Genomic DNA, 142,583 nt, shown 5'->3' on the forward strand with positions numbered 1-142,583 from the left:
AACTTTAGTTTTTTGGCAAAATATTATAAAATTTAAACGTTTTTTTTATAAAAAAAAAACAATATCATATTTTACACAATTTCAATAGCCCGAATTGCCAAACACAAGAAACAAGAAAAAAATTTCATATAGGAGAAGCTATAAAATTGAATTATAAAATTACCCAAAGAGGCGGGAGCGGCAGGGACGGTGTCTGCGACTGCGACGGCGATGGCTAGCGGCCACTTAAAATTTGAGGAGATGAATTTTTGTAGAGACGAGTAAAGGGTTTCAGAATCTGAAATCGTGAGACGAGTGAGAGAATATGCGGTGGGGGTTGGCGGCAGCGGCAACGATCGTCTAAAATTTTTTGGAGAAATATTTCAAGAGAGACGAAAGAGAATCTGGACGCAGAGAGAGAAGAGTTCACGCCGCTTTCTCCATATTAATATATTATATTATTTAATAAAAAAAAATGACATGGCTGCCACATAGATTGGGTGCACATAAGTGCTCACTAATTATTTCTCACAATATCAAATCTCTATATATATATATATATATATATATATATATATATATATATATTATGGATGAAGCTATCAAAAAACTTGGTAAATATTTTCCATCTGTTTCTAAAAAAGTTCTGAGAATGATTTATGAAGGCAGATGTGAAAGATTGAGAATGCTTATGCAAAAAGGAATCCCGAAGGATATTCGTCTTATAATTGAAGCCAAGGTTCGATTAGGTGGTGAAGTTTCAAAATTCTTACTTGTTCGAAATATGTCTGGACTAGAAAAAAGTACCTATGCGAAGAAAAGAAGGGTTATATGTTTGTCATAATTGTGCCAGATGGACTTGTAATAGACAATGCAGATCTTTGGGATATGTTTCCACAAATAGAGAAGATAAAATTGATTTCATTAAGAATGGGCTGAGTAAAGAGTCATTAGATGATATCTCATTGACTCTTGAGACGCATTCTAGTGGAGGTGTTCAAGGTCAACTTCTCCATTTATGGAAACTATTCCAAGCGCAGCGTCATGGTAATGGTCTTGGGAATCTGACTAAAAAAGACCCTATTTGCCAATTTATAAGAAAATTGGATGGTAAGCCAACCCTCGACTCATAAATATTGAAGGAACACTGTGAGCCACAATCGCATCACTGTTTATACGCATGCATGTTATTATTATATATTATTGTTTTTTACTATTTTCATCATTTTGTTCACATCTGTATTCCTATTTCTGTCTTATTCATTGTTTTCCTTATAAAATCACTCAACTCTCTCTATATTTTTGAAAAGAAAAAAAAATGACAGGATCTTCTTCACAAAAATTGAAAAATATTTGTGTCTTTTGTGGTTCTAATACTGGAAAGAATGAAATATTTATTGATGCAGCAATTAATCTTGAAAAAAAGTTACCAGAGAGAAAAATTCACTTGGTTTACGGAGGAGGCAATATTGGGTTAATGGGATCTATTTCAACAGCAGCCCATCTTGGAGGTAGTCAGGTTTTGGGTATTATTCCTACAGCTTTAGCTGAAGGAAATATTACAGGTGTTACGGTTGGGGAAGAGTTGAAAGTTTCATCAATGTACGAGAGAATAACTAAAATGATAGAAAATTTTGATGCTTTATTGCCTTACCTGGTGGTTTTGGTACTTTAGAAGAAATTTTTCATGTTGTTTCTTGGGCACAACTTAATATCCATAATAAACCTGTTGGATTTTTGAATATCAATAACTATTATGATGGTTTGTTGACTTTTCTTGATGTAGCCGTGGAACAAAATTTTATTTCAGAAAATTCACGAAGGATGCTCATCTCTGCTTCGAATGAAGACCAATTAATTGATGATCTCCAAGCTTTTGTTCATCAACCTGATTCGGCTATAACAAAGATTAATTGGTCTCAACCAACCAGTAAGAAAAGAAAACTGGATCATTGATTCAACATGTCACGAAATGGTTTGTGTTTGTTCCTCATCTTCAATAAATTCCAGGTGATATCTCTTTCATCATGTACTCTTTATTTTTTTTCATATTCAGGTTTGGGGGAGGGTTTATTTAAAAAAAAAATTAAAATTTAAAAAAAAATATTTCTATAATAATATATATTTTTCCTTTTTCAATGGCAGAGTAAGGAGTTAAAAACTCCTGACACGCATTAGTTTTTATTTATCATATTATCACAATAGATTAGATTTTAATATTCCGTATATATTTAAATTGCAAACTACTAAGAAAATGAAGTCTTTTTGTATAGATTTTTATTTATTCTTCTTTTTATCAATTTAATAGAAAATATGTAATTGATGGGATATAAGTTATAAATAATATATAATTGTGTGTTTCAAATAACATATTTTCTAAAACTTTTATGAGTATATAATTAAAGTGATATTGATTGAATGAATAATAACATGTATAATTGAGGAAATTAATTTGTAAAAGTGCAATATTTACTCACATAAATTTTGTGAGTGAGAGGTGAGAATTGAGAAAATAACTTATAAGCTTTTATTGATTATTAAAAAATGGTTGATTACTAGATTAAACCCATTTAAAAAAAAAATTATTGTGCATATGAAAATTGGCTGCAAAGATTTTTTGAAGTTTGATTGTAAAGATGTAGAGTATTAATATCTCTACTATAATTATCAATGTAATAGATTTACATCATAAAAAATAAACAAATAAATAAACTTTGAAAAAAAAAATATGTTACATTTTCAAAGTTTATTGAAGGTATTTGGTTATGTAAAAACAATTTTGCAGCCAAGCAAAAAAGAGAAAAATAGAAAAAAGAAAAAAAATAAAAATAAAAACAAAATAAAAACAAAATGGGTTTATTCTTTGTAAATTATCCTATCTTATTTTCAATATTAGGTTATTTGATTGTCTGCTTTACATATTAACCATTTTCAATGAGTGTATAATTTTATTCCAACTCCATGAGTGAAAACTAGTTATATATATATAAAAAAAAATATCATAACCCGAGAGAATATGGAGTTGAGACTTTTACATTAAAATTTCTGAAGATATACATGTTATGAAAAGGATTTCTATTATCATTTTGATTATATTATTCTCAAAGTTTTTAGAAAATATTTATATAAAAAATTATATATATTTAATATTTTGATATTGTGTGAAATATATATGTATACCCCATCCAATTATATATTAATATATTAGTTGATATCAAGATTTATAAATAACATATGATCTTCTTACAAGTATGTTTTAAAATTTCAAAGTTTGCAAATTTGAATATATATATATTAAGGAATAAAAATCTAACTTGTAATTTTATGAAATTTTATTACTAAGGAACTAGTAATTAGCCGGTTTGGGGGTGTGATGAAACTTAAAATTTGTAATTATTTATATGTTAAAAAGTGTGTTTTAAAAAATTTAAGTTTAATTAAAATTATGAAGTTGTATTATTTTAGTGTTATGTGTTTATATTTAAATGTTTTACTAAAATGTTGTATTTTACGGTTTGCGCAGGTTTGGTAAAAATAAAATTACTCAAGCTACAGAGGTCATAATGAAGTAATCTCAAAACCTGTAGAATCACAAAAGAGGCATCTTCAACTTTGTAGAAGACAAGAAATTCCAAAAACTTCATTAAGATGATCAAAATAATCAAACATCAAAATGGAGACAGAATAATCAAACATCAAAGATTAAACCCATTTAAAAAAAGTTTGAGTGTGCAAGTTTCTCAAGTTCAAGTATGAAATTTTTTTTATCTTTATTCTTGAGTTTCATGTTCATGGAAAGTTAAATCTTTTTATGTCAAGGTAAAAAGGTTTCATTTTAAGCCACAAGTCATTCAACTTTTACCAAATTTTCATGGCTTAGATTCTGAAAATCCATATTTGCATTTAAGAGAATTTGAGGAGGTTTGCAACACTTATAATGATCAAAATTGTAGCATGGATACTGTTCGATTAAAGCTTTTCCCTTTTTTCTTAAAAGATAAAGCTAAAACATGGTTGCAAAATTTGAGATCAAGTTCAATAAGATCATGGGAAGAAATGCAACAAATATTTCTAAAAAAGTTTTTTCCTTCCCATAGAACAAACTGTAACGCCCAGAAATTCGGCACGTAAATCCGCATGCATAACTAGGGGATTTAATAATTTTAAAATAATGTGAAAATGTGTTAAATTAATTTTATATGTTATTATATGAACTATGTGATTTATTGGCATGTTTTAAATATTGGTTCGGCATTTAAATCGGTATGATGTGATTTATGAATTAATCTTAGAAAATTTATTTTATGATCGCGTAGGCGGGACCGTGGACGGACGAGATACCAAAATATTTAGCCAAAAATATTTTATGAGTTTTATGAGCCTTAAAATAATATTTTAAGGTATTTTGTCAAGAAAATTTTAGTATTTAATTATATATTTATTTAAGGGTTTATTTTTAGCCAAAATTAGCCTCTTTATTGACTTTTATTAATTTTTAAAATTAACCTATTTAATAATTTCGAGATTTGGAGTTATCTTATCAGATTATTATTATTATTAGAGAGTTTTAATTATATTTTTCTATGGTATATTATCTATATTAATTAGTTAATATTTATTATACAAAAATTTATTTAAAAACCTAATCCTACCCCTTTAAAAAAAAAAAATAAAACCTACGCCAAAACTTACCTAGCCGCCTTCTCCACCTCTTCTCTTCCCCATCTCCACGCTCCTCATCAGATTCCTAGGCCACCATAACCGACCTTTGAAGTTTTATCAAGTTTTGGTTCGTCGTTCGTCGTCCGGTAACCGAATACGCGTCGGAATCAACATTTTTAATCAAATATTCATCAAGGCACGTTTCGATTCCCTTCTTGCTCACCGTTTAAATCGTAGTACACTGATTTTTATCTGATTGATATGTTGATTCATGTATATTGTGCTTGAATGAAAAATCTTACAAGATCATGCATGGGTTTCACGTTTTCTGCATGAGTTTCACGTTTCACTCGTTTTTGATTCATGGACAAATCGAAGCTGCTGGTGTATGTATTGGGTCGTCCTAGGGTCCCATAGGGTCAGTAGATGTGGGTGGAAAGAGTCTGAACGGGCCGGACTCGGGATTGAGAGCCGCTGGTACGGGAGCCGTGCGTGCAGGATGGTAAGGGGAAGAAGGGGTTCGGTCTCTTCTTGCAGGGTCTGGGCTCGAGCCAGGATTAGTCCATGGGTTGCACCTAGACCCTGGGGTGGTCCAGGTGTCGGAGCTCCGGCATGGGGTGGCCGGAGCTGGTCAGAAAAGGGAAGGGTGGTGGATGCGCAGTCTGCGCATCCAAACAGGGAAGGAGGGGTTCGGGTTGCTCAGTTAAGGGGGCTGGCTGGACCAGGGCCTGGTCTGGTCGGTCCGGCAGGACCCTGGGGAGGTCCTGCCGGCGGAGCTCCGGCCAGGGTGGCCGGAGCAGGGCTGTAGCAAGGAGGTAAGGAGAGCCTGCCGTGAGGTTAGGAGGGAGATGGGGAGAAATCGTACAGGGTGGGTTTTGGGTTTAGGCGGGCCGGGCCGGGCCGGGTTTTGGGTCCGGTTCGGGTCTAAAATGATGGGTCAAATAATTTTAGTCCGGGTCTAGATTTTTATTATTTAGGCTCGAGTGTTTTTATTTTAATTAAATGAGAGATTAATTAACAATTAATGGGTTTGGGCTTGATTAATTAATTAATTGGACTAGTTTAATGGGATTAAATAATTATGAAAGAGAGCCCACTAATTTGTCATGGACCGTGTGATCCATGAGAATTATTGGGCCAAGTGGAGTCGGGTTAAGTAATTTCATCGGTCTAATTTATAATTAATGGGTAAACAATGCTTTTATTAATTAAATTTAAGTTAATTAGTTAATGGGCTTAAATTATATTTTAAGTGAGCCCATTAGTTTCTCTTGGGCTTGAGGGCCCAAGAAGCTTAATGGGTCAGGTCAGGTTGGGCTTTTGGATTTTTGAGTTTAAGTCTAGCGGTCAGCAGCTCGAACAAGTTCTTGGAAAAAAAATAAATGTCCGTAAATATATATTTAATTCATGCATGCATTTTTATTAGATATATAAGTATTATTTTTAAGAAAAATAAATTAAATATATATTTACGGGCGAATTTCATGAAAATAAAGAAATATATGAGAATTTTTTTTATGTTCATGCATCATTAAGAATTTTTATGATAAGTTTAATTGCATGTTAAGAAAAATATATTTTTATGGAAGTTGAAGTGAAGGTGGAAAGTGATGTGGTTGGAGGCCGGGATACCTGGGCCCGGTGACCTTCCTAATGATGTATAAGTATGATGAGCTTATGGATCCAGCTGAGAGGGCTGGTGAAGTGGCAGCACAGAGGTGGAAACCCCACCGCCGCGTACGTTGGTTTATAGATTGATCAATCGATTAGTATGATGCCACCGACATGGATACGACCTGTTGAGAACTAGGAAAAATATGATAAGTTAAATTATGATATTTATGATGATACATGTTATAGTATGATGATTAAATAGTATGATTGTATTTCATGTTTATATTCATAATATTTTAAGAGCATGCACGTATAATTACTATTCACGTATTTTATATGATGTGTGCTTGTGTGTGGTTTCATTTTGTTAAATAAGGATAGAACGTGCTGAGCCTCTAGGCTCACTAGATTTAAATGGTGCAGGTGAGCAGAATAATAATGAAGTTAATGTGTTCCCGACTGGCGGCGAGGGCGTATGAGTATCCAGGCGGCTAGTACCCGTGACCATCGCTCAATTATGAATTTTATGTTGAAACTAGAACATTTATTTCCGCATATGTTTTACTATTAGATTTTTTTAGTATTTATTTTATAAGCTTGCATGGATTTTTGTTAAGGAAACATTATTTAGGAATTTTATTATGACAATCTTATGGATTATTATTTAGTAATTAATGTTAGGTATTTATTTGCATGCACGTACTTTCGTTATTATTTATGTTTAATGTGTAAATTTATATTAAATTAAGTAAAGTTATTTTTAAGTACAATATATATATGTATGGGCATATATATATTTATATTTATTATTTTATAGTTAGAGAGTTATTTTAAAAAAAAAATATTTCACTAGAAGTTCTAGGATGTTTCACAAACTCTTTTAAAAGACAAATTACAATTTTTTCTCAAAAACAAGGGGAAACATTTTATCAATGTTGGGATAGATATAAAGAGTTACTTAATACATGCCCACATCATGGTTTTGAAATATGGAGGATAGTTTCTCACTTTTATGAGGTTTAATACCTAAAGATAGGCAAATGATAGAATTCATGTGTAATGAAACTTTTGAAGATAAAAACCCAAATGAAGCTATAGAATATTTGGAGTCATTAGCAGAAAATGCTCAAAATTGGAATAATATAGGCTAGGCTCAATTGAACCACCAAGTAAAACCAATAATTCAACAAATGGGGGTGGTATTTATCATCTTAAAGATGATGTAGATGTTCAAGCTAAACTTGCATCTTTAGCAAGAAAAATCGAGTCATTAGAAATGAAAAAGAGTGATCAATTAAAAAGTGTTCAAGAAATTGTTTGTCATATATGTGACACACATGATCATCTTACAAAAAATTGTCCTACTTTGCCTTCATTTAAAGAATGTCTCCATGAACAAGCCAATTATGTTAACAATTTTAAAAAACCAACATTAGATCCTTTTTCACAAACATATAAGTCTGGTTGGAGAAATCATCCTAATTTTAGTTGGAGGAACGATAATAATGCACAACCTTCACAACAACCTTTTCACAATAACCAAAGTCATCAAGGTTATGCTCCTTATATCCCACCTCCAAGAAAACATTTTGAAGATGAAATTCATGCATACATTCAAAAGCAAGAGTCTATCAATATTCAAAACATTCAATCTATGAATGATTTGAAAGAAACTCTTGCAAAATTTGCATCTGCACTTAATATTCATGAAAAAGGAAAATTTCCATCTCAACCACAACCTAATCCTAAAAATTAAAATCAAGAAAAATTTGATCAAGTAAAATCTGTTATTACTCTTAGAAGTGGTAAAATAGTTAATGATCCATATAGCGATAAAAACAAAGATCAGTCAAACTCAAAGAGTGAGGATGAAAATCTTGATACTTTCGAGAAAGATGATACTTTGAGTCCTAAGATTAAGAAAGTTGATGATAAATTATCTGAAATAATATGTGAGTCAAATAAACATGTTCCTTTCCCTCATGCATTAGTTAATAATAAAAAACAAAAAAAATGATTCTGATATTTATGAAGTTTTTAAACAAGTAAAAATAAATATTTCATTATTAGATGCTATTAAACAAGTGCCTTCTTATGCAAAGTTTTTAAAAGATTTATGTATTGTGAAAAGACAATTGCATGTAAAGAAGAAATCATTCTTAACGGAGCAAGTAAGCTCTTCAAAATAATTCTACCTTGAAATATAAAGATCCCGATTGTCCAACAATTTCATGTATTATTGGAAAAAATAAAATTAAAAAAGCTTTGTTAGATTTGAGAGCAAGTGTGAATTTAATTCCTTATTCAGTTTATGAAAAGCTTAAGTTGGGAGATTTAAAACCTACATCTGTTACTCTTTTACTAGCCGATAGGTCAATCAAAATACCTAGAGGTATTGTAGAAGATGTATTAGTTCAAGTTGATAAATTCATATATCCCGTGGATTTTATTGTCTTGGATATACAACCAATAGAAGTACATAACGAAATTCCAGTAATATTTGGACGTCCATTTCTAGCAACTTCAAATGCTTTAATTAATTGTCGAAATGGAATAATGAAATTGTCTTTTGGAAATATAACTTTAGAACTTAATGTGTTCAATTTATGTAAACAACCAAGTATTAATGAAGATGAAGATGATAATGCAATAGAAACAATAGAAAAAAATGAGTACGTATATACCACATAATGTACTAAGCATCTTTCTATTAAACCTTATATAATATTTGATTTGCTACACAAGCAAATAATCTATAGTCTATATCATATATCAAGTGACTATACATTAAACCAGGGGCGGTATCTATAAGTTAAAGAAATTAGTCTAAAGAAATTAGTCAGTACGCCTGCATATATATAAATTTTCAGTTGTCCAACCAATGATGCCCAACTCGTTCCCGACCATTATCGGGTTTTAGTAATGCGAAAAATCGAAAAAAAACAACTAAAACCCGGTATCAGATTTTAGTGGTCGGGACGAATTGAGCATCATTGGTTGTGCAACTGAAAATTTATATATATATATATATATATATATATATAATTTAAAAAAATTAGTCGATACGTCTGCGCGCGCGCACACACACATATATATATTACTATTTTATTAACAGTGTGTTTGGATTTTTAAAAAATAGAATTTGAAATTGGATTTGGATTTGGATTTGGAATTGGATTTGGATTTTAAAATCCATGGAATTGAAATTCCATTTTGTGTTTGGCAAAAAGTTAAAATATATTTTGAAATTTGATAGTATAAATTTTGGATAAATGATATTTTATAAAAAATTATAAAAAAAACTTAAAATTTATAAGTAAAGTATATGAATTTATTATTAAAAATAATTTTATTGCTTTATAAACTCAAATCTCGTGAAATCCCGTGAAATCCGATCAATTTTGTCAAGATTTCACTAAACTAATTGAAATCCTATGAAATCCCACCAAATACCAATCCCGTTTTGAAATCTCAAGTTGTCAAACACTAAAACGGTATTTCCAACTCCAAATCCCACCAAATCCGTCTAATTCCCGTAAAAATTAAAGTACTATAGAAACTGTCCGGTACGTTTGGTATGGCTGAGAAATTTGGAATGCCAAAATACACAGTACAAAAGTCATAACCGTCACTCTACTCTCTTTACATCATGGGGAACATGAAAAAACCAAATCACCATCACCTATTAGTTTTGGCCTCACCATTCAACACAACCGCATTTCTACTTTACAAATTCTTCGTTCCCCAACTCACTGACTCCTCATTGACATAAATATTTTTACCGCAATGGAATTGGAAGTCCGACCACGGTTAGATTTACATATTCATATTTGTCCAAGTTCTGATGGTTTTTGAAAGAAGACCTGTGGAGTTGATGACATATTTTTAAAAGAAGACATGTGGAGTATATAACAGAGTCGTCAAATTGGGTCTTCCGTAAGATAACAAGCACGTTCATTTCTCCTAATTTGCTTCTACTGATTTGCAAGAAATTCTCTACTGCTTTGCAAGAAATCAACCACTAACTGTTCGATAAAATGTGTTCAAGCGAAAATTTATGGATACTAACATAAAGAAATTCTCATATTTCAAGGATTGCTCATGAGGAAACAAAAATATACAGATTTAAAAGATATGAGCAAACAGAAAGAAATTCTCTTATTTCAAGTATTTCTCACGAGGAAACAAAATGTTTAATTTGTATATGGTTAATTATGTTCTGTTAGACATTTCTTTTAAATGTTGTCATAACGTTGTCTGTTTCTCTACTGCTTTGAAAGAAATTCTCTTATTTCATGTGCGTCCATGTTTTTGAATATTTAGCTTCTGAATATTATTCTCAAATTTTATATATATCCGAGTACTTCATGATTTTGTTTGATTCCAATACTAATTGTGTTGCACGTTCATGAGTTTTCATGAATTTCGTTTAATTCCAGTACGAATTGTGTTGCATTTAGAAGCTGTTCAGTAGGAATTTTACGTCGACCAAATAAAATTTCAAGGAGCGGACAAGTTTAGATCCTAGCTACTTTGGCAAAACCACCTCTGTTTGCTACAACCCATTTCTTTCAAACTTCACAGCTTCCTCAGTCGAACACGATAAATACATACATCCACGGGATTGAAAAATTGATTATACATAGAAGAAACTACAGATTTCCTGAAATTTTTATGTGTTATAGTCTACGGCAGACCAACAATAGGTATACGCTTAAAAAAATTGCACAATTAAGAGTACACAAAATTGTCCAGTGGTTGATCGATTTAATTGATGAGTCATTCACTTGCAAACTGTAAACTCCATTGCTTCTTTGATTTGAACAATATACTCAGATTAATTTAGTTTATATCTCTTATAGTAAGCATAAGTGCATGCCAAAATATTGCTTCAATAGTCTCCTATGAACATTGAATGAACATGAGAAAAATTAACGAGATATGTTGTCTCTTTGGTGTTTTATTTAGCTTTTACGTTTTTTTAGATGTATAACAGTTTGGCAAGAATGTTCATTTAAATGTTTTCATTATTGTACACTTTTACAGTCTAATTAACAAATTGTGTTCCTATTATTTTCAAAAATTAAAGTGTCCTCAACATGCTTGATAGAATGTGCAAAACAAAATTTTAAATTTCTCCTTCCGTGCTCACTTGATGTTCATGTTTCTCAGGCTTCTGTTTCATCCAAATGTTTCTTCTATGAGTTATATTCTACCATATTTTATTTTCATATTTTACTTCATCCTTTTTCTTTTAATGTGTTCATAAGTGGATTCAAATTTTATGTTAGAACATCTTTCATTTTCTAGTATGTTAATATTTTACTTTATTCTTTTTCAATTGCTAGAGAATTAAATGAAAAACAAAAAAATAGTTTGATTTTTTTAATTTACTAGCTGCATATCAACTATAAGTTGAACTTATATGTGTTTACTAAAATTACATGTTAATTCTTTTGCAGGTAATTAATATTTGCACCATATATTTTCATTTAGTTTGAAGCTAATAATTATGAAATTTTAAATATTTTCATTTAATTCTCTTGCAGGTAATTAATATATGTTCAACTTGGATACTGATTATCATTCAGGACATAGCTAGGCTTGAAAATTTATTTAAAATGTCATATAAAAATTTATACATCATGCATGTAATTTAAAAAAAAATAAAATTTTGGTATAAGATGCGAAATTTCATCTTCCCCCAAAAGTTATTTTTTTGAAATATTAAACTTGGGATTTTTATTTTTACATAGCGAATTCGAGTGCACACATGAGATGCAAAGTTGGGAACGATAAATGTTGGCACTAAAAGTAGTTGGATTGCATTAATAGAGGAAGATGACTCGTATTCATTACAATCACGGCAAGGCGTTGCAACTCCTATATTTAATTATTCTTGAATTTAATGGATAAAACGCAAACTCCCAATACAATATAATATAATATATATACATATATTCGAAGATTTATCGTCTTAAATTTAAGATAAGATCTCGTATCTGAGACCCAATTAATTATAACAAATTATTTACCAACTAAAAAAAAATAGAAATCAAAGATTAGGACCACATTTGATGGCAGGACCGATCGATTTTAAGGCTAATATACGTGTGTTCAATAATAGTACTGCATGTGATTCTGTTATTTCCATAAAACCAACGAAATAGCCATAATTAAAGACTAAACAATGCGCGGAATACAATTTCAACTCTTTTTCTTTTAAATACATCGAAGAGACGACTGAAATTGTTTAATTGGAAATGTTTAAAAAATTTATTCTATATGAGATTTTTTTACAAATTTTTTAGGTTGAATAATTGACATATGTTATTAAGAAATCGAGTGTGGCACCTATTCCAAATATTTATTTATCGATATCATATATATATATATATATATATATATATATATATATTAGTTGGATATGAAATATAGGTGTAAATCGATTAATGTGCGTGGTTCAATTGTAGATTCCTAAACCTTACAAGTGTAGCTAATAGCTTAGTGTCCAACATTGTCACGATATTTTGAGTGTGACCTTAAGATGACACCAAATCATTTATCCATTATTATTGAATTATTATTGTCACGAGATATCTAAATATAATTTATCAAAATATATACTCACTTTATATATATATATATATATATATATATATATATATATATATTCGTACCAATTATATAATCTAATTTGAATATTTAATGTTATTTTTCCTACTATTTTATCAATTCAACCCTTTTAAATTAATATCATTAATTATTATACAATTGTTTTATCCTAATAAAATCTTCATTAAATAAGGACACAATGAAAATTTAATTTTGAAAAAAATTACATTTCGGAACATTTTTTTTAAACTGTGTGAAAATATACACAAGCCTGATCTTAGGTTTATTCTCCATCAATAGTAAACATTAATCATCAATAAATGTTTCAACTAATCTCATTATTAAACATTAGCTATCCTTTATTCCTTTTACTATATTGGTTCATTACACTTTATTTATAGTTCACATTCATTCATCTGGATTTTCAAAGTCCTGTGAATCTATTATCTATATATGATCAAATCCCGACCTTTAGTTATATATCCATATCATAACTTTTTTATACATTGCATATTTTTTGGGTATGTAGCAAATGTAAATTAAAGTTGCAACATGAAAATGACGAGTTAACCATAAAGTTAAAAATAATGACTAATTTTAGTCTTGGGATAGCGATGGTTTAATATAGGATTAGTGAACATCAGCATTGCCAAAAAGTACTTGCCCTTAATGACCCTCCAACAAATGGGAAGTGCTACCAGCCACCCCATTTTACATCTTTCATTTACGTGGTCTAGTCTTTCAATTCCATTGATTCGTAGTTAAATTAAATACTTTTATAATATTATAAACAAAATACGAAAATTAGGATTTTAAATATATTATCAGTACCTATCTCTATGCTGAATGTGCCTTGATTATGAAGTGTGAACTTAGGACTTAAATCTCATCCGGAGTGTTGGATTTTTTCAGTCCACATTCTTCGTCTATCACCACACGCACATCACAATCTTCATTTTCATAATTCAATAAGAAATTTATTATTATATTATATAATATGAAAATTGAGCAAATTAACAATTTTATTTCCGGATCATGGCTATTTTTGACATTTTAAATGTGTGCACGTAATGTGTTATCTATGCTACTGCCATGTATTTGGGGAACTTTCTAATTTTCAGTGGAGGCATTATTTTTTATATATTTCATACTAATCCAATAGTCATGTTTCGAATATTCTATCTTCTTCTTGTAATAAATGTATGTAAATTCTAACTGCTCAAACATCAACTATGGAATTCTATCATATGGATTGGTTGAACTTTTTTATTGGTCCAAATTACGGAGCTCTATATAATTTCTTATGGGTAGATGGAACTTTTTCATTAATTTAAATTATGGGGCCCCACATCAATCATATGGGGCCCACATAATTTGACGATAGTGTGTTTCCTGTGGGGTAAAACCTACCGGTAGAATGAAATTTTCCCATCAATTATATGGTGGAGTGGTTATCGTGATATCGAATTCTTGAGATGAAAATAACTTCAAGCTAACTCACTAATGGAACAAATCTTAAAATCTGAAATAAATTTTCCAAATACTTTTTTGACATGCGAAATCATACAGTGGAAATGCTAAAATCTCGCGGCAGAAATTGTCTTGGGCTCTGTTTTGTACACAGCACACAAATCAAAAAGAAAAAAGAAGAAAGGAAATCTTATCGCTTACCTCAGCGAAGTACAGACAAATATAAGCCCACATCGCAGTTATTCAATTCCGTGACGAATGTGCCACCCTTCGCGTACATTACTATATAGCGACGCATGCTATGCGTGGCTCCAGCTGCAGAGAACAGCACCCGCTCGAGAGGAGGAAGAAGAAGAAGATAATTGTGTTTTAAGGGGAGAAAGATTCAAGCTTTTGCTTAGCAGTTGTTTATTTTCTTTGATTCAAGCCAAAGTAATGCCAAGTTTGTAAGGAAAAACAACGTGAGTGAATCAAGAAACCAAGAAAGATTAACAGTGGCACATTTGTGTTTATAAATGATAACTAGATAAGTAGTTGAAATATGAAAACATAGGAATATGATGAGGAGTGGGGGCGGTGGAATGTCGGCGGTGGCGTTGCTTCTCGTTTTGGCATCAACGGCGCGGTTGTGCTTTGGCGCCAATGTGACGTACGATCATCGAGCGATCGTGATCGACGGGCAGAGGAGGGTTTTCATCTCCGGCTCGATTCATTACGCGCGCAGCACTCCTGAAGTTAGTACATTTTTTCAGATAACTCTACGTTAAATTTCGTTTGTCTGATGGGTTTTACATGAAAAATTTGTGCGTAGATGTGGCCTGATTTGATTCAGAAATCAAAGGATGGAGGATTGGATGCCATTCAAACTTACATTTTCTGGAATCTGCATGAAGAAGTTCGGGGGCAGGTGATTCTAGCTCTGATTATTTTAATTTTATTTTATTTTTGGAAAGTTTGCTGCTTCACGTGACTATACTTTACTTCGTTTCTGGGTTTGTTTGCTTGTGGAGAAAAAGGGAAAGTGGGAAAATTGCTGCCTTTTTACTTTTCCTGCTTATTGTTCCAAAAAATTTAAAGAACTTTTGTGGAAAAAGTAGTATTTAAATGAGTACATTCCTCTGTTGATTCAAGAAAGTGTCTGTTTTGCGGGTTTTTCTAATGATCTATAGAATAAAAATGCTGATTTGTGGAGGAAATTTTGCAGTACGATTTTGAAGGAAGAAAGGATGTGGCGAAATTTGTGAAACTGGTCGGGGAGGCTGGATTATTGGTCCATCTTCGCATTGGACCTTATGCTTGCGCGGAGTGGAACTATGGGCGAGTGTTTCATTTTTTTAAATTTATTTATAGATTGAGTTGGACCATAATGTTGCTAGTTTTATGTTCTTTTTATTGAGTTTTTATGGGCATCGTGAAAATGGGGCACGACTGAGAATTTTATTGCTGCTATCAGTGGATTTCCCCTTTGGTTGCATTTCATACCTGGGATCGAGTTTCGAACTGATAATGAACCATTCAAGGTCAAATTGCTAATTCTCGAACTTTTTCTTTTATTCCAACAATTGATGTTATGCAATTTATTACATGAGAGTTTCTTTTATTTTAGGCCGAAATGAAACGATTTACAGCCAAGATTGTGGACTTGATGTTGGGAGAAGGGCTTTATGCATCCCAAGGAGGGCCTATCATTCTATCTCAGGCATGTTTAGCAAAAAATAGGAAGTTTTTAGTTTATTGTTTTGCTAACAGTTTGAGGGAAAGTTTATCACTCATTTCCAGATTGAAAATGAGTATGGAAATGTCCAGTCTGGCTATGGTAGTGGTGCTGCGCCGTACGTCAAATGGGCTGCATCTATGGCTGTGTCCTTGGGTACAGGGGTGCCCTGGGTTATGTGCCAGCAAAGTGATGCTCCTGATCCTATTGTAAGTTCCCGTCGCCCGAATTCTTTTCAATATCGCAGCAACCTCATCCGGTGTCCTGCTTCCCTTTTCTAGATTTCGTCTCTGATTGATCCATCTACTTATTGTCTTGATTCTTGAATGACTGCAGATTAACACTTGCAACGGGTTTTATTGTGATCAATTCACTCCAAATTCGAATAAAAAGCCAAAAATGTGGACGGAGAACTGGAGTGGATGGTAGGTTATTTCGTGGTTGACAAGTACTATTTCTTGTCTAAAACAGCCTGTGATTTGACTAAATGGCCCAGGTTCTCTTCATTTGGCGATCCTGTGCCATATAGACCGGCAGAAGACCTTGCTTTTGCTGTAGCACGTTTTTACCAGCTCGGTGGAACCTTCCAGAACTATTACATGGTGCTTACATTGATCATTTTGAATATTTGGTGTTATTTAAGTATGTCTCCAATGACTCTTTGACACCAACTTTCTCTGTATATTTTTACAGTATCAAGGTGGGTCGAACTTTGGCCGGAGTAGTGGTGGACCTTTCATTACAACAAGCTATGATTATGATGCTCCAATCGATGAATATGGTGACGGTTTTTTATATATTTATATATCTCTCTCTTTTATAATCACACAGTTATTGCAACCATTATGACTAGTTAGTTGGCAAAATGTCTTGACATGAATTGCTGAACCCAGAATAGAAAAAAATTGATTGCAACTAATATTTACAAGTGATCATTCTTGATATAGATGTTTTTGAGTTTTGATTTTGCTGTGTTATAGGCCTTTTAAGGCAACCCAAATGGGGTCACTTGAAAGATGTGCACAAGGTTATAAAGCTTTGTGAAGGGGCAATGGTGGCAACTGATCCCCAGACTACTTCTCTTGGTTCAAATTTGGAGGTACAAAAGCGTACCGCTTTCTGATTCTTAAACAAACAAGTAAAAATATATTCTTAGGGTTGGTTTGCTTCCAGAGAAAAGAAACTTACGACAGGTTTCTATATTCATTTGACGTGGTTGTCCTAGCCTGAAGTTCAACGAGAAGTTTTAAGATTTTTAACTCCTAATGTCTTTTGCCATCTCTTTTAATTAATACTTCCTCTATTTCAGGCCACTGTTTATAAAACTGAATCAGGGCTATGTGCTGCTTTTCTCGCAAACGTGGACACTAAATCTGATGCGACTGTTAAATTCAATGGCAATTCCTACAAATTGCCTGCTTGGTCTGTCAGCATCTTACCTGACTGCAAGAATGTGGCACTCAATACCGCAAAAGTATGCCTTACAAATCCTTGCATTGTATTTCACATATCCAAAATTATCAAATGTCCAATTCTTGTAGGCTCATTAGTTGTATCGTCCAAAAAACCTCGAAAGCAATGATATAACCATCAATACAACCTGTGATATGAGTTTTTTTTTTGTCTAAATGACAGATCAACTCAGTTGCCACTATCTCAAAATTTGTTCGTCTGCCCTCAAAAGATGATACTACAGCTTCTGATGCATCCATCTCAGGTTGGAGTTGGATCAATGAACCTGTAGGTATATCTAGTGATAATGCTTTCACAAAATTCGGGTTGCTGGAACAAATTAATACTACTGCTGACGTAAGCGATTATCTGTGGTATTCCTCAAGGTACAAAACCATTCAGAAACATGATTCTCATGGCACAGATGTCAGCTTTTGATATTTCTTGATTGTTTCAGCGTCGAAATAAAAGGAAATGAATCAAAGACAGTTCTTCACGTTGATTCTCTTGGCCACGCGCTGCATGTTTTTATAAATGGAGAACTTGCAGGTAATTTTCAGAATAAATGCTGCTAACTGAGCCTTTACATACGATATTTTGTCCGGTCTTTCAGATTATTCAAAAACTCATGGTTGTTGTCAAGCGTGTTATGTCTTGTAAGCAATAGTTCTGTTAGCATTTGCTTTTCACCAACACATTAGGAGATAATAGTGTGTAACAAGAAAAAAGCACATTCCAATTCATGCAATTCGACATTTTTGTTGTGATGGTGACTAAAAACGAACTTTTAGCACTGGAAGATATTTGTTATACCATCATATTTTAATTTGCTTCTCCTGCTCATGGACTTGTCAACCAGGGAGTGGAAAAGGAAGCCATGATAATCGTAAAGTTTCTATCGATGTTCCTATCAGCCTTATACCTGGAAAAACCAAGATTGATCTGTTGAGTTTGACTGTGGGATTACAGGTGCTTATTTTCGGAGCAAATTATTATTGGAATCTTAATTATTTTGATATCCTAACCTAAAGCTATGGCGATTTAGAACTATGGAGCACACTATGATACGGAGGGAGCCGGTGTTACTGGCCCTGTGCAGTTAAAAGGTTTACAAAATGGATCCACAATCGATCTATCATCGCAGCAGTGGACTTATCAGGTATTAATGCAAGATTTTCTTGAATAGGTATACCAGCATTCAGTTATTCATATCGAATTTAGTTAAACGTACGTGCAAACAGTATCTTCTCACAGATTTAACCCGCTACTTAATCTTTTCTTATCTCATTTTGGAATCTGTGGTGGCAGATTGGTTTGAAAGGAGAAGAATTAGGCCTATCAAGCGGAAGTTCCTCTCTTTGGGTATCTCAGCCTACTCTGCCTAAGAATCAACCATTGGTATGGTACAAGGTAAAATTTACACCTCAATCTGTTCATATAATTAGCAAATTCGACATCAACCCATTGGTTTGTAAAAGGTAAAATTTACACTCAACCGGTTCTTTGTGATGTAGACGACTTTTGACGCCCCAGCTGGAAGCAGCCCAGTTGCACTGGACTTCACAGGACTGGGGAAGGGCCAGGCATGGATAAATGGACAAAGTATTGGGCGTTATTGGCCTACTAATACAGCTCCAAAGAGCGGTTGCACTGATTCTTGCAACTACAGAGGTTCTTATCAGCCCAGTAATTGTCAGACAAATTGTGGGGAAGCAACTCAACAGCTGTATGTTTTCTTGGTTAAAACTTTTCTTGCATTGTTCCAATTCTCATCTTTGATATGTTCGCGAAATCATGCAGCTATCACGTTCCCTGTGCTTGGCTACAACCGAGTGGGAATGTCATGGTACTGTTCGAGGAAGTAGGAGGTGATCCGACACAGTTGTCTTTTGCTACAAAAGAGACCCAAAGTATATGCTCAAGAATCTCAGACACTCACCCAGTCCCAGTTGAGCTATGGACTTCTGACGAAGAAACAAGGAAGAAAGCCGGACCAACTTTGCTACTCCATTGCCCTTCTCCGAATCAGGTGATATCTGAGATCAGATTTGCCAGCTTCGGAACTCCTCGCGGGAAATGTGGGAGTTTTAGCCATGGTCCATGCAGCAGCAGAAGAGCCCTCTCCATCGTGCAAAAGGTTCGAATTCTGCTGATTCATTCTATAAAATTTTATGCCAAGATGTTCCCTTGGAACTTATAATTCACATTGTTTGCAGGCTTGCATTGGATTGAGTAAGTGCAGTATTGGAGTATCAGTGAATACATTCGGCGATCCCTGCTCAGGGGTCGCCAAAAGTTTAGCTGTTGAAGCTTCTTGTACATGAACAAAATAGCTCACCACGAATTAATAAAGTTTGAATGGATTCATTTGTTCTATATAATCACATTTCACTAGATATCAACACAGTTTGAGGAACAGGATTTCCCTAAAAAACACACAATTTAACATAAAGAATTCTCCATTTTAAAGTAAAAAATTCACCAACAAAGCTAAATTTGAAAGGAAATTTTAAAAATAGGATGACATTTTTTTTTATTACAAGAAACAGTGGGAATTTGTCGTTATCAGAGTTTGAATTGCGATTATTATTTCACTGCAACCAGTGATTATAGGTAAAAATTTAGTTTAGAATAGAAGTTTTTATGATAAATAAGTCTCAATGTTCTATTAGTAAATTTCTTAATACTTGTAGTAGCGTATTTCATTAAAATTTTACAAATCCATCGAGCTTGAAATGTGCTATGTAATTAATTATTGACATTATTAATAGTTAGAAGACAATAATAATACATGAGAAATAAGACACTATTAGTTGGGGAGGTGATTTCAAATCTTGCAATTCCAGTATATTTAGACTTTAGTTATGACGCTCGGAAAAAACCAAATTTTGCATCAAAGAATTTTAATTTTAAAAATAAATAAGAAATTGGTAACATTTGCATGCATGCGTTGTATATATTTTTCTTTGTTAAAAATTTATTTGAAATTTTATGTAAAAAATCTAACATTATAATAATAATTAAAAGCATTTAGAATGATTTGTCATTAGATTTTAATAATTAAATATAATTATAATATGATAAATTCCAATTTCTGGTTTATAATAAATTTTACGTATGGTTGATAATAAGAGTCAATTGTGAATAAATCCCTAAACCCAAACCTAACTTTTTTGTAAATCCCTACAATAAAAATTCTTTCTTAAAACTCCCTAGGATCATTAAACTTGGTCAAATCCAATGTTTAATTCTTGTATCCAATTTATGCATTTATGTACTCCATTTATGCAATGTTTGTGCTCAATTATGGTACTTGAATCATCCGCAAAAATGGTATCAGAGCTTTAGGTTAAATATTCAGACTTAATATTATTCGTTAACTCATACTTTTCTTTGTTGAGGAGAAGATTTTTTACAAAAGATGACTTCAAACGAAGGTTTGAATCAAGAGGATTTTATTTATATGAAATCCTATAAACAAGTTAATTTGTTCACAATAGATTACTTACGACAGAAAGATGATTTCTAACTCTCAATTTTTAGAAATTACCCCAGATTCCTCTAAACTCTCCGGAGATCTTAGAGAAATTCAAAAGACGGTACAATATTACAGCAATCAGCTGTATGAAATACCTCGGCAGATTGAAGGAATCCTTAAGAAACAAGAAGAAATTCTTGTAACCCTAAAGGATCTTCAAACTAAAATCACAAATCTAGAACAAACTTCAGGTTCTAGAAAAGAAAATACAGGAGGAAGGTTACCACTCTCGTTTGGTACCGAACCGTTGTTACATCAGAAAGATAAAACCAAAATGGTTCAAAAACCTTTAACTGATGATGAAAGGATGATTAATCTTATAAAAGCAGTATCAGAGAAAACACTATCTGATGACTACTTTAGAGAGATTAAATCTCGAGGATCTACAAGATCTCGCGGATTCTTTTGCGAATCTCAAAGTAGTAGATCTAAAAATGAACTCCTCTGAGGGTGAACAACCCATTGGGAATCCCCCAATATATGTGGTTAAAACAGAAGAACCACATAGTGAGTTTCAGGTTGGAGAAAATTCACATCCAGCAGGAACCAGATCAAGAAGGAGTAAAATCCCACTCCATCAAACTCCTTACGGAAAAACTGTTTTAGATCCAATACATCCTTACGGGATTATGTTAAACCTTGATGTTTTGGACTTCAAAAACAGAGAAGATCTTATAGATGATTGGACGTCAGCTATGAGAATTGCAGCAGGGACATTAGATCTCAATAAAGAAGGATTCATTAAACTTCTAAAAATGAGTCTAATGGGATCTGTCAAGATTGCTTGGGAGATGACTATGCTAGATACGAAGGAATCAATCTTAGCAGGAGAATCCCTCAGCGAAATTGGAGAAAGAATGGCCACCCTATTTAAAGCACAATTCATAGGAGTAGACTATTTCAACAATCAAGATACAGAGAAAAAGAGAAGATATACTCAAGCTCTGTATAGCCTTGAGTTACATGATATCTGTTTAGTTGATGAATACATTATGTTATTCACTAAATACAGATGGAATTCAGGAGTCGAGGAACATATAGCTATTCAGCTATTTTTCGCAAAAATGCCAAGTCCCTGGAGAGAAATGTTGATTAAAGAATACGTTTCAGGTCATCTTGATACTTTGGCAAGACGCGCGTCCTTTTTGAAAGGAAAATTGGCAGAATGGTGCCATATGGCAGCATTACAGAAGAACTACAAGAAAATAAGGGGTATAAATAAACGTACACCTTTATGTTGTAAAGATAATGATCTTCCAACGATCATTGGAAACAGATCACAGGGATTTAAAAGGAAGAAATTCAGAAGTAATCCCTACAATAAAAGAATGAGAAGTTCTTGGAAACCAAGAACAATTTGGTCCAAACAAAAGGCCAGATCTTATAGGTCAGAAAAAAGAAGTGGACCTACAAGAACATCCCCAGTAACAAACTCAGCACAAAGCAGGGGAAGAACACCATCAAGAAGAACTTTCAGAAGAACTCATACAAGAGCAAGTGAAAGTTTCAAGGATTGCAACTGCTGGACATGTGGAGCAAGAGGACATATATCTACAAATTGTCCAGAAAACGAGAAAAAAGGAGTTAAACTCTTTGAAGCAACACCAGATATGGATGATGCGGTCTTCTTTCAAGATCTAGTCCAAGTATATCAATTTGAGGATATCCTCTCAGATGAAAGCATATACGAAGAAGAGATATTGTTTAGTCAAAAAGATTCTGAGGATGGATCAGAATCAGAATCAGAATAAAGAAGAAGTATTTCGGCATGAAACACATGAAAGTTTGGCTGGATTCTTTAGCCAAACTACGATATCTCATAATATGGTCCAAAGGATTATGAGAGAAAATCCAACGTTACAAAAGTACCAGGGATTTTTGGCAGGACAAGTAGAAAGAGTCTTAGGCAATCTAGGGCTTAGACAAAGAAGACATAATTTGATTTACAAAGTATCCATAAGGGAAATGGCAATCCCCATGGAGTTAACAAGTAATCAAATAGAGATGCAGTTAATTCCTTTTGAAGAAATAAGAGAGGAATTGCAAAAGTTGAAAGATGAGGTAGCAAGGACGATGTTTTGGATTCATATTGGAGCAATCCAAATAATGATCAACGCAACTTTTAAAGAAGGAATAGATTCACCCATAGATATCGTAGTATGCGATAAAAGAATGGGAAATATTCAAGATGTTGTCCTGGGTACTATCTCAGGAAATCTTTGTGCAGAAAAAATTGTAGGAGTTATCTATCCAAGAATAGCCTACAATTTAGCTGACAGGAACTTTAGTCGAGCCTTGACCTTGCATCAAAACTTCAAGGAAAAGAGACTGATGAAGGAAGGTAATAGACCATATTCTATTACATATCAAATTTCATATGCTCTTTCTAATACTCATCATTCTGAATTATTTATTAGAAATGAGTTCATTGAAATTCCAGAGATCTTTGGAAAAGTTGCTCATGCAATATACCCAGAAAGAATCGAGTTTCCTTTAATTCAGGAAACAGACATTCAAATTCAAGACAGACCGATTCTATATAGAGACCTTAAAATAGAACCTCGAAGGTTATCTTTTCAAGGAAACCGAATGACAAGTAGGAGATGGGACAAATCTCCTATTCAAGAAATTCCACCAGAAGAAAAAGAGTTTTCTATAATAGGAAAACTTAGATCTCCAGAAGGATGGAAAGAAGTGAAAATAGTATTCGATATTACAAGTCATCGGAACCAGCTCCCTTGTAACTCGATTTACTATTTGGAACAACATGAAAAAGGAACTTACCAAGGATTGATAAATATTGGAGAATTGGAAGTTCAAATATGTGGAATTCCAGGAAAAGATGTGGATCAGCTCATTCTTGGCCTAGAGTTTCTGGAGGATCATAAACCATGGAAACGCCTTGAAAAGGGAATAGAGTTCATGGCAAAAGAAAAGACTTGGAGGATTCAATAAGAATTCTACGAAATGGAAAACCAAGAGAATTGGATAAGGGACAATCCCTTAATCAGATTCGAAAACTCTGTTTACAAACAGAGGAAGAAGCAACTGTTGAAATTAGTAAGTCATGAACATGATTTACTAGAACGCATTGAAGAGGTAGAAAGGAGTAACCATACTCTACCTTCTGAAGCCTTAGGAAGACTAAAGGTGAATAGTCTTAATCGGATTACTGAGTTACAACACAGTCTATTAAAAATGGCAGGGCCATTTAGTAATCCCTTTAAAAAATGACAACAAGTCCTTTCTCCATATACATTCCGATAGGGATGTTGTATGAACGATATAAGGCTGAATACTTTGCAGCTTATATCGATTCGGGAGCAGGAATTTGTACAGCAAAAAGAGGAGTCTTCCCTGAAGAATGTGAAGAAGATTTGCCAAAAATTGCTGGACGAGATTTCTCTCGAAGAATTTTAATTCTTTGCAAAGGAATAAAACAAGCAGAGATCCTTATGGAAGGAGCAGGGCAGACACCTTGGTACAAGGTAAAGACACCACCAATCTATTTCCATGATACAGGAGCTGATATCCTGTTAGGAAATAACTTCTTACAAATGTTTAAGAAGTACACACAAGACAATGAGTCAAGAAGACTTATGTTCACTACAATTTGTGATCATAAAATTATCGTTCAAAGACTCAAAGTTGCTTTTTATCGACAACTGCCGATAATATTTCGCAGCCAGCGTGGTGATAAAGGACAACTTTTTCAACCAAAAATGAAAGATCCAAGGAGGTTTGGAGAAACCATGTTGAAAATAACAACATAACAAGAACTCCAAACAGAGGATATGGAGTTTCTCAAGGTAACTCTACATCACAGAGATATAGAGTTAGAAAATAAGGTATCCCTTGAAGATGTCAAAAAGAGGCTCAAAGAAAGTTACAACGAGCACCCTTTGGCATGGTGGGATAGAAATCAACTCAAAGTCAGTCTTACTCTAAAGGAAGGCAAAGAGTATGAATTCGTTAAGCCTATCCCGATGAACATAACAGATCAAAGGGATATGAGAATGATTATCAAGGAACATTTGGACCTTGGTCTAATCAAAGAAGGAGTTTCACCATATAGCAGCCCAGGATTTCTGGTCAGAAATCATGGTGAAATAAAAAGAGGAAAACCCAGGTTAGTTATTAATTACCGAGGTAATTAATAAAATCCTGGAGTTTGATGGGTACTTCATACCCAGTAGAGAACATTTAATTAGCTGAGTACGAAATGCTAGAGTGTTCTCAAAATTTGATTGTAAGTCTGGATTCTATCAGATAAGAATGGAAGAAGGCAGTAAGAAATTCACAGCTTTCTCTACTCCACAAGGACACTATATTTGGGAAGTTATGCCTATGGGATTGGCCAATGCACCCCAAATATTTCAAAGAAAGATGGATAATCTTTTTAAAGATTATTTCAACTTTATGTTTGTTTATATTGATGATATTCTTATAGCATCAAAAAACATAGACGAACATGTTAAACACTTAGAGATTTTCTCTAAGATTTGTAAAAAAAAAAGGACTGGTTTTATCTGAAAAGAAAGCAGTCATAGCAACAAGGAAAATTGAATTCCTTGGTATTGAGATTGATGAAACTGGAATAATTCTACAACCCCATATTGTGGAAAAGGTAAAGAATTTTTCAGATAAACTTAAAGATGTAAAACAACTCCAGAGTTTTCTAGGAGTAGTTAATTTTGCAGGGATGTTCATAAACAACCTAGCAATGTACAGAAAGGTGTTCAGTCCTTTGTTAAAAAAGGATGTCAGGTTTATATGGACCGATGACCATACTAAAGGGGTAAACCAATTAAAGGAGATATGTAAGAATCTCCCAAAAATGGTTATACCCGTAGATGAAGATGATCTGATATTATTCACAGATGTCAGTGATGATTGGTGGGCAGCTGTCCTTACCAAGATCACTCCAGATGGAGAAATACCATGCAGATACTGTAGCGGTCTTTTTTCAGAATCAGAGGCCATCAGATGGCATATCAACGAAAAGGAATTTTATGCAGTTAAAAGGGCTTTTGAAAAATGGCCATTATTTTTACTTGCTAAAAAATTCACGCTGAAGGTTGATAACACCCAGGTAAAAGCTTTCTTAAGAAATAAGATTGAATCTAAACCTGAGAAAGCTAGGTTATTAAGATGGCAAGCATTATGTCAAAATTATATTTTTGATATTGTTATTATTAAATCTCATGAAAATATTCTTGCAGATTTCTTAACAAGAGATGGAAGGCAGTGACGTGGATTCCATCATGAAAATACAGAGGCATCTCAGGGAACACCTTGGGTTGCTTCAAACCGAGTTCAACCAGTTAGTCATTAATGCTAAAATGGCTGGCAGGTTACAACAAGCTGATCGGATCAAAGTATCTAATCGAATTACTGGATGTATGCAAGTTCAAACTCAACTATGGGCTGCTATTCAAGGGCCAATTGTTAAGGCTATAGAGAAACCATTGGTTTCTCATAAACAGGAAAAGTTAAAACCATTGGTTTTACAAGAAGAAAAAACACAACCACTGGTTGTAGAACAAAGGGTTGAAGATTCCAAAACCCAAGAAACAAGTGCTAATCTATCATCAGCTTTTGATAAATTGGATGAAGCAACAATTGATGAGAATAATTCATCAAGTCAACCCTCCGCCTCTGGGGTAAAAGAGGAAGAGATCAATCTTAGGCCCAACACTGATAAGGGTAAATCTAAGATTTATACTAATCCAGCTATTATTTCTCCATTCCAAGTTTATCAACAGAAGTGGGAGAAATTAAAGACAAGAAGTGAAATCAACCCAAACACTTGCAGGGTTGATGTTGCAGGAATATATCCAAGGGTTTGGCTAAAAAACAATGTCAATCCTAAGGATGTAAAACTCTGGTATGAATTTGGGGCTTTGGCCTCAGTTTATACAACGTCACCAAGCTTTCCGGAGATATCACAGTTACCAAAATGGATCCAGGAAGCAGTCCAAGAAATATGGACAAATAATGATCATTTGTCCAGAGGAGATGTGCTAGAACTATATTTCTTCAGTACAGCTCCAGAGCCAACAGGGAAAGGATCACATGAACCCTTTCATTTCATCAAGCTAAGGAGACCTGATATGACGGGCCATAAATTTATCAAGGATCCTAAAGCTGAAGAAATACCTTTGGTGTCCACTTTTGGAGAAAATGAAATCTCAACCAGAAGGGCAAGGGGTATTTGGGTCAGTCTCACCGAGATGGACAAAGTCAAATTTCCGTTCAAATTCTACCAGAATTCTGTGAATGGATCTTTCCTGTTAAATACAATGACAGGAAAAACTACAGCTTTCGCGGAAGAACTCTTCGAAAAGAAGAGAAACTTTTTGTGGAACAACAAGCTGCCGGGGAGTAAAGAAACTCGCCGAAAATTTTGTAACATGGCTCACATAGGAAGATGGTCTGAGGTTATCTGCCCAGAATGTCTTGATCAGAAGGAGCCAGAGTTCGGAAAAACATTCAAACCCCGAACGGATCGAAAAGATTTTTCCGAGACAAGCAAAGGTGGACAGGGACCACCAAAGATGCGTTTTTTCAGGGGACCACTGCAAAAGCAGAAGATGCCCCGACAACAATAAAGAAGACATGTGAGGAGCATAAATCCAAAAGAAAAAGGACGACATGTGACTCCTCCACCAACAAACGATTCCATCAATAATGGCATAACAGGACAAGGTGAATAACGGGTGACTCATCCACTAGCTAAAGATGTCATTAATAATGGCATAAAAGGACAAGACAAACAGCTGTAAGATTCCCTGAAGTTTCTCGGTGAAACGAATGGAACCTCAGCTATAAATACAAGCGTTCAAGGAAGCTGAAGATATCGATCATTCCCTTCAGTTTTCTTACAAATAAATTGTTGTAATATTTCTCTTTCTATTGATATAAGTTTTCGTTTATGTATTTCAAGAACAAGGCTACTATGAGTAACTAAACAAGTTGTCTTCTCCTCTTCAAAGGAGTTGATTTATGTAATAATATTATGTTTGAATAATTTTTCTAAAGTCTCTTGTTCTTTCATGCTCATATTTTATAATTAAATTCATATACCATACGCCTTAAAGTAGAAAATGAATTAAGGCTGTGCTGGGTGTCGTTGAAGGAGCTTGTGCAGAAACCATCTGTTGCGACTGCGTGGTTGGAGTGTGAGGAGCACTTCGTAAAACTCGACATGTATGACCCGACGACACTATAGTCAAAGAGGTTTTGGAATTTAATTCATCTTACGGAAGCATGTTGGACCCTAATTCAGAGTATATCGGCTGGAAACCTTGCGTAACCGATAGTTTGGCTTAGCCTGAACTGGTTCGATTGGTAAAACAATATCACGTATACAAAGGATTAAATGCTAAACACTTTATTAAGACAAATTTGGGGACCACTAGGGAGTTGAAACAAAAAAATTGGAGTGTAGGGAGTTAAGAAAAAAAAAATGTTTGGGTTTGGGGATTTTAAAATAATTTGACCATATAATAATCATTTGCATAGATTATTTCATAAAAGAATTATATTTTAATTAAAAAAATAATAATAGTAAAAGAAAAATCAATTTCATCCTCTCGTAAAAAAAAAAAAAAAAAAAGTTCCAGGCATGTTTTCTGCACCGGCGACTCGAAAAGGAGAAAGAAAATCTTATCGAAATACAGATAGAATCATTCCCCATTGCAGTAATTCAATGCCGTCACGAATGTGCCACCCCTCGCGTACGTTAGTATATAGCACTGTGCTTAAGCTGCAGAGAACAGCACCAGCTGAAGAAGAAGATTATTGTTGTTGTTTAATTTCTGTAATGCAATGCGAAGTTTGGAAGTGAGTCCAGAAACCACGATGCAATAAATCGTACTGGGAATATTGGGAATATGGGAAGTGCCGGTGGGGGAATGTCGGCGGTGGCGGTGCTTCTTTTTTTTGAAACTCAGAATTTTTTTTTCTTAGATACATTGACATGGAACATATACTTTTTATTTTGTGGTTTTATTAATCGGGTAATTTTCTTGCCCCCTGAAAATCGTTAAAATGGGAAATTACTGAGAATTCTATGGCTTATATCAGTGGATTTCCCCTTTGGTTGCATTTCATACCTGGGATCGTGTTTCGAACTGATAATGAGCCATTCAAGGTCATATTGCTGATTCTTGAACTTTTTCCTTTATTGTTAAAAATCTGTGTAATGCAATTGATTATATGAGGATTTTCTTTTCAGGCTGAAATGAAGCGGTTTACAGCTAAGATTGTGGACTTGATGAAGGGAGAAAAACTTTATGCATCCCAAGGAGGGCCTATAGTTCTATCTCAGGTATTTTTTCATAAAACAGGAAGTTTTAATTAGCTGATTGAATAACAATTGTAATGAAAAATTGGATACTCACTTCCAGATTGAAAATGAGTATGGAAATGTCCAGTCTGATTATGGCAGCGGTGCCGAGCCTTACATCAAATGTGCTGCAGCAATGGCTGTTTCCTTGGATACAGGGGTGCCCTGGGTTATGTGCCGGCAGGATAATGCTCCCGATCCTATTGTGAGTTGTCTTCTGACTTTTTTCCGGTTTCACCTTAGCCCAACTGATTTTATCGGTTTAAAATGGACTAGTGACTAATTGATTTCTTGTACATGTGTTTACAGATGAGTACCCTGGAAAAAGAATTTTGAAACTTAATGTGTAAATTTTCGAACTATAAAATTCATTTCCCAACATCTTTAAAATCAGGCCACCTCGACCACCTGGTCTCATGTCTCCCCCCATCCCCCCTGTTCTATACCTCGTTGATTGGTGTCTGGATGAACCTTCTATTTATCGTGTTGAATGACTACAGATTAACACTTGCAATGGGTTTTACTGCTATGATTTCACTCCAAATTCAAATAAAAAACCAAAAATGTGGACAGAGAATTGGAGTGGATGGTACGGCATTTCATATCATATTCATTTCAGTTTAATCATTTCTTGTTTCAAGATGCTTATGATTCATCTTAAAAACCTAGGTTCTCTACTTTTGGTGATCCTGTCCCGTACAGACCAGCAGAAGACCTTGCTTTGGCAGTGGCACGTTTTTACCAGCGCGGTGGAACCTTGCAGAACTATTACATGGTAATTACAATTGACCATTTCCAATATTTAATGTTATGCAAGTATAAAAACACTAGGTCAACTTTTTCAATGTTTTTTTTCACAGTATCATGGCGGGACGAACTTTGGCCGGAGTACTGGCGGACCTTTCATTACAACAAGCTATGATTTTGATGCGCCGATTGACGAATATGGTATCGGGTTTTGCATATATCTCTCTCTTATTCTCGGTGTTTTCAGCAACTAAGAGCATCCTACTGATTCACATCCAAGATTTAAGTTTTCATGGTTACTCAGTTTGAAAATAGTTTAAACAAATTGCCCAACCCATGAGACAATATAAATCAACTGATATTTCAAAATGATCGTTCTTTATATGGATATTTTCGAGTTTGGATTTTATTGTGTTCTAGGCCTTTTAAGGCAGCCAAAATGGGGTCACTTGAAAGATTTGCACAAGGCTATAAAGCTTTGTGAAAACGCAATGGTGGCAACTGATCCTCAAACTATTTCTCTTGGTTCAAATTTGGAGGTATAACAGCTTTCCACATTTCTTTTGTTTTTGTAACGTGACATTCCTAGAATTGGCTTATTTTCCGAGGACAAAACTTCTAATAGGTTCCAGTGTTTTATTCGAATCCTCCACCTGAAGTTCAAAGAGAAGTTTAGAGATTTTAAACTCCTGTTGTATTTTGTCATCTCTTTTCATTGATACTTTATCTATGCCAGGCCACTGTTTATAAAACTGAACCAGGGCTATGTGCTGCTTTTCTCGTAAATGTGAATACTCAATCTGATGTGACTGTAACATTCAATGGCAATTCATACAACTTGCCTGCTTGGTCTGTCAGCATCTTACCTGACTGCAAAAACGTGGCCCTCAATACCGCAAAAGTATGCTTCATAATCTCTGCATTACGTTTTCCTATCCAAAGTTATTGAATATCCAATTCTTGTAGTCTCTATAATTTGTATCCTCCAAAAACCTTGGAAGCAATAATATAGATGTTGATACGAACTAAGATACAAGTATTTTTGTCCAAATGGCAGATTAATTCTGTGGCCACGATCTCAAAATTTGCTCGCCAACCCTCAAAAGACGGTAGTACAGCTTCTGATGCATTTATATCAGGTTGGAGTTGGATTACTGAACCAGTGGGTATATCTAGTGCTAATGCATTCACAAAACTTGGGTTGCTGGAACAAATAAATACTACAGCTGATAAAAGTGATTATCTATGGTATTCTTTAAGGTAAAAAACCATTTGGAAACACTATTCTTCTGCTACAGACGTCAGGTTTTGATGTTTCTGATTGTCTCAGTGTTGAAATCAATGGAAATGAATCAAAGACAGTTCTTCACGTTGATTCTCTTGGCCACATGCTCCATGTTTTTATCAACGGAAAACTTGCAGGTAAATTTGGAATAAATGCTGCTAACTGAACCTCTCTGTGTTATATTTTCTCTGTTGTTTAACTCAGCCTTCAAATTCGTTGAAAACTGAATTTTTGTGTGATGTTATATAAACATGGTTCTAAAATATGGTGTGTAACAAGAAAAAAACACATTCTAATCTAGGCAATCAAATATTTAAAAACTTGAGCTTTTATCACTGGAAGATGGGAATGATGCCACCTGTTAAACAGGGGGCAGGAGAAGAAGCAATAGTCTTCGTGAAGTTTCAATAGATGTTCCTATCAGCCTTGTACCGGGGCAAAATAAGATCGATCTGTTGAGTTTGACCGTGGGGTTACAGGTGCTTGTTTTCGGGGCAAATTCTCGTTGCAAACTATTATTATTCCCTAACATAAAGCTATGCCGATTTAGAACTATGGAGCATACTTTGATACAGTGGGAGCCGGTGTTACTGGCCCTGTGCAGTTAAAAGGTTTACAAAATGGATCTACAGTCGATCTATCATCACAGCAATGGACATATCAGGTATTAATGTAAAAATTTTCTTGAATAGCCGTACCAGTATTAAGTTAATCATACATTTGATATAGTTAAACATACATACGGACATTGTCTTCCGTGATCATCAATGATTTAACGTGTGGTTTAATCTGTTGTTATTTCATTTTGGAATCCGTGGCAACAGATTGGTTTGAAAGGAGAAGAATTGGGCCTATCTAGTGGAAGTTCCTCTCTTTGGGTTTCACAGCCTGCTTTGCCTAAGAATCAACCATTGGTATGGTACAAGGTAAATGAACACATATTTTCTCTGTTCTAGATCATGTGTTTAAATCTAAAATAACCAAACGCCAAACTTATTCTTCTCTGTTCTTTGTGATATAGACAACCTCTGATGCCCCAACCGGAACCAGCCCAGTCGCTCTGAACTTCACAGGAATGGGGAAGGGTCAGGCATGGGTAAATGGACAGAGCATAGGGCGTTATTGGCCAACTAACACGGCTCCAAGTAGTGGTTGCACTGATTCTTGCAACTACAGACGTGTTTATAAAACAAGTAATTGTCTGAAAAATTGTGGAGCAGCAACTCAACAGCTGTATGTTTCGTTACCTGAACTTGTATTCTAAAATTGTTCTACTTTTCATATTTGATATGGTCGAAAAATCATGCAGCTATCATGTTCCCCGTGGTTGGCTACAGCCAACTGGAAATGTCATCGTAATATTCGAGGAAACAGGAGGCGATCCAACGCAGTTATTTTTCGTTACAAAAGAGACGCAAAGTGTATGCTCAAGAATTTCGGAGACTCACCCAATCCCGGTTGATTTGTGGACTTCTGACGAAGAAACAAGGAAGAAAACTGGACCAACTTTGTCACTTTATTGCCCTTTCCCGAATCAGATCATATCCGAGATAAAATTCGCCAGTTTTGGAACTCCTCGTGGGCAATGTGGGAGTTTTAGCCATGGCCCATGCAGCAGCAGAAGGGCCCTCTCAATCGTGCAAAAGGTTCAATTCTGTTGATCCATTTGATCAGGCAAAAATCTTCGGGCGCAAAGACGCGGTTTTCCGACTTACAATTTGCATTGTTTGCAGGCTTGCATAGGATTGAGAAAGTGCAGCATTGGAGTATCAGTGGATACATTTGGTGATCCCTGTTCAGGAGTGGCCAAAAGTTTAGTGGTTGATGCCTCCTGTACATGAACAAAATAGCTCACTATATAATACCACAAATTAATAAAAGCTTGATTATATTCAACCTTAACACTACATAATATTTACAAGCCAAATTTTTTTATCACTATAAATCAAGAATCACCAATATTCTAGCTGTTATCAAAATCCTCTCCTCCCAAGGGGTTCTTAAAAATAGCCTTTCTGTATTAAATGTGATTGTACGATTTAATTACCCTTATCAATCTAAATTTCTCATAATTTCATCAACGGTTAATTATAATTCAGTCTCCAAATCTAAACAAAAATTAGTGATCAGTCCCTGTCAGAAAAAAACTTTGTTTAAACTTCCTGGGCCCACATGTTTTGTTTCGGATAAAATTCGGTACAAAACATGAAAAATATGGTACAAGTATATGATATTTGAGTATTAACTGTTTCAAATCTAGTACTAATATATGATTTTCGAGTACTAAAAAAATAGTGATATTAATAAAATATTTATCTTATTTGGATGGAAATCGGTACAAAACATTAAAAATATGGTATACATATATGATATTTGAGTACCCAATGTGTTAGATCTGGTACAAATATATGATTTTTGAGTACTCAAACATATGTTGCAAGTTTACATTAATAAAGATGTTTAGATTTTATATTCAAAATCTTATTTTTTGTACTCGATCTTGAATAATTAGTGCTCAAATATCATATAATTGTACCATATTTTTAATTTTTTGTACTCAATTTTATCCGAGAAAAATAATGTGGGCCCAGGGAGTGCAAACAACTTTTTTCTGACAAGGGACTGATTCTTAATTTGATTTTTGGTTTAGGGACTGAAAACCAATTCACCCTTTCATCAAATAATGATGTGATTCTTTCTGACCAATTACACGCGTACACGTAAAGGTTCGTAACTACGGGTTTAGTACGTCACCCGCAGGGTACTACCCTGCGGGTGACGTGACGGATCATGAGTGGGTAAAATCAGTGGGTCCCATGTGGGGTCCATTGATTTTACCCAATCATAATCTACCACGTCACCCACAGGGTAGTATCATGCGGGTGACATCGACCTTACCGTAACTACGGACTGCCATTTATATGGAAAACTTTTGAATTTTTAAGATTAAGATTTAACCATTTTATGACAGGTTTTATCCCTATATGTAAACAAATAAATATTTATCAATTTTTTATGACATTTTTAATAATTAATTTTGTTTGTATCATTAACTTACGTGATATTTCGTACTTTTTATTCAACATATGAAGTATTAATAGATAAATTTGGAGAAATATATATAAAAAAATTATCGTGTACCGCACTAATTTTATGATTTTTTCCCCTCGATACATACTATGTATTTTACTTTTATTCTAAAATAGTTGTAAGAAATAGGTCAATGTTCAATTAGTAAATTGCTTAAATAAAGACTTGCCGTAGCATACGTGCTGCTCTTTACAATTTATGTAGTACGTTGATTCTTGGATATTTAGCAATTTAACGTGGAGTTATATATGTAGCTTTGTATGTGAGAAAAACTATATCTTTAGATGTATCGTCGAGGGATTACTAGCATGAAATTTTATTTTTTCCTTACGTAGGAGAGAGTTGATTTTATGTCGACGTAAAGGTTTATATATAGTCAAATCAATTAAAATTGGATCTTAAATGTAATATAACGATAATATAAATATTTATGCTAACATCCCATCAACCTTTTTTAAAAAATATATATATCCCATCAACCTAAAACAACATAAGATTTTTTTAAAAATTATCATCTTATTAAAATAACTGTGTACATTAATTATTAAAAAAATAATCTTAAGCTCTTAATTTTAATATTTAGCAGTGATTCGAAGCACACGATGCATATATAACATAATAATAAAAAAAAACTACGTACGTAACTAAAAAGAATTGAATAAGATTAAGAATAAATAAATATATGAAGTAGAAATTAGAATTTGATAACAGTTTCTTTAATTATATTGGAGATGATAATGAATTCTAGATCATTAGAATTTTACTTTTTGATTTTTAAAAAACAAGTTGGAGCTAGTATGCGTGTTATGTTGCACACTAATGTACATGTTAGTAACACTATATATATTGATGTATTGATGCACGTGTTGCATGATTGTATAATATTAATTATATATATAATTAATTTGATTTATATTTAAATAAGAGTAATATCATAGTTATAAAAATTATCAAAAGACTAAACTGTAATTTGAAATGTCGAAATATATATAAAAAAAACAAAAGAAAACAAAAACTTAATATCTATGTGACAATTTTGGTAAAAAAAAAAATTAAAAACAATTTTGGTATTAAAAAAAAGTAATAAACATAAAAAAAAAAAAAAAAAAAACAGATAATGTGTAAGGGAACATATTCTTTATATACAAGCTGCTAGTAGAGAGGTAGATATATATTTATCGGATAAAGTGTAATTTGAGGCGTGGCAAATGAACGAAGTAAACCACAAATATAGATTAATTTTGGATGAACATAAAGTATATTAATGTGTATTATATATATTCATGAAGAACGGATCATCAAACGTACGTAAGTTGATTAATAAAACAAAGAGATGCAAGAAAAAATGCGCACCAAACATTCAGAGAAATTCACTCCCCAAATTCCTATATAAAAAACCACACCCCCTTTCTCTTATGATCACATGTAATTAATTAAGTCAGCCGTTTTGTCAGCCTGTTGAGTTTGTATATATCGATCTCAAGAGGCTTATAATAAGCGCAAAACGACTACGTATCTCCTTTTTTTTTTCCTTGTAATTAATATATATTCAATTTGTGAATAAAACAATATATAAATTTGTGATATATATATTTGTATTCGAAATGGGAAGCAATACTATATCGCGGGCGCTGATCGCGTCTCTTGTTCTGGCTGCAACGGTGTCGCTTTGTATAGCCGTGGACGTGACGTACGACCGGCGGGGGCTGGTGATCGATGGCAAGCGTCGGGTTTTGGTCTCTGGTTCCATTCATTATCCACGCAGTACCCCAGAGGTAATTAGTGTATATATGGATTTAAATATGATTTTTTTAATTAAAAAAAATACATACGAAAATATAATAATTTTAAGCTTCATTATAGTTTATTTAAAATTCGTAGCTAAAATGTACTGTAAAATAATGCATGCACAATTATACTTTGAAGCGAATAGCTAGATATGAAATTATATCGAACTTTGAAGTATATTAATTAAACATTTTAAATATTTGTGACATAAAGATTTTACACAAAATATCGATTCATTTTGTTTGATAACTTTATAATTAATTTCAACTAATTCAAATCCAAAATATGATTATAATTAAGACGTTGCATGCATGAATTAATTGCAGATGTGGCCAGATTTGATCCAGAAATCAAAGGAGGGTGGTTTGGACATCATCGAGACCTACGTCTTCTGGGACATGCATGAACCTGCACGAGGCCAGGTGAGATAAGATGATTAGTTCTCAAATGTTTTTTTTTTTTATTAGATCATATTAATTCGATTTACAAATTAATTGTATCCCATTGGAGTAAAATAAAATATAATGACATATTTCGATCTTGCAGTATGATTTTACTGGGAGAAAAGATTTGGTGAAGTTCTTAAAATTAGTAGGTGAAGCTGGTTTGTATGTTCATCTCCGAATCGGACCTTACGTTTGCGCTGAATGGAATTATGGGTAAGCAAGCGCTTCCATTTTTATTTTTATTTTTATTTGTTCTTCCTTTATGATTAGAGATAGTTTGCTTATTGATTTTATGGTTTTGTAATTGTATCACAGTGGGTTCCCTCTTTGGTTGCATTTTATCCCCGGGATTCAGCTTCGAACGGACAACGAGCCGTACAAGGTTTCTTTTTATTTTCCTTCCCTTTCTTCGATTTGGAGAATCAATTAAGTTATTGTTTACAAATGTTCATTGCATGAATGTTTTTTAGGCGGAAATGAAGCGATTCGTGACCAAGATTGTGGAATTGATGAAGCAAGAAAATTTGTATGCATCCCAAGGAGGACCCATCATTCTGTCTCAGGTATGGTTAATGAGAGATCTTGATACAAAGAAAATGTCTATTAGTTTCTTAGTGCTTTTGTTTTGAGGAATATATTTAATGAATCTCTGAATGGCAGATTGAAAACGAATATGGCAACATTGATTGGGAGTATGGCCCAAAAGCCAAAAGTTACATTGAATGGGCAGCAGAATTGGCTATATCCATGAACGCTGAGGTTCCATGGGTGATGTGCCAGCAAAATAATGCCCCTCAATCTATGGTGAGTTCTTGATTTCTTGGAGCCTACGTCCTCGCGCTAACTAAGGCGATGCAATCTTAAGTCTAGGCTAAGTGGATGGTTCTTATGAAAATAATAATGAATTAAATATTTTGTCCCTTCTCATTGGATCTTGGTTCCGATTTGAGTCGTTGTTCGAACTAACACTTACTCTTGTCATATCTGTCTTGTAGATAAACACTTGCAATGGCTTTTATTGTGACCAGTTCTCTCCAAATTCTGATCAGAAGCCCAAATTTTGGACAGAGCTCTGGAGTGGATGGTAACTTGTCAATCCCTTGAGATGCATGTTTTATTTTAATTTCGCATACATTTGTGCTCAGATTTTGGTATCTGATTGCTGATGATTATTCATTGGTGTCATTTGTATTTAGGTTCACTTCATGGGGTGACCCTGTTCCATACAGACCTGCGGAAGACGTTGCTTTTGCCGCTGCGCGTTTTTATCAGCTCAATGGAACCTTAGTCAATTATTACATGGTACTTCTGATTTTCGTTGTTGTTTATTTGTGATAATTAGAACTTTCTTGCTGATTTCGGTTCCATTTATGCAGTACCATGGTGGAACAAACTTTGGCCGGACTTCTGGTGGACCCTTCATCAGTACAACCTACGATTATGATGCTCCTATTGATGAGTTTGGTATGCCTCTCATGCACACTGATTGCTATTTGATGCTATACAAATTATGAGTGTTTCTTGTTTTGAACAAAGCAGCATAAAAGTATTTAAATTTTCAAACCAAAGTTTAACATGAGTTTCATGGCTTAATGTCAAATTAAACTTGGATAATTGATCCCAATCTCCTTAAAATCCTCCTGGTTTAATCTTGAGGTATTTGAAAATTTGTCCATGTCTATCTCAGGACTCCTGAGACAGCCTAAGTGGGGTCACTTGAGAGATCTACACCAGGCCATTAAACTTTGTGAAGATGCAATGGTGGAGGCCGACGGAAAGACCAGTTCTCTCGGATCAAATGCGGAGGTAAAACTTCAACTTTGATTGTCTATTGATTTTGATGCATGAAGTTATGCCCTGTCAATCTTCATAATTCAGCTCAAGGGAGATTCATGTTCTGAACAATTATCTTGGGCTCTATAGATCTTTACTTGGAACTATTTACTCACAGCAAAGTATAAATTTGGACAAAAAACAAAAATTCCATGGGTCTTGATCATGAGATCTGCTATTCAGCTTTAAATCTTAAAATTTATGCAAGCGGAATAACGGTGGTAGATTACTTTCCTTGGCTCTGTAATTTGATGTCCTCCTGTTGCATTAACTTGATGTTTCAAATGACTTTAATGCTCTAAATTCTCATCATTGTACTGTGCATGCATTATTTTGTTTCGCAAACTCCTCATATTTTATTGTGTTTCAGTAGTTTTCAACCTGCACTTTGTATTTTTTCAGGCCACTATCTATAAAACTGAATCAGGGAAATGTGCTGCTTTTCTAGCCAATATGGACAACCAGAAAGATCAAACCGTATACTTCAACGGCAATTACTATGACTTGCCTGCTTGGTCTGTTAGCATCTTACCAGACTGCAAGAATGTCGTATATAATACCGCGAAGGTTTGCCTCATAGACCTTTATGTTGTGTCTCTCATGAAACTGTGGATCCTACTTGTTACACGTAGATTTCATATTCTTTAATGCTCACAGTTTTTCAAGTTTTATGGTAACATCTTGAACAATGTCTTAAATCAAAGGGTGATTTAACATGTTCTTATCACTGCAAGATTACCTGGCATATGTATCAACGCAAATTACTTCACTGATTTTATTTTTTCAAATTACAGATTAATTCAGTAACAGCAACAACAAAGTTTGCCACGTCCGGTGCATCCTTCTCAGGTTGGAGTTGGTTCCGGGAGCCTGTTGGTATCTCAAGTAACAGCGCGTTTCAGTTACTTGGGCTGGTGGAGCAGATTAACACTACCTCTGATAAAAGTGACTACCTTTGGTATTCTTTAAGGTATATACAATTTGATCACAAAAAACTTGTAAGAAATTTTTCTTGCTTGTTACTTTTTTGACATTCACTATTGTGTTTCCAGCACCCAAATAAATCCAAGTGACCCTTTGCTTCGAGATGGCTCTCAGATTCTATTACATATCGATACACTTGGTCATGTATTTCATGCCTTTGTCAATGGAAAGCGCATAGGTATGGGAAAACGATTGCTACCAACATAATTTGTCTTAGATCTTCTTTTTTCCATTCTATGAACTCAGCTTGCTTCTGGATCGGGTGTTTGCAGGTAGTGGAAACAGTCACATTAACAAGGCTTCCATAGAGGTTCCTGTGACCCTTGAACCCGGAACTAACAAGATAGACCTCTTGAGTGTGACCGTGGGATTAAAGGTTCCAAACACTTCGAGTACTTTCTTTTAAGCAATGATGGAGAACTATTTTCTCATTCAATTCCCTTCCTGATTCAGAACTATGGAGCTTTCTTTGATTTATCGGGAGCGGGAATTACTGGTCCAGTTAAGTTGAAAGGTTTAAGCAACGGTTCAACCATTGATCTCTCATCAGAATATTGGACGTATCAGGTTATTGGTCTAAACTTTGCAACACACTTTATACTGTGATGGGACTTGTTCTAACTGAAGACTATTGTTAAACTGTACAAGTACTGAGAAAAATCTTTGTAGAGCATTTAATAGATTTACAACTTTTCATCATTATAAACTTTCTCACTATGAAATATTCCTCACCAGATTGGTTTGAAAGGGGAAGAATCAGGGCTTTCTACAGGAAGTTCCCCACTTTGGTCATCCACGCCTGCTTTGCCTAAATATACTCCTCTGACTTGGTACAAGGTAACGGCATGCTTTTCTGTGTTCCATGTCTCTGATTGTTTGAATAGTGACATGCAAATTATGCAATAACCCCTAAATATCGTGTTCACAAGAGCTTCGCACGAATAACTGGCTTCTAATACAACACCATAAGATAAGCTTTCATCACCTTTCATGAAGCAAAAAGTAGTCCCGAAACTTGAAAGCTCTCTTCTCTGGCGTGCTTTTTGCTTTCAGCTTTCCAGCTTTAGGTTCAAATTGTTCATGCAAGACAACATGATCTGATATCTTCTGCTTTCTTGATCTAGGCAACTTTTTCTGCTCCCCCTGGAAATAGTCCTGTTGCCATGGAGTTCAAAGGAATGCAAAAGGGTCAGGCCTGGATAAATGGACAGAGCATTGGACGTTACTGGCCAGCCAGTATTGTTAAAGCAGACGCCAAGTGTAGCAATTGCAACTACAGAGGAGGTTATGACCAAAACAAATGTCTCGCAGGTTGTGGAAAATCAACTCAGCAATAGTGAGTATATCAAATTTCGGCCCTGCTACTTCTAAGTTCTTTCGCATGCTACCTGCATTCACGTCGCCTGAGTATAATATTTGCAGCTATCACGTCCCTCGTTCGTGGCTTAAACCGAGTGGCAACGTCTTGGTGATGATGGAAGAAATTGGTGGCAATCCAACGCATGTGTCTTTGGCTACAAGAGAGATAGGACCTATATGTGCACGAGTTTCTGAAACTTTCCCAGCCCCCATTGCTTCATGGAACTCTAACCATTTGCAATCCAATGCCAGCGTGCCAACACTATCACTAGAGTGCCCATCACCTAACCAAGTCATATCGGAACTACAATTCGCGAGCTTTGGAAATCCTCATGGAACCTGTGGAAGCTTCACCCAAGGTCGTTGCAGGAGCAGACGGGCTAGGCGTGTCGTCCAGAAGGTTTTGTTTTGTTTTTTTCCCTGAATTTTGAGTTTTTAAAACAATATTATGTCCAAATTAAGATGCTTCTTTCTCACCGTCATGGCAAATGTACACAGGCTTGCGTTGGGAAACCAAGATGCAGCATTGAAGTCTCTGTGACGAATCTTGGTGATCCTTGTCCAAATGTTACAAAGAGTTTGGCTGTACAAGCTACCTGTGCTTGAGAACCTAATTGTTGCGCTATCGGCTATTCGGATACAAGTCAATCACATAATTTATGTCAGTTAGGATTCGAGAAATTTTTTATTTTTCTCAAGTCTTTTAACATCTGTACATAATCCTTCCCACTCCATCTTGTACATACCATGATTTTTTTCATGATTATATATAATGTTGTATAAAAGAATATTTTTCGTATTTATGTGTTTTAAAGATGTTATATTTGAAAGTGCTTTTAAAAAAAGTGTGTACATCCTTTTCTTTACAAATAAGCACTTTTTTTAAGCATCTAGTTGAGTTGATCTTCAAATGACGTTTTTCTTTTATCTTTTTTGAACGGTCAAATAATATTCAGTGAGGCCAAATAACAACATATTTAGCAGCCACATTTGAGGGTTTTTTAAACCTGCAAACCTGGCAAGAAGATGACTAGCATATCCTGGCCTCTATGTCTTCCCAAGGATTCCCTCATCAAAGTCTGAAAACTCGAAAAACTTCAACTGTGTTTGTCTCTCCTGTCGAGCAAATGCACCATGAGAAGGTAAAATTGATAGTTATGAGCTCCGTTTTCTCCTTCACCAATAGGCGTCGCTCTCGTATCCATTTCGACTACGCGGTTTTGTTCATGCGGACTACGTGTAACCCCATGGCATCATTGTTTCTTCTATTGCCACTACCTTTTCGCCACCTATACTTCTCCATTACGCCTCTCCATCTGTGGGAACTTCTGAGTTATTTGTCCCATTTTACGACAGTGGCGTCTATGTCATTGCGCAATAATAAGTTTATACAAGGGAGCAAATATTTAGATTATTTTTCACAAACTTCAAATACGTGTTGATATAGAAAAGTCGCATTAACGTTTTTTCTTTTTCTAATTCTTCACTGTTAGTTTTTTTTTTTTTTTTTGAGAAAAATTCTTCACTGTTAGTTGAAGTTGTATAAATACTTTCTTTCATTGTATCAAACTTTCAGATGAATATACGATTTCTTCATTTGTTTCTCATTAACAATACGGAATACCATAAAACTAGCAATTTCTTAAATATATGTACACGACAACTCGAGTACAAAATAGAGGCTGCAAACTACTTTTTAAAGCATTGAATCTCTGCTAAAGAATAAATAATGTCAATCAAAAATCAGAAGCTCATAGAAGACGACATGCGATAAAAGTTTCATCCACCTTCTATAAACCCACTTCACACGCTTAAAATGCCATTTTTTGGTCACTGTTGATATATTGGAAGATCGTATTTAGGCGGTTGGGGAAGGCGAATAATTCCAGCAGACGAAGCAGTACTACTTGAAGTGTCTTCGCTGGTTTCTTTCACCATCTTCAAAAAATAACTATGCCTGTACAAGTAAAAGGTCGTTAGGAATCAATTGCAGAGTATTTTTGGTTGTATTGTATATGCTCAATATGCATACCATCGAGTGTCAGCAGTCAATTCCGGGTGGAAAGCAGTGGCTAGCAAGTTTCCCTGTTTTACAGCAACAATCACCTTCTTTTCAGATCCAGGAATTTCCTGATGCATGAAAATCATAAATTATATCAAAATGGTGAGTGCAGAAATAAAGAGAATCAAATACAGCCCACCAACAGAGATCTGTCACGGAACATAGTATTAGTATCACGTACTTTAAGACTTTAAAAGGGGCTATAATCATATATTTTCGGCATACAAAATATTATCATGCCAGAAGAAATTGGAAAGAAGAAGAAACCTAATTTACCTACATAAATCTTTTCTAAGATTGGCTTGAGCGTGGCAGTACTATCATTATCCCTTGTCGTAAAATTCTTATAAACATCATTATCCCCCCATGTCCATGCAAAGTGTTATGTCAATTTTAATTATCAACAGTCAACACCCCAAAGTAAATTATCAACAACTGTCTTTTGATCAGATGAATGGGAGGATTGCGAGGAAAAAAGTTAGAAGGGATACTACATGAAGAGATCCATAACAATATGTTACGTGCATGACAATGATGGTGTTCTGTCTAGTTTATTTAAGACCGCCCAGCATTGGAGGCCTTAATCTTTCCAAGGGGAAAAACCAACCTCTATCCAGATTTGATAATGATATGACTTAGATTTTAGATGTAAATCAGAACACCAAAAAGTTTTTAACATCTTTCATATTATTTCTTCAAAAGTAGTTGCTCTTAATTAATGGGACTAACATCACTAGGTTGAAGTACTTTTTGGAAAGATATTCCTCTTTAAGTAGACCATGCGTGTGAGAGTAATAAAAAAATAATAAAAACATTAGCAGTAATAAAGTGAGTATGAAGAAGTGAAGGCGAAAAATGAGAATGATCAAATTCGACCTCTGAACTTTCAACTGAATCAAAATTAGCAGTTCTGTCAGAATGAACTGCCACATCGGCCAACACTTGTACTTCTGGACCTACTTCAAGAATTCCAGGGGCACGAATAAAGACACCACGAAAGTTTGGTGGGCCTCCTTCTGTGGCTGCAATCTCAGGAACTGAAACGTCCAACTCAAAGCTTTGCAGCTGAAAAAGCGACATTGCTTGGATAACAGATATATTGATTTTCTTAAGAAAATGAGAGGGAAGGAGGAAACTAAATTTGAAATCAATCGTAAAACTCAATTTGACAGAAAAATACATCCTTCTACATCATATTCATGTACTTATATCCTCCCCTACTGTTCACAAATGTCCTGCTTTAAAGTGTGAATCCATTCTCTGAAAAGTAGCATGCACTCACGCCATTCTACTGATCTCACTTAATCATAATACCGATAGATGACTTGGAACTGCTCTTAGAATTCACATTCACGAGAGTTGAAACATTGGGATTTTATATCCTGCATCGATGAAATGAGAAGCTATTCCGAGAACCACATTCAAAATGAAAAAAACTAAATCATTAAACAATCATGTCCGTGTCTTAAATCCAATACAATTTCTTTTTAAGGAAAAAACCGACAAATAGAGAAGATAAAAATCAATTTATAAGAACCTGACAATAAACCGACATCGGTAATGATAAGAGTCATGAAGAGGAAGAATGCAATAAATGTATATTTGCATGCAGTTGATAGCTAATATCTTTTGGTTTTCCTTTTGGTGAAGTTTGAGAAATGTAGTGGGAAAAGATTGCTACGATACCTGACTGCCAAAGAAGTTTCTATGCACAGTACAATTAAGGCCACCGATCAATTCCTGCCCTCCACTTTTTTGCCCTGAAGGAAAGGACATATAAAGGAAATGTCAAAACTGAAAATATAAACTCTACAAGCATCTCATTACCCACTTTACTGATAAGAATGCTTTCTGTATGCTAATTATGTCAATCCATTAGCAAAGCGAGAACATCTATTGTATGATGATCCATTAGCAAAACGAGAACATCTAGCAAGTGGAGAAAATCTATCGAGATTCACAAAAGTGTGAAATTCAAGCCAGTGCCAAGGAAATGATAAAATAAATATACTAACCAATTGCTTTGTCAGCCAGGAAAATGAGACCAGCACAAGTTCCCCAAACCGGTTTCCCCATTTTAACAAACTCTCTCAAAGAAGGGAACTGTGGTTGAAAAAAAGTTTAGCACGTAATAATTTTTATATGCACATTGTTGCCAAAATAGATGCAGATAGAGCGCCACCATAGTTACTACAACAAACTTTTATACAAGAAAAAGTAGTTGAAATTGGTACAAGGAATTAAGGGTATCAGGTTTGAACAAACTTTCTTTTTCTTTTGATAGCTACAATGTGTTAACCCAATATTTCAGTAAGGGTATTCTAGAGTTCATTAACCTTGAAATAGCATGATAGATGAAATTAGAATACAACTATCTACAACCAGTTATAAGGAATAAGAGTCTGAAAACAGAAATTTTATCCTAAAAGCATTTCTACCATTTTCTTTTTTTTTTTCACCACCTAGTGGAGGACATAATAATTACTAATTTACTATGCATTTCAAAAGTCCTAGAGAGTTTGAAATAATGATTTCAATAGATACAGCAAGCTAATCCCTTTTCTTATTGGTCACGCTCAACCATTTCCATGAAATTAAAATGACATTATTCATACAGACAAATATGTAGATTGGTGATATCCATCATCCTATACCTACTCATCCTGAATATATACCACTTGAAATGGCCTAGGCCGTGTGAGCCATCACCCATTTCCAACAAACCAGAAATCAAAGATGGAGTTTGAACCAGTAAGCTTCTTTCACAAGAAGCTTGGGCACAATTGCAAACCAAGAATTGTTATGTGAATGATATACCCAATAATGATATCACAAATTTTTAATGACACTGTCAATCCAGGAAACCGTACACATGCTTAGCCACCTACTGTGGAACACTTCCTCCTAATTCTCCCCATTGTAAACTGCTTTCTTTTCTTCACTCAGATGAACTGACAGCAATGGATATGCAAAGGCAATACCTTTCTTCCATCCAAATAAGTTACATAAAAACTCTCATTGAAACTCAGCCCATAAATTCTTGCTTTTAACCTTATTGAATATTCATTGAGCCAACAGATCTACCTGTCTCTAAAAATTTTTGTTTTGTCGACTGAATGGCCTTCACACCACGCAAGCAAAAACATGACATAAAACAGAATAATACAGGTCATCATTAGAAACGCCACTAGAACAGTTGCAGATTAATATGGACAGCAACTTGAAAATAGAGATTAGTGGAAGAGACATATGCCCTTCGACCTCTTTTTCTTAGAATTCTAGTTTAACCATCCCACAAAAATAATCCCACCAATCAAATTCCCAATTCGTCTCATGCAAGCCACCGGCAATTTACTTTGAACTCTGCTTCTCCCCCTTTTTCCGAATACAAAATACTGATCACTAAAAAACTATTTCACGAACCATAAAAGTTTAAAACCAACTGAATTCCCAACCTTCACATATCTTGTGCATCAATTAAAAAAGAAGGACCTACGAGGTTATGATACCCGGCAAGCTTAGCCATGGTGGTGCTCTCTCCGCCCGGTATAATAAGCGCGCTCACATCTTGCAGCTGCTCCGCCTTCCTTACCTCCACTCCAATCACACCCAACCTTTTCAAAGCTGCATCATCGAATCCACACAAAACAATCACGGACCCGTTTGCATGGATATGCATGCTGAATAAATACATACCCTTGAAATGGTCCAAAAGTAAGCAAATACAACATACAAAAGCAAAAATAAAGCTGTGTCCAACCAAAAATTTCATTTTAAAGCAGCTATATTCTAAAATAGTGCAATTTCTGCACAAAATATAACATTCATGTCCAACCCACTTGCTTCAAATCTTTTAGAATATTCTCGAAATATTCATTTTACTTTACTTTTTTATATTACTTTTTATTATTTATAAACATATATATATTTATACATTTGCATTAATTAATTATATTACATTTAATTTTTATTATATTAATATTATAATATTAATAATTACAATAATATTACTAAAATGATAAATATATTAATTTCGTATTATTATAATAATATATTATAAGATATTAAACATAAATTACTCCAAATAATGAAATAAATTATACATCTAATTACTTTTAAAATTATTAAATGTTTTTAATTATTATAACACAAAATAATTATTTTTAAAATAATACCTTAATTACAATTCATTATTAATATTACAAATTAGTGTTTCATAACTATTTTTATTTTTATTAATTTAATTATTTTTGCATTATATAAATAAGAAAAAACAATAAAAAATTTTTAAAAAAAATAGTTGCTCCCTGCGTCAAATTTGACGCAGGGAGAAAATCCATGGATGCTACTTTAAAGTAGCGTCCATGGGTTGGAGGAACCCCCTGCGTGAGACGCTAAATCAAAAAAAAAAAAAAAAAAAAAAAATAGTGGTGTCCCAAGTACGAAAACATGCCTGCGATGTGTTCGTTGAAAGATCCCTGTAGAGCTAGCACGCCAACAGTCATGGCGCCAAACCGCACAAATGCGTCTGTTCAGTGATGAGCTCGAGACTCCTGCGATGAAGAATCGTGTCTGCCTTTGCTTCACTGAAAATAATGATAAATGGTTTACAAATTTGTTAAATTGGGTATTGGGCTGGACTTATTTTTGGGCCAACTTGTATTTAGTGTCCGTAAATCAGGCCCCAACCTGGTCAGAAAGGACCACAATTAGTCGGGTTGCTCGAGACCCGACCTATAATCAGATTTTGAAAAAATATATATATCTTTATAATTAATTGAATTTATCATTTGATAAATAAATATAATTTTTCAAAAAAATCCTAATAAAATTCATAATTCTTGATTTGACGCTTGTATTTATCGGACAAAGCAATTGACCAAAAGAAAAATTCACAAATTCCACCGTAAAAATGCATATATCACCCACCACCATAATACTAAAATATTAACCAAAAGAATGATTAATAAGTTTCTCAATTCACGGGTCAACATAAACAACTCAAAAAAAAACAAATAAACAAACAAACAAAACAACACAACACAACAACAACAACAACAACAACAACTCTTAAAAAAAAAAAAAGGTGAGCCCCACCCCCAAGGGCCCCACACAGAGCCGCTCCAAGCCCCGACGTGAAGGGAGGTAAATCAGGGTTATGCCTGGCCAGGTAAGTACCCAGGGAGAGGAAGGCTCGCAAGCGCGATAAACAAGGCCAAATACACATTTTACGGGATTCGAACACTCGTCACCATCTTTTTCACCAAAGTCTTTGCCAGTCCAGTTGTGCCCCTGGGGGCAACAACAACAACTCTTAGATCCTCATTCGAGCGGTCAAGTCCGCTTGGATCTCTAACATCCATGTAATGGGTCAACCTATTTAGACAACTTCTAAAAGTTAATAAAATTTCAACGTGATGTATCTAATTGTTTGCTCGTACTACAAATACAATCTTAATTAATCGAAATTTCAACTTAATCCACTTATTTGGTCAGGCAAGTCAATCCGACAAACTCAATCTTAATTAGGCGCGTTTTGAGTTGACCCGTATAATAGGTGAGTTGACTTGTACATGGTGGGCACAGAGTTGGACATAGTTGGTGGGCAGCCAAAGACGGAGGTATGTAGGGGCAAAGGTGGGCTCTTGCCCAACAGAATTTTTTGGCTCAAGTGTTTTGTAATTAAAGCTCAATACTAAAGATTTCTAATTATTTACAATTTTTGTCAAATAAATCAACTTAATTCCTTGATTTTTTTTTTTAATATAAATGAAAGGTGCTCAACTCTTTGATCCAACAATTCTTTCTTCCCAATCTTCTTGTATTTATTTCGATTTAACCACTATTTGTTGCTTGTGTTTTTAATATACGAAAATAAAAAATTTTGTCTCACTATATTTTGTGATATAAATTTTAAGTGAAGTTGTCGAACGAAGAGCCAATATTTGAATTGTGATTATTTTGAATAAATTAGGTATTGTATTTCATATCCAAAATAAATTTATCATCTTTTATTTTTACTATTTATTTAAATTATAAATTTAAAATTTATAAGTATTAAAATGGATTTGGAGTTATTTATCTGAAAAAAATATAATATAAGATGTCATAACCTCAAATCTTATATGCATGAAAAATCTTTATATTTTACTGAAATCGTGCTATTTAGTATTTTTAGATTTATATATTGACCATATTCAAATGTAATGTGCTGCATATTTTTTTTTTGCATTCATACCTATGTTATGAAAAACAAATTGCCCACCAAATTAAAATTTTTTAGCTACGCCTTGTGGGCAGCATAGCAAAACACACATATATATATATATATATATATATATATATATATATATATATATATATATATATATATATATATATATTCTCACAAGATAACTACTATTCATTAATTGAAATGAATATTTTTTTAAAAAAAATAAATTTATAAAGTGATTGTCTAATGTCTGGATTAAATAAATCGGGGATAATCAGTAAGCATTGTTTGACAAATGGGCGAAAAGGGTCACTTATGGATGTCCGAATTTGAAAGTGGGTTTAAATCGCAGAAGAACCGAGTTCAAATTTTTTTTTTTTTTTAAAAAAATCAAATTTCTGAAACTTCAAGTCTTCAACATTGGCCCATTTTTCCCTCTCAATCCTTTTCGATCTCATGCATTAAAATTCATTCCCGAGTTTCTTTATTTCTGTTTCTGAAGTTTGATGTATCACAAGAATATGATAAAGGTGATGGAGGGCTTTAAAATTTGAATCAGAATTCGGATTGGGATTCGAATTTTCGGCTCTTCTTCCCTTGTTCTGATATATCTTTCCGTACAAGTTCATTTTTTTTTTCTGTGGCACCTTGAAAATCAGATCTTCTGTAGATTTCCGAGCTGGGTTTTTTTGTTCATGTTGTTGAGCATCATCGCAAGACAGGTAATGCATGCAATTGTTTAAAATGTTCAGCTTTTTTGTCGAATGGGTCCTTTGTATCTATTTTTCATTCTATTAATTTTATATCATAACTTCCGTTGTGTTATCTTATGATTTTGAATGCGATTCTTTTGACCTTTCTTGAAATTACCCCACAATTGAAAACTTATCTAAAACCAATTGTGTATATTATTACCAAATTTTCGTTATTTGAACAGTAACAGCTCCGTCTTGAATAAAAAAAAAAATGCTCATAATATTTTATTTTATTTTTTGTTGGGTCTTCTCTTGTTGGGCGAAAAGGTCAAGACATTTTCCGGAGATGTCACCTCCGAATTGTGATGGTATCGAGTTGATTAACTGTTTCTTTCACTTTGCTTAAAGGTCTCTGGAATGTCAAAGTTGATCAGGCTGCTGAAGCCGACATTCAAGCATTCAAGGCCGTCGTTAACTTTTTTTTTTTTAAGTACAAATTGCATCGAATATCGAAATTACATCATATTGCAACACTAAAGAGTGAAATTTGCCCGTACAACTGAAGCCGTCCTTAACTTTGTTTCTCATTTCAGGTGCATAAAATTCTACTTCTGTGTGTTTTGGCATGTGATTGAGGCATCGAGCTTTCAGAGTTAAATTGCAATAAAACTTTGCACTTAATAGCTTCCAAAATCCACTGATATGGTGTTATTCTTTCTATTGGGTTTTGAGGGACCATGCTGGTCTTAATTTGATTTGTTGTTTTCTTCGTTCAGGACTAAGGATTCTGGTCTGTTAGTGTTTTGTGAATTGAAATGATTGGTTAGGACTTTAGCCTTGTGATGTTTGTTAAGAGGGAGAAGATGGAGAAAATAACAGCAATGGGTTGCTGTGGCTGGTTTGGTTTTAGCTTTGCAAAAAAATCCAACAAAATTAGGGGATTGGGTGATAGCACCTCATGCGAGTTCTTATTGGATAAAGAGTTGGAAGATGAGGATGATAGTTTTTCTAACAGAGATGTGACTGATCATGGGAATGTGGAAGACTGTGATTTCCAAAGCCCTACCAAACGAGCCGAGGAGAATCTGAGGTATTGGCAGCATGGATTCATTTGCAGGGAATTCCCTGTGAAGGAAACCCACGGTGTCCTTCGGTCAGAGGTAAGCTGTGTGACAGCTATTTTTTTATTTTTAAAATTTAAGATTAGCAGTGGCAAAATAAGCTTCTAAAATTTTCTGGCACTCCAAATTATCGTTGAAGGCTGGGACATGGATGAGATTTGTTTCTCAGGACACCTCCCAGAACTCAGAAAAGTGGCAATTCTTTCATGATATCAGATGTTTGTTGCAAACGTGAATGGTGTCACCTTCAATTTTTGGATTTGATTGATGTACTTTGGGGAATTGTACCTTGTTTTGGTGTTTGTATAAATATCCAAAGTGATATATGAAAGTCTTAGACTTTTTTTTTTCCTGAATGACTCCTCCATCCAACAATTGTACTTGGTGTCTTGCACCCTTTTAGTTTATTGGAGAATCACAGAGTTGTTCCTCCAAAACAAACATCGAAATTGGCTCCTCACTTCTAAAAATGTTAAATTCACTTTGTGTAGATATTTGGCTTTGCTTAATTGTTCAGTGCATGTGATTCTTACTTACACACAAGCAAATGACTGTGGTTACCTGAATGTTTAAAAATTGCTGTAGTTGTATGAGTTAAATTGAAGCAGTCATAGTTTATGTTGGGAACTTTTTCATCTAAATATGTAAATTTTAGCCCAGTGAATGTTTTATGTTCTAGTTTACCAACCTAGATATTTTTCCCTTGAGTTGATCCTTGAGATACATCCACTCTAGGCTGCAAGTAAAAAAGTCTTTTAAGGTCTATTATCAATATTAAGAAAGGATAGAGCTCTAAATTTTCTACTCGTTAATTATTGATCTTTCAAGGTTGATAGATTGAATTTTTCTTTATTTTTAGTCATATGGTGATGATGGTTATTTCTACTCAATTTCCAAACTTATCTGTTTTGGATATTGTTAAAATTTAATTTGTCTCTACAATTAGAGCATGTCAACGTGGATTTTGCAATTTACCAATGTAGACATAAAGTAGTAGCTCAAGCTTTATGCTCAGAAGAATGTGATCGACCATAACCAAAACTGACAGTTGTCTCTTTTGTTCATCCTTAAATGAAAGTTGCTTAAATCAGATAAAATAGATATCTACAATGGGACTAGTAATTAATCCATAGCTACTTATCATTGTTCTGCCAATATTAACTCGTCTGATTTCAGGATGAAAATGGAATCAAGACCGTTAATGAGTACGTCTATGAACGCAAGATTGGTGGTGGCAGCTATGGAAAAGTGGTGAGCTTAATGGTACAGATATCTCGCTTTCTAGTTTTCTGTCTGGAATACCCCATGTAATCTTTTTGCCCTGTGTTGTATAATATGCAGGTTCTCTACCGAAGTAATATAGATGGCAAAAATTATGCTATAAAGGTGATGTCTTGTTTCTTGGTTGCTTGGTTATTTACTTATTTAGATATTTACATAAGGAGTTTCTAAATTCTCATACGCTCTTTTCAAAACTTCTTTCGAGTAATTCTCTTATTGAACTTTTTCCTGCTGGGGTCTGCTTTAAATCCTATCACACCCATAAATATATTAGATGCAGCCTTTTAATGTGGATATCTCACTCTAATCTGTTGATCAGCTGACAGCTTTCATTTGCGCATCTACATTATGAGCCAGTTTGGATTTCATTGACTTTTTTGTAAAAAAAAATTCTTTTTTAAGCTCTAATTTTAGGCTTTTGAAAAAATCTCTAAATTTGACTTAAAAAGCACTTTTTTAAGCACTTAAATGACCATCCAAACACCTTACAAACAAAAAAAAAAACATTTTTTTTAAAAAAAAGTGCTTTTCTGGTTTGTCTTTTGATACCTAACGGGGCCTATAATTTCTAATACGATGACAGAGAGCTAGATTTTTCTGTGTTTTAAAAAATATTTTGTTGGTTCTCCGGATTATATAACAAGAACCCATGTAAGAATGAAGTTATTAGAAATGATAGCTTCACATGATATCAGTTATTCTTTTTTTCTTTTGTGGCAGTCCTTTCATAAGTCTTATTTGTTGAAGATACGAGTCACACCTTCAGAAACGGCCATGTCTGATGTTCTTCGTGAGGTAATGATAATTTCTTCTTGTATGTCATCTTTTCAGGTGGTTGCAAGCTTGTTGCTTCATTTGCACTAAGTTTATTTCCAGTGTACCCATAATCTAGATGTGTTTTTGGCTTTCTGACCTGTCATGTAGTGTCAAGTGTGCTATGACCATTAGTTTGCAAAATATCCTCCCGCCATACCTGTCTAAAATTTTCTTATAAAACCAATTGTGAGTTGCCTACAGCCTACATCACTTGATCATCTCCACTTTATTTTTTTTATTTTAAAACAAATATTATTTAATTTCAGACGCCATGTGCATCCATCTTTCTGAGAATGCTTAATCAATTTTATATCAATTGTTGGGGGTATATGACCGTTCTTATCAGCGATCCTTTGATAACCGTAGATGTACTGTTCTGTTTAAACCTATTGCAGTTCTCCTTTCCTCATGTTAGTTTTACAAAATAGATCAATGATATGTTTGCAGGTTTTAATAATGAAGTTATTGAGCCATCCCAATATCGTCAATCTAATTGAAGTCATCAATGACCCTACAAGTGATCACTTCTATATGGGTATTCTATAATCTCCCTTATTTTGTTTCTGCTCCAGCCAGTTGTGGCTTTGTTTACATCAAAGCTACTTTTGTTCAGTTCTTGAATATGTGGAAGGCAAATGGGTCTTTGATGGTAGCGGTCCTGCATGTTGCCTGGGAGAAAATACTGCTCGGAAGTACTTACGTGATGTAGTTTCTGGTTTGATGTATCTCCATGCTCATGTATGATGTTTAAACTTCTGCTTTCTATTTATTTTGTTGATTGAATATAGCTTTGTTATGTTTTGATTTTCTTTCACCGTCTATGTTACTTGATCTTGCACAACAATGTATGATGCTGAGGATGTACGTGTATATTGCTTAATTTTCCCAGATTTTTACTATCACCTTAAGCTGGCTTAGAACTTTTAAAATGTCAATCTATAAATTTCCTCATGTTAAATGTTGCAGAGTTTCTAGTTCTAAACCTCATCATGCTTGTTTATGTCATTTCACCTTATTAAATTAGTACTGTGTGAAGTAAGATTGCAATTTTAGAGCTCTACATGGCCAGTCTACAGCCTATGGTAGTGTCTTTTTGAGCCATCTGAAATGACTTAGGTCATCGTTCTACTTTTATTATTTAACAAAAGCAGCCAAGTTTTATGCATCAAGCTGTGGTATTAAACAATAACATGCACAGATCTTATGTTATGGTTCACATTTTAGGCTTAAAGGAATTTAGCTGTGCTTCTTTGGTTGGTATTTGTCATATGGATCTCATTCTCGTAATTTTTGTTCCGATTTTTAGCTTTTATGGAAGGACTGAATCACGCTGCATGCTCATGAATTGTTTAAAATCGAAATGCGTTTATGATTGGTTGATATGCAACTTGACATGAGTTTCCCATAAAAGAAAAATATTGTGAGCGTGAGTTTGTCATACTTGGTCTTTCAGTTCTGGAAAACTGATCTTAGTATTTATTTGCTCCAAATAACAGAATATAGTGCATGGGGATATCAAACCGGATAATTTATTAATTACTGGTTCTGGTGTCATCAAGATCGGTGATTTTAGCGTCAGTCAGGTTTTTGAGGTGAGCAATTCTTATTTGATCATGTGCAAGGGAGAACCTAAGATGTATTCTGAGACTTTTGCTTCTTAGTGCTGAAATGCGGGCATATCAACCGTGAATCACTTTACCGGAGTAACTATCTGAAATGCATGGACATATACATTCTGTCTATATTGTTTCAGAGAGCAATTTTTTACCACTACATTGCTTTCGATTATTGGCTAGGGAAATTTTTTACTTGATACATCCCAGTAGGAAATTTCAAATTTCATTGTTTGTCTTCACTTGGACACCACCTTTATTTTGGTAGTATTGTATCATTTGTATAAACTATGGCATAGTGGATTCTTGCCTGTGCACTTAATGATCGTGTCCAATTCTAGATTTCATGCAAAGAATATGTCCACATCAGAAAATTATGTTGGTATAGAGGACATTGCTTTATAGAGGACTTGAATAAAGTATTTTATACAAAATAAATTCTCGTTTGGCTTGTCCGGCATTTAACTTTCAGTATCATGAACTCAATTCACAACATTTTCATGTATAGGATGATAATGATGAGCTTCGTCGTTCTCCTGGGACTCCTGTTTTTACAGCTCCTGAGTGCTGTATAGGTGAAACTTATCGTGGAAAAGCTGCTGATACATGGGCAGTTGGAGTTACTTTATACTGTATGGTTCTCGGAAAATATCCGTTTTTGGGAGAGACCCTCCAAGATACGTATGACAAGGTGTGTATAGTTGACTCTTGCTGTTGACACTACGGCTTATAAATTCCTTCATATGCATTATTATACAAGTATATCTCCGACTCCGAGTCTCCCTGTTCTACTTTATTTCGGCAAAATATTGCTCTTTAGTAATCGATATCGAAGTTGATGCCCTCAGATCGTAAACGACCCATTGTTACTACCTGATGAAATGAGCCCTCTGTTAAAGAGTCTGCTCGAGGGCCTTCTGTGCAGAGGTCAGTCTTCCCACTCAGTTGCATTATTTATCATTGTTTTCTTAAGCATTTCTGCATTTGAAATGTACCTCAGCTCTATTTTTGCATCATCGATGAGTGAATCTGTTGTCCAGATCCTATGCAAAGAATGACTCTAGAGGATGTTGCGCAGCACGCATGGGTTGTTGGAGAAGACGGGCCGATTCTGCCATACCTGTGCTGGTGCAAACGCCATGATCTCCAGAAAAAAACGCCTGAATGTAGTGAAACAGATGGTCTCCTTTGACAGCAGTTATGTAATACCGTCATCGTCCCCTGCCCGGATAACTGAGAAAAATTGTGATGCTGAACAGAAACCGGTGTACAACGTGAAGTTCGACTCAGTACTTGGGGTTTTCCTGGACTGGAGAGAGCTTTTACGGGGTAGAAACTGGAAATTGTACAAGACGGCTTTGATTTCCAGCTTTGGAGGAAGTGAGGATTGTTTTGGGCTGCAAATATGGGAAGGTTTCTCCTTGACTTCTGGAGTTTATTTATAGAGTATAGTTGGAGACGTTCTTTTCTAAAAGGCATCTTATCAGATTGAGCATTTAAATGTGAAATTTTAGGAATTTTGTTTAAGTTTTTGTTCTAACTTGATAAAATGATTTAAAATACTTCATTTGTCTTGTGTAAATTACGTTACATATGGATTTTTTTTTAGTTTTTGTTTTTATAGAGAAAACCCCAAAATATTAGAAATGTTTTATTTCTGCCTCGAATGAGAAAATCGGGTCTCAATCATTCAATATTATTATAATTATTGTCATTTTGCCACACACGTACACGCACATATATTTTCCCACTTTAATATTTATTATTCTAAAATGTATTTTAAGAAATTGGACGTGCTATCAATGGACAATGGGATGGAATTAAAAGTCCATGTCTTGTTCTTTTATAATTCACAATTTCGAATTAAATATCTATCTATGAGTGATAACAAAATTATTTATAATGTGTGCTTAGAAAAATGAATAACCAAAATATTGCTATCCCAATCTCCACTTTCCCACCCTCGGCCGGCTTCCAATTCCCGGTCGGACAATTTGAAAAATTACGCTCATTTTTTAGGTTTTATTTGGACATGTATTTTAAAAATATTTTTAGTGTTTTATAAGCGAAAAAAATTTAAAGTACGTGCATATTTGGATAAAAAGTTTTGCAAAATATTTTTGAAAACTATTTTTTACTAAGTGATCTTCAAGTATAGTTTTTAAAAAACACTTGAAAGATTCTTTTAAATGTTTTTAACATGAAATAATGGAAGACAAAATATGAACAACATGATTTTTAAAATGTTAAAACATTTTTATAGAATTGTTGTCCAAACACATATTTATTCTTAAAACAACTTTAAAAACATTTTATAAAAAGTTTTTAAAAAATAATTTTGTAAAAACGTTTATAAGTACGTGTCCAAACAAAACCTTAGATTTTTATTCTTCTCTTTTTTATTTTGTAAACTAACTTTCATCTAAAATTTTAATAATTTCAGCCTATTAATTCTTCCATATCTTTTATTACACTTCTTCTTCTAAAAATTATTCCATATTCGTTTTCCGCTGCAGCCATCATACTTACGGTTTATGCTATTCTTGTTTAATTATCCTTTTCATTTATTAATTAATGAGTGAAGAACCGAATACCAATATTTACACTTATTAATAATACAAAATTAAAATTATTATCGAACAAAGTCATGAAATATTACTACGTACATCTTCTACCATCCAATTTGTTTACACTTTATTAAACTTGAATAAATTAAAATAATATCAAGTAGGACCAACTTCTACTAAGATTAATTTGTATAAGCTAGATTGATATGCCTTTTTTACTTGGTATATTATTAGTATTTTTTTTCTTGAGTTTCAGAATCATCTGAATGAATAACTAAATAGATGTCAAATGAGCATGCATGCATCCGAGAACTTGGATTCAACAGAAAGATAAAAAAAATTTAGCTAAAATAATGTTTTTTTTTATTTAATAAAATGACAATTTGCCATAAAGTGTCATCCCAACGATAGTAAAGGCATGGATACAAATAAATGTTAGACTGAATTTAAACCAATAGATAAAAATAATGTTGAAGATTTAACAAAAAAGACGATAGCACAAGTAATGTATACTTTTATTTAAATATTTTAAAATACTGATACATTCAAAGTTTATATTCTCACTTACTACCAATATGAATGATCACATTAATCAATTTAATTGAAATTAAAATGCATAGGATTCAACAACCACTTTTCACGTGATTCACTCATTATACTCAAAAATATGTAGGGCATATATATATATCAAAGAACTCTCATGTCATAACATGAAATATTTTTATCATATGCTTGCAAATATATCATATCTCTTCTACCAAAGGAATGAAATAAATAACATGCACGATCAAAGGGCTTAACATTAATTGTAACGGGACTAGTGATAAAATAGAACAAATAGCCTAAAAGGGTTTAATGGAATCAAAAATATCATGCAAGACTTTCCACAAAACAAATCATCCAATGCATCAAAATTATCATTCAATTTCAACATAACATCTAAGAATAAAATGTGTATCTCTATTACAATTTTCTCTTTCTCTTCTCTTTAATTCCTTTTAATTTCCTTTCTCCTCTCTTTTTTTTTTTTTTGTTTTTTTCCTTTTTTTTTTGAATTTCATTGTTTTCCATCATTTTTTTAAGACTACAATGAACAAGCATTTTTCATACTTTTTAATTGTACGCACATATGTATTGTTTTGTTTTTTTATTAAAAAATTATAATCCGGGTGGATATGAAATCCTGGCTAGCTCCACCATTGTCGCATGCCTAGACATGTCTCGGTTATCTGACTTCAGAAGCTTCGATCTTTGAGTTCGGAAGGCCCGATTGTCTTCAGACGATTTGATCTCACCACTTGTCAAGTCCAAATCAATCGACACATGAAGAGCACTCATGTCACACAATTCGGCTCCGAACACTGTTATATGGTCCGTTCCGGTTCACTTCTTCCAAACCAATTTGGTTGGATCCTAACTACTCGGGTCCCTAGTCTTCCTAAACCATTTTCAGACAGTTTGGAGCTGATTTTTCACTTAGTTTTTTTTATCAATAATAACTCCTTAATCATATTTTGCAATTTTAATCTTATAAAACGAAACTTGAGTTACTACATTGAACCATGAATGGTGAATCATGTAAAATTTTTACATAAAACATCGCTAGGATCAAAGCTTGAATAACTTACACTAATTTGCACCATCTTGAATCCACCCGTTCCCATATCGTTTTTGCAAACCATGGTGTTTCTAGCTTCGGTGTACCTATCCAGTGCTATAACTAAAGGCATCGTTTAGTTTGAGTGATAGGATAAGTAATCCATAGATAAGTAATATAATATAAATTAAAAATAAATAAGAAAAAATAGTTAATACATTATTTGATTTGATGGATAGATTATAATTTATTTGATTTAATTGATGTAAAATTATTAATTAATAAATAGATAAATAATATGACGAAAATAAGGCGAAATTAATTGGGATAAGTTATACATAGATTAATAATACATCAAACCAAACAATGCCGATCGTGATCACCTATTTTTATGCCCTTCACCGGCCGGTTTAAAACAAACCGTACAAACCCTCCAAAATACTATTACCGTCGAGTACGTACACTTCTTATCTACTGGGTTTAAAAAATGTTTTTGTTTCTTTCGAGTTCAATTTAAAAATATTTTTTTGATTTTAGCTCGATAATCTTTTGTACGTAAATTTGAATTTTTGCTCGTTGAAAATAACAAAAGGAATCTACGTCAAAAATAATATAATAAAAATCTTTACAATAATTGATTTCTCCCCTTCGTATTATGGCCGTACCACTCCCCATGATTTGTGTAAAGTATAATAGACAAAAATTTTAATGCATATAGAAAGTACACACATGCATTAATATTCTTCGTAAATAATAATATCCTCATTAATTTCATGTAAATTTCTCATCATATTATGGCTACATAATTATATGCTAAAAAAGTAGATAATTATTATTAAAATAAATGCATATAAAATAAATCAGATTCCTATTATTATACCGAAGTAGGAGCATCACTTCAATCAAAAAATAACCAATATGCACAGACGACAACAATTATTCATTACAAAACAATCACACGTTAAATAACATATAAAAAATTCTAAATTTAATATGAATTTGAATAGTATATATACAACCGATTTATCATAAAAGTGTTACAAAAAAACGACCGTGCAAAAATATCATGTAACAAAATTTTCATGTGCAATTGTGGTTTGAAATTGAGCCAAAAATGGTTTTATTAATAAATGGTTCGTTTTCAGTTATAGGAAGTTTTTTTTGACATTAATTATAGTAAATTAAAAGGGAACTGAAAATAAGCAAAAATGGAAAAGAGCTTTAAAAAGATAGGGCACGCGTTATTAAAAAGTAAAACACAAAGTTGACCCGTAATACATCAGAAATAGTAATAATTAAGGTCCCAAATTCTGCAGAATAAATTCCTTCACACAACAAAATTCATACCAATTTTCTCTCACTATACTCGCTTTGGACACCGCTTCTGGCGGCGACGCTTGCCGGAGCTCCGTTTCTATGAGCTTGGTGGTGTGCGATTGAGCCCTATTTGTTTCGGGGGCGGAAGAATGTGCCGGTGACTCGGACTGCTGGAAGACCCGACCGATGCTTGCTTCCGCATGATAGAAGATCTAATTAACTCGTGATGACCGGTTAGAATCCGAATCGATTGATCCTTTTTTGGGTGTGTGTGTGTTAAAAAAAATAATTTTTTACGTGCTTTGTAGATGAGTGATTAATTAATTGTTTGTGTTGTAAATTTGTCTGTTTCTCCAGAATACCTGGAGAAGGAGCTGCGGATTTTGATGGGGTTACGCTTGTTTTTCTGAAAGTTAGAGTCTTTATCGGAGAGACCATTTTTGTATTGTTCGGGTGGGTTTGGAGAGGTTTGAGAATAAATTGAGGATTTTTAAGTCTCAATAAAGGTTGGTTCGCTGATACAGATTGAATGCTTTTTTTTCAACGGAAAAGGATTTCACAAGTTTATGAATAGTTGGGTCGGATTGACAGATTGCGCATACTGTTGCTAGGATGGGATATTTGTATTTGATATTGGCAAAATGATTGGTAAAATTGGAGCTTAATTTCAATAGAAAGGAAAAAAAAAAACATAAAGTTACATCTGGTTTTTTTTTATTAAGTGGGTTTCATAGGTATGGGATGCTATTGATTTGCTAATTTGTTTCTCATTGGATAAGGAGAGTGCTACAATGGATTCAAAAGCCAACAAGCTAACAAAGTTTGTGTTTTCATCTTTTGATCGAAATAAGTCAAGTTTTACTTTTGTGGTTGGAGAAGGTATAAGAAAGATATTGAGAGGAGAAGATGATGATGGCCATTTCATTATTGAATCAAGTGATTCTTTTCTCCCTGGTTTGCTTGATGACGTTGCATTGACGTGTCTTGCTCGAGCTTATAGATCAGATTATGCTTCTTTGTCATTCTTAAATGCAAGATTCAATAGGCTGATTAAAAGTGGGTATTTGTACGAGCTGAGAAGGCAGTTGGGGATTGTGGAGCATTGGGTGTATATGGTTTGTGATCCAAGAGGGTGGGAGGCATTTGATCCCTTCAGGAAGAAATGGATGAGATTGCCTAAAATTCCTTGCGATGACTGTTTTAATTGTGCTGATAAGGAGTCATTGGCTGTGGGGAATGAGTTGTTGGTTTTCGGACGTGAGCTGTTCGAGTTTGCCATTTGGAAGTACAGCCTGACTCGCCGTGTTTGGGTCAAGTGTGAAGGAATGAATCGTCCTCGTTGTCTTTTTGCATCAGGTAGTCTTGGATCAATAGCCATTGTAGCTGGAGGAAGCGACAAGGATGGGAACGTGTTAAAATCTGCCGAGCTTTACAATTCCTTAACTGGTAAGTGGGAAATGTTGCCGAGCATGCACTCTCCTCGTAGATTATGCTCTGGATTTTTCATGGATAAAAAATTTTATGTTATTGGTGGAATGACTAGTCCCACCGACTCGTTAACTTGTGGGGAGGAGTTTGACCTTAATGCAAGAAAGTGGAGAAAAATCGAGGGCATGTATCCCAATGTCAACCGAGCAGCACAAGCACCTCCTCTTGTTGCAGTAGTTGACAACCAACTCTATGCTGTCGAATATGCGACTAACATGGTGAAGAAGTATAACAAAGAAAAGAACTCGTGGGACGAAGTAGGGAGACTTCCAGTGAGGGCCGATTCATCAAATGGTTGGGGTCTTGCTTTCAAGTCCTGTGGAGATGCACTGCTTGTTGTAGGTGGTCAAAGGGGTCCTGAAGGTGAAGCTATTGTCTTGAATTCCTGGCATCCAAAGTCGGGAGTAAAAAATGACACTTTGGATTGGAAAATTATTGGAGTGAAGGAGCATTCAGGTGTCTTTGTCTACAATTGCGCTATCATGGGTTGCTGAGCCATGATTCTACCTTTAGGTCTTTTCTCTTATTTTCCGACATTTGTTATTGTTTGAATCATCATCTTTCAATTGTTCGACATAATAGTCGACTTATATGTTGGTTGTTTGATTCTGCGTCTTATTTACTCTTGGAACTATTGGATTTGTATTTTGTCTCATTCTGGAGACTGTTTGGGATCACAATTAACTGCATGACACAAAAATATATCAAGTGATGTATGTATCTCTTTTTTATTCTAGTGTTCATTTTTTTGTTGGTAAGCATGGTAGTTCATGTTAGTAGCCATTCCAAACCACAGTCATATCTCATGGAATATCATTGACATTTGTTATCCCGAGCATTAACTGAAACCTGGGGGATTTCTATATGGAAAATATTGTGCATGCAATGTATACAATTCAATTATGCTTGTTTTGTTGGTAGCAACCCACTGAATGTTACTTTTTAGGCCTAAAATGTAATGGATGCTGGCAGTAGCACCTTCAACTCCTTGTCCGCAATCGAGTGGTGGAAAATCTGTTTTACCTGCAACTTCATCGTACCATGCATTGTTAGTATTTCATATTCAGTTCTCAGTGCCAACTAAGTCACTGTAAAATCACATCATAACAGAGAACTTACCGGACAGTTGCATTAGCTTTGATTTATGATGAAGACAGTCATGGTTCTTCTTGGGTTGGTTTATGCTACAATCTACATGTGCAAAAACACTCCTCGTGTAGCATGTGTATTAGAACAGTGGGAGTCCTACACATTTTATATGAGATCTATATACATCCAATCCTAAATGCTATGCCGAGTCATTCTTTCGAGATAGTTTGGATTAAACCGTTCTTTGCTGCTTCCTGTAACACATGTTGAACTTCAACAGGGGGAAGTTGGAATTTTGAATTTGTGATGCTTTAATGTACGAGGAAAATCTTGTATATTTATAAAAATTTTAACATCAATATTTTTTTATCATGTGGAGCTTGGATTGGCTTCGCAATGTTAACAAGATTGCGTATATGAGAACCTAAGACAATCGAATGCAAGATATCGATGGTGCACGAATTGTGCATAATGGCTAATTTAAGATTATACGAGGTTCAAGGCTATCCCCTGAGGCCATCTTACAAGCAGTCGGCGAGTGGCCATTAAAGTAGCAAATTGAGCCGCCTTGTGAGCTTTTTCGGCCCAAGCATTCCATTTGTATCAGAGAAATTAATACATTTTCAAGCTCAATCTGAGCCTATATTATTTTACCCAATAGCAATTAGCACATGTACTTGAACCAAGTAAATTTGTTAATATCCTGTAAAGATATTATTTTTTTCAATTTTAAGATCCAACTAACGCCAGGCATAGTTCGAGTATTTTCTTAATAGAATTCGATTATTAAATTTGAAATGAAAGAATGGAAATAGAAGACAAATTCTAGATGGAGCCACAATGAAGCCCAAAGCCATTCATTTCTTGAGCTACCAGTCAAGTTTCGAACCAACTTACCAAATTCGAGTTTGAGTTCAAATAAGAAAAGAGTAATATCATTCGGTGGCCATTTGATTTATTTCCAACTCCAGCAATCAAATGAGCCCGACATGAAACAAGTTCCAGTTGATGTAAAAGAACCAAGGATACACGTACATGCTCCTGGCAGGAACAACCACGTCCAAGTTCACCAACCCATTAACTTGTCATTCTATTTCGGTTAACTATCAATTCGTTATGCAAATCGAGTTGGACAAACAATACTAAAGCCATAGCCTATAGCTGCTTAAATCTTAGGCGAACAACAAATCCAACACAAACGGGCTACTAGTTGGCTCGACTGACCTAGTCCGTTTTAACAGCTCTACTAGTCCCACTGGCGATATTTTGTAGTTGCCGAATGTGAGTAACATGTAAATGAGTAAACCAAAGAGCAACCCTTTAAACAAAGCATAGTTAACATAGGAGAAACCTTCCTCCACAACCCAGCGAAGGAAATTACAGGCATCAAATTCAACACAGAATACAGATTCAAATACAATACACGAGAAAGAAGTGTGGATTATGTCCTCAATCCGCCACTTCAATTTATTTTTAACAGAAACAAAGCACACATAAGCGCAAGTTCACAAAAGACATACAGAGCTCAATCTCCCAACCAATCATGGGCATATACCCCACTCTTCCTCAGACTTTTCAAAAGGTTCTTGCAGTCTCCGCATGTGGTTGTTTTGCAGTCTGCAGGATCTGCACAGTGGAGGAAGAGTTCGTCGACACGGCATATTGCTCCGGTTTTGAATAGTTCGACAAGAATGTTTAACTCCATAAACTTCGTGTTCATCATAAGGACCACGAAATCTTCATCTGATACTGTTTCATTAAACCAGAAAATAAAGTCAAACCCTTTTTCATCAATGGGAGCACTCAAATATTCATCAGGGGTGATTTCTGGTGCAATTGAATCTCCATCTAGAGCCGGATGATAGACAAAGGTGATGCCAGGATCTGTAACAAAAGACGAGAGAACAGACATTTTGTGATCAATAACAAACACCTCAAAAGCAGTGTGATGGTTGGAACAATACGGCTTCGACATTTTGGCAATACTCGACTTAGCGAATTCCCCCGCACCGACATTGATATAAACCAGTTTGTTTCTAGAGGAGATATTCATGAAATTGGGGAGATATGATTGCTCCAGGTTGAATTGCCTCGAGTCCTTGTGGGCTAGAGGCTCGATATACTTCATAAAAGGCTTGTTTTTTGTGATGGAAGGACAATCATTTGGAAGTTGAAAATGCTCAAAGGAAGCAAAGTTTCCAACTTTCTTCTTAAATATCACAAGTGTAAAAGATCCAACACCACAAACATGAACAACATCAGAGCTCTTCAAGAATGACGCAACAGTGGTGGCAGACCTCACTAAGCCACCTGAATAGAACTTACGAGCTCCAACAAGCATTGCACCTGTTCCTCCGGGATGCAATACACGCTCAATCTCCAGCACAAGGAGAGCAGGAACTGAGACCTTATCGAGATCTCCTGAGAACACAAAGTCGAAATGATCATCCTCAAAGTTGAGCTCATACACAAATCTCCTCTTGAAAAGGGAGAAAAATGGGTGCTTGTCAACCCCAGAAGCATCAGGAAATCCCAGCTCGTGCAACACGGACACGGAGGAGGCTGATCCTTCTCCAACACATAATGCTCTGGCATTTGATTGCAACAAGTTCTTCTGCATTAACTCTTTAAACACAATTTTAGTCAAGTTTTCACTTTCTTTGCACAATGTGGCATGATCCCTTGACGGATGAAATGAGATATTCGAGAAATTTCCAGCATCGAAAGACGGGTTTGAGCGCAAATTCAAAGGGCATTCATTAACATCAGAAACCATGGGCTCGATTACCCGAAACTCACGGGCCATTTGCATCAAAGAGAGAATAATCACAGCCAGCACAAGCATAAAGGCCCTTAACACCAGAAGCCTCGCCAGTGGCCCCCGAAGCACTTGCCATTTCAAGAACTTGTAGTTCATTTCTTGCAACTTAAATTAAGTCCCTTTAGACCCAATTCCCAGATCTTTCAACTAATTGAAACTATCAGATCTATAACAGCGTAGCGATTAACACAACTTAAAAGCTAAAGATCGGATAAAGTAAAAATTCAAGAGAAATCCAACAGATAAGCAGAACGAACAAATTAGCGAGTGCAAAACCTGGACGAGGTGTGATTTCCACCCACCAGTAATCCCATTGAAATTTGGCACCCTAACCAGACTCTCGTTGAAATCCTTCTCGCCATTGGTTCAAACCACTCACCCATCCTGATTCAACTCATCAGTTGCTCAAATTTAGCCAAAATTACATGGTTAAATCGCTAGAGACAGCTACAATAGGTTTGAATTCGTGTTGGGTTTCAGATATTGTATGATCTAGGGTTAGGGAAATGGAACGGCTGAAGTGATTATCGGTGTGGCTGTGAAGAAGACAGGAGTAAGGGAAGGAGTGTGGGTTGTCGTATTAATTATTGATTTATAATTATTTCGTTAAACTGATGATTGACATCTTGATTATTATTTTAAATTTTAAAATAAGAAAAATAAATGAATAGATTTTCACTTGGACCATTGTATTGTTATTCTTATAATAATAATAATATAAAAATTGAGCTAAAATTTATGTTCATCGCTCATGATGAAAATTAGATAAGTATATAGTTGAATGATCATGAATTTCAATTTTCTCTAAAAACATTTTTTTGATCAAGATTATCGATCAAAGTATAACTAGTACGATTTTCTCCGTCACTCATCCCACAATTGTGATTTCTCTCACCAAAAGTACCATATGTTGTGATTATTTGTGGTGTTTAATAAGTTATTAAAGAACACTTGATTTTGTGATTTGATTCGCTTTACAAAGTAGACAACTAGCACTTGATCCAAAGAGAGGATAAAAATGTTCGATGAATAAAATATATATATTTTTTAGAAGCCAATGCTTTAAAAATTACTTTCATAAAGATTAGTTGTGTGTCAAAATCATCGATGGTCTCAAGGTGGGAAAGGATCCTAATACTGTCGGTTCACACAGACGTTGAAGTAGACCATTCGACGGTGATGGGAAACTTAGGTGTCAATTGTCATCAAATGGTCAAGATTTAATGCCTATAAAATATATAAGCTTTTTATTTTATTTTATTTTATTTGTCATTGATTAATTATATATTATATAATAGTGGAAAAGAAGAGGGAGTGACTTATAAATCGCCACTCACTTTTATAAATGCCGGTCCAATTTATGTTAAGGATACGCCTGTGAGACTCGGTTTATATCTGTTGAGAAAAGAACTAGTTTTGATATAAAAATAATTATACGTTTTTATTATTATCGGATATTGATTTTACAAATTAATCCATGAGACAGTCTTGTAAGATTTTTTTTTTATTTTTTTAGTAAGTCTTCTGTGTGACGATCTCACAACCTATGCATATTTAAGTAATATGTCTACTCAAATTAACATATATCATACAAAAATTTTCATGACATAACTAAGAAAACTTGATATTTTTCAGGGATACTATAGGCATGAAATAATATTTTTGATGGGTCGAATATTTTCTACTAATATCAACATTATTTCACAATATTTCTTCATAATATAACTATCAATAATAATAATAATAATTTTACAATGAAAATAATACTTTAGACATAAATATTAATACTCTACATAGGCCGGGTAGGAATCTTTTAGCATAATTAATGAATTTTTTAAGAAGAAAAATAATGCATCTTATCTAGCAAAAAATGCGTGAAAATAATTATAACTAGTCACCGCAGCACACGCGTTGCGTGTGTAACATAATATATATATATACACATAAAACTTGTGGATCAAAAATATAATTTTATAAAATAATTATGTATTTTTTTACGGTCGTTGAGTTTTTTTAGTGGAGAAGTTTTGTATAAATTTATTTAAGAGACTTTTGTAAAAAAAAAAATTTACTTAATAGAAGGGCAAAAGTGAAAAAGAATTTTTGGTGTGTTAATGCCACACCAAAAATAGTTTTTCTAATATCATCAACTATTAGGGAAAATTGATAAATTGGTCCGGTAAGTTTACCATTTTTGGATTTTGGTCCGATATCTTTGACATCTTTGATTTAAGTTCAGTATCTTTAAATTGTTTAGGAATTTGGTCCTTTTTCTACCAATTTGCTGAAGTGGCATTTCTTTCTGGTGACATGAAAATTTAAATTGATGTTTTGGCCACATCACATATACATGTGGATTTTAATATACACGTCATATTAATTATTGCACAAACATCTAAAACCCTCCCTCCCCTCTCTCTGATATGCATTGAACGTACTGAATCCCTTTTATTTTTGTCTCTCGATAAATCGCTTAAGTCCTAAGCAGAAGAGAAGTAATTTTACATCAGAAGATAATTTGTTTTACGAGAAATGCGGATTCGGGCTGCAGCTGATCTTCATCTACCACCACCGAAATATGGTATAAATGTTTAATCTTTATGAGTTTTAAAATTTTGTGTTTTTTCACTTCCATTTGCATCATCCCTTATTCTGAGTTTAATCATTCTCACATTCATCTACAAGATTCTTGTTTTATGTGGAAATTATTTTTTCTAGGTTATTCATATAATATTCATTTTTTATGTATATGCAGATAAAAAAAAAGCTCTTTACTTTGGTTATTCACTATGGAGGCAAGTTCCACGCAGAAGATCTTCAAGCTTATGTAGGTGGTCATATAAATAAGTTCGATTATTATGATTTGAACATGTTAATGTTGCAGTACTTTAAAATGGTTGCTGAACATGGGAATGTAAAGCATCCAATGAGATGTTATACAAATGATGATATTGGTTTTTATAGTGATCGAAAATGACAAGAATTTGAAGGTAATGTGTGAAAAGAGATTGAAAACTTCTAGAGAAGTGAACATATACATTGTGGAAGAGGAACATGCTATTATTTTCAATAGATCTGTTGTTGTTAAGGATTCATATGTCATTGAGCAAGGGAAAACAAATGAAAGTGATGAAAATGGAAGTGATTGGGCAGAGTTTGAAGATGAAAATGATGGAGAAGGTGAAAGTGATGAATTTAGTGAGAGCTGTTATGATGATGAAGATGATGATACATTATTCAATACGAATATTGATATTGGAGTAGAGTCGATTGGAGATCAGCAATTAAGCATAGGGATATTAGAAAATTCCATGATTGGTGAGTCTGTTGACGAGAATCTGAATAGCAGTGAGGATGATTTGAGAAGTAACAATGGCTCAGATACTGAAACGGAGTCACAGAGGTTTCCAATCTTCAACCATTTGGAGAAATATGATCCTACTTTTGAACTTGGAATGGTGTTTTGCACAAAAAAAGAATTGAGGAGTGCCATACACTCACAAGCTATTAAAGAAAAACAGAACATAAATATTACAAAAATGACAAAACTAGAGTTCATGCAAAGTGTGCAGACAAAGAATGTGGTTGGAAGATCCATGCATTGAAAATTCAAGGTGAATCTACTTTTCAGATTAAAAAGTATGTATCTACGCATACTTGTGGGTCGAGTTTCTTTAAGAAAAATTTGAAATCTAGTTGGTTGTCAAAAAATATGCAAACAAATTCAGTTCTGATCCGAAAAGAAATGTCAAAGGATTCAGATTTGATGCAATTGCAGATTTACGATGTAATGTTTCTTACTATCAAGCTTATATTGCCAAAAGAAAAGCTATCAACCAAGTACAAGGCCCGGCTGATGAACAATATTCTCTTGTATGGGATTTTGCAAACGAGGTAAAAAGATCGAACCCTGGTAGTACTGTTGTTGTAGGCACAGATGACTCCACCGGGCAAATTAGATTTGATAGATTATATTTGTGCTTAAATGCTTTGAGAGAAGGATTTTTGGCAGGTTGTAGACCTTTCATAGGGATAGATGGATGTCATTTGAGAGGGCCAAGTGCTGGAGTTCTTTTGACAGCTGTAGGTGTTGACCCAAACAATAACATTTTTCCCATTGCATATGCTGTGGTTATGAAAGAAACTGGAGAAACTTGGGGTTGGTTTTTGGCTTTGCTAAAGTTGGAATTCAAAATTGATAGGGATTATGAGTGGACCTTCATGTCAGATAAACAAAAAGGCCTCATCCAAGCAATGCGAGAAGTATTTCCTAATGCTGAACACAGGTTTTGTGTTAGGCATATGCATGCCAACTTTCGAAATGCTGGTTTTAGGGGACAAGCATTCAAACATGCTGTGTGGGAGTGTGCTAGGGCATCAACTGTTAATGAATTTGATAGGAAAATGAAAGAACTAAGAGAACTCGATGAAAATGCCTACCAATGGTTCAATGATAAGGCACCTACTCAGTGGAGTAGATCATACTTTCAAGAATTTCCTAAGTGTGACATGCTACTTAATAATGGATGTGAGTCTTTCAACAGTGTCATCTTGGAAGCAAGGGAGAAACCTATAATTTCTATGTTGGAATGGATACTGGAGTATTTAATGCAGAGAATGCAAACTAGTAGAGATAGAGCTGAAGAGAAGTGGAAAGGGATACTTTTTCCCAAGATTGAAAAAATCATAGAAAAGGCAAGTAAAAAAGTTGGAGATTGTCTTCCTATTAAAGCTGATGCATTTCATTATCAAATTTCATGCTTTGATGCACTTGGAACCAAATACAGTGTAAATTTGAAAAATCATACATGTGGATGTAGGAAATAGGATTTGTGTGGAATTCCATGCAATCATGCTTTACGTGCCATCTACACACAAAGGCTGGATTACCATGACTTCACACATGCATATTACAGTGTTGAGACCTATAAGAAAGTGTATGCTCCTGTTATTATACCTATAAATGGTAGGCATGAGTGGCAAGCTTCGACCTATATTTCTCCACTGCCACCAATATTGGAAAGGAATGTTGGTAGGCCTAAGAAAGTAAGAAGAAGGGAAAGTGATGAACAACCACAAAAGAGAAGAAAGAGAACTAGGGGTAAACCACAATTGAGTGCAAATGCCAATAAGATGAAACGGCAGCAGCATACACTCAAGTGTAGTCGGTGTGGAACTGAAGGTCATAACAAGAGAACTTGTCCTCCCACTAGTGTAGTCGAAAATCTGACATATGTCGAAACTGGACTTGATGAAGAGGAACAAATTCAAAGTCAATTAACACAAGATATATCACCAATTGTGCCAAAAAAATTGCAGGTACGGATATGATTAAATTATCATTGATATATTATCATGATTAATAGTCCATCGTGTTTCCTAAATTTTATCAATTAACTTGATGATCTAGGTGAGGAGGAAAGCGTCTCTCCATAAACACATACTTATTGGACAATCATCAAGTTCTTTTGATATGTTAAATGTAAGTAAATATGGTATAATTGTGTTTATAATATTCAGTTTAATAGTAATTAAAATTTTCAACATACTATCATGATGTTTTTAATTAGAATTTTATCCTATTGACCGTTGCAGGTGTTTGGTGATGCATCTACGGTTGTAACTATGGACAAAACAAAAATATCCGCTCAAGTTGAAACTGAAATCATAAATACTGTAATTAATTAGTAATATGGTATTCATCTATATATTTTTAAATTAATTGTGTTAATATTCTCTTTTTATTTGTTATTGATAGGTGAAAAACAATGTCAATACACTCCAACCAACTTTAGCTTCAGGGCGACACTCAAATTCCGCTGATGATGCTGTCCCACCACCTTCAATGTATGCTCAGTTCCAACAATGCCAGAATCCAGCAAATAAAATTAATATAAGAGCACCTGCACATTTTATTGGAGGTCCAATGCCAAGATACAAAAATGCATCTGGAGTTGGAAAAGATGAAGGGAAGAGGAAGATGCATTGATTATGTTGTTTATGGTCACCTAGTATTCTGTTTTACTTTTGGTATTTTGAGAATTGGATCAAAATTATGTTTGAACAATCTTTTGTGATGGGTGAACAATATCTTGTAATGACTTTGATCATTTTTGCTTATGAATCTAATTTTTGAATCCATTCTATTTGGATGAATTCGAGCAGTTTGGATTTACATTAAAAAAACGCTTGATGTAATTTGTGTTGATGGTTTGGGCTGTCATTTTACATCATTTATTTAGTTTTAGTTTATTTTATAACTCCGAATTGATTTTTTCCTTGTCAATGATTTTCTTGTGTTGATATAAAATGCTTATAAAATGATTCAAACTTTATGCATATAAAATGAATACATGGCAGCAATTAATGCATAAATGATTCAGACTATTCTGAATCTTCATGTGTAGTGTAAAATTGACATAAAGCCACATTGGGACTGTGGATTCTGTTCTTGGGGTAATCTACCTAGGTTGTAGGATATCAGGTGTTTTTTGTTTTTATTTTTAAAAGATGCAAGCTGTTGGGAAGCCAGGTAGCTACATAAGTAAAAGTGTTTATACTGTCTCTGGGCCATTTCATCCATTTTGTGGTGCTGTAGAAATAATCAGGTGTTATTAGAACATAATCTTTAGACAGAATCTTTAGTGTTATTAGGACAGAATCTTTGGAGCGTGTAGAGTCCGCTCTCGCAAAATCAGAAATGGGCTCCAAGAGAGTTTAGGAACTAGTTCAAAGTAATGAAGAGCTTCAGTCTGCTCTTATTACATGGGGCTGCTTCAAGGTTTCAGCTTTTGTTTCTATATAACATACAGTTAGCTAGTGTGCTTTAGATTCTTTATTTGATTTGTTGGTTTAATCGATTTTATGACTAAGAATTTGATCTTTTTGAAAAGTAGAGTTGTAATAGAAATGAGAAACAATAGGGCGAAAGAAGAAAACTGTATAAAATGAAACAATAAAATATCAATACTCATTTGATTGACCACCACCAATAATTGATATAATGATACAAGTTTATACATCATCTCAAATTTTTGACCAATACAATGCTAAAATATTTGTAATATTTCTTGAGCCAGGATCACAGTTCAGTTCTTCAACTCATGGAAGTGCTTGAACTGAGTTCTTGATTATTCTTATGGAATTTTCAGAGTGAGATCCATCAACTTAGAGTTAAATTTGACATGCATCTTCCTTCCCCTGTGCTAATGACAACATAATGAAATTCAAATTCTTAGATTGCTTCCAACACCAAATTCTCATGGACCATTTGCAGACCAAATTATTTGACATGCACACACCAATACAAAAGAAAGACTTAGAAACATAATAGTTAATACATACTTCCCATATTTTCAACAAAACACCAATACAAATAAATCTAATAACTCAAAACCAGTTTTAATTTGAAGTTAATAACCCAATACATTCATTCCCAGAAATTTAGCTCATACAAAACACCATTACAATCAATCATTCTAAGAAAGTATACATTAACCCAAAAAAAAAACAAACAAAATGAAAATCAACATTACGTTATTTGGGCACTCATGAATGCAAGCTCTGCCACCCCATTAAGATGTGAATTGAAGAAAAGTGCTCGGCCACCCAAATAACCACAACATAACATTATCGTGAATGCAACATCATATTCACAAGACTGAAGAAAAGTGCTCCCAAAAATTTCCCTCCGTCTACCAGTCTTACGTGCGGCATCTCAATGTAAATGCTATAATCGAAGAAATCGTAATCTGAAGAAATCGTAATCGCAACATGGAGTAAAAAATGGGTAAAAGTACTTCCTACGAACAAATGGTAGGCGTAAAATTTCATTAAGTGCCCAGAACGCCGCCAATGAGATGAGAAGCAACCGCGCGGTCCAGAGAGAACTGAAGTTTCGTATATGGTGCAAATGGCGAGATCTGAGTCGGAGATGGAAAACGAAAGAGAAAGCAAACAGAGAGAGGACGACCAGGCAAGCTATAAACGATAGTGTCGCGAAATCGAGTGTAAAATTTCTTATCTTCTGCTTAGAAAATTAGGGCTTTGGTGAGAGAGAAAGGGGATTTCATTCGATCGGTAGATGCGTGTGAGGAGGATGGAGGGTTTTAAACGTGTATGTAATAATTAATATGACATGTATATTAAAATCCACGTGAATATGTGATGTGGCCAAAACGCCAATTCAAATTTTCATTGTCACGAAAAAGAAATATCACTTAAGCAAATTGATAGAAAAAGGACCAAATTCCTAAATAATTTAAAGATACTGGACTTAAATCAAAGATGTTAAAAATATCGGACCAAAATCCAAAAATGTTAAACTTACGGGACCAATTTATCAATTTTCCCTCAACTATTATAAAATAGTAGATAGTAGATATAAGCCCACACGGTCACACGCCACTCACACCTTGTTTTTTTAATTCACTCCATCTCATTTATTTAGATTTATTTAGACTGCATTATTTTCATTTGTCCCAAAATATATATAGTCTAGCTAGTTTGATAGTTTCTATATCTATTGTTATCTCTTTTATTATTTTACAATTTACTATTATTAAATTAATATCATTAACTAATTACATATTTATTTTTATTAAAATCTTCATTAAACAAGATAAAATACGAAATTGATTTTTAAAATTTATTTTCTCAAATTTTTTGTAATCTGCATGAAAACATATATAATAGATAAATGGGACGGAGATATACTTAATTTGAAAATTGTATAATAATAATAATAATAATATATAATAATTTAAATTTAATTTAAACTAACAAAATAACTAGAAATGGGCCTTCCTAAAATTAGTCCAGCGTGCGCACCGGAAGCCACTTGAAAGCAAACCCTAAACCCTCCGATGGAGTGCTGCGATTCCTCCGATCAACAGAACCCGCCGGAAAACAGTTCTCTTTCCTCCGAGGCTGATAGCAATGTTCCAGATAAGCGGAAGAGGGAATCCGAGCCGGAAACTGAACAACAGAACTTGTGGTGGAAAACCACCCTGTGCTCCTACTTCCGGAGGTTTGATGGCTCGTGCAGCCACGGGGATTCATGCAGGTACGCCCACGGTGAGGCGGAGCTGCGGCCTAGACCCGACAATACTTGGGACCCCACTTCCGAGCGGGCAAAAAAGATCGCCAAGACAGAAACTAACGGAGAAGGAAGAGAGGGAGAGTTGGGCAATGTAATGATGACGGAGGCGTTGGAGACGGAAGGTGAGGGGAGTTCTTCGGGATTATCCAAATGCTTGGTGAATTTACCGATGAAATGGTCTTCGGATAATTTGAAGAACTTTCTGAGTGAACAGGTCAGTTGTTTTTTTTTTCTTTTTTCAGGATTTAGTTTGCATTGGTGAAAATGGGAATGTGTGCGAAACTTTTCTTCCATAAATGTTAGAAATGCTGTCTCGAGACTTTCCATTTTTCTTTTGAGTGTTCAAGTTACTTTTTTTTTTTTTTTTTTTCAAATGGTTTTTATCAAGCTTTGATTCGTGCGTTGTGATATGATTTCTGTCGCTCAACAGGGAATTCTCTTCAACTCGGCCAAGAAAAAGCCAGGCATGTATGTTGGATTTGTAACTTTTGAAAGCACGGAACAAGTCATAACTGCAGTAAAGGTATTCTTTTTTACAGGGTTTAGGAAGAATCTTCTGGGAACTTTTAAGAAGTTAGAATTTTATGTATCGTGTTATAATTTTGCAGGCATTGAATGGGAAATCTTTTGCAAATAACAGGATTCTGAAGGTTTCTGACGTCATTCCAAGGTCTTTTGAGAAAAAGAGTAAAGTCGCAAGGCCTCCTAACACCACACAGCAAGTAGAGAATCCTTCACAGGCCGTTGATGGTTCTAATGTGACTGCAACAGTTGTTGATGAAGATGACAATGATGATGGCAGTTCAATTCCAAATGCTTCAGTTTTAAAGGGTAGAAGTGTCCGCGATGTCGTGACTCCTTTCGCTCACATGACATATTCCACTCAGATCGAGACCAAGAAGAACTCTTTAATGCAGAATCTTAGAAAATTAGTCAGTAAATTTGATACTTCTTCATTGTGTTCTCGTTTTGCAAATTGTTTCCTTTCATTTACTTCATATGTGTGTTTGGACTGTGTTATAAAAAGAGTTTCAATTCACTATTTGAAATTTTAAAACGCGTATTGATATTTTGTAGACTAACAATGTGCGGAAGGCTTGTCCGAATGGAGTTTCAGTTCCAGAATGGATTATGAAATCTAAAGAAATAGGTGTGTTGTTCCGACCTTGTCTAAGAAATTCAATAAAATGAACATGCCGAAAATTTTTGCCTTTTGATGTCATTTGGATATCTAAACATTAATAATATTATGTACAAAGGTTAGGGACCGAAGGAGGGCGGTACTCTTTTATTTTTTCTGGAAAATCTTGCGTTATTCATTTCTCACCGCAATTTAAAGCAGATGGTGGACTGGGTGCTCAGATAAATCTTTAATCTTTTCAGTGCTGACATTCAGGTCGCCTCCCATGTGAGTTGGTGGGAGTGATGGAGTCGCCTCTCATTAATGGATACAGAAACAAGTGTGAATTCTCTGTTGGATATTCCTTGCAAGGCAAACCTACTGTGGGATTTTTACTTGGGAATTTCAGGTCGTCTGCTATTAACCAGATATCGTAATAAAATTGTCAGTGTTTGGTTCCACTTAAAAGAATTGAACAAATATTATAGGGAGGGTGTGACTGCTGTCGAGGAACCTGCGGACTGCCCAAACGTTTCTAGAATATCTGTCAAATATGCTGCTATTTTTCAAGATTTTCTGCAGCATTCACCCTTGCCTCTTTGGAATAGATTAAACAATTCTGGATTCTGGCGTCAGCTTACGGTATGCTTAGTATGAAAAACACAGTTGGGCAGTTAATTGTCGTAGGAAAATACTAAATTTACCCCAACTACGGTTTTATGGTTGATCTTGTGGCTTTACTCAAATATGAAATAGAAGGAACTAGGAAGCAATACTCCACCAAATAACGATTCTGTTGATATTTATCTTTAGGTTCGTGAAGGCAGGAAACCTTGCAAGTCTTCTGAGGCTGACAATTTGGAGAACATCATTCAAGAGGTCCTGCTCATAGTTCAGGTTCATGTCCCACCCAAACCTTTTTGGCTACGTCTTACACAAGTTTTCGAAATTTTCAAGTGACTATTGGTTATTGAAATTTGATATATTGTAATTTCAGTAACTACTGCTTAAAATATTGGATTCTGGAATACCTTAAACATCAAAATTTGATTAGTGGGAACTCATTCCTCTGCATTCATGTGTTTTCAATATCTCTGTGATGCAGGTTTGCTCAGTGGGTTTTGATGATGGACGGGTGAAAGTCGAAGTTGAAAAGCTAGCTCAAGCATTTTCTGCTGGATCTTCAACAGAATCTCATTCCTTGCCTCTAACGGCTTTTGTGATTCAGGTAAGAGTTTGATGGCTATGGTTATGCTATACTACTTGAATAATGATCTTCGTTCCATTTCCTTGTTCCTTTGATTGAATAAAGTTGTTATGGGTGTAAGAATAACCGAAGAGAATTATAGGAGGTGGTTAAATGATAGAAAATAAAATGTTGAATGGTTATCCACTTATCCTTTGGTAGTCATGTTTGAACTGGGAAAATCAAAAGCCTTAAATTATGAAGGGGAGGTTTTGTTCCATCTTCCATCTGGACGATAGTAGGTTTTTGGCTCTTTAAATATTCTTAATCTTAATAGTATATTTCCCCATTATTTGCATATTTAATTTGACACAATCTTTATCTCATTAATTTTGACAATTTTCAGGATCACACAGGAATATCAAACGTTGCACCTTCTGATGCTCCCATGCGATACGTTTTTATTCGTAGAGACGAAGGTGATTGTGGACTGCAGATAACTGATGATGTTGTAGAACCAAGAATTCATGATCACATTAACGATCTGCGCTTTTCAATCTCACCTACGGCTTTCTTTCAGGTGAACGGTGAACCCGCGTACTGCTTATCTAATTTTTCTGTGCCATTGTTCCTTATTTCCCCTTTACCTCAGTGCCTTGTGTGACGTGTCTGATGAAAAGAAAAGTTGAGGAAGAAGTCAATTTAGAGAACACTCATTTACCTTCGAACTCTTACAGGTCAACACCCTTGCAGCCGAGAAACTGTATGCTCTTGCTGGGGACTGGGCTGGTCTGGGTCCTGATACATTGCTATTTGATATTTGCTGCGGCACGGGGACAATTGGCCTGACTTTAGCTCATCGTGTTGGTATGGTAATGCAGTCTAATCCATTTTAAACATATCTATATCCTGGTTTCCGTATTCCCATCCACTTCTCCTCTATGTTGCCAATTAAATGATGTCACCTAAAATTTCAGGTCGTTGGCATTGAAATGAATGCTTCTGCAATTTCAGATGCTCAGAGGAATGCAGAAATCAACGGGATAAGAAACTGCAAATTTGTTTGTGGAAAGGTTATGTTGGATTACTTTGTGTTCCTTTCCAGCTTTGCATAATTCCCATCATCGTTGCTGATTAAAGAAAGAACAAGCTATTTCGTCCTTATCGTCTCACCGCTTTCTTTCTTCTGAAGCACGGTTTTGTCGAATTATTTAGTAATCTCTGTTGTACTAACTTAATTTTTTGTGTTGTGTTTTTGATGCATCGTTAGGCAGAGGATGTTATTGGGTCGTTGATGAAAGATTACCTATCTTCAGCTAAGAAACTAGATGACATTTCAGACGCATCTGAGCAGAATGAGGGGACAATCCTTGCAAACGAAGAGGAGAAGACCGATGCAGACCAGGTGCTTGAACCTGAAGATAGCTCGAGCATTGATCGTGAGAATGGCAGCAGTGGGAGTAAATGCTCAAAAGATGAGAACGAGCTGCAAAAGCAGTGTACCTTGAAAAGCAGTGTCCCACTGCAGGAATTCAAAAATGTTGTAGCTATAGTAGATCCTCCACGTGCAGGGCTTCACCCCACTGTAAGTAATGTTGAATTATATTTAGGAAGTATTGTTGTTTTCTACTTTTCTTGCATACATTTCTCCTACACCGCCTTCCCCGAGTGACTGAAGAATACAATATTTAAAAACAGAGCAGGATTTCTGGTCATACCCTGTTGTCACATGACATTTGGTCGTTGCTGTTATCAGACATGGTTTGAAAGTGATATCTCAATATATTTTTAACACTGCATATAGTTCAACTAGTGTTTTCCTTAGTTGAGCCAACGAGAGCTCAAATTGCTCAATGATGTTCTCCGCGGATAAACTGTTTTTGCTTCAAGGTGGCAAGTTGTTTCTAGCCTTCTAGGGGCTGGCTGCCCTAAAAAAACTCTCTGAATTAGTTTCTTTACAAGCCTCTGCCTCCTCCAATATAGGTGGGAAATTCTTTTCTTAGTACACTGAAACAAATGAATTGTCGTCCCTGTGTTAATATATAAGCGAATTGTACCAAATTGTGAGGAGAATGTGATTGATTTTAAAATATTGTTTGGCTTTGGAGACCCATCCAACTGGATAAGAATTGTCGAAAAGGGCAATTCTATCTGTTGCTGGACTGCTGCGCTTGTTTAGCTTCTTCGCTCTCGGATAGTACATAAAATAAAGCTCAGTCTCATACAACATTTTCTTCCCTTTGCCGACAACTCCAGATGGCCTCCCAGTTGTCGCCAGTGGACTGAAGCCTTTTTTCTGGCAAACATCAACTTTCTATTCAAATGTGTCCTTGTTTGGTGCTGATAGCTTACATTTTGGCTGTAGGTAATCAAGGTTCTGAGGACACAATCTCGTTTAAAGAGGCTGGTGTATGTTGTTCCGCGACGATCTCTTTTATCCAGCATAGTTGCCTTCAATATGTTCTGTGGTTTAACTTCACTCTATTCTCCTTTTTCAGCTACATTTCTTGTAATCCTGAAAGTCTTGTGGCAAATGCTATCGAGCTTTGCACACCATCTAATGACAAAGCCGAGAAAGGCAATAACCAAAAGAACTGGCAATGGAGACATATGAGCGCAGCTGGTCTGGCTCGGCACAGGTCCAAGTCTATGCCCTATTCCGAGCCGTTTAAGCCTATCAAAGCCATAGGAGTCGATCTCTTCCCTCATACACCACACTGTGAGCTAGTGATGCTCCTAGAGAGGTAACCTATCCCGATGCATCAAGAACCATCCTTTCAGGCGAAAATGACCTTCCTCATCGAATGATGGATGGCGTTGAGTAGGGTGACTATTTATGTTTTCGGAAGTTTGAATATCTTTTTCAGCAAATGTATCCTTTGCAATTATTTCAGTTAACCCAATGAGGACCGAGGAATCCTGTTTCTGTAGCTCTTAAGTAAATGTTTCTTTCGGCCATTTTCTATCATATAAATGCTTTCACATGTCTTGTGAAGGTGACGATAAAATCGAAATGGTCATGAAATAAACCTTGCGAGTTTTTGCTACGAATATTTCTTCGTTACGTTTTCGATTTGCAGAATGGCCTTTGGTTAAATGGTTTAGAAATCGCTATTCGATAAAGTATGTGTAAGCTTTGTTAACTTGGGATTGATTGTGTATTACAGGTTAAATTAAGTAGATGTGATTTAATTCACGAAAACGTCAAATTAATCACTTTTTATATAATTTTTTTCCCAAACATTCCCTAAACATTAGCAATATGTGAACTTGAATTGCGTATAATTTCAAGAAAATAAACATAAATTAGAATTAATATTATTTTTTTTTGCCAGTATTTGAAATATAAACGTGTTTTTTGTGTTTCTTGTGTTGCACACGATCCACAAATATGACTTCTGGCAAATAGCTGTGGCGTCACTTAACGGAATATTCTAAATAAATCTGATGGTATCTGCAGTTAAGTCCTTGGATTGTGCGTTAATTATAAATTTTGAAAGTATATATATATTTTCCCTATATTTAATCCTGATAGGTTGGGTAAAAAAAGAAAAAAAAAAACTCATACTTGAATACACTTATTCGAAAACTCACTTAAATAATTCTGTTTAATATATATTTTTATATTAAAAATCAAGCCAAATGAAAATAAAGTCGGGTCATACTTAGAAGGGCTAATTGCATTAATATCTCATGTGAAATGTCTAAAAATCATAAAACCCCCTAAGAAATATTAATTGGCTAATGCATCCCTCATTTTTTTAAAATATAGCGCATTTCACCCCTATGTTATACAAACTCGGGCACATTTATATTTTATACCTTTTCATAGGGGTTTTTATGCTAATTTTTTTAAAACATAGGGTCTAACATGCTATTAATTTTACACAGGGTGTTTTATGCCTTTTAGACTTTTCACAGGGGTGTTGATGCAATTATCCCTACTTAGAAAGTAAAAATTAAAAAGATAAAGAGGACCAATATTGAATTTACAAAACTTCAGGGGGTGAATATATGAACTAAATCACTAACGTTAACGTAGCTAGCTTCTTCGTGTTACCCGATTGTTAGTTAATAGTTAGGCATTTTGTATGGCTGTGAATATTTCATTCATTCCAACAGGAAGAGCCTAAGATGCTGGTGAAGTAGAATTTTGTCGGCTTACCAATTTGGACTGGCTTCAGCCAACCAATAATTCTCGTGAGTAGAAAAATTTCCCCACCAACCTTTGTCGTTTCAATCTGAATTTTTCATTTTTCTTGGTCATTCGGAAAATTGAGCTCGAAGTGTTGCCCAATCAGTTGGTTTGTTTTTTTTCATCTGGTTCTTCTTGTTTTCTCGGTGAATCTCCGTGATTCTGGTTCCAGTTGAGTGTTTGTTGCTGGGTTCTCTCGGGACTGTTATTTTGGGATGAATATATGTGAGGAGATTTAGAACTTTTATTTGATTCTTCAGTTGTTTTAAACGTGGTCCGTGAGCGGAATCGAATTATGTGTTTCTGTTTCTCTGTTTTTTTTCCTCCACTTATTTGGTTGGGATTGTCTGGACTGTAGGATATTGTTGACGGGCTATCTTGGGCAATGAGCAAAACTCGCTTGTTGGGTTCACTATGGAATTTTTTGAATTTGAGTGGAATCCTGTTGATATAGAGTGGATGAGTTTTCATGGTGGCATCAAAGTTTTTTTCTTTTTTAAGTTTAGTTTGTTGACATCTTGCAGCCAAACAGCGCTCAATATGTTTTTGGAACACTTTTGTGCCTATTCTTTATGCATAAACAAGATTTGTTGGCGGTGTTAAATGTTAATGACTTGATTATTGATTTCATATTATAGGAGTTTGCAGTCCTCATATTTGTTCACGGAGAAAATGGCAACAGGAACTGTGCCGGCTTCATTTACCGGTCTGAGAAATAGGGATCACCATGGTTTGGGCTTTGGAAAAAATTTGGATGTTATCAGGGTCTCTGATTTGCGAAGGATCAAATTTCGCCAGACCAAGGTTGCAGTGGTTAAAAATTCTGCCACTCCGGGTTCAGAAACTGTTGAGCTCGAACCAGCATCAGCAGGAAGCCCGCTCTTAGGTACGATTACACCATGTACCATGCTTTGATGCAGCTGCTAGTTTGGCAAAACCATAAAACACCCATTATTTTCCAAAAACTATTAGTTCATACTATGAGCATGTTGTGTTTGGATTTGATTTCAGATGTTATCTTTGTTTTCTATTGCGGAGATTTTTTTCATCCCTTTCATGGGGCAAAAACGTATTGACCCTTGTCCTTTTTTGTAGCCTTTCATCACAAAGTTGCTATTCGAAACAGTATCTCTGTGTGTCATCCTTTGGTATCTGATTCATCGACTATATATTTGTAGTTCCTAGACAGAAATACTGTGATTCTATACACAAAACTGTGAGGAGAAAAACCTGCACAGTGATGGTTGGAAATGTCGCTCTTGGTAGTGAGCATCCCATCAGAATTCAAACAATGACCACGACCGATACAAAGGATGTTGCTGCAACTGTTGAACAGGTTCTACTAAAGTTTTTTGTATTTAAGTGGAGCACTTGAAATTTTTTTTTCTTTCTTTTCACTTCAGCATAATAATTCGATGAAATGAAAAAGGGAAACATATGCTTTACATCCTAGTTATTGATTTCTTTGTTATGCCAAAAGATAATTTCTTGTGGCAGTGTTTTATCTGGTCGTGTTTAACTATACATTTTTCCTATGATGAGCTCATGTAATCAGCAGGCAGGCAGATAATCATATTCATGGAAGTATGGGTTGGTCTTTATTTCTGAAATGAAGGCCTGGTCAAATGAGCTTAAGGGTCCTACTTGAAAAATACTTGAATGGATCTGATCTTGGAATATTGTTGGACATGCAACATGCTTGTCACAATCAATATCGTTCTCACTCCACAAAACTTGTTGAGAGTGTGCATGCTATTTTTTATTTTAAATACAATGAATGTCCAACTCATTGCATAAATATCTTCGAGTAGTTAAGAAGCATCATGTAAATCTCTAGATTTATCTGAAGGAATATAATGTTGTGGAATGAACTTCTTGTATTATGCTTTATCTGTTAGAGTAAGCCTCTATACCAAATAGTATTTATGACTTATATACTTGCAGGTAATGAGAATAGCAGATCAGGGAGCAGATATTGTTAGAATAACAGTGCAAGGAAAGAAAGAAGCAGATTCGTGCTTTGAAATTAAAAATTCCCTTGTCCAGAAAAAGTCAGTGTTTCATGAGTTTCATTTGATAGTTTGTATACATATATTGCTGTCGTTGATACTCAGTAATTCCTTATTATGCAGCTATAACATCCCTCTAGTGGCAGACATTCATTTCGCACCACCCGTGGCAATGCGAGTTGCTGAATGTTTTGATAAAATTCGTGTCAACCCAGGAAATTTTGGTGCTTAATTCTCCTTTTCTTCTCTCGTTTTTTTTTCATACCAACATAAACTGGTAGATGTCACATGTTAGTTCTTTTCAGCCGACAGGAGAGCACAGTTTGAGCAGCTGGAGTACACAGAAGATGATTATCAGAAAGAGCTTGAGCATATTGAGAAGGTCAGAGATAGGAATTAGTCACTTTGTAACTGATAATATTATTGTAAACTGTATTAATAATCAGATTACAGACAGGATAATTAATATCTTATCGATGAGTTAACTTCCCTTTTTTTATTTGTTTGTTGTATTTTTTCTCTCTACTAGGATAGCATCTATAGTTTTCCCTGGAAAAAACAGAAAAGTAGAAAAATCACCACATCTGTATATTTCTTCCTTAAGCGTGGATGTGGCACAATGCTGTGGTTTCAACCTCTTAGATCAAATCTCTATGGCATATATAATGTTTGCATTTATTTGTGATTTAGGTCTTCTCTCCCCTGGTTGAAAAATGTAAAAAGTATGGGAGAGCGATGCGCATTGGAACAAATCATGGAAGCCTTTCAGATCGCATAATGAGCTACCATGGGGACTCGCCCAGGGGAATGGTAAGTATCAATTCTATCACTTGAAGCAGTGCTCCATCCCTATGTATCTAATTGTGGCTTCGTTTAACCTTTTCCAGTAACACCATTTGATCCTGCAACAGGTTGAATCTGCATTTGAGTATGCTAGGATTTGTCGAAAACTGGACTTCCATAATTTTGTATTTTCAATGAAAGCAAGCAACCCAGTTATTATGGTCCAGGCATATCGCCTTCTTGTAGCTGAAATGAATGTTCTGGGATGGGATTATCCATTGCACCTGGGAGTAACTGAAGCTGGAGAGGGTGAAGATGGGCGAATGAAGTCTGCCATTGGTATTGGAACACTACTAATGGTATGCCTTTTCTTTATAGTCAATTAGTTTTGCATTATCTTAAAAAAGATTAATCTTTTAAGGAAACTGTAGTGAAGGTCTGATACTGCTTAGTAGTTAAATCTATCATAAAATCAAGGTTTTACGGTTGTACCAAAAGTTATAATTGATTGTAATGACGCATGCAACTCAAATTATTTTAATTGTTTGACAACTCATATACAAGGTTTTGATCGCTATTCTTTATAGGGGCAACCATTGTTCCTAACAATTTTTATGTCCTATTTGCATGCATTTTACTGTTGGTCAAGTGTTTGTGGCTTTCAAGGTCTCTGTTGATTATGCAGGATGGTCTCGGTGATACCATCAGAGTTTCCCTTACTGAACCTCCAGAGGAAGAGATTGATCCCTGTAGAAGATTAGCTAACCTTGGAATGGAAGCAGCTAAGCTTCAGAAAGGAGTGGTACAGATGCCACATAACATAGCTATTATTTTGATTAATAATCTGCACTATTGATCAAAAAAACTTTAAGGGTTCTTGTCCTTGATATAACTAGGCACCTTTTGAAGAAAAACATCGGCGCTATTTTGATTTCCAGCGTCGAAGTGGCCAATTGCCCGTGCAAAAGGAGGTCAGATTTTGAGTTTTCAACTTTCTTATTTTGGTTTGAGGGATTTTTTCTTTGCCTTGGAACTGATAATTGTCAGTTCTTTTTGATACAGGGTGAAGAAGTTGATTACAGAGGTGTTCTTCATCGTGATGGTTCAGTTCTCATGTCTGTTACTCTGGATCAGTTGAAGGTATCTGTTATGATATATATATACTTTGCCAGTATCATACTTTGAGTTAGAACCGTTTGTTTAATATTTCCTTTCCCTTTTTTCTTCTCTCGTGTTTGTGCCTTCCTGATTTTCATTTTTTCCCATCTCCTAAAGGCACCTGAAGGCCTATACAGAGATCTAGCAGCAAAACTCATCATTGGGATGCCATATAAGGTACACCTGAAAGTCCTTTTTGAATGAAGCATGAACTTTGCCCTCTTTACGGGTAATTTTTCAAAAAAGCTTCATAACCGATGCAGGATTTGGCAACCGTAGACTCGATCTTGTTGAGAGAGCTTCCACCACTAGATGATAAAAATGCTGTAAGTCTCTTTTTATTTACCACTGACACTTACAGTTCTCTTTTTATTTACCACCGACACTTACAGTGACGGCATCAACCATCACACTTATTTTATGTTCTGATATGTAAACTTTTTACCCTGAAAAAGGCAAAATCTCAACATTTAGCTGCATATTTTACTGAGTGTTTCCCAATGGGTGAGAATAATTAGATCATGGTTCCCATACTATAAACAGCGACTGGCGCTCAAACGATTAGTCGATGTAAGTGTGGGGGTTATAGCTCCTTTGTCAGAGCAATTGTCTAAGCCATTCCCCAACGCCTTAGTCCTAGTAACTCTCAAGGAGTTGTCCAGTGGTGCTCAAAAGTTACTCCAAGAAGGTGTGCCTATAGTTGATATTACTTGAAGCATTCTGCGCCGATAATTTTTGGCGATGCTTTTGGTCGTGCTAACTTGGTGACGTTATTTCAGGGACACGTTTGGTTGTCTCTGTGCGTGGTGATGAATCCCAAGGAGAGCTAGAAATTCTTAAGAACATTGATGCTGCAATGATTCTTCACAATCTGCCATATGCAGAAGAGAAAACTAGTAGGGTTCATGCTGCAAGGAGGTATGTGGTAGGACAACATAAGCAGTTATAGTATGCAAACTGCATTGACCACACGGCATCAAAACTATGGGTTTTTTCGGGGTTATCTTAAGTTGACGATATTTTGCAGGCTCTTTGAATATTTTTCAGAGAACTCCTTGAACTTTCCTGTAATTCATCATATACAATTCCCTGAAAAAGCTCACAGGTACCCAAACATGACGTATCTTTGCTTAGACAAGATTCAAAAATCTGAAGCTAATATCAATTCTGCACTGGTAGGGATGATTTAGTCATTGGTGCTGGGGCAAATGCAGGAGCCCTTCTAGTAGATGGACTAGGCGATGGCATCCTACTAGAAGCTCCAGATCAAGAATTTGATTTCCTTAGAAATACATCATTCAACTTGTTACAAGGTTGCAGAATGAGAAATACAAAGACGGTTAGTATAACACCATCAGAAGAATTATGAACGTGAATATAATTGTAAACTTCTCATGTGATGTTTACAGTTTATCTTTGTTTTGAAATTCCTGTATCAGGAATACGTGTCGTGCCCATCTTGTGGAAGAACTTTATTTGACCTTCAAGAGATTAGTGCAGAAATAAGAGAAAAGACATCCCATTTACCTGGTGTTTCAGTAATTACTAATATCCATCTCTCTCTTATCGGTCATCAAAGCACATTGCTCCAACAGGTAACCAATCATATCGAATATTTCAAATGCATTTTTTTATTTTTCCGCTTGCAGATTGCAATCATGGGCTGTATCGTGAATGGCCCTGGAGAGATGGCTGATGCAGATTTTGGATATGTTGGTGGTGCTCCTGGAAAGATCGACCTTTACGTTGGAAAGGTAACCACTTTCACGATTTCATCAAATGAAACGTGGTGTGTTTTGAATGATTTTTTTTTCTTGTCATTAACAACAAACATATGTCGATTTTCAGACTGTGGTTAAACGAGGCATTGCTATGGAACAAGCAACTGATGCTTTGATCCAGTTGATCAAAGACAATGGCCGTTGGGTGGAGCCACCTACAGAAGAGTAGAGGAATTTTTTCCAGAACAAATAAGCTATCGAAATGTATTACCGCTGTTGTATGATGTTACAAGATTTACCATGCCTATATTATGTATGTTTCACCGATCTTTGTCTCAACGGGATGCTTGGTATTAATCGAGGTATTCAAGCAAAGCGAGATATTAACAATTATAGATCATAACTTCATAAGTTCGACCATTGACTTAGAGATTAAATAATAATGTTCGAAACATTAAAAATAACGATATTAACATAATTAATAATAATAATAACAACATTTTATTATCCATTCAAATGAATTTTTTTTTGTTTTTCAACCATGCCACCTATAATACATTATTTATTACATGTATCTTCTTTTAAAAAAATAATAGCATATAGTTGCGGGACAAGTTCACTTACTCCATCAATTCACATTTCTTGTCTGACGGATTTTTTTTCCATATTATGGATGCCACCATAAAAAAAATAAATTAATACTTTTCATCGTTTGTTTGCTTTTTTCCTTTATAAAACAAAAATTAACCAATAGATAAGCTTTTTTTTTTTTTTTTTTGATATGCAACATCGGTGTTTTGTTTTGTGTAAATACATTTTTGTTTTATAAATAAAAAGAATAATAAACAAATAAAATACTGGCTAAAAATGACAAAAACGTGTCGATGTCGGAATAATCGCTATCCTTAAAGTGCGACTAATAGTTTGATGAGTATAAATGAACCGTCGTCCAAAATCTGAAGTAATTTCTTTGTTTGTTCTTGAAATTCGAAATCGCCATGATTAGTGTTCTTGCTCAGGTCTTTCATTCAAGCTTGTCTCTTTGATTTTGAAGATTCGTGGTTGCAAGCAAATCTAATACACTGCTACAATTGTGTATGTTAATGAAGTATAATCGTGTATTTTTTGCAGGAGCGTTTATTAGGCGCGGCGCTGGGGAGCTTGTTAACGGGAGTGGTGGTCTTCGAGCAGCGTAAAAGCATTTATCAAACTATTTCCAAGACTCAACCTCAGGTGATCTTTTTTCTATTCTTGTTTATTGCTTTTGGGGTGGATTAATTTCTCTAACCCTAGTTGCGGGATTGTAAATGATGATATTTTTTTTCTATTGGATTACTAGTACTTTGGATGAATCGTCTTTCAGCTTTTAGGGTTACATTCGAGTAGTTTTACAGCGTTTTCTAATGTTATCTTTAACCTATCGATTATACTTTAATTTCTCTTTTCATGCATATATCTTATCCCTAAGTACTCTTTTGCTATAATGGCGTGTTGGAGGCATTGGTGCCAATGCCATGAATATAGGGTATGACTTAGCATTGATAAGTGAATCCTTTGAAACTAAGTATTTTCGGGGCTAGTAAAAATACTGTTGCTGAAAGCACTTGTTTCTTTACATTTCAGTGCCATCTAGAACATCTGACGGTACTCGTTTGTTGTATGGAGATTTTAGATGGTATTTTATCCTTTGCAAATCCTGGAAAATGATAGCAGTGATTGTAATGCACTGCTCACTTCGGAGTGAGCATTTTGATGTTTTAAACTAAAGCTCTCACCTGCAAGAGTAATTATACAAGAACGGGATTACGGATATATGCTTTATTACCTTCTTTCGTATATGTCGCAGTACCATTTCAGACCATAGTAATCGTTGAATTTCGATACATGCAGCGATCATTACTTCAAATTGTGGGAGATGATAATTCTCCGTTGCTTAGCTCCTTTCGTATTTGTGATAACTACAGCCACTATATTGTATTTATGTAATTATTTGAATGTTTCAGCCAAGAGAGCCTATATTCGGAAGAAAATCCCGGCTCGAGTTTGCACACATGTGGAACAAATCTATTGATAAGACTTTGGGACCTATCATTGAGTCTTTGAGCACACGGGGATGGTAGGCATGCTCTTGTGATATTGCTATCAATGAAGGTTGTCTTTGTCCAATAAGCTCATACTTGTTTTGGGTTTACTATTCTATTTTTTGTACCTGGTTTACTTGAGAAAACACATTATCTGTCTTGCTTGGTGATTCACACCACCTCCCATTTCTTGTTTCTAGAGGGGGGGAAAGGAAAGAGCAAAGATAATTTGATAACAGTGCACTTGAATTGTAGTTTCTGTTGTATTTCTTCTGCATGATGAAAAAGTAGTGTAGAGAGTCGATTTTTTTTTAGTCTCTCGCTTCTTTTCTCAAAGCAACATCTTACATTAACAATTGTCTTGGAATTTCCTGCATTCACGTCAATTTTCACAAGGTGACGGCTCGTCGTGTTTTTGAAAGTGATTTTGTCATGCTTTGTTGATAACAACCTAAATTCAGCATTGTTGCATCCCCTGGTCATTCATTTTTTTAAAAAAAAAAATAACAAATAAAATAAAGTAAAATTGGGATCTTGTGTGAACGTTGTTGAATACACGTGACAAATTTGTATAAGATATAAAATGTGACTAATGATCTCATATTCACCCTCGGATATCCATTTATCAAAAACATTTGAACTGTAAGCTCTACAAAGTGGACATTTATCACCCTCGGATATCCATTTTATTTGCACCATTGAATATGAACTTTGAGTATGAACTAACATAATGAACGAGACTTTCTTTTTTGCACAAGCCATATTCTTAAGTTTATTTCGTGGTGTTAAAATTGTTAAGAACCATATTCTTAATTAATTTGCGAATCTGGTTTCCTTAAGTTTTCGCATTTGCATCTGAATGAGTTGCCCTTTGTTTGCTGTCCTTTTGTATATTATTTATCTATAAGAACAATGAGGACATTCTCGTCTTAAGTATATAATGATATAATCTAGTCAAAACATGAAGACATCCTCATCTTAAATTATGCTTCGTTTTGTTGTCTGGAATATTATACGAACGAACCTAATACATTCACTAAAACTCTGAATTACACGCAAAAGCCCCTACGAAGAGGGAAATAAAAGTTACTAATACGGGGATTCATTGGTGGTGAGAAGTTCTCCGATCATCCCATTAAGCATCTACTGAGAGTTAAGCATCTACTGGCCTCTCAGGATCAGCTCTTCTCAAATTGGCTCGTCGCCTCATCGCCACACGGTAAACACCCATGACTGTGATGCCCACAAACAAGAAGCCCACGAGGACCGCCACGATGGTGCCGGCACCCAGCCCTCGCCCCCTTGTGGACGTGATCTCGTGTGCCGGAGTAGACTGCACCGTGGCTGCTGCTGCTATTGGCAGCGACGAACAATCTGATGAAGAGCATGGGGAGTTGGCACTTGGATGTAGTGTGGTGGGGTGGAAAAACGCGTATGCTTCCGGTGAGAATGCAATCGGACTCTCGTTATCGAGCCCATGGGATCGGTCTTCCGGGTTGGCTATGGCTAGGGATGAAAGAAGGGCAAGGAATAGCAAGGAAGCCATTGCTGGGGTAAGTAGTGTTTTGGGTGTTTGGTGCCTTTATAGTGTGTAATGTAATGGACTGGGGATGTTGCTTGTAATTGAATTTAGGTCCTCAAAGTGGTTCAAAAAGAATGGAGTTGATGATGGTCACACTTTCTCTGTGCCTTTTTTCTTGATCTTAATGCGATTTCTCTCATATGGCCACCCTTCTAAATTAATGCGAATCCCTCATACTTCCCATAATTATACTCTGCAACTTCAAGAACTTTTGAATAAACTAGTGTCTGTGGTCTACACTACATATACAATGTTTTGCGTAATTCGTCTCGTAATATTGTAAGAATGGTAGGAATTCACTAGGTATATTTGCAGGTCATTTCTCTCAATATACAATAATTAATTAACTGGACCGTATGATATGGGATACAGCTCGATAGTTAGAATATCAAATCTTTATGTTACAGTAAGTATATCATCACTATATGTGAACTATATTTAGGAAAATACAAAATATAACATAAATTAAGATATTATGAATTTTTAATACAACACAAGCCATTTGACGCAATGAAACTGTGTCCCAATAGGGGAGCTGAAAATCATGTGCCTCCACTCGAGTGCCTTTGGAAAAAATTTTATTCTATTATATCGCTTATTAACTGTGAATTATGACACATTTATTTTGATTTTAAAGATGACGACGAATAGTTTCATCACAATAATTTCCCAATTCTTTTCAACCACATTTCCTTACCTTTAATACAAATTCTAAAAATCGAAATCATGTCCTTTCTCGATCGAGGAAAATTCACACAAATTTTGCTGAAATTTATTTTTCCAAGTCTCCCCAACTTCTAATATCTCCCCCCTTTGTTTGAGATTCGTCGGGGCGAAATGAAAATTGTTTTGCTTGGCTTAGAGGATCAGCAAAGGGTCATAAGTACATGAATGGGAATAATAATGTGTAATTGCGGAAGCTGTGAGCTGTCCTCATAATTATTGACTGTGTCGCAAGCGCATGCCAAAGCTCAAATTCACTCACTACATTTACTTGATACTGGCCGGTGGCCACCTCCCACCTTTTTGAGCATATGCATTCATGCAACCCCGGTGTATTAAACAAATTTGCAAAGGGCTTTTATTATTTATTGTATTCACAAGCTCTATTCAATGCACCTCCAGATTTTACAAAATGATTAAATAAGGCCCTCTTGTTTCATATGAATTCAAAAATCTTAAAAAAAATTGAGAAACGTGTGATTAATGTACACCCATTTTAATGAATTAAATAAGATCGTTTATATTTTACGAGTAGTTTTGATATGAGGTGAGCATTTACGTGAACGTATTGTTCAAATGATGTCTTATACCTCCGATAGATGGACTACAGATTTGACCTTAGTTGATGCTCATGTAAATGTACATAAGGAGTGTTTTTATCATATCAAAACTAGTTTTATGTGTAGTAAGCCTTTTTCAATGTAATGTATAATTAAAAAATGTTTGGATTTTAGCTTATTTAGTGTTTTTTCCCATAAAAGTAAAGGTCTTATTAAAAAAAATTAGTATTTTGAGGTTACATTTATTGCCTTTTGAAAATAAAAATAATACAAGGTGCCTCTTGTTATACTTTATTTTCCTTTTGAAACGTGCGCCACTTATTTAATAATACTTATAGTTGAAAGTGAAACTTACATGAATGGTACCTATTTTAAGGGAAATGGATCCCCCGATGCTGTGCATCGTCAGATAATCCGAGTTCTATGTGAAAATGCAAATGAATGAATTAATTTCAGTGACAACACATTAAGCAGAGGCCATAATCCCCAAACGAGAAATCTCAAGTTTCAATATAATGTAGGCTTCAATACATTATGCAATCACTAGAACAGGGATCGCGGCCAACACAAGTGGTTAAAGAAAATGTTTAAGAAAAAAACCCAAAGATCGTGTCAACTGAATCAATTCATAGAAATTCACATGATTACAGCACCAATCGCAAGCATAACGAATATCATGAATAAGTTTGCATCAAATCTCTTAGCTCCATGCGTTCAAGCACTAATAATGCCCAGTAACACCGATTCTAATACAAGGACCATTAGACCGAGGTTTATGAAAGTGAAGATGAGCATGAGACCTCTGCTCATGGCCATGCTATAATATACTTACAAAACAACCACATCAATTACGGATAAAGAGCGAAGAATCTTCTGCGGAAAAAACTTTATTCCACTTTTAACTCTTCGCTTCCTCGATAACACAGTAGGAACTATTAGCCACAGACACGTAGAGTTAGCTCTCATATTCAACTCATCTTGAACAGAAAACAGTCTAGTGATTAAAGACTCAAGGCATACGAGACACCGACAGTTCATGGAGCCAAGGCACAAGGTGTGTGAGCAAGCCATCAAGGCACATCGAAGGGGGGGGAAATGATCTACGTATGTCAAACAATTTTGGTTCAAATTTAGGCATATGGGTATAAACAATAAGCTTCAACAAGAAATTATTAGTTGCACACTTTGTGCTAAATAAATGGGCGCCTACATTGTTTCCACACAAACCAATTTTCATCTAAGAGAAGACTAATACGATTGAGATGGTTATGGGTAGGGCAAGTACTTTTCGGGCTTGTTGGTCTTTTACTGCCAAGACTCTCCATGAAAGCTAAAGTCTTTACTGCCTCATGAATCATCCATCAATAGTGAAACAATAAACTCTTAAACCCTAAACCTAACTTGTCATACTATTCCGTATATATCACAAGACACAGCTCAATTGTCAACTCTCACAAGCCAAAGTACAGCCATTTTGATATGGCAACTTAAAGAGAGTATTCAAATTAGAATAACAATAACAAGCAATTAAAGAGACAGGAATTTACACATCATAAAGCATCCACCATTTCCATGAAACAAAAGCAGGAACAATTCATTAGAAAAAAGAAAAATGTATAACCTTCTCCAAACATCAAAAATTGTTTCCAGAAAATTTTTCCCTCAACAAAACTCATAAATAAAGCACAATGAAAGCCAAGAGTACATGAAATTGGAAATAAATGCCCGCACTAAACCTTTAGCTCAGTCCAGTGGAATTTCCACGTCGCCATCGGTGATCTCCTGCTGCAAATCCTTTGGGTCCTTCCCATCTACAGTGCATCCCACGGAAACGCAGGTGCCCAGAATCTCTTTGACGGTGCCGGATAAGTCCTTGGCCATAGAACGAGATCTCATCACCTTGGCGATCTCGATCACGTCGTCGAGTGAGATGTTCCCATTGTGTTTGATGTTTTTGGTCTTCTTCCGGTCACGCTCGGGCTCCTTGAGCGCCTTAATCACCAAAGCAGCTGCGGAGGGGACAACCGTGACTTTAGCCTGGCGATTCTGTACGGTGAGCTTGACGGTGACGCGGAGGCCTTTCCAATCCTTGGCGGTTTCCTTAGCGATGTCTTCACCGATTTTCTTGGGGGATAGACCGAGGGGACCGATCTTAGGGGCGAGGGAACTGGCGGCGCCAACTTCTCCGCCGGTGACACGGACGAAGACGTCGACGACCTGAGAAGGATCGAACTTTGGCGGCATCTTTGGCGGGTGTGTGAGCTAGGGTTTTGGGGGATACACACACAAGCTGAAGCAAACCGATGGATATAGACTAGGGCTTTGGGACCATTCTGTATTTTGGGCTTGGTATCCAACAAGGTATACGAGGATTTTATTGGGCCTCCATAAAAAGTATCCAAGATAAGGGTCTGGAATTGGGCCCATTTTGTGTTAACGAGATACGAGGACTCGATTGGGCCTCCAGAAAAGTGTCAAAGCTCGGGGTCCATTTATTTTGGTTGATTCGCTTATAGTGAGATGTTGAAAAGGCCGGCCACAAAAGATGTTTGTGAATCAAAGTGTGAGTGAATTTTCTTCGAAAAGAGACAGGACGGGGAAATGAGTCGCGACCCGATAGCGAAGAAAAGATGATGAATTTCTCGACAATCAATAGGGCAAACAAAACGGACGTTAGAAAGTTAACATCAAGCATATATATAGGAAACAAAATCGGGAGGCAGATTTTATGGCCACGGAAGCTCTCAAGTATGCAAGAAAAGTGCTCCATGTACTAAGACGCCCAAGAAAGCTTATGAAGATTTTGAAAGAAGATACAGCTGGAATTGAGAGACATAGAAGAATTCACATAAATTAATAGTAGTTATTTGGGCGTTCCCCTCCCTAGTGTGTGTATATACTTGGACATTTTAATTTATTTATTTGAACTAATTTTTGGAAAAACATTAAGTCTAAGTTCATGATTTTAACATCGTCGATTAAGCTCTATCATTCACAAGAAAAGAAATCAAGAGACGGAAAACATATAGCACATGGGTGCCTTAATTGCAATCAAAAGGAGTAGAAAAACTAGAGTACTGGACGCATAGCTTGCTTTAATTTCAAATAAATAAACAAAAGGATTAAAAAAATTGAGAGAGTTGGCGATTTTATTCCAATAAATAAAAAACAATACTTGCACGAAGATAATGAAAATAACTTATACAAAAATAAATAAATAATAAGAATTAGAAGAAGATAATGAAACTAGAATAAAAGGTCAAGTTCAAGTCCCTACACGCTATTGCCATTTTACATTAAAAAAAAATGATAGCAATAAAGCCAGAGAGGTAGCTTTCTCAAAGTTGTAACTTGTAAATCACGACTATAGCTACTTTTGAAGTTGCCCAACCTAAAATCGAACCCATACTTTAAGTCATTTTCCGAGTAAATGGATGAGCCTCGGATTGGACAACAGCACCATTTGTCATAACTTTATAGTTGGTCCCTATTCCAAATTTCTAAATTGGCCATTTTTTAAGCCCATTCATAACACCCTGTTCTTCCACAATTCCAAGAAGAAATAGACAAATTACCTCATTAGATGATGTTTAGGGGAGCTTATAAGCTCTCCAAAACTGTTTGATAATTTTTTTTATAAACAGTTGCAAGCAGTCAAAATAACTTGTTTGAGAGCTTATAAACTATTTTTAAAAAATTAAATACACCCCTACTTTTAAAATTTTTTTTTTATTTTAATAATTTATTTTTCACTATTATCCTTCCATATTATCTTTCTATATTTTCGTCAATTCCACAATATATTCCATTATAGATTTCTTTATCAATTTGTTATTTATATATATATATATATATATAATTTTAAATAATGTTTTGTTCTAAAAATTTTTATAATTTAAAAAAACTAAACTATCAAGATATTATTTTAACATTAAATATTTTTAAAAAACAATTCAAAGCATACGAATTTTATAAATTAAAATATAAAATAGTATATATATATATATAAAATAGTATATATATATATATATAATTTAAAATAATGTTTTGTTCTATCATTTTCTTATAATTAAAAAAACTAAACTATCAAGATATTATTGATTAATTTTAAAAATATTACATATTTTTTTAAAAAAAATTCATAGCTTACGATTTTTATAAATTAAAATATAATATAGTTTTTATTTAATTTTAACATTTATCATAAAATTTAAAATTATATTCGTATATATATAGTATTTACGTCACCTTCATATTATTATACCATTTTGGTAATTTTGAAAATAAAAAGATCTTATAAAGCCAAACACATCAATATGTTTAAGTTGTTTGAAATAAGTTCATCCAAACATTTTAACAGCTTATTTTTAAAATTAAACCTAACAACTCATAAACTCCTAAAACATCTTATAAACTCATATAACTTATAGCTTATTTTTAATAAGCTTAGCCAAATACCCTATTAATTTCTAAATATATTTACTATTTTGCATATCTTTCGATTTATTAATCTCGAGATCGTCTTATAAATCTTTTGTTGTCTCACCTTACGTGTTTGGCAAAACGTTTTTTTGGTTAAAATATAATAATATTGACAAATGCTTGAACATAATCCACAACTTTGTTACATTCTGACATGTTTTAAATAAAATTTAATGTTTTAAATATTATTCGATTGGACGTACATACCTATTACCCGATAATAAATGATTTTGTTCTTTCTTGCGTATTATGTATACATCTTTAAATTTTCATATGAACACTTGATTAGATTTGTTAAGCATCTTCTATTTTATGATGATTTTAAATTCTAATTAAATATATTATTCAAACTAAAATGGATTGAATTGAATAACAATGTTGCATATCTTCCATTACACACACTAGTACACTACCAGAAGTAGAACAGAAGTTCTTGTTCATAATGCTCTCTTTGGGAGGCAGACAAAATGTAGAGACCAAATGATTTTGTCTATGTTTGGTTTTAGACTTCTAGTCGTTGCTTCCAATTTTTAACGGTTTTAATCATTATTTAAGTATGATACGACATTTATACATGAACACTATGTTAATATTTGATCGATACTATTTTGACGACATAACAAGCCAACATTGGAAAAAAAACCAAAATATAAGATAACAATAATAACAAATGACTGAATTTCGATAATATAAGATCAAAAATATAGAAGAGATTGGTGGCGTTTAAAAATTAAAACCAGGCCACAAAAATCCTCTGGCAGATCTAGCATATGGTAGGAAAAACTGAAAACTTGTTCATGTATTCTTGTTATTTTGTAATTTTGGTCTTTTATATTTTTATATTTCAGTTTTAGTCATGTGTGTTTTGATTTTTGGCAATTTCGGTCATTTTTATTTGAATGCTTACGTGGCACTGTACACATCAGCTCCACATCAGCACTGAATTCGTGCCACGTCATCGCCATAACGAAAAAAAATATTAAAATTGTAAAAAAAATAAAAATATCAAACTAAAACTGAAATATAAAAATATAAAGAATTTAAATCGTAAAATAACAAAAATATAAGAAAAAAAAATAATTTTTTCTAAAAATAATATAATATTTATTGATTAAATATTTTCATGTATTGAATGTTAGCCAAATTTATCATATTTGACCACTGTATATTCGTAACCGTACCATAATTCAGAACAAAACGACAGAATGGGAAGTGATAACCTGACACGACACCTCACCAAACTAATCATCACAGCAAACCCAGCTGGCACATGCTGAGTTCCACTCACCGCACATTCGTGGCCCCACTTCACGTGAAAATATTGTATATCCACGTGACACAATTTTAAAAACCAAATAACACGTGTCAATTAACATCATTCGTTATTCGTTCCTTTTTTTTAGCTAAACGATACCAATATCCCTATGAAAATTCTGATAAGTTAGTTGGAATAATTCTAGGAATAAGTTATATTTTGTTTGCTAGATTTGTAATAGTCTGAAACAAATTTGTGGATATAATAGTTATTAATGTAAATAAAAAAAATTTATTTTGTTTTGTAGAAATTTGGGTTAGTCTGTTGTTAAAAAAAAAGCATTCATGCAACACGTGTACATAGAAGTAGTTATTTTTCTAGTATCTATCGTATTTATATTTTTACTCCTATGGTCCTATGTAATATAATATTTTATACAACTTTAAATGACATGAACTTATTAATAATCTTCATAATTTTGTACATCTCCCTTCCATCATTATAATGAATGTGATTTGTTTTAAAAAATAATCACACAAATCTGAAATAAATGAATAAAAATCTATCACCTAACCAAACGGAAAACTTAAAACTAATACTATTAAACTTTAGTTTGGACACATAAAATGCAACTTTTTTTTTTGAAACCATAAAATGCAACTTAAAAACACACGTAAACGAATCATGATTTTTAAAATAGATAATTAAAATAACAGAAAAGATTTTGGTTGTTAGATAAATGTAGAAATATGTTTTTTTAATCAAAATTGCGCCAAAAAATCATTAATTCTAAATCATAAAAAAAATTTAAATGTTTTTTTATAAAACAACTTTGCTAACCAAATTAATAATATATCATCAAAAAAACATTTAAGAAATGTTTTTATTCAAAAAATCATGTCACACCTCCATCAACATAAATGTAGGTTAACCCTAACTGAGCTATTAGATTGCTTTTCGCCCCAAATGTGGCGACAAAATTTGAAGTAATATCCCGCAAAGAGACAAGTTTCTCTGTTTCCCCATAATACCCCCAGGGTTTCTGCTTGTGAAACTCGTGGCTGCGGTGAAAATTTTACAGTTCTTATGGTTTTTTTATTTTAATTTTAAAATAACACTTTTATAAAACGTTTCATCCGTGAGACATGTCAATTTTATTCATATTTATAATAATAAGTAATAATTTTGGCATAAAATGTAATATTTTTAATTGATAACTCATATAAGAGACCCGCCTAAAAAAATGACTCTTGAAACCGTCTCATAGAAGTTTTTGTATTAATTTTATCATATTTACGGCGGATACACCTTGTGTCACTGAGTTTAGTTTAGGAGAAATTGTCGTTAAATCTTCATTAGCAAACTCAAATTGTTTCTCAGTCTCTGTTTCAGAGTTTATATATTTTCACTCCCTGAAAAAAGTCTAAAATGTGTTTGAACTCCTTAATTGAAGCTAAATTACGAAACTGCCCTCAACTTTAAATGAAACTCAATAATATTCATTTGAACAATAAATCTATATTTAATAATAATTATTTTCTCTTTTCAATCCAACGTTTTCCCAATATTGTTTCTCCTTGAACCATTACGGATTAATCAATGACGATATACACGTTTGTGTCGACGTTTGGTGCAACAAAAAATTGGGGCGAAAGAAGTTTAAAGCCAAGAAGCATTAGATTTCGAATTTTTTGCGAAAAAACAGCATTGAACCAACAAATTTCAGGTATAATTTTTTCTGAAAAATTAAGAAATTTTTATATCAAATTCCGTCTTGATGATTGGGTTTTTTTTTCTTTCAATTGAGTTATTCTTTGAGGGTTGTCCACTTGTGTATGTTTTTCTTTTATTTATTTATTTTTAGAAAAAAACCTAAAACAAGATATTTTAAATATAATTGATATGAGGCTTTTCTTTATTTTAATTAATTTGTCCGTGGAATTCGCACAAATATTTGGATAAATTGGATTACAATCGAAATCTTAATCGGATAAATTTAAAAAGACGTGGCATAATTTTTTGAAGACAAATATGTAATTTTGACACACAGTTGCCGATGAGAGAGACAGCAGTTGAAAAAAAGAGAGAGAAAGAGGATTAGACCTTATCCATTTCTCTTTATAAAAAAAAAAAGCATATCAAAAACCCTCACTCCTCAGAATCAACCAAAAACACTCATCGATTCCTGCGACGTTAATGGCGGCATCGAAAACCTACTTCTCTCGGCCGAATTACCGGTTCCTTCCTGCGGATCAGCTCCTCGGCAACGAAACCTCCATGAACTTCGAGCTGGAAGAGTCCGACGTCTGGACCTCGCCGGCGGATCGATCATCTTCGCCCGAGATAGTGAAGAAAAGCTCCAGGGTTTCGAGGAAACCGTCGGCCTCGAGGCGAGCTTCCGCGGCTTCGTCGCTGCCGGTGAACGTGCCGGATTGGTCGAAGATACTGAAGGAAGAGCACAGGGAGAATCGGCTGAGAGACAGCGACGACGATTACGACGAGGGGGATCGGATTCCGCCGCACGAGTTCCTGGCGCGGCAAATGGCGAGGACTGGGATCGCCGCCTCCTCCGTGCACGAAGGCGTGGGCAGGACTCTGAAGGGAAGAGATCTCAGCAGGGTTAGAAATGCAATTCTGCAGAAAACTGGGTACCAGGATTGACTTATTAATTTATATATTTATTTATATTATCGTTTTTTTTAAAAAAATATATAATTTTCCTTTTTTTTTCAAGTTGGAAGAAGCCTCGTTTTTTTAAGTATGGCTTGTTGAGATGGGAGGCTGATTTTCTTTTACTGGAAAATGTTTTCCTAACCTATCTACGAAGTAACGGAAATGTCAAATTTGATCATTTTTATTTCACTTTTGAATAATTGTTTTTATGTAATTATTATTATTTTTTGATCTTCGATTATCGTTTAATTTGTGTAGTAGTTGATAATTTTAAAGCTCTCAAGTGACATTAAATTCGGAGAGGTACAATACGATATGGTCAAATTATTTGTTTTACCCAAAGAACTTTATTTATCTGCATGTTTTATTGACAGAATTAAGAGTATTTCCCCGATTGTACAAGTAATGCGCGTATGAACTTACAAAATAAGATTTTGATTAACTAAATTTTTATCAAGCGAATAAAGAAAAACATTTTTTTTTTTATATTTTTCCCAATGATATAAAACGAATATTATAATTATTTTAAATTTCAATTGGGGAACCTAAATAAAATGTTGAATAAATAAAAACATTGTTTGGTATAAATGGATGGGTGTGGTGAAGAAATTAAATGCAAGCATGCATGTATTAATTTGTGGGCCCACTTGAGTTGGTGTTTTGAAACGATGGATGGTAACCTTATTTGTCGTTTACACCCTCAGTCGACAGCGGTTTTCCACAGACTTGCTATTAGTTTTTTATTCATTAATTAATATGTAGTACGTTGATATTATGCTCATGTTCTAATCCAACCAAATATTTGGCCACCAATTTATCAACCGACTATTTATTTCATATCAATTCAATAATTAATTATTTATTTTTATATCTTTCAAATAATTGAATATAAATTCACCCTTTCAAAAAATATATATACAATCACAATATTATTGTTCATTTTTTTATTTGAATTTATTGATTAATTATTACAAACGGTAAAATTACGCAAATATTTTAATAACTCACAATATTTTGTCACGTCAAATCTACCATGTATCCAAATAAAGGCGTCATCGGATTTCATGTGTTAATATCATTTGATAATGAGTATGTATATTATTTGGTATGTTTTACCTTGCAAGATTATTTTGTTTTACTATTTTATAATATCTTAAATGTCATTTCAAAATCTAAATGAATTGTAATTGCTGAAAAATTTAATCGTAAAATTTAATTAATATGAAACCTATTATATGTTAATCAAAGGCACGGAGAGAGATGCATGATGTAACTCAAATATATATATATATATATATATATATATATATATATATCATCACAAGCAAGTTAATAAAATTGAGATAACTAAAAAAAATGAGATAAATACAAAATGAATAAAAAATTCTTTTTTGCACATTCGCGAAGTGTGTCGAACAAAAGAGGTATTGATCATCCCAAAGATTGATACAACAACTACATAGATCTATCACTAAATTTTTTTTATGTCATGCAATATGTCAGGCAATTTTAAAAAATAAAAATTGCATGTAAATCGCTTACAATGAATATCATGGGTAATGTCAAGATCAATAAAATATACATAATTTGGTCACCATCATTTAAAATAATTGACTGATGGTACAACTATATTGCGACACTTATATATTTTTATTTAATATATCTATAACGAATTTTATAATTATTTATTTTTTATTATTATCATTGTCAATATCAGTCTTACATGTCATAGACTTAGCTCTTCTAAAGTCACGTACGACCTTTATTCCTTAACTCTGTCTCTTTTCGATTGCTAGTAAATCAGTTTTTGTAACCCAAGTGTGTGTGCAAGTGTTTAAGTGAAAGCACAATAAAGTTTTGAGAATGTTTTGTATTGTTTTCAATTTGGTGGTTCACAAATTAATGAGAGATCCACTCTTTTATATTAGTGACTTCCTTCAATGAATGACTAAGATGTATTTGATCTGACCGTGAAGATTAATTCTCCATAAACTTCTCGCACATACACAAATTCAGATGTTTCAATCTACATAATTCTATACAAGTCTTATATATATACAAGAGAATTCTAGACACCTCTATATAAATTTAGAGCATGAATAATCTAAAAAGTTTTAGAATTTATGCAACTTCTACAATGCACCCATACTCAGAGATTTCTCGAATACACATAAAAATGCCGGTTCATGACATACAAGTTGTGATATAGAAAAAGACAGCTCTTTTACTTTAACCATAACAAATTTTTTTATAATCCAGTTTGTATTTTAATTAATTTTATGCCTACAATAAGTTAATTATCCAAACAAAAGAAGTTATATATTTTATTTTTAATTTTTGAACGAGCGGAATTTAAGTTATTATTTTCAACCCACTTGTGGCATTTCTCTATCGTGGAGTGCATTAATACAATCGTAGCAAAGGGATTATTTTTATTTTTTGATTAATTAACAGAAAGTTGTACAATATGCCATAAAATCATTGTAGCTTGTCTTACTAAAAAAACGCTTATCTCGCTTACAAGTTAGATTGAAGTTGAAATTATAAAAAAAAATCGATGAAATAGTATCACAGATTAATTCTGTGAAAATAGTTTCACAATAGATCTATTCATAAAATTATTTGCGGCAAAAAATATGTGTGAATTTCTACCATAAGTGTGGTATTAAAATATCAGCGTAAGCTAGCCAGGATTCTTTTATTTTGGGATTTTTAATTTCTCTCGCTCTATTTTATTATAAGAACTTTGATTAAATCTATCGTGCATATAATATATATTGTTTGTTAAAATCTTCTGGAAATTATATATGTTATCTTCTGATAAGAGCTTTAATTTGATATTGTCATGTTTTTAATAGTGTTACTTAACCAGCTATATATCAGTGATAGCAGCCAATTTTAAATTATTGTAGAAGGCGAAGCCAAGATGGGGATGGATGGATGCACATATTCCAGCCCTTAGCCGTCCCAAAGGACGTTTTAGAGATATATTGTCCCATGAGTCTCAATCTATCACCACTTGATGCTATTCTCCATTTGCATTTTTTAAAACGAATCCAGTTGACATTGTTTTTATTTTTTTTATTCGACCTTGAATTTCACTGAGATTTGACTTGAATTGAGTTAGGACGTCGAGTTTTTATATATATATTGAACAAATGCAACGACATCTCTTAATTAAAACTCAAGGATCAGTTACTTATAAAATGTACATTTTCTTTGATCTAAATTGATCTGTGTTTGTTAGCTCCTGTGACGTAGAAATCTTGAAATTTTTAGATAATGTTCGAGTTTGGTGATATATATATATATATATATATATCGAGACTGCTTTATTTATACATGTACTCAAAATCAACCCCGAATTGAATCGAAGATTATTTTGGTTAGCAATAAAGTTTTGATCATCCTTACGAAACATCGGTCCCCTAATGTCTAATAAATTTATTTATAGTGGCTCTATTTTGGATTTATATCGTGACGGTGATGACAAACAAATTGGATAAATATCTATGAAAAATACATATGGTAGCGATGGAGTTAACGGAAAATTCCATGCTACCCACATGATAGAATTAAGGGCCCAAAAATCACTTGCATCTCCATGCAAGTGATTTTGGGCCATTGATGTTACCTTTTGGGTAGCTATCCCAAGGGTAACACCGACACATTCAGAGTTAACATGATATAAAACTCGAACCACATGATTAGTGAATATATTTTATTTTTGAATATTTTTTAAAAAAATGTTTTTTAGCACAAGCCTACAAAATTCACATAAAATTTGGTTTAAATTTTATTCTTCTAAGTACGCGCTTTGATCGGATAACTAGGGAAGACAATAGTGCGATGCGGGGTGGGGTGGGGTGGGGACGAGGATGTCTTCCTCATCCCCGTCCTCATCATCGAATACAAAATCAATCCTCTTCTCCACCTCATTCCCCATTATTTGTAATTGGGAATTCCCTATCTTCAGACTTGTGGAGACTTAATCCTCATCTCGTCCCCATATATACCTAAATATAGATATATATATATATTTTTTAGTTTAATTTTTATATATATTGTTAGTCGATTTTATTGTAAAATACATTAAAAAAAAGTTGGTGTAAATACTTTTGATTATAAAATTAAAATCTAGCATTAATTACAATATCTTGAAATAGCATATTATATATCAAAATTTTAGTAAGATTTTTTTTTCTCAAATTTTTTTCAAATAAATAATAAATATACATGATTAATCTTAATAATTTATTTATGTTACGTAATCAATTAAAATTTTTATATTATAAAAATTATGTTATCATAAATGTATCATTATATATAATCCATAAAAATAATACAAACTAATAAATACAATTATTTTTAATATTTAGTATAATATATATTATTCAAAGATTTAATAAAATTTGATAAATAAAAAATATATATACTTCAATATTATTATTATTATTATTATTATTATTATTATTATTATTATTATTATTATTATTATTATTATTATCGATGCGGGTTCGGAGATGGAGATAGCATCCCCTTTGGGATTTTTAAAAATCCCTGAATGCGAACTCATACCTGAAAAATTTCTCTCATACCCGTCCCGTTTCGAGTATTTTCCATGGGTTTCCGAACCGTAGGAAAAATTGTCATCCCTATGGATAACACACGAGAAACAAAATAAGTTTGCAAAAGTAATATAGCAAGTTATCAGCACACACAATGCTCGAAATTTAGGTTGTGTTTGGTCGCCTACTTATAAAACATTCTAATAAAAGTATTTTTTAAAATATTTTATAAAATATTTTAAAACTTGTTTTAAAAAAAATATGTGTTTGAAAAACTATTTTATAAAAATATTTTAACATTTTAAAAGTAATTTTATTCATTTTTGTCTTATATAGTTTCATTCTAAAAACATTTATCAAGTGTTCTTAAAAAACTATATTTTAAGAACACTTTTTAAAAGATATTTTTCAAAAACATTTTACAAAATTTTTGTCCAAACACATATTTTAAGGTTTTTTTCACTTATAAAACACTAAAAAGTTTTTTGAATTACATGCTCAAATGGAGCCTGATTATGTATTATAATTTATTGATTATATTATCTTACTATCTTATAATGACTCTACCCCTTAAAATAACTATTTTTGGTCATAAAATGTGTGTAGACATAAATACGCTTGATATTTTAAAATAATATAATTTTTAACTAAAAAATATAAACTTTACGAACATGCAACGTGTGTGAATAATAGCTCATGAAATAATTTTACTCTCTTTCTATGTGTTAATGATCAAAATACAAAAATGTCATTTACTCTTTCCATCAACACAAATTATATGGGTGCCAAAAAATAAAAGTTTAATGGTCTGGTTTGGTGCCTTGGTGGTGCTTTTTCTGTGCTCTCGTTGGTGTACCAAGTCTGACCCATTAGAAATTTGGGAGAAGCCCAATTAGAAGAAAAATTTCCTTGTTCCCTAGATAAACATTCAATATTCCAAGCCCAAGACCAAGCCCACCACCTACACTATTCTCAATATATATATAGTAGCCGATAAAAGTGCGAATTATGACTATAAATTTATAATCATAATAATGTAGAAAAGGGACCAAAAATTTAATTGCACTCAATGAATTCCACAAAAACAATAATTTAAACGAACAATAAAATTTCACAAAAACGCATTCTGATTGTTTTCGATAAAGAAATTGAACTAAAAATAACTAGTTTTTGAAACATTAATTTTAGATATAAAAGACATAAAAAAGTTATTGCATGTACCGGTAAAATTATTCTCACTTTTTCAAAAAAGTTTAAAGGGTTGATTTCGAAGGGGATCTCATCCCACATGAATTAGAAGTTTATTGGCTCATGCGGGGTTAAATCGAAGGATGTGCACGAGCAGCAAGACCCGAGGGAGGGAGCAACATGACCAACCCTCAGAGCATACTCCCACAATATTTCAGCATAGAATATACTCCACACGAGGGTCGAATCCGCAATGCTGGAGAATTTATTCTCGCGTCACCTCAAGTCTTACCAACTCGACTATGCCCCTGTGAGCCACTTTTTCAAAAAAAACTTGGTGTCCTGTACGACAGTCTGATGGACTTGTTTTCGCGAGACAAGTTGATCGGTCTATATTTAAAATGAAAAGTGATAGTTTTGACATAAAAAATAATGATATTTCATGGGTCTAGTCGAGTATAAAATTTATTTTATAAAATTAACTCGTAAGACCATCACATATAAGTTTTGTGTTTTGAAAATATATTAAAAAGCGTAGCTCAATAAATGTGAAAAAATTAGTATGTTTTTTGAGCTTAAACTCACCCATAAATTTCTAGTCGATGGTATCGCAATAATTTCGACTACGAGATAATAATAATAATAATAATAATAATAATAATAATAATCTATACTATTATATAGAAGTTGAGTACCTTATAGTAACTAATTTTTGGTTAGTCACGATACACTAAAAACAATCTTCCAATTCTATTCACTGTGTCCACCTTTTTCTCAATGTCTTTTTCTTTACTTCTTTTTCGTTTTTTCTTCAACCAAATTATATCATGTTTGTTTTATAATTAATTTTACATGTATATATCTCAAATATCAAATTGATTATATTAACATATTAAATTTATATTATTTTTTAATAATTAATTTTTAATTACCATAAAAACTCATAAAATATTATATATTATATGACATTGCGTGTGTGCTTTCATCGCTAGTAATAATAATAAATTTGGCATCAGAATAAATGAATAATCAGATTGAATTTGGTTTTACAATTAAAAAAATATATATGTGGAAATATTACTGTAATAAAGTTTGAATCCAACATGTTGAGGAATTCCGATGAAAGAGGAACACTTCTGCCATCTGTCAATTTTCAAATAAATGGGCTGAAAATTAATGGTGGGCCTCTTCAAACAACACCAATACTTCCAAGCAAAAGCAATTGAAATTACTTGTCCGTATTATCAATGGAAATATTTTCGTGGGCTTAACTTTAAGCAAAAATACTGGGCCGGGCCCACATCGACAAATTGTTTTGAAATGGGCCCACCTGTGATCAAGGAAAGAGGTGATCCTTCGAAGTGGTATGTTTTTTATCCTCGTAAATTTCTTGATCTTTAATTTAAAAAAAAACATATAATTCGCAGAAGATATTGATTTTTTATTTTTAAAGACGGTTGATTTTTTAAACAAAAAAAAAAACCAATGATATGGAAAAATAAAGTTTAACATGTTTAATTTCTCTCCAAAAATTTTACTTTTCTAAAATATTTCTTATTCTATTGATACCACGCCAAAAATTTGATAGATAAAAAAAGAGTTATTTACACCAAACACCCCTGTGAAATATTGAAAATGCACACTTCTCCCCTGTGAAATTTTAATAGGCATCTTCAACCCTAACCTTTTAAAAAATTAGCACACTCGCCCCTTCAGATGAGTGATTGTTGCACACGCGCCCCTCATGCGACTGGGCAAAGATTTTGATTTTTTTTTTGCACCAAATACCCCCGTGAAATATTAAAAATGCATATTTGACCTTTGTGAAATTTTTAAATCTATTCAACCCATAATACACAATTTTTATTAAAATTTAATTATAAAATATTTAGCAAACACTTTTCGTTTTATTAATTTTATTTGAATTTTAAATTTATTATGATTATATAATTATTTTCTAAAAAATATTATTATTTTATCTTGTTATCATTATTTTATTAAATTTTCTTCTTGTTTCCAACTTCTCAAATAAAAATGCATTCATAAATGAGATTTAAATACCTAAAAGTACCAAAATATTAAATCAAAATGATAATTTCATGCATATTACTTTTCAATTTAGTATTATATATTTTTGAACCAAAATCTAAAATTTTTAAAATGAATTGCAGAATTTGCATTAAATAATCATACACAATATTTATTAAGATCTAATTATAAAATATTTTTCAAACATTTTTAATTTTATTTATTTTTATTTTTTAATTTAAATTTATAATTTTTAATTAATTTATTTCTAAAAAATTATTATTTTATCTCGTTATCATTATTTTATCAAATCACTTTGTACTTTCAACTTTTTCATTAAACATGATTCATAAATAATGATTTAAATATCTAAAAATATCAAAAATATTGAACCAAATGATAAGTTCATGAATGTTACCTTTTTGATTTAGAATTATATAAGCATGTTATTTTTTATTATTTATTAAAAATTGTGCAATGCATATTTTCGAAAAATTTAAATTTTGGTTCAATAATATATAGTCCTAAATCGAAAAAGAAATATGTTTGAACTTATCGGTTTAGTACAATATTTTGGTACTTGAAATTATTTAAATACTTGTTTATGAATGCATGTTTAATAGTAAAGTTGAAAATATGAAGAAAGTTTAATAAAATAATGATAACAAGATAAAACAATAATATTTTTAGAAAATAATTATATAATCATAATAAATTTAAAACTAAAAATAAAATTAATAAAACAAAAAGTGTTTGCTAAATATTTTATAATTAGATTTTAATAAAAATTGTGTATTATGAGTTGAATAGATTTAAAATTTATTTTCACAGGGGTCAAATATGCATTTTTAATATTTCACAAGGGTATTTGGTGCAAAAAAATATCAAAATCTTTGCCCAGTCGCATGAGGGGCGCGTGTGCTAATTTTTTAAAAGGTTAGGGTTGAAGATGACTATTAAAATTTCACAGAGGAGAAGTGTGCATTTTTAATATTTCACAAGGGTGGTTGGTGCAAATAACTCGATAAAAAAATACCGATATGTCTATACATAATTGTGGGAATCCATGTCACGCAGTATGTATATATGTTGCATACTCATTGTATATATTTGTGCGAGTATCGCTTATGTGACGTCAATATATTGTATGTACAACTTTGAAATATGTAATCGCATTCAACAACTGGACGTTGCATTAGCGAGACTCACGTAGATATTTATAGTAAACTGTTGTATATGAAAATTTATATTATTATATATATCATATAATATAATATAAAATAGTTATCCCCATATAGAATTAGGGTTAATTGCATACATTATCCCTGTGAAATATCGAGATTGCTAAAAATTCCATATGAAAAAATAATGATCTACTAGCTCCCTGTGTTTTTTAATCTTGAACACATATCTTCCCGTGTTTTCAAAATTTGAACACATTACCCCTTGTCTGTACATATTTTCAGGAATATTTGTGCATAAAATTTAAAAAACAAAGGATTTAAAGTCATATATGATTTTTAGCAATCTTATAATTTCACGGTGGGTGGTAATATATGCAATTATCCTTATATAACTAAAGCTACTTCTCATGTGTGAAGTGTGATTGGTATGATGATTATGAAAATAGAAAAAAGGTGTGTGTGAAGACAAAAGAAGAGGCATGGGTGCCATGCCAACAAAAAGTAAAGGAAACAAAAGAGTAAAACAAGTGACAAACGACACATATTGGGAGGGCAGACAAAGTGGAGGAATGTTAATTATACATACACACATACATACATATATATTTCTGTGTCTATACATATATATTATCACTTCCAAATTTTATATTCCCATCATTGTTTTCAACAAATATAACTTTATAGCTTTCTGAAAAATAGAAAATGTTATCAAGAATGAAACAATCGTAGCTCCACAAAAAGATATGTTAATTTGTCACATATCTTTATACTTTATCCGACGTTTAATTCAAACTATACAAATTATTAATTAATGATATAAATCATTATGTTATCTATTTATAAATTTATCATATATATATATATCATCTAATTTTTTAATCGTCGAAAACTAAGAGTTACACAACATAAGCCACATTTTGTATAGATGTCTTATGGTGACTCTCAGATTATAAATATTTGGATTATTTTGATAAATGATGTTTACTTTGTGTCAAATAATTTTTATAATAAGAGATTTAAAGTATTTAATAAGGTCAAAACTTTTACAAGTGGAAAAAAAGTTGAAAAATGGGATTTTAATATTCTTTATTTGAAGCTCATGCTTTTTACCACGACAGATACATTTGCTGTAGCATGGCAGGCTCGTGGTTGTACGAAAGTCAAAATTAATTTCACTTTTCACTGTTCCAATATAAATTATTTCCAACTTGGAAAAAAGGAAAAATAAAAAGAAAATAAATTGTTTTGACATTTTAGTTGGCATCCAAATTTTGAGTACACCAAATCTTGAACAGAGGGACAGTATCAATATAGCATGCTACTTTTCCATTGTATAAAAAGATATGGGGTCACGGGGTGTAAAAGTGGAAACTCCCCAAAGAAAAATAGTCACATTTATACATTTTAAAAAATATATATTTCCTATTATAAAGTTTTAAAATATATTTTTCAAAATTTTTCCATAATGTTGTGAATTTGGAACCCTGGTTTCTAAAATTTAGCCACATTAAATAAGTAAAAAAACGAATTAAATTGTTCATTGTGTTCAAAATAGTGCACATGGAATTATATGTACTTGGGGAAGCAACAATTATCTTTACTTGAAGAATAGGTCGTGGGATAAAATTGTGTTTGGGGGGAAGTATTTTAAATCAGTGAATTTTGATTATAATTTTAGTGTTAACAATGAAACATTAAGATTTTAAATAATTCATAACTTAATTATTTACACATTACTTTAATAGATTAAAATTGATTTCAAATTACTACTTTATTGGATGAACTTAAAATTCATCCTAATTATAATGAATTACCAAGCGTAGCCTAAGTTTCTGATTATGTATTTGAAATATTTTGCTTATTCGAAAACAAAGTGTCAATATTCATAACAACGATCTTTTTGTATGGACCTCAGATTTCTCCATGAATAATGGTAAATCATGATAATTGTATTACTCAAGTATTAACGATAAATTAAAACAAAGAAAATGACACCTTTTTTGTTCGTATATATATATGCTTCGCCCAAGGGAAACATAAACAAAAAAAACTCAAACATATCAGAAAAGGGTAAATGAAAGATAAAACAGTGATAAAAATGAGTGAAATTCTGAGGTGAGAAAAGGTACAAAATTAAAGTAATTGTATTAACCAACTAACCATTCGATTAACTTAATTAGGTCCCACAATCACGCGTAATTAACACTCGATCCCGATTAAATTAGTTGTCAGCCACCACATTTAGCATTTTCTAGTTTCAAATCCGTATTCCGCATAATCCAAGAACCATAATTAATTAAAAACGAGTATAAGCCACGCTGTTAGTATGATTAACTCTGAAAACATCTACATTTTAGTTTCAATACTAATATTATAATGATTTGATATATTGTTTAATAAAAAATAATAATGGAATATTAATTAAGGGTTGTGATGGTCACGAGATTGATATAGCACAACTTATGAAAGTATTATCGTACTAATGCTATCGTTATATAAAAGCCCCATGGAATAAGATTATATTAAGGGTTTGTAGCCAATAAATTCAATTTTGTAAATTTGGAAGATATAATACTATAGATAAGACAAAATTGAGAGATGTCGAGTGCAACTATTGATCAACTATTGATCCTCCGTTGGCTTCGTCTTTGATTGTCTTGTCAATTATTTGATTCGAGAGTAATAAAATTATATTAAAAATAAAAAAAAATGTTTTTACGTTGGTAATCCAACTAAACATATTTAAATTTATATCGGCTCATGATGTGTTAGAATTCAACATTTCGTCACACACTTTGCACATTTTAAAATCTCGACGGGTATTTTACGGAAATGAAATATATGTTATGATAATTAATTAATTATATATATTATTATTATTATTATTATTATTATTATTATTATTATTATTATTATTATTATTATTATTTGGGGTGGAGTACAATCTCTCAATTAAAGGGAGCAATCGACTCGTTTCTTTACATGACTTTTTTGTATTCATTGTCCCTCAAACTCGCACATATTTTGCTTTACTTTCTTTAATTTTTTGGTCTTTAGATCCTTTCACTAGGATACATTATGGTTGCTAGGATGAGCCTTTGAGTGGAACTTAATCTACACAATAATTTTTAGAGTGTGTGTTTAATTTCTCTATAAATAAATACTCTAAAAAAAACGCATAAATAAATACAAAATTTAAATCATCCATAAAACATATTTGAAAAAATGTATTTATCGATATAAAAAAAGATCAGCTTCAAACTATGAAACTCATGTCAAACAAAAAAACTATAATCCATAATTCAAATGTAATATATTTTTTTTGAGGTTGAAAATGGCTCACACGATTTTCAACTCGATGCTGCTCGCATTAAATAGGTTTTCTTAACATAAATAGAAACACGTACGTAGTTTGAACTTTGAAGACACTAAATTAGTTAACAAAAGAGCAAACAATTTGAATGAAAAATTCAAACACAAATACAATCATGGGTACTCAGATCAATCAATGCAAGCTCAAGGACAGCATTTTTTAGCTGCAAAAGAAAAAAAAAAGGTGTTTTGTGTAGACACACACAGCTGATACAAATTAAGACAATTTCTTGTGTAAAAGAAGAGTACTAATCATGGCTCCAAATCAGACATTCTTAAATATGACACAGACTTAACAATGATGAAAAACAATTTATAATGATAATGTTGATAAGGTACAAATAACATAAAACCAACCAAAGTGTTAACCATTTTTCATATATTTTGGATGCAGAATAGATACGATAGCATGGAATCATGGATTTATTCGACTCTATCGTTGAAATAGTACTCCAAAATATCGATTTAATGACTCAAAAAGGGTTACATTTATATGTTCACTTTGACCATGCCATAACATTGAATGTTACGGATCATGAAAAAAGAGTCATGACATTTTTATATGTGATATACACATATTTTTACCTGTAATTAATACACAAGAGCCTATTCTTGAATGGGGTCAGTACGTAGGCCTAATTATAGTTTTTTAAATTTTATTTTTTTTTGGATAGAGCCTCTTTATAGTTTTGAAACGGATCATTTAGGTCTAGATTTGCTGGTTCATTCCAATTAAATTTTGTTTTATTTTTATTTTTTATAAAAGTTTTAACCATATAGAAAAATAGTAATAAAATGAAATTATAGAATCAATCAGATTTACTTAACTAGCACGAACATTTAATTTTCTAACAAAACTCCTATAAAACAATTTTACGGGTAGATTTTTTTGAAACAAATCTCTTTATGAACTATTTTTTTATTTTTCACTATAAATATAGCGAATAAATCCGTCTTTCACGAATAAATTCATAAAACCGTCTCACAAAAAATCTACCTTCGTGACGTCACGTGACATAAACAGTTACAAAAAATGAAGAGCAAAAAACAATTGTATCTGATGAAAAATGAAGATCAAGAAAAAATTATATCCCACGAAAGATAATAAAAGGAGGGGTAGCAAGTTTTATGACATGGCCAAGAACACGGTGGGTCTGAAGAGGTCATTTCATGTTTACAAACATTCCATACTCCACCTCGTCAATGCACCCAGTAATCATTTTTTTCTGTCACTTGTTTATTTAACTTCTCTTGATCTTGAATTATATATATATATATAATTATATATAGTTTTGCTATCCTATTCACCCACCAAGTCCACGTAATGTGTCCACCATGAGGTGACATTCAACTATTGGATGTGATGAATAGCAAAATTGTATATATATATATTTTGATATAAATATTTGTATTATCATTTGACAAGAATTAAAGATTTTTAATATACAAGGCTAAAGAATTGCAGAGGGTGCAGGCAGCAGCTTGTGTACAGTTGCAGAAGCAAACAGCAGCATAAATTTAAAGCCCGTCTGCCATTTTCGATTTCCGAGCACACAACGCCTCTCCTCTTTTTTCTTTTTTAACCACCAACTTTCTTTTTCCTCAGTAGCTTCATACCACTCTTGTAAACCCATTATTATTTCCTTGTCACATTAAATATCGTTTTTTGACATGTTTACTGTTACCTTCGATCTTTTCCTTTATCATTCTTGCAGATCTTCGAAGACCCTCGTGGTACCTTCAAAGCCACTGGCTCTCTTCTCCCTTGCATAGAGGAATTAGAGAGAAAGAGTGCATAGTTTTAAGTTTTTTCTGGGTGTTTAGAAGTCCCTTTTCTAGACTTAGGCGTTTTTCTTCTTCCACTAGCAGAAAGTCCCAAAATTTTAGCCCCTTATTAGGGGCCTATGAAAAAAGCTTATGAATTCGGCAAGATTCAGCAGTTAAGAAATTATGCTCATTTCTGAGGAATCCCGGGTTTTGAGTTGTAAAGCATTTGATTTCACCTTCCATCAGGTGAATGTTTGGAGCTTTTAGTGTGAACAATATTGATTAATAATTTATAGACGTTTGCTGCTCGTCTTCCGAGCCGTTTCGAAAGGGTGCCTCTTGTGTGTAAAAGGAAAAGAAAGAAAGCATTGTTTTGTATGTATGCGTATTTCATATATATAATGTACGCATTCAAGGGTAACAAAGCTGCTTAACTTTTGTTGAACTATTTTGGCTGATACCTTTGCCTTTTGAGTTTGGTGGTGGAACTGTGTTGGTTTTAATCTTTTGGCTCATTCAAGATTGTCCATTTCTCCTTCTGAGATCACGAGAAATATTACTAATCGAATACGGGAACCAAGAAAATCAACCTCTGTTTCGGAGAATCTTTGTTCGTGAAACTCTATCAAGCTGCTCAGTGTGTTTTAGAATTTTCTCTACTGTCGTGGGTTCGTTTGCTTTTGCTTGCGAGTTAAAGAAGTTTAAGATTTTGTGGTTTCTGAGGAAATGGCTATGGTGGCGCAGCAACATAGCTGCAGCAGCAGCAGCTTAAATAAGAATCTTGATTCAGGGAAGTATGCGCGGTACACGGCGGAGCAAGTGGAGGCCTTGGAGAGAGTATATGTGGAGTGCCCCAAACCCAGCTCTCTTCGCAGGCAGCAGCTGATTCGAGAATGCCCCATTCTTTCAAATGTCGAACCTAAACAGATTAAAGTGTGGTTCCAAAACCGCAGGTAAAGGATGCATTTTGTTCTCTCTCGAGTGTTTTTGTGTAATTTTTTATAGGTAGCCGTTCCTGGATTGCTTAATTAATGAACCATTTTTTGTTCAGCTAGCATTTTCATATTTAATAGTATTGGGAATCGAACAATTTACTGCAAATGATCAGATCTTGATTTTGGTTGCAATATGGTTCTGAAGAATCTTAACTTATGATTAAGGTCTATTTTTGGTCATTTGTGGATTCTTATGTGCACTTTGAGGGCGCTTAGACAATGGTAAATGAATGTAGGTGCCGAGAGAAACAGAGAAAAGAATCCACTGGACTTCAGAGTGTGAACAGAAAATTGAGTGCTATGAACAAGCTTTTGATGGAGGAAAACGATCGCCTCCAGAAGCAGGTGTCACAGTTAGTATCCGAGAATGGGTATATGCGACAGCAATTGCGAAGTGTATGAAAATTTTTCGTCTCTTCTTCTTCTTCTTTTTTTTTAACTTTCTATTTGTTTTATATTTTGTTTTTTGAGATGTGGTTTTTTCTTTTCTATTTTTTTGGGCTTGTAGTTGGTTCAAAGCATTGAGCTTGTGTTATAGATTATCGAGAAATAGTTCTTCTGCGAATATCAATTGAATTACAAACCTATACGACGATTCTTTGTAACCTATTGTATATAAGCATACATCAAATTTATTTATTCCTCTAGTCAATTGATCTATGATCATGTATTACTACCTGATACCTCCTTGTATGGAGTTGAAAGCAGGCAATGTACCTGAACAAAAATGTACTTTGTCCTGAAAATGACAGATTAGATCTTCATATTTAGTCAGTTAGACGGTGTTTGATTTTTTGTGTTTGAGGTATACTTTTTGTTGTTGTTCTCAAGATGTTCATCGAATCACCTTCAGTCGCAGTATCTGACTCTTGTATTAACTCGATGCAGTCACCCATGGCAACCACGGATGCAAGTTCTGAGTCTGCTGGCGATAAACCCCAGCATCCTGTCAAAGATGCTAATAACCCTGCAGGGTACTTCATTTTATTCTTTGTACTTTACTCATGTGTATTTGGGTGTGTAAAAGGACGCACTTGCAATTATTTGGTACTCGCGTTTCTGTAACATTTGTGTGTGCTTCTGGCAGACTCCTTTCGATTGCAGAAGACACCTTGGCAGAGTTCCTTTCAAAGGCTACTGGAACTGCTGTCGATTGGGTTCAGATGCCTGGGATGAAGGTCTGATCCGATCTAAGCTGAAATAGTTCAGCTACACATTCATTTTTATGTCCCGCAATCAATACAGTAGTTTCATGTAAAAGTTTAAAAACTTCATTTGTTACTATGCATCCTTTTGTCAGCCTGGTCCGGATTCGGTTGGGATCTTTGCCATTTCACATAATTGTAGTGGAGTGGCTGCTCGAGCCTGTGGTCTTGTGAATTTAGAACCTATAAAGGTAAGTAAACAAGATAGCCTAAGTTGTTTTTTCTATACGACTCTTTAGTGTCTACTTTTATCTAATTGGATGACTAGTTCTCTTCCTGAAAGGCATTTTGATTTTACAGATTATGGAGATTCTCAAAGATCGTCCATCTTGGTTTCGAGATTGTCGAGGGCTTGAGGTTTTTACTGTGTTTCCTGCAGGAAATGGAGGAACCATTGAACTCTTGTATACACAGGTAAAAAGTGTGATTTCATCATTTTTATATATTCGTTGGTCAGGTTTGCTTGGTATGCTAATGATCTTATGACTTTCAGACGTATTCTCCTACTACTCTGGCTCCGGCACGTGATTTTTGGACTCTTAGATACACAACCACATTGGAACATGGGAGTCTTGTGGTATGCATTTAATTGAGTAATATTTTTTTTCATTTATTTAACACAGCAATGGCTTTGAACGAGCCATCAAGTCTATGACATTATATTTTTTGCTGGAGCCAAGAGCTATAGCTAGTTGTAATAATAAAATATAAACACAAATAATTTAATCTTTGTACTTGTCCTCGTTACATGATAAAACTCATGTCTAGATCCAGCACAATTAACACCCCAAAAGTGGCTTCTTCTGAGAACCAAACTTGTGAGTTGTAACCTTTTGTTGATACAAACTGCAGACTCTTTTGAATTGTATGATGGTCATGACCTAAAGTTTATCTTTTGACTATGTCCCGATTTATACTTGAGTTTAGGCACAAGGGCAGTTGATGTAATACCCAGGAAGCACCTCTGTTATCGACTTAAATATGTTTACAACATGTTGCATTTGATATTGTTACTTTTCCCTCCCTGAATTTGGTGCTCTTTACTTTCTATATATACTTTTCATTTCCATGGAAAAGAGATGCCTTGTACAAAATTACTTGATGTTTGAGTAGCCAGAAGCTGTGATGTTTTAGCGACATGGGCTTGTGGTTTTTAGATTTCTCCAATTTTCATCCTTGAAGGTATGTGAGAGGTCGCTTTCCGGAACTGGGGCTTCTCCTAATGCATCTGCTGCATCACAGTTTGTAAGAGCTGAAATGCTTCCATCTGGATATTTGATTCGGCCATGTGAGGGTGGAGGATCAATCATTCACATTGTAGATCACCTTGATCTAAAGGTATACCCTTGCACAATTTGGTACACATATTTAACTATTGACCTAAACTTGGTTGGCATTTCACACCATCTTTCAGGCATGGAGCGCGCCGGAGGTGCTCCGACCTCTTTATGAATCATCTAAAGTTCTAGCTCAGAAAATGACTATTGCGGTGAGTACATGAATGGTTTTTGTCGTACTCTTTTGGTTCAGAAATATGGTTTGTTGCCAACATCTTGTATGATGGCATAAACCTGTGTAGTAGCATAAACCTCTACCAATAGGAGATAAACATGGGTTCAAATCCATGGCAAATACAAAAACCCACACCCCATTGTAATTTTTTTAACATTTTAAAAAAGAAATATGGCTTGGTGGAGTAGTTGGCGTCAAATTGTAACTTAACTACTCATTTGTCAGGCACTGAAGTATATCCGGCAAATAGCTCAGGAGATAAGTGGTGAGGCAATAGTTAGTCTTGGGAGGCAACCAGCTGTTCTCCGCACTTTCAGCCAGAGGTTGAGCAGGTACCTCCTTTACATTTCTCAAGTACTGCCGTAGTTTGACCATTTTGACCTTGATTTGTTGCCATTCCTGAAATCTGTTATCGATAGGAAAAAAAAATAACAAGAAATTATCGAGTTGTTTCGTACTCATTATCCAAGGTTCCAAACCATATTTTGTTTCCCTTTCAAATTTCTCGACACTTCTTTTTTACTTTTAGAAATCAGTGATCATAATATTATATTGTATTAGAAAATACTAACTTTAAAATAGTTTTTTATTTTGTGACACCACCATGTGAATTTCTGATATGATTAGTTTTTTCCTATAAAAACAATATAAAACATACAGCTTATAACACAAAACATTTTATTTATGTTATTTCTATAGAAACTTTTTGTTTGAGAAACTCGAGCTCATTTGAGAAGGCACAATGTAATGGTTTTATGTTAAACATGCCTCCACACATGTAAGTCGGATTAGAGGATTATAAGCTCGGTGGTGTATATGTGCAAATTTGTTGAATTTGAAGCAACAAGAGCTACTTAACATCAACTAATGGAATATTTGAGATTTTATTCCTCTTAGAATCTTGATCATGTGACCTAGTTCTGATATCATTTTGAAACCGCTTGTGGCTTGTCCCATAAGTTCAACATTCAGTAGTTTAGTACTTACAATTTTGTTAAAACTCTTTCACGAAAACACAACAACAGGATCCAGATTCCAGACAAGGCCTTTGTACCCAGTTTTGTGCACGTGATACTGTAATAAGAGTCCGGGATTGTCTTTGACTGTGTGTTCTACTATGCAGAGGCTTTAATGATGCGATTAACATGTTCAATGAAGATGGTTGGTCATTTTTAGACGGTGACGGTGCTGAAGATGTAGTGGTTGCCATCTGTTCGGCCAAAAACCTGATTAATGATTCGAACACTCTTTCTCTGACGGGAGGCGTTCTTTGTGCAAAAGCATCTATGCTACTTCAGGTTGTATTGATATGCTACTAAAGGAACAGCAATTCTAACTCCGTAAACGTTTGTTTATGTAACTTTCTTTTTTTTTCCCATTATTTTTTTTAAAAAAATTTGTGATCTATATATTTTAACTGATTTCGCCATTTATTTTGTTAGAATGTCCCTCCTGCAGTGCTGGTTCGGTTTTTGAGGGAGCACCGGTCAGAATGGGCGGACTTTAACATTGACGCCTATACTGCTGCCTCTTTGAAAGCAAGCTCATACGCATATCCAGGAATGAGGCCTACAAGATTCAGCGGAAGCCAAATAATCATGCCACTTGGTCACACAATTGAACAGGAAGAGGTATGTGCTTTTCAACCTATATTCATGAGTTACTCTGTTTCAATGTGATTTGTAATTATAAAGTATCATTTGATTTCGAGAGCTTAAGTTTTATGATGTTGGATTTCAATTAACAACAGAGCCATTTGTATTCTAAGTTTCTAACCTGTATGGTTTTGCGGCTTTTGCCTTTTTGCGTTCAAGATGCTTGAAGTTGTTCGATTGGAAGGACACTCATGTACCCATGAAGATGCATTTTTGTCTAGGGATATTCATCTTCTACAGGTAATTTCTGGCATATTCTTCTGGTCCAAAGATATTTGGGAAGATATTTCCTAACTTCTTGGATGATCAAAACATAAACTAACATCCTTCTCTAATTGATCCTTATCCACAGATATGCAGTGGAGTCGAGGAGAATGCAGTAGGAGCCTGCTCTGAGCTTGTTTTTGCTCTGATTGATGAGATGTTTCCAGATGACGCACCATTGCTGCCTTCTGGTTTTCGCATAATTCCACTTGATCCAAAATCAGTTGAGTTAAAAAAATTTCCATCTATTTATTTATGTTAAGATGCCAATATAATCCTCGATAAATAGATAAACGCTGATATGCCCAATAATAATCCTTGTTAATGAGTAAGTACATGTGAGGCACATCCTTGTAATGTTTGTTTTCCTTTTCAGCTTTCAGATATACATTTTATGTAAGGTTTATTTGAAGATTGTATTGGAGAATAAAATTTGTGCTTGGTTTAGTTTCTGAAAACGTACATTTTCATTGATGGATGTCAAGTCATGTAAGATGTGTTAGGCTAGCTATGTCAAAATCGTACATTATTTAGTGTACATTTACATATGGGCTATTTAAAATTTGAAGTATAGTACGAGTTGGGGTAAAATATGATAATCAATTATTTTTAGGTAATGATGAAATTTTGAAATGAGAGTAATAATTATGTCGAGATATATGAAAATATACTTTTAGAAGATTTTATTGGACACTCTGATGTACATTTGGTAGTATTTTCGGTTATGGGGAAAGGTTTGTGGGGGAACAAATCTCTATTATTTGTAGCTAATTTCTGTTGTTCATGCACAACATTTCATTTATGCTAGCTAGTTAGTTATCTCTTCGATCCTGTGATTTACAGGATGCATCGACTTCTCACAAAACTCTCGATTTGACTTCAAGTCTCGAGGTTGGAACTGCTACAAACCATGCTGCAGAAAATGCATCGTCATCTTACAATGCACGATCAGTGTTGACCATTGCATTCCAATTCCCATTTGAGAGCAATTTGCAGGTCAATGTTGCAAATATGGCACGACAATACGTTCGCAGTGTGATTTCCTCTGTGCAGAGGGTTGCCATGGCCATATCGCCATCAGGATTGAGTCCTACGGTCAAGCCAAAGCTATCTTCTAGCTCTCCTGAAGCTCTAACACTTGCATGTTGGATCTGCCAGAGCTATAGGTACTAATATTTAGTAATATATGCATTCAAACTTACAGGCATTCACATTTTTTCCAAGAAAAAAAAAGCAGCAAAATAACTGCGTTTCTTCTATTCGTCCATGAACTTCTTGCGATTTTACATCTGCTTAGGTATTATCTCGGGGCCGATTTGTTGAGAGAGGGCTCCATTCATCGTGAATCAGTACTAAAGACGCTTTGGCTTCACCAAGATGCCATTTTATGTTGCTCACTGAAGGTATTCATGGCTCTGAAACTTTTTGTTTCGCTTGTTGTTGAACATGCAATGAATGCACGTCTCTTTCATTGCTTTACACTGCCTACTCATGCATCATCACATTTTGTACTTGTCTTTATACAGATATTCAAATTTCATTATCAACTATTATTTTCTTGTTTGCATTAGCAGGCTCTTCCGGTGTTTATATTCGCAAACCAGGCAGGACTAGACATGCTGGAGACCACTTTGGTCGCTTTACAAGACATCACTCTTGACAAGATCTTCGACGACTCTGGTCGCAAGGCACTGTTTTCTGAATTTTCCAAGATTATGCAGCAGGTAGTTTGATTGTCCATGAACTGCGTTTCTTCTGATAATATTTATCATTGTATATGAAAATGGCTCGAAATTGTTTATCTGATAATACTCAGAACCCCCGCATCTAGTTTCTTACTACTTTTTGCCTCAATGTCTGCATAAACTGCAGGGATATGCATACTTGCCTGGTGGTATCTGCATGTCGACTATGGGACGTCATGCATCATATGATCAAGCCATTATATGGAAAGTTGCCGAGGAAGAAGAAAACAACGTTCACTGCCTAGCTCTCTCTTTCGTGAACTGGTCCTTTGTGTGACCGACGATTGAGTCTGAGACATGAATTTTCCTCAGTCGATGTAGGAATGCGTGTGTTTCGGAGGAAGGATTTCCCATTTCGGAAGCGAAAGTTGGAAGTTTTCAAATGTATGGAAACTGTTGGGGGCTGGTTTGCATTTTTTGTAAACGAATTTCTAATGTTTCGAATGCTTTGGATATTTCTTGTTCCATTGTAAATTCCGGTGGTCTGATCCCCTCTTGAGCCATTGATGAAATTTTGCTTCTCAGAATTCTCACGCTACTGAATTTATGTTAAATTCGTAATTTCAATACATGTTTGTGATCCAGATGTGTTTAATCAAGGAGTTCATATTTTATTGGTTTATTATCACACGTTAAACTACTAATTATAATGAATTTAATACAAATCAATTCCCAAATTTGTTTTTTTCTATTCGAGTAAAACCTTCTCATACAAATTAGCGTCGCAGTACATACATTCATGTTTCGACAAGAAATAACTATACAAAATAGTTTACATTGACATCTCGTGGTCGCAAATAACACCACCTATATGTGCATGTACGCCCACCTGACTGCCCCATTCTGAGTTGTGTGATACATCAAAGAGCACAAACAGATTGCAGGAATCCACAGAAACTGGAAATAATGCAGTCATTTTGAAGCCAACGACCAGAAATTTAACAAGAAAGATGGTAATGCACCAAACCAGCTAAGGAACGCCATAGCTGTAGCAGTTTCGAATTCTACGCAATGGTTCTCACCACAGGCCCCAAGATCGTTGCTGATTAGAACAGTAATTCCAGCAGATGCACAGGCTGAAGCAAATGTGAGGGTCGAAGTTATCTGCAGCAGCCAACAGAAAGAAGAATACAAAAAGCAGTGAGAGCCAAGGTGATGAAAGTCATTGCATAAAGTAAAACAACGCAGGAAAAAAATGCTATAGCCTTATCAGAATCAAGAGAATGTTATCGGCGTGTTAACATAACCAATCAAGTTGACACCCTCACTTCCTGTAATGCACATCATTACTTATTTATGAAGAAGTTTTCGCTCAAACATGCCAGTCCAAAGAATGAAAAATACCATGCCGATTTTCTTCCCTTCATCTAACTTTCACCAACTTAATCCCACAGCATCAGATTATTCATGCACACGAGCCGAGTCGAGATCAACTTGATTTAAATCTTGTCTATTCGAGTTCGAGCTAAAACGTGATCGAGCAATCCATATCAAGTTCTACTTGTGTATCAAGTTCGAGCTCAAAAGTGCATATAGATCTTGAACACGACACGAACTTGGTTAAATCAAACTCGACTGGAATTTTGACCGAGTTGCTCATGAGCTACTCATAAGTAGCTCAACTCACTCACACCTCAATATCAGATAGATAATTCTTTCCAATAGTTTGTTAATTTCTTCTCTGATATGTTTCCAAGGTCTTCAATTAGCTATTAATATTTATTACAATAGTTCTGATCCCTATTTTTGCACATCAGTGTTCTAAAAAGCGCCATCTAGGCGCTGGGCGGTCACGTGCTTCACGACAATGAGGATTTACATAAAACGTAGGGTCGTTTTTTTTTTTGTAGAAGTGTTATAAAATGTTTTTTTAGAAAACTAAACTACACATTGCCAAGCTACGTTTCTAGATTTAAAGAAATAAAATACAACCAGGCATCCCAATTCCCAACAAAACATAAACATTTTATATATAAAGATTCATGAGTGCCAGAGTTTAAATGTGCTTTAGAAGAAGATTCCAACAAGTGCATATGGTCAGAACCCTAATAATAAATGAGAATTTAACAAGCAAGAAGTCAGCCACCACTCCAATAAGAATGATGCTTTAACATATGATTTCAGTATTGCTTGTTGAGTACTTACACCATCGCCAACTGCAAATAAACTTACAACTCGGGAATTCTGTAAGCGGCGTCCGACAAGAAGTGCATAGGCATCAACAATTGCTAGTACAAAGCTCCACACGCTCTGCAAACCAGCAGCAGCAACGAGGTAGCTGCAAAGAAAGATTTTCTTGGAGAGTATTGACTATTGCTTACTTCTTTCTGATTGAATCTACCATGTTTTGTTGAAAAGCTCACTTCATATAAATCCAGTAACCAACAAGTTTACAACTTTCCATTAATCAGGTTTGTGGAGGAATCGTACATTACCTTCAGCTAATAATGGCCACGAATTACACAAGTTAGATATCAATTGAATCTTTCCCTTTTGCAAACCAGTAAGCAACATATAAAAGAAACAGTGTCAAGTGAAATCAGCTACATTTTCTGGAATTCACATTTGCTATCCGACTGCAGATACCACGACGACCCATCTCAATTACAATTTACAAACACACAACACCTACAAAGCATCAAATCCGAACTTCCAAAGGCTGAACAAAAAGGAAGGAACGACAGGAGTAAACAAGAGAGGGACGGATTACCAAAACGCCGTGACAGAAGGGAAGTCACTCGCTGTGGCCATGACCGAAAGCGCTACGGCCGCAGACAAAAGCTGAGAAACACGCAAAAAAAGGCCCCCTACTGTCCCCGGCATGCCTTGGAGATCCCTCATCCTCGCACGGTGAAGAGGCGCGTTAGCTGCACTAGCTATCAATACAAATACTATGCATGTGTAATATAATAAAAAAATATATATAAATAAAAAATTGAGCAAGGTTGAAAATAAAACAAATATATCAAGTTAAAATATGTTGATAAGCCGTTCTTTTAAATTTTAAATTGAATATGATAATGAATTCTATCATAGATGAGAGAGAAATTTTAATATAGACTTTTTTGTCATTTATCTATAGAAATGAATTATTACCTTTTAAGGTTAGATGAGTAATTTAACTTTAATGTCACATGAACGGACCTTGGTTAGTGTAGATGCCTCAAGTTTTATATATAGTATATATTAAATTGGAACCATAAAATAATGAAAAGAAATATTTGAAAAAATCTATGTTGCGTAAGAAATCGTAAAGTATTAACCATACATATATAATGATTAGAACAAAAACAAAAGCTGCATGAATCACTTAATTCATACATATATATTCTGACGCTCGGGGCGGATAAGAGGGCGGGGAGTGATTGTCGGTGCCAAGAGGTTGCACGGATAATGAGCGGCTCATGACATGCTTTTTGGCGAAGAGAGATATGAATGATCCAATATCGTGCCATAATGAGAGGGAGTCTGAGACTGTGATAGAATTAGGCTAATTCGAGGCAGCCAACCTCCAAGAACAGGGATTGAGAATACACTACAAAAAATTAGCTATTTAGCCACGGTTTTTTTTAAAACCGTGGTTAATTTATCCACGGTTTTATCAAAACCGTGGTTAAATAGCCACGGTATGAAAAAACTGTGGTTAATTAGCCACGATTTTTGAAAACCGTGGTTAAACAACCACGGTTTTTTTAAACCGTGGCTAATTTAACCACAGTTTTAAAAAATCGTGGCTAATTAACCACGGTTTTTTTTAAACCGTGACAAATTTAGCCACGGTTTTTTCAAAACCGTGGATGAGTAACCACGGCTTAAAAAAACCTTGGCTAAGTTAACCACAGTTTTTATTACCGTGGTTAATTGTAGCCACAGTTTAAAACACCGTGGCTAAGTTTTGCCACGGTTTTTTAAAACCGTGGTTAGTTAACCACGGTTTTTTTAAAAATCATGGTTAAATATAAAAACCGTGGTTATATATTTAACCACTATTTTTAAAAAATCGTGGTTATATATTTAACCATTGTTTTTAAAAAACCGTGGTGATTTTATTTAACCAAACAAAATCGCGGTTAAATTTAGCCACGGTTTTAATAAAACCGTGGTTAAATTATCAACGATTTTTTAAAACCGTGGTTAAAAAACAAGTCGTTCAAAAAAAATACTTGTCGAATATATTATTTTTTATTGAGTAATTATTATATATAATTATTGCCAAAATTATTATTACAAACATTAAATTATTATTATTGTTATTCTAAATAATTAAATAATATTTTAAAACATATATTTGTTATTTCTTCCCGTTATATATTAAAAAGTGATTTGATTAAAATTTTTATTTGTACATAATATTATTATATTAGATAGATTAAATAGATTATATATTTCAACGAGAAGGATTAGATAAATTATATTATATTAAGTCCTAAAAAATATCTAAATAATTGTAAATAAATTGATACGATAAAAAATAAATAAATATTTTTAAGCTAAAATTATGATTTTTTTATATTTAGTTTTCTTGATAATATTTTGAAAAAAAATATTAAATAAATATTGAATGTTATAAAATATTTTTTCATTATTTTAATTTTAAATATGTAAAAATTTATTGAATATTATTTTGATAAAAATATTACTTAAGTTTTACTAATATTTAATTTGAAATTATTTTATTAGAAAAACTCATCAAAACACCCATTAAAATCCGCCATAACGAGATATTTTTTTTTAATAAACAAATAAAAAATTGAAAGTTTAATTAGCCACAGTTTATTCAAAACCGTGGTTGAATAGCCATGATTTTTATTAACCGTGCCTAATTAACCACGGTTTTTTTAAACCGTGGTTAAACTAGCCATGATTTTTAAAAACCGTGATTGAATAACCACGATTTTATTTAAATTGTGGCTAAAAATAAGACGGAAATTACAAAACTGTGGCTAAAAGTAACCATAGTTTTTCATTTTGTTCTAATTAACATGAATATTTTCCATATAATATACTTAAGAATTAATTAAATATTCATTCACATGTACTTCTCGTATCCTCCCCCATTTATTATTATGTTTTTGACATTTTTTGTTTATTTTGTAATAAATTGGTCCACATAGTTTTCCCTAATATAGGTATATATACGATATTAAAATATTTATTTGATTTTTAGAGCACGTAGGAGTTGAAATAACTTAAATTAGGTCAAATTTTAACCACAAATAAATATTTTGAATACACACATTTAATTATAATAATATTATTATATTTATATTATGATAAAATATAAATATATATCTATATATCTTGTCTCTCCACAAAACCCATCACTTCCACCGCCTCACACGCTCGATCTCCCTTCCATCTTCTTTTTTTTCTTCTTCAAACATTTTCCGTCGATTTAAATCATCATATTTTCGCCGTCGGTTATCGATTTTCAAAAGGGATTATAGCGAGACACATATTTTTTAATAAACAAATCAAAAATTGAAAGTGTATTTAAACATAATAATTTTATAAGAGAATATGACTAATAAAAAATTTAAAGTCGTTTTTGGTTTTTTGACGGACAAAAATGATGAAACTGGTTCTGAAACTAAAATAATATTATTGTTTTAATTAATTTGTATTATCAGAAGACCATTATATCATTTTATTCATCATAATTTGATTAAAATCAAGTGGACATGTACCAATTAAACCATTAACAAAAGTTCATATACCAATTTGACATTTAACTAATAATTTAAATACCAAATTAATTTTTAATCAATAAAATAATTAATCCAAATTATTAATTGATGTTTTAAAAATATATATTAAAAAATCGATATATAGATGGTATTAAAATATATATTTAATTTTTGTTATGACACATAAAAATTGAAATAATATTGATCTGATCAAATTTTAAACCTAAATATATAAAGATACACAAAATACACACACGTACATACAAAATCATTTTCTATTTCCTCCCTATCCATTTCACGCGACTTTCTTCTTCTCTCCTTCTCCCATCCATTTTCGTTTCTTCAATTACCCATAACTTCTATGTCGGTGATCGAAATTTAAATCCGAGAGTAGTTCCAGAATTGTTGCGACGAGAGCTAGCTAGTGATGCCTGTTTTGTTTGGTTTCCACGCAGCCTGTTCGGACCCATATCCGACAGTCGCGCCACCGTTCGCCGCCCCTCGCCGTCGCCGATTGCCGCATACGCTAGGAAAAAGGTGGTTTAGGTATTTTGAAGCTTTATTTCGTAGCTTTGAGCCATATTTCGAAAGTTAGGGTTTTTGAATTTGGGAATTTTTGGTTAATTCGAATTTCAATGATTGTATGTTGGTTGTAGGTGCTATATTTGAGCCGATTGGAGGTAACGATCGAATTTTATATTTTTCAGGAATTTATTTCGAATTTCAGATTATTTATATTAGGATTTTTTGAATTATTACGTTGAATTATAGGATATTTGGGTCTTGGAATGCCTTAGAAATTGTTTATAAATTCTGGAAATTTTGAGCATTTATCGGAATTTTCAGAATTAAGATTTTAGTATTTTTCGTCCCTAGGATTGAATATTTGAATCGTTTGGAAGTTGATATATATGTTATGATTGATGTGAATGATAATTGTCACATGTTTGGAATAATTAGGATCACACTGAGTTTGTAAAAATTATTATGGTAATTATTTGACAATTAAGGTATGGATTGATCAGGAACGTCCCAAAAGCCCTTGCTGTATCTGCCTCAAACTCAGTTTGTTATTGTCATTACATGTAACTTGATGTTCAGGTTTCAGTGTTTCACAACAAAAAGGTTTAAGAAGATGAAGAGTGGGAAAAAAGTCTTTATGATAGCCTTCAAGCATTAACTAATGCAAGTGGGGACACTAGCTACACTACAAATACTTTCAATTCAAGGTATGGATTCCCAATTCACTAAACAAACCGATGGAATCCTCTGTCCTCACATGGAAGAATATTTTATGCATTGATGCCCTACACAATAAAGTCTTGCATGTGCCATTCAATAACATTGGAAACAACTCACATTCCTTAAGGTATTTGAAAGGGAACCTCACGGCCATTTCAAGCTTTAACCCAATAATATTTTATTTATATTAACTAAGCTCATTAAGGCATGCATGTGGCAAACAAAACCATGAGTCATCATTGGAATAATTGGAGGCATGTCAGAGCAAAAAAATCGGCCATTTCATTCCCTAATCATTTAGCATTTTCCAATCTTCTACAACTCACTTTTCTTGAGGCATTTGGAAGACAAACCCACGGCCTAGCTTGGATCACCTCCATCACAACTTGGTTCCCTCTATTCTTAGCTCATTCAAGTGTACTCCATGGGTAGAGTGTTCGGCCATGACCTAGGTGAGCTTATTCCTTTTGTTGTTGTTTCTCTTGAACCAAGCATAGGTGGTAGAGGCTTGAGCTTGATTCTATTATAGCTTTGATTTTAAGGAAGTTAAATCTAGAAATATCGTGTCAAGCTAAGCTTTACAAGGCTTGAAACCAAAGGAAAGCTTGAGCATAAGCTTGAAGTGGCTAGACTTTGATCAAAGTGGAAGTTCATCACTTGGAGTGAGATAAGAATGGAATGGCCACTACATCCTAAGCACATGGTATGATGTCTTATCTCTATATATTCCGTTAAAAGAAATTAAAAATATATACGGGTCTTTCTTTAGTTAGTAGCTAGCTAGTTTGTTAGAATTAAGTAGTATTATATAGTATAATTGACTATCGGGTTTCTTTTAATTGAAAGTTTGTTCATGGATATGTAAGTAGTGGGTGCGCTCCAATTTTTGTGTGTTGGCCATTTTGCGTCATGTTAAGTTAGTAGAATCTATGGTGGGTGCGCTCTAATGTTATAGATAATTTTGCTTTTTTTTTTTCTTTTGGTTTCAGGATATCTGCCAGAGTTCCTCTTCATCTTTCAAGATTCTTGATTTTAATTCATTTGAAATGTAAATTATATTTTGATTTCTTATTAGTTGTAAGTATTATATTGAAGTCGATATATTGAAGGTATTTGATATTTTTTCAAAATTTGTTGGAGCATAATTTTAAATTTAAAAAATATTTCAAATAATGGTTTTCAATTATTCATTTCTATTTTTTTATTCTTTAAAACCGTGGCGGTTCATCTACAATTTGTGCCACAGTTTTTAAAAAAACCTTGGAAATTTTAGCCACGGTTTTTTAAAAAACCGTGGCTAAAATTACCACGGTTTTATACAAAACCGTGGCTAACATAGCCATGATTTTTTAAAATTCGTGGCTAAAATAATCACGGTTTTGCATAAAACCGTGGCTATGTTAGCCACAGTTTTACATAAAACCGTGGCTATATTAACCACGATTTTTGTACAAAACCGTGGTTAAATTAAACCGTGGCTAAATTTAACAACGGTGGATTTAACCACGGTTTCAAAAATCATGGCTAAAACCTGGCTAAATTAATTTAACCACGATTTAGCTACGATTTTGGCCGTGGCTAAATAGCTTGTTTTTTTGTAGTGATAGAGAGAAGAATTTTAGAGAGAATGGAATGTTTTATTTTTTGAATATTTTGATTTACAAATTCTATTGGATATGGGTTACTCCCCCACTATTTATACTATCTATCAAGATTCAACTCTCTTTGACTTCTAATTATTCTACTACTTTCACATGTTCATGTACATTTACTTATTTTCAACTACATAATCAACCAACTTTGTTGGGATGCTCCTCATTCTTCCACTTCTCTTGCTTTGAAGTTCATCTTTAGTTGTATCATTACCCTTCTGGTGAAGTAACACCTTGTCCTCAAGGTGAAAAGAGGATGTCGATGCATGTATTGATCCACCTTCGTATCTAGTGTTTGCAAACCTATCGACAGATCCTTCATCGAATTGGTGAGCAGATCAATACTAGAGGCTTGATTGTCCTGCATTGTCGATAACTTGGTGAGTACTTCATCAATTTTTGCTTGCCTTGTTCCATCAGCCATGATCGTAAACTCAACGAGAGCACCTTGATAGAATTCGGCTAATTCGAGGCAGCCAACCTCCAAGAACAGGGATTGAGAATAGAGAGAAGAATTTTAGAAAGAATGGAATGTTTTATTTTCTGAATCTTTTGATTTACAAATTCTGTCGGATATGGGTTTCTCCCCCACTATTTATACTATATGTCAAGAGTCAACTCTCTTTGACTTCCAATTATTCTACGACTTTCACATGTTCATGTACATTTACTTATTTCCAACTACATAATCAACCAACTTTACTCGGATGTTTCTCATTCTTCCACTTCTCTTGATTTGAAGTTCATCTTTAATTGGTTGTATCAGACTGTGTAGGTATGAGGCTGCACAGTTGAAGAGGACATAAAAGATTTGATAGGTACTACTCATATCAAGAAATTGCATCTTCTTTTCGAGAGCTCATCACATAAGAACTCCAAAGTTAAGCGTGCTTGACTTGTGTGAGACCCCGATTCTAATCATCTAATTAAGATTTAATCCTATCGTTAATCATATAAAGGTCAAACGATAAGACACAATAAAATTTTTTTTTTTCAAAGGAACAGTGCCCGCTCGATCGGTAAGATTCAACCGATCGAGCGGCCAAGAAAAAGAAAGTTTCTGTCCAGGACCCCCGCTCGATCGGTAAGTTCCTACCGATTGAGCGGACAAAATGTCCAACTCTCTGCCTCGAAATTTCAGGGGTGCTCGCTCGATCGGTAATAATCACCCGATCGAGCGGCACACTTCTGCAGAAATGAGCAGAACAGCACAAGGCATGCTCAATCTCCAAAATCCAATCTCACTTCCATCAAATCAAAATGCAATTCGACCAACAAGCATTAATCCCATTTCAATATCATGCAATCATCAATCTATCATGCTCAAGTCGATATTAATAATTCATAACGATTTCTAATATTCAATACATTAAACTTAATACCACATTCTAGTTCTAAACATGCTTTCAAAACATAAACTAGATTGGCATGCATTCCGATTCTAACTCGAAGTCTCACTTCTATTCTTCATCCACATTCCATCCCTATCATCTCTGACTCGATCCTGCCCCACCTGTTGCCAAGTACACATACAAACAAAGATAACAGCCGGATAATCCGGTGAGAATATAATTCCCAGTAAAAGAGACTATCATGCATATCAATTAAACATATAAATAAATACATGCATCAATCCAAGTCATATATCAACTTCAGATATAAATCACGTAAACATATCAAGTCATGACATGTATCAACTTCCATATATCTATCACATCAAGATAGAATTCAAGTAATTAATCCAAGTACTGAATTAAAATGATATGCATGTCTTTAAAACTTCGGGATTATCAGACTCAGATAATCAAATGGAATTTTTCTTTCTTTCTTTCTTCGGTTTGGGATCCCGAGGTTAAAATATCCAACAATCACACCGAACTCCCCTCTCGAGGTGGACGAGGCATATTTTAATCCTCTAAACTCCAGAGCATTATAGAGAGTTTATTTTACAAGGTATAAAATCTCCAACCAGGTCACTCAACTATAATCTCTAGATCGTCTAATCAAATTGAAATGAATCAAGGCTCAATATGAATGCATATGTCATCTCATGCATTCTAATATCATTTCAATCATCAGTTCATATAAGCATTCAATCATGCTTTCATTCATCAATTCAAATAATCTATAGTAACTCAGATACCATTTTAAGATAATAATATGTTAAAAATGATTAAGGGTTGGTATTTAACCAATTTCGGAGTGTTATTGGACTTCAAAAGTAAAATTTGAGCTTTTTAATTTTGGGCCGGATAGTAAGTTCCGATCCCGAATAGTAAGCTCCGATCCCGGATAGTAAGCTCCGATCGGAACGGAAGCTCCGATCCTGGAACGGAAGTTCCGATCCCCAGCTGCCAGAAATGATCGATGACTCAGTCGCGAGTTTTGACAAGTGTCGATCATAGAGCAGATCGGAAGCTCTGATCGTAGATCGGAAGTTCCGATCCTGGCGTGGCAGACATGCATGCAATGAGCTGGATCGGAAGCTCTGATCCTGAAATCGGAAGTTCCGATCCTGGCCGAGAAATTTGGCTATAAATAGGGCCGTTCAGAGTTCATTTTCAATTACGAATTCCCGAGTTTCCTTCTTCAGTTATATAGTGTGAGATATACACTTGAGGGCCCTATCGGTTATAATCGAAGTTCTGGAATAACCAAGTTGTGGTTATAGTCATCCGGGACTAGCGACTTCAAAGGGCTAACTACGGACGAAGGTATGGTTCGGGAATCTATTTAAGTTTTTGGAGTACTTATTAGCTTAGTTAAGGCTTATAGAATTTATGTAGTGATACGGTGAACTTTTGAATATAGGCTTGGAACCTAGGATCCTATTATACTTGAACTAGCCTAGAGGTACGTACACATTGACTGAGATTGCCAGCGAGTATACATGTTTATATGTTGCATTTATTTGGCATTATTATATGGCATGATGTATGATTTACCGTTTTCTATACTCATATGTCATGTGCATATACACGTTGAGCCTATTCTTTGTTATACCTGATTATAGAGCCGCTCATCTCTATACTCGATAGTCTGTCACTGAGAGTACCGCGACGGCGGGGGAATTTATGTCTGTCTACTCTGGTGTACTAGACGAGTGTGGTTGCACCCAGAGGTTGATCCGTGCGGTGGCAGCACTCATATGGCGCCGGTTCTGAGCATGATTTTCAGATGACCCTGTACCAGTCATCATGTTGCATGCATTATATACATATGTTTACTCATGTCTATGTACTGGGCATAGCGCTCACGTCCTAGTTGTTATCTTGGACACCCTATTCCATGGGGCAGGTCGCAGGATGGACGGAGCTGGTAGTTCAAGGCAGGACTAGGGAGCAGGAGCTTTGAAAGTTTTTATACAGCACGATTTATTAGCTGTATAATGTTTACTTTTAAGAATTTTGATATGGTTATATCACTACAGATTTAAGCCCAGATTATATTACTAAGCTGATATGTAAATTATGGATTATGTTTCCGCACGTTTTTACTCTGTTAAGTATTTTGCTGTATTAAGTTTAATGCATGCTATTAGTTGCCAGTTAGTAGGTGATTCCATGCAGGGTCACTACATAATCATTCTAACATGATTTCGTCAATATAAATGCATATATAATCTCATGCATTCAAATAAACATTCAATCAAGCAAGTATGTGATTTCTTCGGAACACTCGAATAAAGTCTAATTCGAGTTAATCATTCCATTCAATTCTAAGTCGTCTTTTACCTTATTCTCTTCGAAGGTACTGAAATCTGAAAATCAATAATAAGGATAATAATCAATATCCAAACAAATTCATTCGAAACTCAATCAACTTCTTCAATCGATAAATAAAAAAATCGATACTATACCGACTTCAATCTTCCAACTGACCAAAGATGCTACCTCGCAACTCTGCTGACTTCAATTCAATCTAACATAAGAAGTCAATAGGATCAATATCAACATCCAAAAGCTCAATCAAACTCGATACGATCAAAATATTGAACGATGACCAAAACTCAAACTGACGACATAACGGCTAAAAACTGATCAAACCGGAAACGCAGACATCAAGATATCAATTCAATAAACTCATAATCAACTCAATATCATCAAAACAATTCAAATCCTTCAAATCTAAAATCTCCATTTTCGAAATAATCTTCCAAAAATCAAAACAACTCCGAACGACGCTCTATTCCAAAACCGACAGAGAATAAACGATCAGAACTCTGTCAAGATCAACATACTCCAAACTCAATCGATTCTAACAAAATCCGAAAATAGAAGTCTAGTTGATCGGAGAAAAACTTACTATAGAACGAAGCTCTCGCAGCCGTGATCGCTAATCTGCCTTCAGAAATAAATTCCAACGGACGGATCGACAAAAACGAAGAATTCCAAAGCTTGAAACTCACTTTTCTCTCAACAATGGAGGAAGAAGGCGAGATGGGGGAGGAGAGAATGGAGGAGACCAAGTCAAATCCTTTATAAATATCTAACAAAACCCATTTTTGCATTTTAGTCCCTGAAAATTCCGAAAATTGCATTCTAGTCCCTGATAAAAATCGAATCGGCCCTCGACTTCTAAAATCTCTAATTATCTCAAATAAAGTCAATTAAGATAATTTTGGGGTGTTACAATTCTCCCCCTCTAAGAATCGATTTCGTCCTCGAAATCAAACATGATTCTATCACAAGGTCGAGGCATGAATCAAAGGACTGCAATAAGAATTTACATCTCGGAATTAAGTCCAGAATCTGCCTCCAATCTAACTCTGAATCGTTCGTCTCAAACAGTTCAACATCTCAATAAATCAGAGAATGCCAGAAACTCTAGTCGATTATTTCATCAACACTCCGTCCATCTACCAAAAGTCAACTCATCGTCGTTAGAAAATTCTTCTAAACTCAGACACAATTAGAATCATCTTTCGTTCTAACTCAAGAGACACAGAAAGTTCATCTCAAAAGGAAGGAGATCTTCATTTCTTTTCGTACAACTTCTAAAAGTGCTTTCATCAAATCATCTGATCGCTGTCGTTGTACGAAGTCTCCACAAAATCAAGAATTCTGTCAACTAGTGCTAAGTCGAGCACTACTATTCAAAACAATTCTTCTAAAGTTCGACTAATCTGATCTGGCTGTACGTCGTTCTAAGGGTATTGAATCAAAAATAGATGAAATCAACAACAAAAGTCTCTTCGAATTCTATGCCGAAAGAACAATTTCCTCAAGAATCTCTGTCTAGACTGACAGACTTCGGCAATTCATGACATCTGACGACCTCTGACAAGATATCAATTCTCTCCTCTTCATCATAATCATTCTGTACAGATAACTGTAACGGATCCTATCTATCGGTCAATCAAAATCAGACAGTAGATAAAATAAGAACAAATTCTTTGGTTCTAAACATCAGTTGCTGCATTCACCCTTCAGTTAAAAATATTCAAATCGGAATTCTCAATAAGAAGAAACCAAGTACTGCAAGATCGTCAGTACTGAAACTTAGAATACAGAAGAACGGATAATCAGAAATTTCATCAACAGATAATAAGATCAAAGAAATTCATTCGGTTCAATCAGAATTTCGAACATCAAGATTAGTCTACAACTGATCGGCGTACAATTCTAAAAAGATTGTAGAAGGCTCTGAACGATCAGTTCAATTCTCATATCCAGAAAGCAAGAAATTCATCAATAAGAATTCCTAATTTCAACTAATACTTCTGAGAGATTCGGTCAACAGAAAATTCTTCAACAATACAGGAGTATTCATCAAAACAAACAGCCTGTCAAAAGTTCAAAACGGTCGTACCTCAATTCGGAAACAATTCTGAGAAAAATTCTCTTCACGAACTTCCTGAAGATAAAATTCGGATCTCCATTCAGTGTCGAACTCGTTCTGACAATCGGGACCAAACTAGAAGTTCATTCTGAACAACTTCAGTCGTTCAATAACCACTGGCACATCAACCAGTTCAGGTTACAATTCAAAACATCAACTGTAAAGCTTCTAGAGTTCGTTCATACTATTCTGTAACATCAGTCAATCTACAGAATAAATCAAGAATTCTTAGAATCGAGAATTCTTAACGGAGTATTCCATCACTCGCTCAACGATACTCAGATAACATCTCATCTCAAACTCAACAAAGTAGTCTTACTACTAAAATCAATGAATTGTGATCCCAACTCCATTCTGAATCAAAATAGACTGTACAACAGAAAATTGGATCGTTCTCTTTCTGACTGCTGACAGTTCACAACATCAGAAACTATACTTCGAATCTCATACTTCATCATCCTCTATTCAATTTGATTTCTCAAATTATCAACAAACATCTTCCGATCATCTGGAAGAACTCTGAATAAACTTCAAAGTGCTAAACTCCTGATACTCTGTCTCAAACCGAAACATCTGGCACCACAAAAGTTATTCGCTAATAATGCATCAATAAAAACTTGAAACTCAGATTATACTCAGATCTGATCTATCTTCATCGGATTCTGAAAGGTCGAATCAGATTCCAAAGCGTTATCAATCTTCTCAATCAACTCTGGTTCGAAGTCGAATGAAGGAGTCAAGATAAACGTTCCATCTTTTCCAGACTCTAACAAAAGTGCAGCAATCATCTATCAAGAAGACAACTGAAGTAGATAAAATAAGATCAGATCATACAGCTTACAATTGTAGCTGTTACCATCAGTTCTCCGGATAATAATAAAATTCGCAGTCAGATTAATCGTCCTCTATAACTCTCTTTCCCAACTCATAATCAGTTCGAACTGCGACAATCAAAACTTCTATCTTCCAAGATCAGAATAGATTACTGAAATTTTCCAAGCAATAAGATCTCTGAGAGATTCAAATCGGAACTAACATTGCGTCTCGAGCGTCTTCAAATTCTTCGATGATCAAGATAATACAGATTTCTTCTGAACAAGAATAAGTCTCGATACTCAATAAGAAGAAGTGCAAAGCACCAAAAGATCATCAAAGATACACTGAATAGAAGAGCATAATCTGCTGAGTATTCGTCTAATCAACAATAAGAATTCCTCAAAGGATTCGCGATAGAACTCGCTAAATCCAAGAATCTTCAATTTCAGATAAGGACGTCGATCCAAATCAATTCATAACAGCTCTAGTCTTGAGGTATTCAATAAAATTCCATCTTCCCAGAGAAAAGATCGAGGAAAATACCACTCGGTCTCACGAGATTCAGACGTCAAAATAATAACATAATTGATCGACATGCAAATCTGCGAACAATTCTTAAAGAATCTGAAAGATCAATACGGATCTTCGAAGGATAAAAGATTCATCGATAAGAATACTCAAGAACTCATCTACAAACCACTCGAAGATTCGGTTCAAAGTACTCATAAACATTGCAGATGCAATTCCAACTCAATCTGTACGATTAAAATTCAAATTGGTCGTACCTCATTCCGAATTCAATCTCTGAAACTTCTTCCCTAAAGATTATCTGTCGACGATGTCTAATCTAAAAATCAATGCTGAACTCATCCTCTCGGCTCGGAGGCAAATCTGGAATCTCAACTAGAACAACATCAGCAAACTTAACATCTCTTGTTAAAACAACCAACACGGGCTGATTGAAGACACCATCTACATACATCAAACATTCCTCCGCACCTTTCTGTAACCAACGGTAATCAACAAACAATAAGAAAGAAATTCTTAATTCAGGAATTCTTACCGGAGGAAATCCATTCGTCCATCGTCTCGGATCTGAATCTGGCAACTGTCTGAAATAAACCTCGGTTGCCCTATACTCGATTAATAAACTACATCGATAAAATAATCAAATCTGATAATCGAAGTATAGTACTGTTCAGTGCAATCAACTCCCATCGAATCAAAGTTCAAAAATTCGAACTAAACTCACCGCAACTAATTCAGATACTCAAATGTAGAGGAAGTATTAATCTAACTTCTCAATAAGAAGAAAAATTTGCATCAATATCTAACAGCAAAAGAGTCGAAAGACTAGAATCGAACAGTTACCTGCTTCATCATCGTCAAGAGCAGTTAGAGTCTGTGAATCCTCGAGCAAGTACTAAAGCCTGTCGTAGAAAGTCGGATTTAAACAACTCTACGAAACGACCAAATCTTGTTTCTTTAAGGCTTTCTTCTTCGATATCAACCAACTTTTCGCAATACCTTGCAGTTGGTAACCAACTAACTGAATCCGTCGTACATCAGATAGTTTAAAAGAATCAAACGACTGATCGATCTCTTCTAGTCAGCTTTCACACCCAAACTCATTCTCAGAACTCCTCAGAGTTGAAGGGTTAATAGACTGAAATCTCATCAGTAATGATTTCATCAGTTCAGTCACAAAACAAATTTGTACAATCGGGTTCGCTACTAGTTGAATCATGTTCAAACTTGCCGAGTAGAAAATCTTATTCAAGAGGATTAGGACACAACATCTCAATCACATCTATCCGGTATCCAACAATCTCAGCTCGACATACTCATTCGATCTCAAGAGTATAAAATGTAACCAGTAACCCGAAACAGTTCATATCTCAATTAATTCATGCTTTAAAATTTAAATCACATATCCAAGTAATTTAAATAATTCTCAATCATAAAGCATGCTCGCATATTCTTCAATCATATAATTAATCAGTAACATGCGAGAAATTAAATTCAAGCGGACTCAATCTACCCCGCTCTCTTCTAAATTCAGTCCAAGAATTTTATCTCTTTGATACCACTTAATGTGAGACCCGATTCTAATCATCTAATTAAGATTTAATCCTATCGTTAATCATATAAAGGTCAAAATAAGACACAATAAAAAAAATAAAAATTCAAAGGAACAGTGCCCGCTCGATCGGTAAGATTCAACCGATCGAGCGGCCAAGAAAAAGAAAGTTTCTGTCCAGGACCCCCGCTCGATCGGTAAGTTCCTACCGATCGAGCGGACAAAATGTCCAACTCTCTGCCTCGGAATTTCAGGGGTGCTCGCTCGATCGGTAATAATCACCCGATCGAGCGGCACACTTCTGCAGAAATGAGCAGAACAACACAAGGCATGCTCAATCTCCAAAATCCAATCTCACTTCCATCAAATCAAAATGCAATTCGACCAACAAGCATTAATCCCATTTCAATATCATGCAATCATCAATCTATCATGCTCAAGTCGATATTAATAATTCATAACGATTTCTAATATTCAATACATTAAACTTAATACCACATTCTAGTTCTAAACATGCTTTCAAAACATAAACTAGATTGACATGCATTCCGATTCTAACTCGAAGTCTCACTTCTATTCTTCATCCACATTCCATCTCTGTCATCTCTGACTTGATCCTGCCCCACCTGTTTCCAAGTACACATACAAACAAAGACAACAGCCGGATAATCCGGTGAGAATATAATTCTCAGTAAAAGAGACTATCATGCATATCAATTAAACATATAAATAAATACATGCATCAATCCAAGTCATATATCAACTTCAGATATAAATCACGTAAACATATCAAGTCATGACATGTATCAACTTCCATATATCTATCACATCAAGATAGAATTCAAGTAATTAATCCAAGTACTGAATTAAAATGATATGCATGTCTTTAAAACTTCTGAATTATCAGACTCAGATAATCAAATGGAATTCTTCTTTCTTTCTTTCTTCGGTTTGGGATCCCGAGGTTAAAATATCCAACAATCACACCGAACTCCCCTCTCGAGATGGACGAGGCATATTTTAATCCTCTAGACTCCAAAGCATTATAGAGAGTTTATTTGAAAAGGTATAAAATCTCCAACCAGGTCACTCAACTACAATCTCTAGATCGTCTAATCAAATTGAAATGAATCAAGGCTCAATATGAATGCATATGTCATCTCATGCATTTTAATATCATTTCAATCATCAGTTCATATAAGCATTCAATCATGCTTTCATTCATCAATTCAAATAATCATTCTAACATGATTTCGTCAATATAAATGCATATATAATCTCATGCATTCAAATAAACATTCAATCAAGCAAGTATGTGATTTCTTCGGAACACTCAAATAAAGTCTAATTCGAGTTAATCGTTCCATTCAATTCTAATTCATCGTTTACCTTATTCTCTTTGAAGGTACTGAAATCTGAAAATCAATAATAAGGATAATAATCAATATCCAAACAAATTCATTCGAAACTCAATCAACTTCTTCAATCGATAAATAAGAAAATCGATACTATACCGACTTCAATCTTCCAACTGACCAAAGCTGCTACCTCGCAACTCTGCTGACTTCAATTCAATCTAACATAAGAAGTCAATAGGATCAATATCGACATCCAAAAGCTTAATCAAACTCGATACGATCAAAATATTGAACGATGACCAAAACTCAAACTGACGACATAACGGCTAAAAACTGATCAAACCGGAAACGCAGACAGCAAGATATCAATTCAATAAACTCATAATCAACTCAATATCATCAAAACAATTCAAATCCTTCAAATCTAAAATCTCCATTTTCGAAATAATCTTTCAAAAATCAAAACAATTCCGAACGACGCTCTATTCCAAAACCGACAGAGAATAAACGATCAGAACTCTGTCAAGATCAACATACTCCAAACTCAATCGATTCTAACAACATCCGAAAATAGAAGTCTAGTTGATCGGAGAAAAACTTACTATAGAACGAAGCTCTCGCAGCCGTGATCGCTAATCTGCCTTCAGAAATAAATTCCAACGGACGAATCGACAAAAACGGAGAATTCTAAAGCTTGAAACTCACTTTTCTCTCAACAATGGAGGAAGAAGGCGAGACGGGGGAGGAGAGAATGGAGGAGACCAAGTCAAATCCCTTATAAATATCTAACAAAACCCATTTTTGCATTTTAGTCCCTGAAAATTCCAAAAATTGCATTCTAGTCCCTGATAAAAATCGAATCGGCCCTTGACTTCTAAAATCTCTAATTATCTCAAATAAAGTCCATTAAGATAATTTTGGGGCGTTACAACTTGTGTCAATTATAGGATGGGCGTTCCCCTGCAAAGTTTCTCAGAGTGCGTGTGAGTGAGGACATAAGCATACTGAAAAGAATATAGTGAGGATAGTAGTCGAATATGAGACGTTACATATATAATTCTCCAATCTGGTGTTATGAAAGTATGTCCCATTTCCTGTTTCATGCATGCATATAATATTATACATAACTGATGTAAAAAAAAAATAATAATAATAATAACAATTTATACCTAACTAGGTTCTATAGGATAGTCCCAATCAATGTTATTGTTCGGTTCGGCCATTGTACTTGTTCTACAAACTGGAAACGATGCAGACAATCTATGAATAGATCATAATCCAGAAACCAAAAAAAAAGGCAAAAAGATTGTAGCTTTGATTAGAACTCAAGAAAAAAGATATTATTACAAAAGAAATTAATCTGGAATTTAAAGCTCGAGATATCTTGTTAAAACGAGTGCACTCAGAGTTCTTATAACTAAACCAGGAAATATAAAAAGGATAATAGCCAAAATAGTCCTATAAATTTGCTTATTTTGTGATTTGGTCATGTAAGTATTTAATTTTGGGTTTTGGTCCTGTAAATTTAGTTATGTTTTGATTTTTAGTCATTTTTCATTTAAGCAATGTTTTTATAACCGCACTGATGATCAAACCAATCTAACTTTAAAAAACATTACAATTGGTTGGACCGTTTTAACCGAATGATCGGTTTGAAAAACCGTTTATATGATATAATATAATTAATAAGATATTTAAAATTATAAAAATCTAAAAAATATATATAAATAGAAAAAAATATATATTTATCGTAATTTTTTAAAACTAAATAACTATATAAATATATTCAAAATATTAGTTATAATTATATATATTTTTAAAAAATTAATTAATTAATTAATTAAAAAACTCTAATATTAGTAAATAATATTTTTAATAAAGAAAAAATTCCAAATAATCATGCATATATATAATAAAATATTAAATTAAGTTTTTAAAATAAAAAACTAATTTTTCAAAAAAAAATTCAAAAAATGAGTTTTTCGGTTCTTGATCGATTCTATCGGTTCAACCGTTAAAAAACGATTTTTAGGTAATTATTTGGGGGCTATAAAAAAAAATTAATGCCTCCATCACTCGACTATTGGAAAAATTAATGATTAGAGAAAAACAAAAGCTGCATGAATAACAAGATGCCTATTTTTTTTAGGCAAACACTTGTATGCAACCGTTGCACGGGTCATATTCGT

General features: G+C 34.0%; 14 protein-coding genes, 1 long non-coding RNA gene and 1 other non-coding gene across 30 annotated transcripts; 11 read left to right on the top strand and 5 right to left on the bottom strand.

Moving 5' to 3' along the window:
• Positions 1–7,127: 7,127 nt before the first annotated feature.
• Positions 7,128–7,238, bottom strand: LOC140894031 (small nucleolar RNA R71). Its single transcript, XR_012153585.1, has one exon. It is a non-coding gene; the product is annotated as a small nucleolar RNA R71 (small nucleolar RNA).
• Positions 7,239–14,494: 7,256 nt separating this feature from the next.
• LOC140886427 (beta-galactosidase 8-like) lies at positions 14,495–19,908 on the top strand. The gene is made up of 19 exons (XM_073293002.1): positions 14,495–15,074; positions 15,152–15,247; positions 15,545–15,657; positions 15,794–15,860; positions 15,947–16,039; positions 16,120–16,263; positions 16,391–16,479; positions 16,551–16,656; positions 16,748–16,835; positions 17,035–17,153; positions 17,364–17,528; positions 17,690–17,892; positions 17,964–18,055; positions 18,366–18,475; positions 18,552–18,665; positions 18,815–18,916; positions 19,021–19,232; positions 19,307–19,643; positions 19,723–19,908. Exons 1-19 carry the CDS (start codon positions 14,898–14,900, stop codon positions 19,828–19,830), a joined length of 2,535 nt encoding a protein of 844 aa, XP_073149103.1. The 5' UTR covers positions 14,495–14,897; the 3' UTR covers positions 19,831–19,908.
• An 8,760-nt stretch (positions 19,909–28,668) lies between these two features.
• Positions 28,669–33,369, top strand: LOC140886428 (beta-galactosidase 8-like). 3 transcript variants are annotated; one of them, XM_073293004.1, is made up of 17 exons: positions 28,669–28,975; positions 29,133–29,199; positions 29,284–29,376; positions 29,456–29,599; positions 29,895–29,983; positions 30,064–30,169; positions 30,255–30,342; positions 30,562–30,680; positions 30,878–31,042; positions 31,199–31,401; positions 31,472–31,563; positions 31,796–31,905; positions 31,977–32,090; positions 32,251–32,352; positions 32,448–32,659; positions 32,736–33,072; positions 33,160–33,369. In XM_073293004.1, exons 3-17 carry the CDS (start codon positions 29,290–29,292, stop codon positions 33,265–33,267), a joined length of 2,076 nt encoding a protein of 691 aa, XP_073149105.1. In that variant the 5' UTR covers positions 28,669–28,975; positions 29,133–29,199; positions 29,284–29,289; the 3' UTR covers positions 33,268–33,369. The 3 variants fall into 3 exon arrangements, with proteins under 3 accessions (XP_073149105.1, XP_073149104.1, XP_073149106.1); XM_073293003.1 differs by having other exon boundaries at positions 28,669–29,199; XM_073293005.1 differs by lacking the exons at positions 28,669–28,975; positions 29,133–29,199; positions 29,284–29,376; positions 30,562–30,680 and having other exon boundaries at positions 29,548–29,599.
• A 2,574-nt stretch (positions 33,370–35,943) lies between these two features.
• Positions 35,944–41,601, top strand: LOC140886598 (beta-galactosidase 8-like). Its single transcript, XM_073293260.1, has 19 exons — positions 35,944–36,291; positions 36,631–36,726; positions 36,851–36,963; positions 37,066–37,132; positions 37,221–37,313; positions 37,411–37,554; positions 37,746–37,834; positions 37,947–38,052; positions 38,127–38,214; positions 38,438–38,556; positions 38,986–39,150; positions 39,378–39,553; positions 39,636–39,745; positions 39,840–39,943; positions 40,021–40,134; positions 40,303–40,404; positions 40,692–40,903; positions 40,990–41,326; positions 41,425–41,601. The coding sequence occupies exons 1-19, from the start codon at positions 36,121–36,123 to the stop codon at positions 41,530–41,532; spliced, it is 2,514 nt and encodes an 837-aa protein (XP_073149361.1). The 5' UTR covers positions 35,944–36,120; the 3' UTR covers positions 41,533–41,601.
• Positions 41,602–42,524: 923 nt separating this feature from the next.
• On the bottom strand, positions 42,525–47,580 carry LOC140890876 (probable pyridoxal 5'-phosphate synthase subunit PDX2). Its single transcript, XM_073299014.1, has 7 exons — positions 47,442–47,580; positions 46,485–46,612; positions 45,004–45,091; positions 44,675–44,748; positions 43,865–44,053; positions 42,959–43,056; positions 42,525–42,883 (listed from the first exon to the last, which is right to left on the bottom strand). The coding sequence occupies exons 1-7, from the start codon at positions 47,491–47,493 to the stop codon at positions 42,757–42,759; spliced, it is 756 nt and encodes a 251-aa protein (XP_073155115.1). The 5' UTR covers positions 47,494–47,580; the 3' UTR covers positions 42,525–42,756.
• Positions 47,581–49,577: 1,997 nt separating this feature from the next.
• LOC140887537 (serine/threonine-protein kinase GRIK2-like) lies at positions 49,578–56,335 on the top strand. 5 transcript variants are annotated; one of them, XM_073294827.1, is made up of 12 exons: positions 49,578–49,924; positions 50,306–50,549; positions 50,674–51,057; positions 52,195–52,269; positions 52,360–52,404; positions 53,020–53,094; positions 53,563–53,650; positions 53,729–53,853; positions 54,612–54,707; positions 55,237–55,419; positions 55,577–55,655; positions 55,769–56,335. In XM_073294827.1, the coding sequence occupies exons 3-12, from the start codon at positions 50,740–50,742 to the stop codon at positions 55,918–55,920; spliced, it is 1,236 nt and encodes a 411-aa protein (XP_073150928.1). In that variant the 5' UTR covers positions 49,578–49,924; positions 50,306–50,549; positions 50,674–50,739; the 3' UTR covers positions 55,921–56,335. The 5 variants fall into 5 exon arrangements, with proteins under 5 accessions (XP_073150928.1, XP_073150926.1, XP_073150930.1 ...); XM_073294825.1 differs by having other exon boundaries at positions 50,306–50,490; XM_073294829.1 differs by having other exon boundaries at positions 50,491–50,549.
• Positions 56,336–60,182: 3,847 nt separating this feature from the next.
• Positions 60,183–62,405, top strand: LOC140890451 (F-box/kelch-repeat protein At5g60570-like). The gene is made up of 2 exons (XM_073298235.1): positions 60,183–60,442; positions 60,567–62,405. The coding sequence occupies exon 2, from the start codon at positions 61,001–61,003 to the stop codon at positions 62,189–62,191; it is 1,191 nt and encodes a 396-aa protein (XP_073154336.1). The 5' UTR covers positions 60,183–60,442; positions 60,567–61,000; the 3' UTR covers positions 62,192–62,405.
• Positions 62,406–64,103: 1,698 nt separating this feature from the next.
• LOC140891877 (uncharacterized) lies at positions 64,104–66,173 on the bottom strand. Its single transcript, XM_073300546.1, has 2 exons — positions 65,884–66,173; positions 64,104–65,773 (listed from the first exon to the last, which is right to left on the bottom strand). Exon 2 carries the CDS (start codon positions 65,701–65,703, stop codon positions 64,312–64,314), a length of 1,392 nt encoding a protein of 463 aa, XP_073156647.1. The 5' UTR covers positions 65,704–65,773; positions 65,884–66,173; the 3' UTR covers positions 64,104–64,311.
• An 8,245-nt stretch (positions 66,174–74,418) lies between these two features.
• On the top strand, positions 74,419–79,997 carry LOC140887531 (zinc finger CCCH domain-containing protein 24). The gene is made up of 14 exons (XM_073294809.1): positions 74,419–74,921; positions 75,138–75,230; positions 75,316–75,639; positions 75,785–75,857; positions 76,104–76,236; positions 76,316–76,469; positions 76,641–76,724; positions 76,933–77,055; positions 77,420–77,593; positions 77,751–77,885; positions 77,991–78,086; positions 78,284–78,598; positions 79,379–79,422; positions 79,512–79,997. The coding sequence occupies exons 1-14, from the start codon at positions 74,472–74,474 to the stop codon at positions 79,759–79,761; spliced, it is 2,448 nt and encodes an 815-aa protein (XP_073150910.1). The 5' UTR covers positions 74,419–74,471; the 3' UTR covers positions 79,762–79,997.
• A 1,085-nt stretch (positions 79,998–81,082) lies between these two features.
• LOC140886604 (4-hydroxy-3-methylbut-2-en-1-yl diphosphate synthase (ferredoxin), chloroplastic-like) lies at positions 81,083–87,206 on the top strand. 4 transcript variants are annotated; one of them, XM_073293270.1, is made up of 20 exons: positions 81,083–81,213; positions 81,847–82,094; positions 82,387–82,544; positions 83,153–83,259; positions 83,341–83,441; positions 83,523–83,599; positions 83,908–84,027; positions 84,129–84,359; positions 84,686–84,802; positions 84,897–84,971; positions 85,063–85,140; positions 85,276–85,335; positions 85,422–85,484; positions 85,702–85,846; positions 85,938–86,076; positions 86,186–86,263; positions 86,338–86,497; positions 86,598–86,696; positions 86,808–86,912; positions 87,007–87,206. In XM_073293270.1, exons 2-20 carry the CDS (start codon positions 81,881–81,883, stop codon positions 87,106–87,108), a joined length of 2,229 nt encoding a protein of 742 aa, XP_073149371.1. In that variant the 5' UTR covers positions 81,083–81,213; positions 81,847–81,880; the 3' UTR covers positions 87,109–87,206. The 4 variants fall into 4 exon arrangements, with proteins under 4 accessions (XP_073149371.1, XP_073149373.1, XP_073149372.1 ...); XM_073293272.1 differs by having other exon boundaries at positions 81,211–81,317; XM_073293271.1 differs by lacking the exon at positions 81,083–81,213 and adding an exon at positions 81,230–81,379.
• Positions 87,207–87,820: 614 nt separating this feature from the next.
• Positions 87,821–89,264, top strand: LOC140892087 (uncharacterized). The gene is made up of 3 exons (XM_073300831.1): positions 87,821–87,898; positions 88,011–88,112; positions 88,883–89,264. The coding sequence occupies exons 1-3, from the start codon at positions 87,878–87,880 to the stop codon at positions 88,997–88,999; spliced, it is 240 nt and encodes a 79-aa protein (XP_073156932.1). The 5' UTR covers positions 87,821–87,877; the 3' UTR covers positions 89,000–89,264.
• A 4,134-nt stretch (positions 89,265–93,398) lies between these two features.
• Positions 93,399–94,110, bottom strand: LOC140891760 (large ribosomal subunit protein uL11-like). Its single transcript, XM_073300394.1, has one exon. The coding sequence runs from the start codon at positions 94,067–94,069 to the stop codon at positions 93,569–93,571; it is 501 nt and encodes a 166-aa protein (XP_073156495.1). The 5' UTR covers positions 94,070–94,110; the 3' UTR covers positions 93,399–93,568.
• Positions 94,111–99,676: 5,566 nt separating this feature from the next.
• LOC140893141 (protein S40-4) lies at positions 99,677–100,526 on the top strand. The gene has a single exon (XM_073302207.1). The coding sequence runs from the start codon at positions 99,759–99,761 to the stop codon at positions 100,221–100,223; it is 465 nt and encodes a 154-aa protein (XP_073158308.1). The 5' UTR covers positions 99,677–99,758; the 3' UTR covers positions 100,224–100,526.
• A 13,490-nt stretch (positions 100,527–114,016) lies between these two features.
• On the top strand, positions 114,017–122,302 carry LOC140891198 (homeobox-leucine zipper protein REVOLUTA-like). Of its 2 annotated transcripts, none has more exons than XM_073299560.1 (18): positions 114,017–115,295; positions 115,574–115,733; positions 116,226–116,311; positions 116,425–116,515; positions 116,638–116,733; positions 116,843–116,956; positions 117,036–117,119; positions 117,725–117,880; positions 117,957–118,031; positions 118,280–118,386; positions 119,178–119,352; positions 119,497–119,685; positions 119,869–119,949; positions 120,062–120,196; positions 120,817–121,139; positions 121,271–121,376; positions 121,545–121,697; positions 121,846–122,302. In XM_073299560.1, the coding sequence occupies exons 1-18, from the start codon at positions 115,069–115,071 to the stop codon at positions 121,993–121,995; spliced, it is 2,508 nt and encodes an 835-aa protein (XP_073155661.1). In that variant the 5' UTR covers positions 114,017–115,068; the 3' UTR covers positions 121,996–122,302. The 2 variants fall into 2 exon arrangements, with proteins under 2 accessions (XP_073155661.1, XP_073155662.1); XM_073299561.1 differs by having other exon boundaries at positions 121,548–121,697.
• Positions 122,303–122,393: 91 nt separating this feature from the next.
• Positions 122,394–124,585, bottom strand: LOC140891031 (CASP-like protein 5A2). Of its 2 annotated transcripts, none has more exons than XM_073299253.1 (3): positions 124,429–124,585; positions 123,891–123,996; positions 122,394–122,822 (listed from the first exon to the last, which is right to left on the bottom strand). In XM_073299253.1, exons 1-3 carry the CDS (start codon positions 124,557–124,559, stop codon positions 122,631–122,633), a joined length of 429 nt encoding a protein of 142 aa, XP_073155354.1. In that variant the 5' UTR covers positions 124,560–124,585; the 3' UTR covers positions 122,394–122,630. The 2 variants fall into 2 exon arrangements, with proteins under 2 accessions (XP_073155354.1, XP_073155353.1); XM_073299252.1 differs by having other exon boundaries at positions 123,864–123,996.
• Positions 124,586–127,699: 3,114 nt separating this feature from the next.
• On the top strand, positions 127,700–129,770 carry LOC140892644 (uncharacterized). 4 transcript variants are annotated; one of them, XR_012152867.1, is made up of 5 exons: positions 127,700–127,951; positions 128,062–128,085; positions 128,507–129,099; positions 129,177–129,350; positions 129,637–129,770. It is a non-coding gene; the product is annotated as an uncharacterized lncRNA (long non-coding RNA). The 4 variants fall into 4 exon arrangements; XR_012152866.1 differs by having other exon boundaries at positions 129,190–129,350; XR_012152869.1 differs by having other exon boundaries at positions 127,700–127,942; positions 129,190–129,350.
• The last annotated feature ends 12,813 nt before the right edge of the window (positions 129,771–142,583 follow it).

This window comes from Henckelia pumila, chromosome 3 (genome assembly GCF_033568475.1).
Source record: "Henckelia pumila isolate YLH828 chromosome 3, ASM3356847v2, whole genome shotgun sequence".
NCBI lineage: Eukaryota > Viridiplantae > Streptophyta > Magnoliopsida > Lamiales > Gesneriaceae > Henckelia > Henckelia pumila.

Coding starts and splice junctions, on each gene's coding strand:
- LOC140886427 (XM_073293002.1), top strand. CDS start 14,898: ATGATGAGGAGTGGGGGCGGTGGAATGTCGGCGGTGGCGTTGCTTCTC. Junction 15,075..15,151: donor ACGCGCGCAGCACTCCTGAA/GTTAGTACATTT, acceptor ATTTGTGCGTAG/ATGTGGCCTGATTTGATTCA. Junction 17,893..17,963: donor TATCTGTGGTATTCCTCAAG/GTACAAAACCAT, acceptor TGATTGTTTCAG/CGTCGAAATAAAAGGAAATG.
- LOC140886428 (XM_073293003.1), top strand. CDS start 29,119: ATGGCTTATATCAGTGGATTTCCCCTTTGGTTGCATTTCATACCTGGG. Junction 32,091..32,250: donor CACAGCAATGGACATATCAG/GTATTAATGTAA, acceptor CCGTGGCAACAG/ATTGGTTTGAAAGGAGAAGA. Junction 32,660..32,735: donor GGAGCAGCAACTCAACAGCT/GTATGTTTCGTT, acceptor AAAATCATGCAG/CTATCATGTTCCCCGTGGTT.
- LOC140886598 (XM_073293260.1), top strand. CDS start 36,121: ATGGGAAGCAATACTATATCGCGGGCGCTGATCGCGTCTCTTGTTCTG. Junction 36,727..36,850: donor ATGAACCTGCACGAGGCCAG/GTGAGATAAGAT, acceptor TCGATCTTGCAG/TATGATTTTACTGGGAGAAA. Junction 39,151..39,377: donor TCGTATATAATACCGCGAAG/GTTTGCCTCATA, acceptor TTCAAATTACAG/ATTAATTCAGTAACAGCAAC.
- LOC140890876 (XM_073299014.1), bottom strand. CDS start 47,493: ATGACTGTTGGCGTGCTAGCTCTACAGGGATCTTTCAACGAACACATC. Junction 45,092..46,484: donor TTGCCGGGTATCATAACCTC/GTAGGTCCTTCT, acceptor TTTCAACCACAG/TTCCCTTCTTTGAGAGAGTT. Junction 44,749..45,003: donor CCTGGCTGACAAAGCAATTG/GTTAGTATATTT, acceptor CCTTTCCTTCAG/GGCAAAAAAGTGGAGGGCAG.
- LOC140887537 (XM_073294827.1), top strand. CDS start 50,740: ATGTTTGTTAAGAGGGAGAAGATGGAGAAAATAACAGCAATGGGTTGC. Junction 52,270..52,359: donor GTGGCAGCTATGGAAAAGTG/GTGAGCTTAATG, acceptor TATAATATGCAG/GTTCTCTACCGAAGTAATAT. Junction 52,405..53,019: donor GCAAAAATTATGCTATAAAG/GTGATGTCTTGT, acceptor CTTTTGTGGCAG/TCCTTTCATAAGTCTTATTT.
- LOC140890451 (XM_073298235.1), top strand. CDS start 61,001: ATGGATTCAAAAGCCAACAAGCTAACAAAGTTTGTGTTTTCATCTTTT.
- LOC140891877 (XM_073300546.1), bottom strand. CDS start 65,703: ATGAACTACAAGTTCTTGAAATGGCAAGTGCTTCGGGGGCCACTGGCG.
- LOC140887531 (XM_073294809.1), top strand. CDS start 74,472: ATGGAGTGCTGCGATTCCTCCGATCAACAGAACCCGCCGGAAAACAGT. Junction 76,725..76,932: donor AGGTCCTGCTCATAGTTCAG/GTTCATGTCCCA, acceptor TCTGTGATGCAG/GTTTGCTCAGTGGGTTTTGA. Junction 78,087..78,283: donor GCAAATTTGTTTGTGGAAAG/GTTATGTTGGAT, acceptor ATGCATCGTTAG/GCAGAGGATGTTATTGGGTC.
- LOC140886604 (XM_073293268.1), top strand. Junction 83,600..83,907: donor AGCTTGAGCATATTGAGAAG/GTCAGAGATAGG, acceptor TTTGTGATTTAG/GTCTTCTCTCCCCTGGTTGA. Junction 86,697..86,807: donor CCCATTTACCTGGTGTTTCA/GTAATTACTAAT, acceptor TTCCGCTTGCAG/ATTGCAATCATGGGCTGTAT.
- LOC140892087 (XM_073300831.1), top strand. CDS start 87,878: ATGATTAGTGTTCTTGCTCAG. Junction 87,899..88,010: donor TGATTAGTGTTCTTGCTCAG/GTCTTTCATTCA, acceptor TATTTTTTGCAG/GAGCGTTTATTAGGCGCGGC. Junction 88,113..88,882: donor TTTCCAAGACTCAACCTCAG/GTGATCTTTTTT, acceptor TGAATGTTTCAG/CCAAGAGAGCCTATATTCGG.
- LOC140891760 (XM_073300394.1), bottom strand. CDS start 94,069: ATGCCGCCAAAGTTCGATCCTTCTCAGGTCGTCGACGTCTTCGTCCGT.
- LOC140893141 (XM_073302207.1), top strand. CDS start 99,759: ATGGCGGCATCGAAAACCTACTTCTCTCGGCCGAATTACCGGTTCCTT.
- LOC140891198 (XM_073299560.1), top strand. CDS start 115,069: ATGGCTATGGTGGCGCAGCAACATAGCTGCAGCAGCAGCAGCTTAAAT. Junction 116,516..116,637: donor TTCAGATGCCTGGGATGAAG/GTCTGATCCGAT, acceptor TCCTTTTGTCAG/CCTGGTCCGGATTCGGTTGG. Junction 119,950..120,061: donor GGGATATTCATCTTCTACAG/GTAATTTCTGGC, acceptor CCTTATCCACAG/ATATGCAGTGGAGTCGAGGA.
- LOC140891031 (XM_073299252.1), bottom strand. CDS start 124,559: ATGAGGGATCTCCAAGGCATGCCGGGGACAGTAGGGGGCCTTTTTTTG. Junction 123,997..124,428: donor CCTTCTGTCACGGCGTTTTG/GTAATCCGTCCC, acceptor CTTTCTTTGCAG/CTACCTCGTTGCTGCTGCTG. Junction 122,823..123,863: donor TATTTGCAGTTGGCGATGGT/GTAAGTACTCAA, acceptor TGGCTGCTGCAG/ATAACTTCGACCCTCACATT.